General features: G+C 47.1%; 1 protein-coding gene, 1 long non-coding RNA gene and 4 other non-coding genes across 6 annotated transcripts; 2 read left to right on the forward strand and 4 right to left on the reverse strand.

Moving 5' to 3' along the window:
• Nucleotides 1-3,396: 3,396 nt before the first annotated feature.
• Nucleotides 3,397-3,502, reverse strand: LOC130110931 (U6 spliceosomal RNA). The gene has a single exon (XR_008810117.1). It is a non-coding gene; the product is annotated as a U6 spliceosomal RNA (small nuclear RNA).
• Nucleotides 3,503-7,483: 3,981 nt separating this feature from the next.
• On the reverse strand, nt 7,484-7,589 carry LOC130110932 (U6 spliceosomal RNA). The gene has a single exon (XR_008810118.1). It is a non-coding gene; the product is annotated as a U6 spliceosomal RNA (small nuclear RNA).
• Nucleotides 7,590-11,680: 4,091 nt separating this feature from the next.
• On the reverse strand, nt 11,681-11,786 carry LOC130110933 (U6 spliceosomal RNA). Its single transcript, XR_008810119.1, has one exon. It is a non-coding gene; the product is annotated as a U6 spliceosomal RNA (small nuclear RNA).
• A 13,193-nt stretch (nt 11,787-24,979) lies between these two features.
• Nucleotides 24,980-32,585, forward strand: LOC130110859 (uncharacterized). The gene is made up of 3 exons (XR_008810080.1): nt 24,980-25,080; nt 25,557-25,685; nt 32,170-32,585. It is a non-coding gene; the product is annotated as an uncharacterized LOC130110859 (long non-coding RNA).
• A 7,686-nt stretch (nt 32,586-40,271) lies between these two features.
• On the reverse strand, nt 40,272-40,377 carry LOC130110934 (U6 spliceosomal RNA). The gene has a single exon (XR_008810120.1). It is a non-coding gene; the product is annotated as a U6 spliceosomal RNA (small nuclear RNA).
• A 7,654-nt stretch (nt 40,378-48,031) lies between these two features.
• Nucleotides 48,032-110,781, forward strand: xxylt1 (xyloside xylosyltransferase 1). Its single transcript, XM_056277604.1, has 5 exons — nt 48,032-48,237; nt 48,695-49,352; nt 65,685-65,832; nt 82,270-82,402; nt 109,374-110,781. The coding sequence occupies exons 2-5, from the start codon at nt 48,834-48,836 to the stop codon at nt 109,768-109,770; spliced, it is 1,197 nt and encodes a 398-aa protein (XP_056133579.1). The 5' UTR covers nt 48,032-48,237; nt 48,695-48,833; the 3' UTR covers nt 109,771-110,781.
• Nucleotides 110,782-126,774: the final 15,993 nt, after the last annotated feature.

Consider the following 126,774-nt stretch of genomic DNA (forward strand, 5'->3'; position numbering starts at 1 on the left):
CATAATCCAACTTCCAGAGAATATACATACTACTCCCCACCTCATGGCCCACTCTCTAGGATTGATCACCTCTTTATCTCAGACTCCACTGTATCCTCTGCAACATCCTCCAGTATTGGTAGTATTCACATTTCAGACCACGCTCACGTAATGGTCAGCACTCTCCCCTTTAACAAGTTGAACAGGACTCCAAGATGGAGGATGAATTCAAGCTTTCTTCTGGATGCTGGCTTCAGAGAATCCTTAAGAGCCCAAATAAACCTCTACAAGGAGACTAATCTACTAACATCCCCATCAATGGGAACAGCATGGGAAGCCATGAAAGCCTTCCTAAGAGGACATGTCATTCAACATGCCTCTTTTAAGAAAAAACAGAATATGGCTAAACAACTTGAATTAGAAAAACAAATCGAGACAGCTGAGACCGCCTATATACAAAACACGACGCCTACTAATTTAACCTCGCTTACACGTCTTAAATATCAATTTAACTCCATTCTCGCTGAGAAAGCAGAGTTTGCCCTATTCAGAGCCAGACAACAACAATTTGAAGAGGGAGACAAAGCAGGAGAATGCTGGCCAGATACATAAAGCAGAAGGAGACAATGAGCGCCATACCAGCGATTAGAGATCGAGGGGGGGGACCCTATTATCAGACTCCTCAGATATCAATGCAGAGTTTAGACAGTTTTACACCAGCCTGTATACTTCTGAACTGCAGGCGAACAGTGAGGAAACCCGAACCTTCCTCGGTAGTCTGAACCTCCCCACTCTGTCTGATGAGCAGCGTGAGTTGTTAGCTGAGCCCATCACTGTTGAGGAGATAGTAGAGGTCGTTAGAAGCCTACCATCAGGTAAAGCCCCTGGCCTCGACGGCTTCACAGCTGAATTCTACAAGTGCTATGCACTGGAGTTAGCCCCCATGCTATTAGGTATGTACACAGAGGCCTTTCAAAATGGCTCCCTTCCCCCCTCCCTGATGGAAGCAGTTATTACTGTGAGTTTAAAAAATGGTAAAGATCCAGTAGATTGTAAAAGCTACAGGCCCACCTCATTGCTTGGCCCTTCCACGAGCAGAGTGGGTCCAGACAGCCCTGATGTGGGGTAGAAAGCTCATGGTAACAGAGTGGAGGTCGGCCACCCTACCTCACACCAATGTAGGGTTGGTTCTCCCATCTGGGAACTGTGGCAGCACACGAGCGACTCTCCTTTAGACTCGTCAACCAGGTGGAGAAATACGAGGCCAAGTGGACGCACTATATTTCCTTCATTAGAGGCCCCGTCTAATCTGAGACAACTAATCTATATCTTAACATCTATTTATAGACTACTGTCTATCTCCCAACTATGTTTTAATTTGTTTTGTTTTTTTTAATTTCCTCTGCTGTTCCTATTGTCTTGTATACGGTTAAGACTCGTCTTATGATCACCCTTAATCCAAGTGTGTCTGTCTCTTGATATGGTCCAGTAGGCCCTGTTACATTGTTCCTTCCATCTCTGTAATCCATGTGTGATGTCATGGCCTGTATTTGTGTTAAAAGAAAATAAAAACTACTGATCATAAAAAAAAGAAACAAACAAAACAAAAAATAAAGGTAGACCTTAAACACAACTCCCACCACCATCCTCTCACACACACTTGCTTGCTTGCTGGTTGTCCATGGTGCCCGATGATGACCATCTTCTTCTATTTGTGGGTCCTTTGAGGACTCAGATAGCAGAAGATACCTGCGCAGCAGAGATGGTTTTTAAAGTGGCATGGGGGGTGGGGCGCTTCTCCCAACGCCACATGACTTGATTGTAGAGGAGATGGTTCCGATGGCAAGGGGGGTCCCTAGACGACCGGCACCTCCACACAACTGCAGGGGGCTGCCGGAAATCCAGTTTTTGGGAAACCGCCTCGAAGCGTGCCGCCACAGCTTGCTTTTGTGTTGGGGTGAGCTCCCTTAGCCTTATGTCTTCCAGACTCACCCACAAGGCAGCGGGGCAGTGGTTGATAGGTGCCAGGTTGTGTCCACCAGGGTGGGCCTTTACACCATATCTCTGGGGCCACCTGCTGCTCCGAGATCCCCTGCCAAGTTAGCCTGGGGCCGCAAGACCCCAGTTACCACGTGTGGCCACGGGGAGGAGGCCTGGCAGGAGTCTTGGTGAAGGAGAGGCTATGTACTGGCAAGGGAAGGCTTACATGCTAGCATGCTGCCCTATTCACCACAGAGGCTAGCCAGCGGCAGGCAGCAAGCTAAGGGCAGGAAGGACAAAAGCGGGTTGGAAGAACACATGCACCTTCCCTCCAACTACACACTGCTGCACTAGACGCATCACAACACCCTGTGTGTATGTACACACACACACACACACACACACACACACACACACACACACACACACACACACACACACACACACACACATCTACTCCTATATTTTCGTAATGTGTGTGTGTGTGTGTGTGTGTGTGTGTGTGTGTGTGTGTGTGTGTGTGTGTGTGTGTGTATGGTGTTAGTGTAGATAGCGGGACCGAAAACTAAAGCGTTTATGATCCTAATTCTTTTTGTTTTTTTTTATAAATTTATTTCTGATTTTTCCCTTTTTTCTCCCAATTTAGTGGCCAATTGATCCCTATTTTAATTCAAACACCCACCCTCGTATTGCATGCGTTCGCCAACTGCATCTCTCCGGCCGGCAGTCTCGAAGGAAAGCGCCTCCCCACTTTCGTGACAAGGCGAATCCAAGCCGAACCACTGTTTTTCCGACACACACAGAGACGCATTCACATGACGAACACAAGCCGACTCCGCCCCCCTCCCGAAGACAGCGTTGCCAATGATTGCTGCTTCACCGAGTCCGGCCATGATCCTAATTCTTTTTGGAGGTGGTGGGTATTGTCTCAGAGAGTAAGGGAAAAATCCCAGAAAATTAAAATTATGCATAATTATGCATAAATATGCAAAACGTGCATTTTTCTAAAAATGGCTAAAAACCACGTTTCTCGGCATCTTTGATTTTTTCCCCTATATAAAAAATAATTTCTGGGACTTAGAAATGTTTTGGCATTATGCAAAATATATGCATTTTTGCAAAAATGCACTTATGATCCTAATTTTTTTTTTTTGGAGGTGGTAGGTATTGTTCCAGAGAGGACCAGAAAAATAGCAGAAAATTAAAATAATTATGCAAATATGCATTTTCTAAAACTGGCTAAAAACCACTTTTCTCTGCATTTCAGATGATTCTGAGCACTTGGGGGGAGGGAGTTGGAGTGGGGGGGGGGTTTTAGGGGCAGGGGGAAGGCGGTTAGCTGGCAGGATGAAGTGGAGGAGCAGGGAGATTTAGACGGGTGGAGAACCAAACCGCTACATTGTAGCGGGATTCTTCTAGCAGTCGATATAAAAGCACGAAAATAAGGAACGCTTCACGAATTTGCGTGTCATCCTTGCGCAGGGGCCATGCTAATCTTCTCTGTATCGTTCCAATTTTAGTATATGTATTGCCGAAGCAATACGACTGAGCATAGCGTCTGGGGGCTATATATACACCGCCGTTTCCAAGAGAATCTCCATAACGGTGTCAATTTAAAAGCACTTTGAAAACATGACAGTCAATGCAAAGTGCAGCAAATAGGATGTAGATGGGTATAAAATGTTTGAAATGACTCTAAACGTATTTGTTTTAACACTTTTTTTTCGCGAGAGAAAGCCGTGAAGCACTCTGGGAGTTGTTGCGTCAGTCAGCCGGGATTGGCGGGTGGCGGCGATGCGACACGGCGATTGGATAAACTCGTTCCCACGAGGAACAAGAAGGTAGACCGTGTAGAATCTCACGCCACGGAGCATTATTAATAATAATAATAATAATAATTACGTGGAACAAGGCAGCCCATGTAGGACCTCACGCAGCGGTGCCCAGCAGCAAGGACAGCGCATTGGTCGACGTGACGCTACCAAGAATGATCGGAAGTGCGACCGGAAATCAGTGCCTCGAATCCCCGTTCCGTCATCAATCGTTACGATCGTAATCTGACTACCCCCCCCCACAAACTTTATTTATATTTTGCAAAATTAAACAACATCCATCAACACCGGTCTATACAGACATATATGCCAGTAAATAAAATATAAGATGAAAGAAAAAGCAATTAACTGAATAGATAAACGTGGTCTACATTCGCCGGTTAAGAGGAAAAAGGATCTGGGCCTGGTAGATGTATGGTGCCTACATAATCCAACCTCCAGAGACTATACATACTACTCCCCACCTCATGGCCCACTCTCTAGGATTGATTACCTCTTTATCTCAGACTCCATTGTATCCTCTGCAACATCCTCCAGTATTGGTAGTATTCACATTTCAGACCACGCTCACGTAATGGTCAGCACTCTCCCCTTTAACAAGTTGAACAGGACTCCAAGATGGAGGATGAATTCAAGCCTTCTTCTGGATGCTGGCTTCAGAGAATCCTTAAGAGCCCAAATAAACCTCTACAAGGAGACTAATCTACTAACATCCCCATCAATGGGAACAGCATGGGAAGCCATGAAAGCCTTCCTAAGAGGACATGTCATTCAACATGCCTCTTTTAAGAAAAAACAGAATATGGCTAAACAACTTGAATTAGAAAAACAAATCGAGCCAGCTGAGACCGCCTATAAACAAAACATGACGCCTACTAATTTAACCTCGCTTACACGTCTTAAATATCAATTTAACTCCATTCTCGCTGAGAAAGCAGAGTTTGCCCTATTCAGAGCCAGGCAACAACAATTTGAAGAGGGAGACAAAGCAGGAGAATGCTGGCCAGATACATAAAGCAGAAGGAGACAATGAGCGCCATACCAGCGATTAGAGATCGGGGGGGGGGGGACCCTATTATCAGACTCCTCAGATATCAATGCAGAGTTTAGACAGTTTTACACCAGCCTGTATACTTCTGAATTGCAGGCGAACAGTGAGGAAACCCGAACCTTCCTCGGTAGTCTGAACCTCCCCACTCTGTCTGATGAGCAGCGTGAGTTGTTAGCTGAGCCCGTCGCTGTTGAGGAGATAGTAGAGGTCGTTAGAAGCCTACCATCAGGTAAAGCCCCTGGCCTCGACGGCTTCACAGCTGAATTCTACAAGTGCTATGCACTGGAGTTAGCCCCCATGCTATTAGGTATGTACACAGAGGCCTTTCAAAATGGCTCCCTTCCCCCCTCCCTGATGGAAGCAGTTATTACTGTAAGTTTAAAAAATGGTAAAGATCCAGTAGACTGTAAAAGCTACAGGCCCACCTCATTGCTTGGCCCTTCCACGAGCAGAGTGGGTCCAGACAGCCCTGATGTGGGGTAGAAAGCTCATGGTAACAGAGTGGAGGTCGGCCACCCTACCTCACACCAATGTAGGGTTGGTTCTCCCATCTGGGAACTGTGGCAGCACACGAGCGACTCTCCTTTAGACTCGTCAGCCAGGTGGAGAAATACGAGGCCAAGTGGACGCACTATATTTCCTTCATTAGAGGCCCCGTGTAATCTGAGACAACTAATCTATATCTTAAGATCTATTTATAGACGACTGTCTATCTCCCAACTATGTTTTTATTTTTGTTTTTTAATTTTCTCTGCTGTTCCTATTGTCTTGTATACGGTTAAGACTCGTCTTATGATCACCCTTAATCCAAGTGTGTCTGTCTCTTGATATGGTCCAGTAGGCCCTGTTACATTGTTCCTTCCATCTCTGTACTCCATGTGTGATGTCATGGCCTGTATTTGTGTTAAAGGAAAATAAAAACTACTGATCATAAAAAAAAGAAACAAAACAAAAAATAAAGGTAGACCTTAAACACAACTCCCACCACCATCCTCTCACACACACTTGCTTGCTTGCTGGTTGTCCATGGTGCCCGATGACGACCATCTTCTTCTATCTGTGGGTCCTTTGAGGACTCAGATAGCAGAAGATCCCTCTGCAGCAGAGATGGTTTTAAAGTGGCATGGGGGGTGGGCTTCTCCCAACGCCACATGACCTGATTGTAGAGGAGATGGTTCCGATGGCAAGGGGGATCCCTAGACGACCGGCACCTCCACACAACTGCAGGGGGCTGCCGGAAATCCAGTTTTTGGGAAACCGCCTCGAAGCGTGCCGCCACAGCTTGCTTTTGTGTTGGGGTGAGCTCCCTTAGCCTTATGTCTTCCAGACTCACCCACAAGGCAGCGGGGCAGTGGTTGATAGGTGCCAGGGCGTGTCCACCAGGGTGGGCCTGCACACCATATCTCTGGGGCCCACTGCTGCTCCGAGATCCCCTGCCAAGTTAGCCTGGGGCCGCAAGACCCCAGTTACCATGTGTGGCCACGGGGAAGCCTGGCAGGAGTCTTGGTGAAGGAGAGGCTATGTACTGGCAAGGGAAGGCTTACACGCTAGCATGCTGCCCTATTAGCCACAGAGGCTAGCCAGCGGCAGCAAGCTAAGGGCAGGAAGGACACAAGCGGGTTGGAAGAACACATGCACCTTCCCTCCAACTACACACTGCTGCACTAGACGCATCACAACACCCTGTGTGTATGTACACACACACACACACACACACACACACACACACACACACACACACACACACACACACTACATACACACATACACACACACACACACACACACACACACACTCACTCACTCACACACACATACACTCACACACACATCTACTCCTATATTTTCGTAATGTGTGTGTGTGTGTGGTGTTAGTGTGTGTGGTGTTAATGTGTGTGTGTGTGTGTGTGGTGTTACTGTAGATAGCGGGACCGAAAACTAAAGCATCTGTTGGGGTGAGCTCCCTTAGCCTTATGTCTTCCAGACTCACCCACAAGGCAGCGGGGCAGTGGTTGATAGGTGCCAGGGCGTGTCCACCAGGGTGGGCCTGCACACCATATCTCTGGGGCCCACTACTGCTCCGAGATCCCCCGCCAAGTTAGCCTCTTCTTCTTTTTGGAGGTGGTAGGTATTGTCTCAGAGAGTAAGGGAAAAATCCCAGAAAATTAAAATTATGCATAATTATGCATAAATATGCAAAACGTGCATTTTTCTAAAAATGGCTAAAAACCACGTTTCTCGGCATCTTTGATTTTTTCACCTATATAAAAAATAATTTCTGGGACTTAGAAACGTTTTGGCATTATGCAAAATATATGCATTTTTGCAAAAATGCACTTATGATCCTAATTTTTTTTTTTTGGAGGTGGTAGGTATTGTTCCAGAGAGGGCCAGAAAAATAGCAGAACATTAAAATAATTATGCAAATATGCATTTTCTAAAACTGGCTAAAAACCACTTTTCTCTGCATTTCAGATGATTCTGAGCACTTGGGGGGAGGGGGTTGGAGTGGGGGGGGGTTTTAGGGGCAGGGGGAAGGCGGTTAGCTGGCAGGATGAAGAGGAGGAGGGAGATTTAGACGGGTGGAGAACCAAACCGCTACATTGTAGCGGGATTCTTCTAGCAGTCGATATAAAAGCACGAAAATAAGGAACGCTTCACGAATTTGCGTGTCATCCTTGCGCAGGGGCCATGCTAATCTTCTCTGTATCGTTCCAATTTTAGTATATGTATTGCCGAAGCAATACGACAGAGCATAGCGTCTGGGGGCTATATATACACCGCCGTTGCCAAGAGAATCTCCATAACGGTGTCAATTTAAAAGCACTTTGAAAACATGACATTCAATGCAAAGTGCAGCAAATAGGATGTAGATGGATATAAAATGTCTGAAATGACTCTAAACGTACTTGTTTTAACACTTTTTTTTCGCGAGAGAAAGCCGTGAAGCACTCTGGGAGTTGTTGCGTCAGTCAGCCGGGATTGGCGGGTGGCGGCGATGCGACACGGCGATTGGATAAACTCGTTCCCACGAGGAACAAGAAGGTAGACCGTGTAGAATCTCACGCCACGGAGCATTATTAATAATAATAATAATAATAATAATAATTACGTGGAACAAGGCAGCCCATGTAGGACCTCACGCAGCGGTGCCCAGCAGCAAGGACAGCGCATTGGTCGACGTGACGCTACCAAGAATGACCGGAAGTGCGACCGGAAATCAGTGCCTCGAATCCCCGTTCCGTCATCAATCGTTACGATCGTAATCTGACTACCCCCCCCCACAAACTTTATTTATAAATCGCAAAATTAAACAACATCCATCAACACCGGTCTATACAGACATATATGCCAGCAAATAAAATATAAGATGAAAGAAAAAGCAATTAAGTGAATAGATAAACGTGGTCTACATTCGCCGGTTAAGAGGAAAAAAGGATCTGGGCCTGGTAGATGTATGGTGCCTACATAATCCAACTTCCAGAGAATATACATACTACTCCCCACCTCATGGCCCACTCTGTAGGATTGATCACCTCTTTATCTCAGACTCCACTGTATCCTCTGCAACATCCTCTAGTATTGGTAGTATTCACATTTCAGACCACACTCACGTAATGGTCAGCACTCTCCCCTTTAACAAGTTGAACAGGACTCCAAGATGGAGGATGAATTCAAGCCTTCTTCTGGATGCTGGCTTCAGAGAATCCTTAAGAGCCCAAATAAACCTCTACAAGGAAACTAATCTACTAACATCCCCATCAATGGGAACAGCATGGGAAGCCATGAAAGCCTTCCTAAGAGGATATGTCATTCAACATGCCTCTTTTAAGAAAAAACAGAATATGGCTAAACAACTTGAATTAGAAAAACAAATCGAGACAGCTGAGACCGCCTATATGCAAAACATGACGCCTACTAATTTAACCTCACTTACACATCTTAAATATCAATTTAACTCCATTCTCGCTGAGAAAGCAGAGTTTGCCCTATTCAGAGCCAGACAAAAACAATTTGAAGAGGGAGACAAAGCAGGGAGAATGCTGGCCAGATACATAAAGCAGAAGGAGACAATGAGCGCCATACCAGCGATTAGAGATCGGGGGGACGGGACCCTATTATCAGACTCCTCAGATATCAATGCAGAGTTTAGACAGTTTTACACCAGCCTGTATACTTCTAAACTGCAGGCGAACAGTGAGGAAACCCGAACCTTCCTTGGTAGTCTGAACCTCCCCACTCTGTCTGATGAGCAGCGTGAGTTGTTAGCTGAGCCCATCACTGTTGAGGAGATAGTAGAGGTCGTTAGAAGCCTACCATCAGGTAAAGCCCCTGGCCTCGACGGCTTCACAGCTGAATTCTACAAGTGCTATGCACTGGAGTTAGCCCCCATGCTATAAGGTATGTACACAGAGGCCTTTCAAAATGGCTCCCTTCCCCCCTCCCTGATGGAAGCAGTTATTACTGTAAGTTTAAAAAATGGTAAAGATCCAGTAGACTGTAAAAGCTACAGGCCCACCTCATTGCTTGGCCCTTCCACGAGCAGAGTGGGTCCAGACAGCCCTGATGTGGGGTAGAAAGCTCATGGTAACAGAGTGGAGGTCAGCCACCCTACCTCACACCAATGTAGGGTTGGTTCTCCCATCTGGGAACTGTGGCAGCACACGAGCGACTCTCCTTTAGACTCGTCAGCCAGGTGGAGAAATACGAGGCCAAGTGGACGCACTATATTTCCTTCATTAGAGGCCCCGTGTAATCTGAGACAACTAATCTATATCTTAACATCTATTTATAGACTACTGTCTATCTGCCAACTATGTTTTTATTTTTGTTTTTTAATTTTCTCTGCTGTTCCTATTGTCTTGTATACGGTTAAGACTCGTCTTATGATCACCCTTAATCCAAGTGTGTCTGTCTCTTGATATGGTCCAGTAGGCCCTGTTACATTGTTCCTTCCATCTCTGTACTCCATGTGTGATGTCATGGCCTGTATTTGTGTTAAAGGAAAATAAAAACTACTGATCATAAAAAAAAGAAACAAAACAAAAAATAAAGGTAGACCTTAAACACAACTCCCACCACCATCCTCTCACACACACTTGCTTGCTTGCTGGTTGTCCATGGTGCCCGATGATGACCATCTTCTTCTATTTGTGGGTCCTTTGAGGACTCAGATAGCAGAAGATACCTGCGCAGCAGAGATGGTTTTTAAAGTGGCATGGGGGGTGGGGCGCTTCTCCCAACGCCACATGACTTGATTGTAGAGGAGATGGTTCCGATGGCAAGGGGGGTCCCTAGACGACCGGCACCTCCACACAACTGCAGGGGGCTGCCGGAAATCCAGTTTTTGGGAAACCGCCTCGAAGCGTGCCGCCACAGCTTGCTTTTGTGTTGGGGTGAGCTCCCTTAGCCTTATGTCTTCCAGACTCACCCACAAGGCAGCGGGGCAGTGGTTGATAGGTGCCAGGTTGTGTCCACCAGGGTGGGCCTTTACACCATATCTCTGGGGCCACCTGCTGCTCCGAGATCCCCTGCCAAGTTAGCCTGGGGCCGCAAGACCCCAGTTACCACGTGTGGCCACGGGGAGGAGGCCTGGCAGGAGTCTTGGTGAAGGAGAGGCTATGTACTGGCAAGGGAAGGCTTACATGCTAGCATGCTGCCCTATTCACCACAGAGGCTAGCCAGCGGCAGGCAGCAAGCTAAGGGCAGGAAGGACAAAAGCGGGTTGGAAGAACACATGCACCTTCCCTCCAACTACACACTGCTGCACTAGACACATCACAACACCCTGTGTGTATGTACACACACACACACACACACACACACACACACACACACACACACACACACACACACACACACACATCTACTCCTATATTTTCGTAATGTGTGTGTGTGTGTGTGTGTGTGTGTGTGTGTGTGTGTGTGTGTGTGTATGGTGTTAGTGTAGATAGCGGGACCGAAAACTAAAGCGTTTATGATCCTAATTCTTTTTGTTTTTTTTTATAAATTTATTTCTGATTTTTCCCTTTTTTCTCCCAATTTAGTGGCCAATTGATCCCTATTTTAATTCAAACACCCACCCTCGTATTGCATGCGTTCGCCAACTGCATCTCTCCGGCCGGCAGTCTCGAAGGAAAGCGCCTCCCCACTTTCGTGACAAGGCGAATCCAAGCCGAACCACTGTTTTTCCGACACACACAGAGACGCATTCACATGACGAACACAAGCCGACTCCGCCCCCCTCCCGAAGACAGCGTTGCCAATGATTGCTGCTTCACCGAGTCCGGCCATGATCCTAATTCTTTTTGGAGGTGGTGGGTATTGTCTCAGAGAGTAAGGGAAAAATCCCAGAAAATTAAAATTATGCATAATTATGCATAAATATGCAAAACGTGCATTTTTCTAAAAATGGCTAAAAACCACGTTTCTCGGCATCTTTGATTTTTTCCCCTATATAAAAAATAATTTCTGGGACTTAGAAATGTTTTGGCATTATGCAAAATATATGCATTTTTGCAAAAATGCACTTATGATCCTAATTTTTTTTTTTTGGAGGTGGTAGGTATTGTTCCAGAGAGGACCAGAAAAATAGCAGAAAATTAAAATAATTATGCAAATATGCATTTTCTAAAACTGGCTAAAAACCACTTTTCTCTGCATTTCAGATGATTCTGAGCACTTGGGGGGAGGGAGTTGGAGTGGGGGGGGGGTTTTAGGGGCAGGGGGAAGGCGGTTAGCTGGCAGGATGAAGTGGAGGAGCAGGGAGATTTAGACGGGTGGAGAACCAAACCGCTACATTGTAGCGGGATTCTTCTAGCAGTCGATATAAAAGCACGAAAATAAGGAACGCTTCACGAATTTGCGTGTCATCCTTGCGCAGGGGCCATGCTAATCTTCTCTGTATCGTTCCAATTTTAGTATATGTATTGCCGAAGCAATACGACTGGGCATAGCGTCTGGGGGCTATATATACACCGCCGTTGCCAAGAGAATCTCCATAACGGTGTCAATTTAAAAGCACTTTGAAAACATGACATTCAATGCAAAGTGCAGCAAATAGGATGTAGATGGGTATAAAATGTTTGAAATGACTCAAAACGTACTTGTTTTAACACTTTTTTTTCGCGAGAGAAAGCCGTGAAGCACTCTGGGAGTTGTTGCGTCAGTCAGCCGGGATTGGTGCGTGGCGGCGAGGCGACACGGCGATTGGATAAACTCGTTCCCACGAGGAACAAGAAGGTAGACCGTGTAGAATCTCACGCCACGGAGCATTATTAATAATAATAATAATAATAATAATAATAATAATAATAATAATAATTACGTGGAACAAGGCAGCCCATGTAGGACCTCACGCAGCGGTGCCCAGCAGCAAGGACAGCGCATTGGTCGACGTGACGCTACCAAGAATGACCGGAAGTGCGACCGGAAATCAGTGCCTCGAATCCCCGTTCCGTCATCAATCGTTACGATCGTAATCTGACTACCCCCCCCACAAACTTTATTTATAAATCGCAAAATTAAACAACATCCATCAACACCGGTCTATGCAGACATATATGCCAGCAAATAAAATATAAGATGAAAGAAAAAGCAATTAACTGAATAGATAAACATGGTCTACATTCGCCGGTTAAGAGGAAAAAAGTTTTGTCTTATCTGAACTCTAAACACTGTGATGTAGGGTTTCTCCAGGAAACGCATCTATTAGATCAGGAGGCAAGAAAACTACGTACTGGGTGGGTGGGATATGTGTCTGCAGCGTGTGGACCTAGCCACAATAGGGGGGTGGCTATACTGATTAACAAGCATCTCCAATATAAATGCATTAAGGAGACCACAGATGATTCAGGGAGGATCTTAGTAGTTCTAGCTGAAATACAGGGCCACTCAGTTATTCTAGCTAATGCCTACGCGCCCAACATGGAAGACCCATCCTTTATTGGTAGGTTGGAGTGTAAATTGAGGGAGATGGGAGACCACCCAGTCATCATGGGGGGAGATTTTAATCAGGTGTGGGATCCTGTTCTGGATCGTCAGCCTTCAAGGCCCCGTAGGTCAGTGAGTGTATTGAAGGATATGTGGGCCTGGTAGATGTATGGTGCCTACATAATCCAACTTCCAGAGAATATACATACTACTCCCCACCTCATGGCCCACTCTGTAGGATTGATCACCTCTTTATCTCAGACTCCATTGTATCCTCTGCAACATCCTCCAGTATTGGTAGTATTCACATTTCAGACCACGCTCACGTAATGGTCAGCACTCTCCCCTTTAACAGGTTGAACAGGACTCCAAGATGGAGGATGAATTCAAGCCTTCTTCTGGATGCTGGCTTCAGAGAATCCTTAAGAGCCCAAATAAACCTCTACAAGGAGACTAATCTACTAACATCCCCATCAATGGGAACAGCATGGGAAGCCATGAAAGCCTTCCTAAGAGGACATGTCATTCAACATGCCTCTTTTAAGAAAAAACAGAATATGGCTAAACAACTTGAATTAGAAAAACAAATTGAGCCAGCTGAGACCGCCTATATACAAAACATGACGCCTACTAATTTAACCTCACTTACACGTCTTAAATATCAATTTAACTCCATTCTCGCTGAGAAAGCAGAGTTTGCCCTATTCAGAGCCAGGCAACAACAATTTGAAGAGGGAGACAAAGCAGGAGAATGCTGGCCAGATACATAAAGCAGAAGGAGACAATGAGCGCCATACCAGCGATTAGAGATCGGGGGGGAGGGGGACCCTATTATCAGACTCCTCAGATATCAGTGCAGAGTTTAGACAGTTTTACACCAGCCTGTATACTTCTGAACTGCAGGCGAACAGTGAGGAAACCCGAACCTTCCTCGGTAGTCTGAACCTCCCCACTCTGTCTGATGAGCAGCGTGAGTTGTTAGCTGAGCCCATCACTGTAGAGGAGATAGTAGAGGTCGTTAGAAGCCTACCATCAGGTAAAGCCCCTGGCCTCGACGGCTTCACAGCTGAATTCTACAAGTGCTATGCACTGGAGTTAGCCCCCATGCTATTAGGTATGTACACAGAGGCCTTTCAAAATGGCTCCCTTCCCCCCTCCCTGATGGAAGCAGTTATTACTGTAAGTTTTAAAAATGGTAAAGATCCAGCAGATTGTAAAAGCTACAGGCCCACCTCATTGCTTGGCCCTTCCACGGGCAGAGTGGGTCCAGACAGCCCTGATGTGGGGTAGAAAGCTCATGGTAACAGAGTGGAGGTCGGCCACCCTACCTCACACCAATGTAGGGTTGGTTCTCCCATCTGGGAACTGTGGCAGCACACGAGCGACTCTCCTTTAGACTCGTCAACCAGGTGGAGAAATACGAGGCCTAGTGGACGCACTATATTTCCTTCATTAGAGGCCCCGTGTAATCTGAGACAACTAATCTATATCTTAACATCTATAGACGACTCTCTATCTGCCAACTATGTTTTTATTTTTGTTTTTTAATTTTCTGTGCTGTTCCTATTGTCTTGTATACGGTTAAGACTCGTCTTATGATCACCCTTAATCCAAGTGTGTCTGTCTCTTGATATGGTCCAGTAGGCCCTGTTACATTGTTCCTTCCATCTCTGTAATCCATGTGTGATGTCATGGCCTGTATTTGTGTTAAAGGAAAATAAAAACTACTGATCACAAAAAAAAAGAAACAAACAAAACAAAAAATAAAGGTACAGACCTTAAACACAACTCCCACCACCATCCTCTCACACACACACACACACACACACACACACAGCTTTTTCCTGGTATCGTCGTTTCTCCAGCGCAGCCCTCCATTGTTTCAGAGTCTTCACAGCACCAGTCGCAAAGTGCTGAAGATGCGATGGCGGCTTTCTCTCTTTCTTGCCTTTTCTACACAGGATCACATCTGTCTTCTTTTCATATTGTCTTTTGGCAACGCCACCGTGCTCCCTCTCTTGCTGTATTGCTGGGTGGTGTAGGAGCAGTTTGACCGGGTGCCCGTGTCTGAGTTGGGCCAACAGCAACCAACATAGACATCAGTGTTTGAGACGCTGAAGGCATCAAAAAAGTAAAAGAGGCAGACTTCCTAAAGACTTATTGCTTTGTTGGTCCTCCGTAATGGCATAAACCTTGGTTTTAGTATCAGGCAATTTGTCAGTCCTTGGTAGATTTGCGGTAGTGGATGGGAACGCGATTGGCCGTCACTACCAAGAATTAGCTTGACTGGTCAGTGGATGAATAGAAATGGTGCTTTACTGTTATATTCAGAATTTCTTCAAAAACTTAAGATTCCAATCACACCCAAAGAATATGCTATTATTTTTGATGAAATCCCCATGGGTTCTCTTCAGTTTTTAAAGAGTTGTAACCTTACACAAATGAGCATTATTATCCCATCTCATCTCATCTCATCTCGTCTCGTCCCGTCCCATCTCACCTCACCTCATCCCATCCCATCTCACCTCACCTCATCCCATCCCGTCTTCTCGTCTCGTCCTGTCCCATCTCATCTCACCTCACCTCATCCCATCCCACCTCACCTCACCCCGTCCCGTCTCGTCTCGTCCCATCCCACCTCACCTCACCTCATCTCACCTCACCTCATCCCATCTCGTCTCGTCCCATCTCATGTCACCTCACCTCACCTCACCTCACCCCATCCCATCTCGTCTCGTCCCGTCCCATCTCATCTCACCTCACCTCATCCCATCCCGTCTTCTCGTCTCGTCCTGTCCCATCTCATCTCACCTCACCTCATCCCATCCCACCTCACCTCACCCCGTCCCGTCTCGTCTCGTCCCATCCCACCTCATCTCACCTCACCTCATCCCATCTCGTCTCGTCCCATCTCATGTCACCTCACCTCACCTCACCTCATCCCATCCCACCTCACCTCACCCCATCCCATCTCGTCTCGTCCCGTCCCATCTCATCTCACCTCACCTCGTCTCATCTCATCCCATCTCATCTTGTCTCATCCCATCCCATCTCATCTTGTCTCATCCCATCCCATCTCGTCTCATCTTGTCTCATCCCATCCCATCTCATCTCATCCCATCCCATCTCATCTTGTCTCATCCCATCCCATCTCGTCTCATCTCATCTCACCTCATCCCATCTCACCTCACTTCATCTCACCTCATCCCATCTCATCTCATCTCACCTCACCTCATCCCATCTCATCTCCAGCCGCTTCTCCGGGGTCAGGTCGCGGTGGCAGCAAGCTAAGTAGGGTACTCCAGACGTCCCTCGCCCCAGCAACGTCCTTGAGCTCCTCCTGGGGTTCCCAGGCCAGATTGGACATGTAGTCCCTCCAGCCAGTTCTGGGTCTACCCCGGGGTCTCCTCCCAGTTGGACGTGCCTGGAAAACCTCCAAAGGAAGGCGCCCAGGAGGCATCCTAATCAGATGCCCAAACCACCTCAACTGGCTCCTTTCAATGTGAAGGAGCAGCGGCTCTACTCCGAGCTCCTCACCCTATCTCTAAGGCTGAGCCCAGACACCCTACGGAGGAAACTCATTTCAGCCGCTTGTATCCATGATCTCACCCTTTCGGTCACTACCCAAAGCTCATGACCATAGGTGAGGGTTGGAACCAGGACTGACTGGTAAATTGAAAGGAGAGCTTTGCCCTCTGGCTCAGCTCCCTCTTCACCCCAACGGTCCGGTACAACGTCATTAGCTCTGAGCAAATCTTTAGTGGAGACATTGATATTCGCAATAACGCATGTAGTAACAGACACATGAGACACGCTGTGGGCTGTTACACCTCCTGCAGCAAGACTCTTTTGTCTTCTATCAGGAGGCACTTACAGTGGGAAAAGGCTTGGTGTATTCTAAGCTATTATTGTATTAATAACAAAGTGAAAGAAGTACCCTTCAAGATATTAAACCAAAGTTACCCTGCTCAAAAAGTCTTGGAAAGATTTAAGCTAAATATGGAATATATACTTGTGTTTTGTGTAACTGAGATAGAGAAACTGTATTTCATTTGTTGTTTCACTCCAAGTTCTTTTGGACTGGTCTGCAGAACTGAAGGGAACTGATGGGAAAGGAGAGGCAAGAAGCAAGGAGGCATTTTGGAAAGGCAGCTCCTGTGTCCCATGCACCGCAGGACCCCAGGGGCGCTCCTTTATCTGCCCCTCCCCATGGCTGCCGAACCATGACCTCCCTTAACAAGGTCGTTATTTTTTTCTTCATTTAACAATTTCAAATGTGCGAACAACATGGCACTAAACCTTCCATATTAGAACAATAGGAGCAGGTGCATACAGAGGAAAGATAGGGGAAAAAAAGGAAAAAAATTCAAAGACAAAAGAGGTTGAAATACATAACATCAATAAAAAAATACATTAAAAAATGAACAGGGCTTTTTGTGTAAATTCTATTCTTCTATTATACTAAAAATGTTCACTGTATTTTTATTTTCCATGACTTTTTTAAAGGGCCTTTGTATAAGAAAGAAACTCTTTGTGAAATACACAAAAGTTGGGGTTCACCGTCACATATTTTGAAAAAAAATAGGAAAAATATATTCACATAAAAGTATATAAAATTTCCCAAAAATAAGAATGTTGTTGATCTAACAGTCACCTTTGCTACTGTGCACGATGAGCCCATGAACAATGTCCCTCTGAGAAAAGTCTTCCAGCTGCAAAACCCTCGGGCAAAGCCAGTCATGTAGTGCATCAAGCCGCACACTTTCAGCATACACACACTGCAAAAACAAATGATCAGTGGTTTCAGTATCATCACAAAATACACAATGATTGGGTTCAGTTCCAAATCGCTGTCGTAACAACTCACTGGATGGATAGACTCCATTCAGAATGTTACCATGGATTTCCTTTGCTTTGGGACTCACGAGGGATTTGAGATATTTAGTTCGAAACCTGCGAATAGTTTTTTTCGGCCTGACTCGTGGCCACATGGCTGTAACTGATGGGCACACAGTGAAGGCTAGAGTCAGTCCTTCTCCAGGTGTGATAGAAGTTCACTCCAGTGCTCAGTTGGAAAATGAATGTTACTTTATGGTGGTCACTACGGCTCTACAACAGACGTGTAAGTTCTGAATATGTTTAGTTTCATATATCTGTTTTTCTTCTCACTGTGTAAAGTCATTTTATAAAGACATCGCATACATCAGAATAAGGGGGGGGAAAGGTTCGATGTCAGTGTTCCATACACACGAAAGATTAGATTTTCATGTTCACCCCGAGGACAGTGTCCAAGACGCATTTTAGGGACCTGCCTCAAGGTTTCATCTAGAAACCACAAAGCTTCTGAAACAGAAAGCTCTCTGTTATTGTTAAAACCTTTCCCTCTTACGCTGCACCTCATTTAAGTCACTTAACTCGTGTTTATTTCTTATTTCAATGTCCTTAAAAAACAATCTTGAATGTTTAACAGTTAATGCCACGGGCCTCAGAGACAACCTCAAAAGAAAAGCTGTTTCCTTACTGCAAAAGTACAAGTCCACAATGTATATTCCTCCAAGAAACCCACTCAAATGCTTCTGCTGAAAACTTCTGGTCAACTCAATGGGGAGATAAAATGACCTTTTCACATGGTACAGCTAGATCTGCAGGAGCTGCAATTCTATTTAATACCTGTCTGGGGAAAGAAGCGACAACTCGTAATGGTGGTGATTGGATTATGTTACATTCACACGACTCCTCACTAATTCTGGGTGGTAATATTCATGGTTACTGTAATACAATGCAAACTAGAAACCATCCTGCACACATAAAAGAAACAGGGTTACACCTCACAGAAAGATATTCTACAGGAAACGTAATGATAGGTGGTGGACTGGAACATGGTTTTGGACGAGTGGCTTGACAGACCCCCAGCAAATTTACAGGCCCTCATCCTAAGACAGTACTGGTTAACTTCTGCAACCCTTTCCGCCTTCTTGACCCTTGGAGAGAAAACAAATCCAAATCATAGACAGTTTTCTTGGTTCAAACCAGATGATTGGTTCAAACAAAAATAATAAAAATAATGAATCAGTATCTGAACAACGATTATAATTACTAACCTACATTTACACTAACAGACTAAAATAAGTTCTGGATCAAATAATTAGTGAAACACAAACAGGGTTTGTAAGCGACAGGTCCATACATAACAATATAAGACTATGGGGACCTCATCTACGGTTAGTTGATGCTCTTGAGCTGAAGCTTGGGTCAGACATGTCAGAAGCAGAAGACACGGAGCATTCACAGAACTCCGAAGGAATAGAAAAAACGTAAATAATGTTATTCTGTAGGCTGTAGAGTGTTGATTATACCTGCCATAATAACTCCCGGTCATCTGAGAAAACTGTCAGCAGCACGACATTGCCTTGTCCAACAAGGTCTCCAAACATTTCTGCATCAACTTCTGCCCCTGTTGCATCCTTGTATAAATGTTGCATTAGGGGGCAGGCAAAACCTCTCCATGACTCTAAAAGACAGAAAGATAAAACTGAACATGAGTTTGAAGTCACCACTGTTTGTTGCCTCACGGCCAGTGTTCACATTAAATCCATTCATCAACCACTGTATCGTCATTAAATACACCTAAACTTCGCACAAAAAGTAAGGAAGTGTGTGTTTGGTAGATTATTTCTTTGTTGTAACAATCCCTCTTGGCAATATATCTTATATCAGGCAGCTGATTGTCAGCACCTGGGTTACCAGAAGCTCAAAACAAGAGTCAACAGCAGCAGCAAAATAAGCTGTTTGGCATTGGCAGAGAAGATCTGGCAAATGTTTCATGGGCGCAACCCACATACTCAGCTCTGCTGCTCATCCCACAAATGCATGTTCCTTACACATGTGTCGCCATTTAAAAGGCAAATAAACAGGCTTTCCAACGGTATCAGATTTACTGCCAAGAAGCATTGTTACAGCAAAGAAATCCAAGAGCGCCCAACTGCAACAAGATGGCGCATGGATATCTAATCCATACCGGAAGTTGTTCTTCTTCGTCTATATTATTACAGTCCCGAACTGCGCCGCCATTTTATATCCAATGTCCATAGCAGCTAAATGCACTCCTTTTACATTTTAGCTTCAAAGTTTTCAAAGCAATACATCTCAGTTCATTTCATTTCCAATTTTCGTTTTATGTAAAGCATGTGAAGTAAAATGGATAGTTTGTTATGATCGCGATCATGATCGCCAATTCCGTTATGAAAGTGCTCACCTTATTTAATCTTTGTTCAAGATTGAATCAACTAATATTCACGTGTTTGTTGATTTTCTGCATTTTTGTACATTTAACTTGTTGGGGTCAATGTTATTCCAAACAAAACATGATTGTACATAATAGCTAAAATTATGTTATTGTTATTATTATTATTATTATTATTATCATAATATTGGAAATCCATCTTTTTTATATTATTTATTTGAGGAATGCATTTACAAACATTGAAGCAATCAACAATTGCTACGATATATTATCCAAAATAAATAAATAATAATGCTCTACTGTGCTCCAGGGATGAGAGGAGCTCTCCATTTTTCTGATCATCTTCAACTCAGGTGTGCAAAATACAATTATCTGACATCAGCTGTGCAGTGTAGCACTTTTTAAAAATACAAATAATATATATATATAAATATATATTTATGCACACATACTTATACAAATACACACTGCATTATCTACACCGTTATTACCACTTACCTGCAGGATATACTTATTAGAAGTGAATGTGCATATTTATAACTTGCATTTTACATTTTTACTTGTGCAGACAGAGTATTGTAAGAGTTTATAATATATTAGGGTTTTTTGTTACATTTATATACTATATTTTTTATCTTTATACCTATATTTTCATACTCTTGAAAGACAGTAACAAACAGAATTTCCCTCCGGAATCAATAAAGAATTTCACACACACACACACACACACACACACACACACACACACACACACACACACACACACACACACACACACACACACACACACACACACAGTAAATCCCACAGGAGACGTATCTCACACTCACAGAAAACGAGTCAGACGGCATGACTGTTGGAGACCAGACAACTTCAAGTTTAAACTGAGAATATTTAACTTTCCAGTGAACAAAGAACACAATCATAAAAAGCGTTATTAATAAGAATCAAATAAACACAAAGAAAAAAGTCTTTTATGATCTTTTAGATTTCTTATCTAAAATAAAAGGTGCAATGTAGAGCCACTTAACATGTCTACTTCAAAAATAAAGCTTGAACATAAAATGGCACAACAATGTGGTCTTAAACTAAAGAGGTAGTAGACAACTTCAAAGTGTTTTCAAACTCTAATTCTGTCCATAACCATTCTGTTAGCAGGAATACAGAAACATAGTGCTTATTCTGACAGAAGCAATATTATTTGGGGAAGATTACACTGTTCCACACTGAGAAATATGAAGAGTTGCATGTACAAAATGTACAGCACATTTCAATGAGACAACAAGTCAGTTGTTCCCATGTTCATACAAAGAGCAGATCACTCTCTCTTATGCTACTACAAAAATAGGGAAATTTACACTTAGCTTATTACAAACAGAACACGGTGTTATTTCTATCCATCACCGCCATGTGAATTACACAAATATAACTCACGAGTCAGTATTTAGTTCAACCTCTCTTGATGACTAACCTCTGTGTCCTGCTGACGCGTCCTCTTTAGACTGTAGACAGGAGAATGTTTGCCTTTGAGGAGCTCCTCACACTCCTTGGTCCATAGGCGTTTCTAGCCCATTTTTGGGGGTGCTGCAGCACCCCTAAATTGAACCCCAGCACCCCTAAAATTGAAGAGATTTTTTATTTTTTACGGTATGTCCATGTTTAATAAGCTGAAGAAATGTCAAAACCATATCCAGTATATGGTTTAAACGTAATATTCTAACAACAAAAATACAGCACCCCCCATGCTTCGAAAATGGTTTGATCCACCCCCCCAAATGTATCTTGCCTGGCCGGCCAGCACTCTGGGTGCTCAGCACCCCTAAAGCTCTGATCCTAGAATCGCCCCTGCCTTGGTCCAATGGCCAAAGACCTATCCATAACTATTAAATACAAACACAACAAATATTTAAATATTGTGACAGTGGATCAAGTATACCTATGTTTAAGTGTGTTTGTTTATATAGTCTTATCACAAACATTGGAGGACTTCTAAGAGACTGAGCTCACCAGATCAAAAATACTCCGTGTGCAGTAGACACAAAATAATGACAGAATCACGAACAAAACTGGCAGAAGAAAACAGAAGAAAATATAGGGATGATAAGAGTCTGATCTGTACTCAAGACTCGGACAACTGAGCAGCTGGAAAGCTATAGGCCAACACCCACCACTGCCTGTTAGAACGCTGCACTGGAGTGTGAGAAATTGAAAGAAAAGTAACACACACACACGAATTACATTTGTACCTGTTCAAGGGATGGTTCTCAAGCAGCAACAGGCACCACCACCTCCGCAAAACAGGCATGTCAAGCTGAAATTGTTAAGTGTTTCACTTTAGTGCACAACACAAAACGCAAGCTTGAAGATGTACTTTTCAGTGTAGAAATGTACTTACAACTGAGTAGTCAAACTGTGCATCTAGGGCAATGCACAGGGCCGACTGTCCCAAAAAATAAGACAAGACCAGTTTACACCTTCAGGCTCAACATACATTTTTAAAAAGGGGACAACTGGCACTAAAATAAAACATTTACATTATATGACATCAGAAGTACACAAGGTGTAAGCATATGCCCTCAAACTTGATGAAAACTAGAATGTTGAAAATGGGTTTAAATACTTAAACATATTTGCACCACAGCTTGTAATGACCTACCATTAACATGAATATGCCACAGTCTAAGCCAAAGTCTTGGCTTGGGAAGCCCTGAATTAAGAAGAAGCACAGGTTAATACTGTCATCACTCACACATGTCAAGTGTGATCCTAGGTCGAATATAAATACCTTCAAATCCTTGGCCGTTTTCTCCGTCCAGGAGCTAATGAGGAATTAACTATTACTTCACACAAACCTGGAGATTGTGCCTCAAGTACAGACAAAGCTGCAGCGTGAGCATGACGTGGTCATTGAAATTATGCAGACCATCTGTCCACTCCTGGTATCGGTACACCATTTGGCATTTGGGGCACCTTCTATTGTAAGTTGAGATGTCTGTAATGGACATAGATACAAACATTAGGGCGTAAAATTAGCTGTATGTTATAGATCTCAAGATGTATTTAACTTACTTTCTATTACACCTTCCATGCCAACTACTCTGGCTTTTTGGGTGATTAGCTTGGCCTCCCCCAATTCAGGATTTCCTGGACACAGCTTGCATGGTTTTTCCGATGGCAGCGACTCCTTAGGGTAAGCTCTTCGAGCTGTGGCCTCTTCAGGGAGAGTGGCGGGTATTTTTTTGTTTTCGTAAACATATCTCACAGTTCTCTCCATCCCTGAAGTGGGGGGGTTGACTGACAGGGTGAGTTGTCACTGGTGATGTTGGTGGTGTGGTTGTGGTCTGAGGTGCAGTTATGAAAAGTTCTTTGCGTGTTTGAAAAAGGTGCTACTTTGCTATGTTTTTATGGGGACAGGATCTATGGGCCTTTGCACAGGGGCAATGCCAGGTGTTGTTTTTTACATTATAACTGACCATGCATGACTCGGCCCAAAGTGCTGTAGTGGTGCAATAATGGCTCATAGATGGAGGCAAATTTTATTTTGCACACCACCAAGTTCCACCAACACACATAATGGGACATGAGCTTCCTCAGCTTCCTTTTGTCTCTTTTTGCATAATTCCACCTTAGACTCTCCAAAGAACTTGTAACCATTTCAGACAGAACCTGGTGTTGCAATGGTTCTTCGCTACCAGTGGTGCCACGGTAATCAACAGAACGAATGTGTTGACACAAGCTGTGGGAGAGGCCACTCCTTTGAGCTAGTAAATGATACTGCCGACAGTCCTCCACTCGAATTTTGACACATGTTGCTGGCCCCATGTTTTTCTCTGCACATGCACCGGGACACTGAAACCCTTTGCGGTCGTCCGGACAGCATAAACGCCATTATTTTGGTCAACACATGTGCTCTTAAGATGTGATTTGGCCGTGATATCTGATTGTTGACTGTGTTTTCTTTTAATGTGTAATGTCAAATTCCTTTTGTATAGTACAAGGTTGCAGAGAGGGCAAGTCACACGGGAAGATGAAAGTTCTTGAGTGACTGCTTCCTCTGTGGTTGTAGCTGAAGGGGCGAGTGCATAAGAATGTTCCAGTAACTGCGCAATTAAGTTTTCAGATGATGACAGTGAGGACTGATGATGAGGTGGCACCACCACAACACATCTTTTAAAACAGTCACTCACATGGGGTGATACAAAGTCTTTCCGGATTATAGTCGTGTCACAAAAAGGACAATGAAAATTACCTTTGTCACTGCAAGGCATGTTGCATCTGCAGATTTTTTTTTCTGTAAAGGGAGAGATATTTGTCTTAAAAACCTTAATAGCATAACTGAGAAACAAAAAATTACTTTACATCCTATAAACAATAACTCATACAATTGTTTTTTTCCTTAATTGAAACTGTTATGACCATTTCAACAGGTGCAACATCTTATCAACAGACCTCAAACAGTGCAACTCAATTTTAACAATGCTTAAAATATGACAATCCTATACATGCACAAACACAAATATCATTAAACATTACTATAACATGTATAAGTATATGATCTCCAACAGATACTTCTAATCAACATACCATGGGAATGCACTGCATTTTCTGTGTGGTTGTTTAGGTGTCTCTGGATCACGCGCTCATTTTTGGTTAAAAATTTGGGGCAGAGAGGACACCCAAACTCTGCTGATGCAAGGGTTACGTGCCCCAGACTGGCATCTTCAAACAAAATAGAGGGGTGCATCTGTAAAAAGGAGAAGTCAATCAACATTGATATCTGGAAAACATACTGAACATCGTCCATATCTTTACAATCGAAAGGACTCATGGTGGAGGAGGCACTAGTGTGACGTTACTGTATTAGAATGTGAGAAGAGTACTTTTATTTTGAAGTTTATTTGCTCCCTCTAGCCTTCCTCACGTGGCTTTAATTCAGGAAATAGTTTGCTGCCTGATAGTCATGGTAACAGTACAGTCCAGCTTTCCATGCGGAGTTTCATATGTTTGCTCAGCTCCTGTGTTTACTGCTTCTATCTACGTTTGTGCCTTGGAGAGCATCGTCTGTAAGTTCAGTTGTGACATTATTTAAGTGATCGATGATGTCTGTTATAAGAACTTCGTTGTATTCATGTTGATATGAAAATAGCTATGTGTAACGTTAGCTTCTCCCATTTTCTGTTAGCTAGTTAGCCAGCCAGGCTTTCGGCTGCTAGTTAGCTGTGTCAGCTCCGTGGTAGAAATGTCACGTTATTCTGTCTGCCCGTATTCTGCCTATATTATAGCATACTGATCTATGTTATACGTACATTATTTACAATTAGTTCATAAGTCATTCATAAGTCATGTGTGATTTCGTAATTCCTAGGTTACGTACAGCTATTTACATGCAGTTATGTAGCCTACAATTATTATCTACATGCAGTCATGTGCAGTTATTTACATGTGTTATGTAGTTATGTCATAGACATGTGATATAACATTTTATAATTTATGCAATGTTTATTGAAACATTCTTTCTCTGTATTGCCCCCCTATACAGTTTTACAAAGAAGGGTTGAATTCTCAAAGTTCTTCACTAAAGTTCCTCAACTTGGACCGGGACTCTGTATTTCTTTGGGATTCTTCATGTTGGCCATCTGTCGGCCTGTCTATACATGGACACAAACACGTAGGACAGAATAACTAGTCTTTATATATCCACATGTGTATGTGTATTAACTGCACTGATGCATGAATAAAACATAATACAAATGTATTTTTGCAGACACCCGGAGCTATAGCTTATTAATCTGACCCGGTTAATACCAGCTAATAAGTAGAAGTGAGTGTGTGTAGAGATGTTTTACACCCCAACACACCAGAAAGCAGATGAACACATACCAACATAACACTCTCTAACGTTACACACAGCCATTGCTAAAAGGGAGCACAGCAGGCCTTGAGCAGCTAACGTTAAGTTAGCCCCAGTTAGGTCCTCGTTTTTAGATAACGTTGTACAATGTAAAAGGACAATATAGTTTTCTAATTCTAACAATTAAAAAACTAATTCCCTTACCGCTCTTTCTCATACTCGTGCGTGTATTCTCCGTATTCGTCTTTTTCCTTTCTTTCTTTCTAATCGGCGAATAATACGCGCGAAGAATACTACTTCCGCTGTGACTTCCTGTGTCGATTGGATGTAAAATGGCGGAGCAGTTCGGGACTGTGGTATAGAGCAGTGGTTCTCAACCCTTTTGGGGTCCTGGACCCCCTGCGTATTTTTGATCTACCCTGAGGACCCCTCCACCTGATCTTGGGGGAGGGGGGCTGCAATTTGATAGAAACAGTAGAAACTGCATTTTAAATTGCCTTATAGCATTTATTCACTCTTTGGGGCCAAAATAAGAGCTTTCAGTTGTAACTTAGATATAGTTAACAAAACAGAATTCTTATGCAGTAACTTTCAGATATATGTAACAACACAGAATATGTATTCAGTAACTTTCAGATATATGTAACAAAACAGAATATGTATTCAGTAACTTTCAGATATATGTAACAACAGAATATGTATTCAGTAACTTTCAGATATATGTAACAACACAGAATTCTTATGCAGTAACTTTCAGATATATGTAACAAAACAGAATATGTATTCAGTAACTTTCAGATATATGTGACAACACAGAATATGTATGCAGTAACTTTCAGATATATGTAACAAAACAGAATATGTATTCAGTAACTTTCAGATATATGTAACAAAACAGAATTTTTATGCAGTAACTTTTAACAATTCAAACGGGAGCGAGATCTCATTAAAATACAATAAATTACACTTGTGAAACAGATGTAATTAGAGGAAAAAAGTCCTGTTACCCTTTATAGTTTAGGTAGATAAAGGTCTCAGTCACATTTGAGTAAAATAATCCTATTTCTATAAATGTCATAGGATCTTTTTTTTAAAGATATTTTATTTTCACGGACCCCTTGCAATTAAACCACGGACCACTAGGAGTCAGTGGACCCCCGGTTGAGAAACACAGATATAGACGAAGAAGAACAACTTCCGGTATGATTGGCTAGCCGTGCGCCATGTCGTTGCATTTGAGCGCCTCTCAAGAAATCGTCTCCCAAACACACGTTTCCTTGATTTTTGCGGCTAAGTGTAGATTCACCCCTCACAAAAGCGATTTCCCCTTAAGCCCTAATTTGAAAGTTGATAATTGATCTTTTTTAATTGACTTAGTGTATATTGGAACGTGCATGGATAAGAAGACACGCTGGCCGCTTCATGGTGTTTCTGACCCTTTAGTCGAGCGGTTAGCGGTGTCTCCTGCGGTGCGGGCGACACGGGTTCGCCTCCCGGCCGCGGCACTTTCTGTGGTTGCGTTGTTCCCCGAATTCGCCCCGATAATATGCTTTCTTTTTTCCGCTTTACGTCGTTATAGCAAATGCTATGATAACAGAAAAACAATATTGCAACCATGAAGTTAAAACAAGACAGAAAGGGCCACTGACGTACGTGTTGCACAGAGCCACGCAAATTATCAGCGTGCCTCTCCGATACTGACACCTGCCTGTCCGTCGGATTTATATAACCCCCAATTACCAAACAAATAGCCGTAAGAGTTTCGGCATTTTAAAGTATTTACAAAATATAATACTCTCAACACATCGCGCAGCAAATGGGATCCGGATTGGATTTAAAATGTTTGTCGTGATTTTAAACGTGTTTGTCATCAAACTTTTTCGGCGAGATAAAGCCGTGAAGGATTCTGGGAGTTATTGCTACGGCTCGCCCACCAGCCAATCAGCTCGTCAGGGCTGGGCTTAAGTTCGCTGGTCTCCCCGCGCGCGTTGCGAGTTCTTGCCGCAACCTCCTCTTAGTAATGTAACGTTCATAGATAAGCACACACGCTGGCCGCTGGCTGCGGGGGGGGGGTCTGAGCCTTAAGTTGAGCGGTTAGCGATGTGTCGGGCGAGGCGGGTTCGCCTCCCGGCCGCGGCGGTTTCTGTGGTTGCGTAACCCCCTCGAATTCGCTACAGGAAGGGCATTTTATCAGATATTTGACCAATCTGGGAACTAAATCCTTACCAAGACATGTCTTCACCAGTCTGTTTGTAAAGGTGTGTAATAGCATGTATTAAAATGTTGAAATTCAACATAAAAAAACTGCTCAAAGTTGGGGTACCCGTAACCAATTTTCAAAAAATCAAAAACGTTTAGTTTGGCCTTAAATAACTTGTGAGGGGTCAGACTAGGGGCGATTCTAGGATCAGAGCTTTAGGGGTGCTGAGCACCCAGAGTGCTGGCCGGCCTGGCAAGATAAATTTGGGGGGGGGGTGCTGTATTTTTGTTGTTAAAATATTACGTTTAAACCATATACTGGATATGGTTTTGACATTTCTTCAGCTTATTAAACATGGACATACAGTAAAAAATAAAAAATCTCTTCAATTTTAGGGGTGCTGGGGTTCAATTTAGGGGTGCTGCAGCACCCCCAAAAATGGGCTAGAAACGCCTATGGTTTGTCACCAAAACCACTCCTTGGTGTAAAAACAGTCACACCCACTTTTCCTGATCATCGCAGCCCCCCCCCCCTCCCAAGACCCTCCACCCCTCTTCCCACTGCTGGGTACATCTAAATTAAAAAGTTCCTTAATTAGTTTCTTTTTTTATTATTATTTGCCATGGTAAATAGGCCTAATTATTGTTTAGTGATTCTGTGCTACAGAGGCATGTACTCACCAGAAAGGGGCATCTCATCAGACGGTGTTACTGGACTTGCACTGGTACTGGCTCTGCTGAAATGTTCGTTGCTTTGGTAACTTGGAGGACTGTCCAAGACATCTTGTTGGCCTTAATAAAGAACACATAGTAGTAATATTACCATACAGACATCACGTAGCTCGATCTGGGCATATTAATACCTAACATAATTATATACTCAGTAGCCGATTGATACATTTCAAAGTGTTCCTTTCTCAATATAATGCAGTACAGTACACCACCACTACCACCCACTATGGAATCAATGATGAACAAGACATAATTTATAGTTATCACCTTTTTGAAAACAACAAAAATGTAGAGAAGATTCTTTCAAGTATAATTCATAGTAGAGCTGCTGTATTGGACTGCATTAATTTGAACAAGTGTACCTAATAAGTATATTTTGAATATGCACATTTTTCTAATGTGAAAGTTTATTATGTACAAATTGAAACACATACTTGTCTTTTTGAGCAGTGACAGAAGTTTCCTGACTTCAGTTGGTCTCAGGACAGAAAGGAGGTCACTCTCCTGCAGGTAGCTCAGGTCCTTCAGGTCCTCAACTCCTAAATCTTGCAGATGCTCGAGCAAAGGCTCAGGGTCTTTCAGTTTAGGAAGACTTGATTTGATGAAAGACAGAAGTGGACTCTCTGTATCCATGACTAGGAGGACTAGAAGGGATGAAAAATGCTGTTCTTCAGGCATTACTGTCAGATTTTAATCTCTCAAACTCCAGATTACTCTGAGTCAACAATGCTATGCTTAAGTGAAATTACTCTAGTCCCACAAAGCACGTACACAGGCAAAGGGTAATAATCTAGTTTCCACTCAGGCTTCCAACATTTCATGCTCTGCCTTGCTTGTTTCACGTCATACAATCCAAATTCTGGCATATAGGACACGTCATGAGGTGTAACAATAAAGCACACATGCTGATCCTGCGTCACAAGCATGAGCTCAATCTGTCCGAATTCAAGTGCCTCGCCTTGGTTTAGACACAGAAAGAGTCCCTTTTGGTACTGAGGGCCTTTCCACTGGACCTCGGTCGCTGACTCAACATTGGGTTCTTGGACTAAGGTTTCTTCTACTGCCAGGGGCGGATCTACAGGGTGGCAAGGGGTGGCAGCTGCCACCTCTGGGACACAGTCTTGCCACCCTTGTTGCCACCCCATTTATAAATCAGATAATATGTTTTTAAAGTAGATTTTATGTACACGCTGTAATGACCTACTTTTCACTGTCACAGATAACACCGTTTCTGAATTAGCCGTGGAACTTCGGCATGTTTATTTTGCTCCATGCATAACGTGCACATAATCCGACTGACCCTCGTCTACCTTCCCGCTCCCGTGGCTGCTCTGTTTACTATCCCATTATCCCCTGTGTCCTTAAAGGTGTATTCCCCTAATACTGAACATCACACATGCATGGTGGCGGTCAATGAGACTTGCACCAAACTCATCTCAAACAGAAGTCGCCGATTTAGAATCCCCCCTCCCCCTCACAGGCGCGGATCTACAGGGTGGCAAAGGGGGGGGGCAGCTGCCACCTCTGGGACACAGTCTTGCCACCCAGGGGCGGATCTACAGGGTGGCAAAGGGGTTGGCAGCTGCCACCTCTGGGACACAGTCTTGCCACCCCTTTGCCACCCTAGGAAAAAATCTCTAGATCCAGTGTATGTTGGGAGGCCTTTTTTTTTTTTAGATTTTTTTTAAATAAATAATACAGCGTGGCCCTGCAATGTTTCATACTTTATATTACTTTTTATTTCCATCAATTATATTTTCACTGTTTACCTCTGAATTGCAGAAAAATAACTAGACACAGATGATATTAATGCTCCGTCATTAAGATCTGTTCTGAATGACAGAATATAATGCTTTCAAGTGGTAGGTTGAGGAAACAGATGAAAAGCATGTAGTTTGTGTGGTTTTATGCTGGTCTTGGCCTCCTTCACTAACAGTTCCTTTTCTTGGTTTGTTTTACTGTGACAGATGTTGAGATTTGTTTGCCAATACAACATCATTTACCTTCCCTGGAGACCATTGCTACATTTAAACTGCATTTCATATTAGCCTAGCCTACAGCAGTTCTAGGCCGCTCACAAATGTTTATTTTCATTAACCACGGTCATTTCAGTAGCCTGCACAGAGCGGTCCAAATCCTTCATTTTCACATGATGCATGCAGTTTCACTTTAGAGATGGCTCAAAGGAAATTAAATGAAATGGCAGTTAAAGGAATGGTTCAACATTTTGGCAAATTGGCCCATTGCCATAATGCCTATAGTCTTACCAGCAATGGGCCAATTGGCCAAAATGTTGAACTATCCCTTTAAGTTTTAACCTCAACACTAAGGTTAACATTTGCAGTACATATACACATATGCTGAAGGTATACCAGGAGGTTGGGTGGTTCTGATGGCAGTGGTCATTCAGGAGGGAGGGTCTGCAGGGATTCCTTTTGAAACTCATGACAAGTCATCCAGACTCAGACTTTTTCCTGAATTAAAATCAGGTGGTGGTACTGTAACCCAACATCCCCCTACCCACCACCACCAAAAATAATATTATACACAAATGTGTCAATGGGACTGTGTTTGCATGTGATCCTAACTTTGAGAGGCCTAAGCTGATTTACAGTCTGGCTAATAAACTGCCCTTGACAATATGAGCATGCTACAGGTGACACGAGAACATCCAGTCATCAAACAGTGTGTCTGCTTGCTGAAAGCATTTCATTGCTTGAAAAATGCTTGAACAGCTTTATTGAAAGCATTTAATTGCAGCTCACGTGGTAGTGCTGATGCCCCATAAGCAGAGGCTCTATAGTCCTTACTGCTGCAGCAGCCCTAAGTTCAAGTCCAACTCTTTGCTCTGCATAATATTCACTCTCTCAAGCTTTCCCCTTTCCCCATGTCTCTCCAGATGTCCTTTCAAAATAAATGTTAATAAATGTTACCATCTAGGAAAGTACAGTAATTGTGGCTATTTTCAATGAAAATATTAGTCAATTAACAAAGAAATTGTAGTAAAATTACAGATTAGATAGTTATTTTACTATTAATTTCTCAGTAATTTTAAATGATTTATTATTTTTTTCTATAGCTTTAAAGTTGAATTTAACAGTTTACTCCCTTAAATAACAGGCAAATATTTGTGAAATTACGATACATTTATGAACGTATTTTAACAATAAATATGTGTACTTCTAATGTATTGTTTTGTAAAAGAACAGAACTATCTTGGGTTTTCACAGTTACAATTATTTCATGTTATTTTACATTTGACACGTAGAGTCACATTCTCTTTTGGTAAATGTAATGGTATTTTAAAAATACAGAAGAAATCTGTAAACTACACAGTACAATTCTGTTATATTACTCTTTTTTTTAACAGTGTAGCCTCCAAGAACAACAGTCGCTCACTAACGGCTCCAGTGACTCATGACCACTGAACAATGAAGTCGAGACTAGCGCCCCCCCCGACCACCGTCGCTGCTGCACAAATGCAGATCAACAGCTCCGATGGCGACGGGCGCAGCCAAACATCGGCACACAAAAGAGCCACTCATATCTATAGCTCTGACAACCACTCCTAGACCAGTGGTCCTCAACCTTTTTGGGGTCCTGGACCCCCTGCGTATTTCTGATCTACCCTGAGGACCCCTCCACCTGATCTTGGGGGAGGGGGGCTGCAATTTGATAGAAACAGTAGAAACTGCATTTTAAATTGCATTATAGCATTTATTCACTCTTTGGGGCAAAAATAAGAGCTTTCAGTTGTAACTTAGATATAGTTAACAAAACAGAATTCTTATGCAGTAACTTTCAGATATATGTAACAAAACAGAATATGTATTCAGTAACTTTCAGATATATGTAACAACACAGAATATGTATTCAGTAACTTTCAGATATATGTAACAACACAGAATATGTATTCAGTAACTTTCAGATATATGTAACAAAACAGAATATGTATTCAGTAACTTTCAGATATATGTAACAAAACAGAATATGTATTCAGTAACTTTCAGATATATGTAACAAAACAGAATATGTATTCAGTAACTTTCAGATATATGTAACAACACAGAATATGTATTCAGTAACTTTCAGATATATGTAACAAAACAGAATATGTATTAAGTAACTTTCAGATATATGTAAAAAAACAGAATATGTATTCAGTAACTTTCAGATATATGTAACAAAACAGAATATGTATTCAGTAACTTTCAGATATATGTAACAAAACAGAATATGTATTCAGTAACTTTCAGATATATGTAACAACAGAATTTTTATGCAGTAACTTTTAACAATGCAAACGGGAGCGAGATCTCTTATTAAAATACAATAAATTACACTTGTGAAACAGATGTAGTTAAAGAAAAGAGTCCTGTCCCCCATTATAGTTTAGGTAGATAAAGGTCTCAGTCACATTCGAGTAAAATAATCCTATTTCTATAAATGTCATAGGATCTTTTTTTTAAAGATATTTTATTTTCACGGACCCCTTGCAATTACACCACGGACCACTAGGGGTCCGCGGACCCTCGGTTGAGAAACAAAGATAGGGCAAAGTTCTGAGTCTCATCACCAGCCAGTCAGACTAGCTTGGTCTAGTCAGAAAGGCACGAAGCGAGGAAGCCTCTTGGATGAGAGGCGAAAGGTCTTCACGGATAAATACTGTAGCGAATTCGGGGGACAACGCAACCACAGGAAGTGCCGCGGCCGGGACGCGAACCCGTACCGCCCGCACCGCAGGAGGCATCGCTAACCGCTAGATTAAAGGGTCAGACCCGCCAGCCAGCGGGTCTACTTATCCATGCACGTTACAATACCAAGTCCAAGTCCAGTTCAGCTACTTTGGATAACCATGACCTGGATGAATGAGAACATTCACAGACACCTTATAGCGAATGCTACGATAACAGAAACAAATATTGGCGCCATAACATAAAAAGAAACAAGAGAACGGTTCAGGAGCAGGCGCGTCATTCGTACAGTGGTCACGCTAACCGCTCCTGTATCGTTCTAGTGCTACCATACGCCAGGCCGCTATATATAGAGAGTCTACTACTTTCGGCTGCTCCCGTTAGGGGTCGCCACAGCGGATCATCCGTTTCCATTTCTTCCTGTCTTCTGCGTCTTCCTCTGTCACATCAGCCACCTGCATGTCTTCCCTCACCACATCCATAAACCTCCTCTTTGGCCTTCCTCTTCTCCTCTTCCCTGGCAGCTCCATATTCAGCATCCTTCTCCCAATATACTCAGCATCTCTCCTCCACACATGTCCAAGCCATCTCAATCTTGCCTCTCTTGCTTTGTCTCCAAACCGTCCAACCTGAGCGGTCCCTCTAATATAATCGTTCCTAATCCTGTCCTTCTTCGTTACTCCCAGTGAAAATCTTAGCATCTTCAACTCTGCCACCTCCAGCTCCGCCTCCTGTCTTTTCGTCAGTGCCACTGTCTCCAAACCATATAACATAGCTGGTCTCACAACCATCTTGTAAACTTTCCCTTTAACTCTTGCTGGTACCCTTCTGTCGCAAATCACTCCTGACACACTTCTCCACCCACTCCAACCTGCCTGCACTCTCTTTTTCACCTCTCTACTGCACTCCCCGTTACTTTGGACAGTTGACCCCAAGTATTTAAACTCAGATGCCTTTGTCACCTCCACTCCTTGCATCCTGACCATTCCACTGTCCTCTCTCTCATTCACGCATAGGTATTCCGTCTTGCTCCTACTGACTTTCATTCCTCTTCTCTCTAGTGCATACCTCCACCTCTCCAGGCTCTCCTCGACCTGCACCCTACTCTCGCTACAGATCACAATGTCATCCGCGAACAGTCTTATTTATGATCCGCATGTTTGATTTGGCAAAGATTTTACACCGGATGCCCTTCCTGACGCAACCCTCCCCATTTGTCCGGGCTTGGGACCGGCACTAAGGATGCACAAGCAGTGGCTGGGTTGCTATATATAGAGAGTACACTTTCCAAAGAACTCCCATAAGAGTGTCGACTTTTTAAAAGTTCAACATAACATAACGCTCTTAACACAGGACGCAGCAAATGGGATTCGGATTGGATTTAAAATGTTTGTCGTGATTTTAAACGTATTTGTCAACAAGCTTTTTTCTGCGAGAGAAAGCCGCGAAGGACTCTGGGAGTTATTGCGTCAGTTTGCGGCAGCTCTCCACGAGGACATGACGACCGTAGGTGTATTGGTGAAAACGCTTGCGTCCGATCAGAACAGCGTACAGCTCGTTCTCTGTTTGTGCGTAACTGACTTCACTGTCATTTAGCGATGTGGATGCGTATCCGATGGGCTTTTCTTCCGGTAGCAGGCCCTGTGTTCGACTTCCGTGGGAGCCAATGGGAGCCGAGCTCCCATGGAGGAGGCATTAGCTCCCTTGAAAGCTGTAAAACTCGAGATCTGTGTGGGGGGGGGTCTCTAACATATTTTAAAAAAACATTATATAATGTATCTTTCAATGTTGTTAGTGTAAGGTAGTAATGTAAATCCGCCACAGGGTGGCACTGTTACGCTGTATGTTCCCCTGGGAATGCCGCAAATGGCGATGTTTGTCCCTCTTGCAACACCGTACCCCTAAGTCTTGTCCCGGGCAAAAGGCTACGTTGATCACATGTTATTTTTGGTTCTTCTGCCGGAAGCTGTGAGTATGATGAGGCCAGCGGCCAGCTAATTGATGAGAGGTGAAGTGTAAGCGAGTGCCAATAAAGTGTCCAGGTCTCAGCCACGATCCCAAGCCTCCGCCTCCTTCCTTTTCCACGCAAACATCATACTACAACAAACACAACGCAGAGTCCCAGGGCGTGTAGGGAGACGACGGCCGAACGCAAAGTGCGGGTTACATTAGTATTCCTTATGTCAGTGAAATAAATTGTTTTAAATAAATATGTTTTCGAAAAGAACTACGCACCATTATTCGTCCGTGAATAGGACATTTGGCTGCACTTCACCGCCGAGACGCTGTGGGGCGCTGTAGGCTAGCCTAAAGCAACCTTGGTTTTGGGAGACTCGGTATGCTTGAAACGTTGACAGGGGCGCCAAGGTGCGGAGAAGGAGCGTTATTAATGTTGTCTTGATATTGTCTTAGCTAGTCACATCGGGTAATGTGCAGTATTGTTCGCCATGCCTCCTCCTCGGCCGCCAAGAAGACAGCTCGCTGCAGCTGCTGGACTCTGGTTTTAACAGCTCAAAAGCTAAAAAAGTTGCTGATTCAGAAAAAGTCAGCGACGTTAGCGTTAGCTAGCTCGGCTGCTGCTGCTAGCAACATTCCTGAAGAGGACTCCACCACCACTAACGTTAACGAGGTAAGGCTTGATCAAGTCTTTTTGCATTGTCTACAGAAAAGCATGGCTAGCTAACACTCTCTCAGGTTAATTTGGAATTTCCCGTTTAGTTAGCAGTGTTTAGTATACGCTAATGTGCGTGTATGTAAACTAACGTTATGCCTTCCTATAGGTTCGCCTGGGCTCTAATGTTGGTACGACTACTACCGTCGGGAGTGGGACCACAGATGGACACGCTGGACTTCCGGGTCCCTGGCCACCGCTGCCTGTGCCATGCGTTTGCCATTTACGTGTGTGAGTGAGTGTTAGTGATCTCCACTCTCGAAGTAAGCAACTAATTATCCTTGATTTTAACATGGCAACTGTTTGTTGTTTTGTTTTGGGTAAAATAAACATATTGTTATATATTTTATATATAATAGGCCTATATAATATCCAGTTATTACTGTAATAAAAAAAAAGTCCCATCGCTGTGTGGGAATGAATTGAGTGCATGCGTACATTTTTTTTGCCCTGTTTTTGGAGACCCCCACGAAGCTGAGTTTATAATTCGAACCCTGCATATGGGCCACGGAAAACAGTCTTCAGACCTGCCCTCCTTGCTTGCTCAACTTTCGGCCAAACAGCTTGCCGTGCCTCCCCGTCTTCTTTGGTGAGATCTTCTGCGAAGCGGACGTTGAGATTCTTGCAGGCCACCACATTCCAGCTAAAGGCAAAATCATGTTGACATGTCAGTACAAAGATAAAACGTATGATGTGGAGTTTGAAGTCATAAAGAACAATGCACCTGCAATTCTAGGAGGAGAGGCATGTGAAGAAATGGGGCTTGTCAAAAGACTGCATGCGCTTAAAACAGAGAGTGACATTCTAAGTGAATATGAGGATTTATTCACTGGATTAGGTTGCATACCGGGAGTATACCACATTGAGACAAATCCAGATGTCACTCCAGTAGTTCATGCTCCCAGGAAAGTGCCTGTCGCCCTAAAAGACAAAGTTGAAACAGAGCTGAAAAGAATGGAAAACTTGGGTGTGATAACCAAACAGACAGAGCCTACAGATTGGGTGAATAGTATGGTGACTGTAACAAATCCTAACAAAGTTCGGATCTGCATCGACCCAAAGGACCTGAATACAGCCATCAAAAGAGAACATTATCCGCTGCGCACAATAGAAGAAGTGGTAGCTGAAATGCCAAATGCCAGATTCTTTTCAGTTGTAGATGCTAACCACGGATTTTGGCAAATCCAACTGGATGAAGAAAGCTCTCACCTATGTACGTTCAACACACCATTTGGGAGATACAGGTTTAAAAGACTTCCATTTGGTATATCGTCAGCACCTGAAGTGTTCCAGAGGTGCATAGCCAGACATCTAGAAGGGCTAGAGGGTGTAGTCAGTGTAATAGATGACATCCTGGTCTGGGGAGAGAGCATAGAGCAGCATGATCGTCGTTTGAGGCAACTGCTGGACCGCCTGAGAAGCATCAATCTGAAACTGAACAAAAGTAAGTGTAAGATAAGGATGACAGAAATCAGTTACATTGGTCATGTGCTCAGTGAGAAAGGACTCAAGTAAAAAGGTCAGAGCCATACAAAACATGCCTGCACCAGAGGACAAAGCCGCCCTCCAGAGGTTCACTCAGACTTGAGTGCTCCTCTGAGGAAGTTGGAAGGAAATGTGGAATGGCATTGGGGGTCAGAGCAACAACAGAGTTTTGACAAACTAAAAGCTCTCGTCAGCCAAGCACCAGTACTCAAGTACTATGATGTCAGCCAGCCGGTTACCTTGTCTGTTGATGCAAGCTCTGAGGGTCTGGGAGCAGTGCTACTTCAAGATGGGCAGCCAGTAGCATATGGCTCCAGGGCATTAACTGACTGTCAAAAACGATATGCACAAATCGAAAAAGAATTGCTTGCAATCGTGTTCGGCTGTGAAAAATTCCATCAGTATCTATATGAAAGACATGTGCATGTAGAAAGTGATCACAAGCCACTGGAAGTGATATTCAAAAAATCGCTCCTCAGCGCGCCAGCCAGACTACAAAGAATGCTCATGAGACTACAAAAGTACAGTCTTGAGGTCAAGTACAAGCCAGGCAAGGAGATGCATATTGCTGATGCTCTAAGCAGAGTATTTCTAAAAGAGCACCATGAGAAACTCATTGATGATGAGCTGGAAGTCAACTTTGTAAATCACCAACTCCCAGTATCAGAGGAAAAGTTGCAGGAGTTCAAAGAAGCAGCAAAAGAGGACGCTGAGTTGATACTGGTTGCAAATGCAATTCAGAGAGGATGGCCAGATAAACAGAGACATCTTCCAGACAAAATCAAACTGTCACGTATCGGGAAAGAACCCAAAAGCAGACGGGACAACAAGGTAAGGGAAGAATCCAGTCTTTATTGAAGTGACCGATCTCGGGGGTAGAGCAGGAGGTGGCTCTGTGGCAGGTAGGCAGGCAGGCAGAAGTCCATGAATGGCGACGTTCCGGTGAAGACTGGTCCAGAGTGGAGGCCTTTTAAGGGTGAGGGCGATTGCTTGATGGCCAGCTGGCGTGCCGGGGTGAAGGAGAGGGCAGCAGGTGTCAGCTGGTGTAGCACGTGTCAGCTGGTGTGCCGGGGTGAAGGGGGGGCAGCAGGTGTCAGCTGGCGTAGCAGGTGTCAAGGGTGATCGCTTTGATGTCAAGGGCGAGAGGCTGTGACAGTACCCCCCCTCCGAGGGGCGCCACCGGGCGACCTACTAGGCCCGTCAGGGTGCGTCCTGTGGAAGTCCCGGATGAGGTTCGCGTCCAGGACAAGGCGACGAGGGACCCAACACCTCTCCTCCGGGCCATATCCCTCCCAGTCCACGAGATACTGCAGGCCGCGAGCGCGGCAACGAGAGTCCAGGAGACGACGAACGGTGTAAGCTGGATGATCGTTGATCATACGAGGAGGTGGGGGCGCCTTGTGGCGCAGTACACCGCGTATCGAATCCCGCACCGGGCAAGAAAATAACCGGTTACACTACCACAGAGCGCTAGCTAGCGAATCAGCCGGACACATTTGTTGCACAGTTCTGGCAACAAACAGCTTTGTAAAGCAAATACCCTCCGTAGATGTGTTATTGTGCACGCCGTCATCTTGTAATTGTTCCAGTAAGTTTAACGTAATGGCGCTTCCCCTGTAGAACCGCATGGAGGAGGAAAATAGAGCCGACTTGTCTCCTCGTCTGCGACCGAACAGGTGGAAGGCGTGGGAGCTGAACTACGTCTCTGCGGAGGAGGAATACCAGCGGATAACGCTGATGTGACCAACTCTGTCACATAAACACCGGGCACCATTTAAATCACCACGTGCTGAACTAACACGTGATCGTTGAGGACAAATCAACGGTAGTCAGCGTCCATCCGTCCATCATGCAAGCCGCTACCCTGTTGTCAGGGTCGCGGGGATGCTGGAGCCTTGTAGAACCTGATAATGTAATAAATCCCCGACAATGTAATAACCCTGATAATGTAATAACCCTGATAATTTAATAAATCTCCGACAATGTAATAACCCTGATAATGTAATAACCCTGATAATGTAATAAATCCCCGACAATGTAATAACCCTGATAATGTAATAACCCTGATAATGTTATAGCCCTGATAATGTAATAAAAAATGCACTCATGCACGTCCAACTTTGACCTGTCGGTGGCGCTAGACCTCTCGAGCTTGCGTTGCTTAAACAATATTGCCACTTGAATCCATTTATGGGTGGGCTGCTGTTAAATTATTACAATATTGGGGAATTATTACATTATCAGGACCAGGGAAATGAAGGCAATAACGTCCCGTTAATGTAACACATTATTGCATTATTGGTAAAAAGTTTATTACATTATTGGGAAATGCACTTTATTACATTATTAAGAAGTTATTACATTATCAGGTTTTATTGCATTTTCAACGGACTCAAGAGCAGGTTTTTATTACATTATCGGGGTTATTACATTAGTGGGAATTTATTACATTATCAGGTTCTACAAGCCTGTCCCAGCAGCCGTTGGGCGGCACTTCTCATAGGCAATCCTACCGTCTGAGATTACACGGTGCAGGGCACACAACTCGCCACTAGAGGTCTCTATCACACGGTTATAGCCAACGTTATGTTCACTGAAAAAACATAGTAGATATAAAATCGAGAAAATAAGGAACGCTTCACGAATTTGCGTGTCATCCTTGCGCAGGGGCCATGCTAATCTTCTCTGTATCGTTCCAATTTTAGTATATGTATTGCCGAAGCAATACGACTGATAGAGGCGTCTGGCAGCTATATATAGAGCGCATTCCGCATAGGAATCCCCATTATGGTGTTCAATCTATAATAGTATTTAGAAAACACAGCCCAGTCAACTTAACGCGTACTAAATAGGATCTGTATCGGTTTTAAAATGTTTACGATGATTTAAAACTTGTTTGCTGCAGCACTTTTTCTGCGCGAGACAGCCGTGAAGAACTCTGGGAGTTGTTGCGTCATTCAGCCGGGATTGGTGTGTGGCGGCGAGGAGACACGACGATTGGATAAACCCGCTCTCACGAGGAACAGGGAGGTAGACCGTATACAGACGTCTGTTCCAATGTTTCCAGAAACAAGAGGAGTAGCTGCTGTCACTTTGTATCGGCTGCGTTAACGGCGTTATCGTTACATTCTTGCAATCAGTTAATCCGCACGTGCGTTTGCCCATACACCTCCTATTGTGAGCGTAATGTCGAAGTGAATAACACAACCAGGTTTCTGACGCTAGTAAACAATGATGAGGTGTCGTCAGTAGCAGTAGTAAATACCTAGTAATACTTTATTGATCCCACAAATCCCGAGGTTTGATAATATATGAACGGCTACAATAACACAGAAATGAGAAGGAGGCCTCTGTAAAATCAGGAGCCAAACCGTGCACCTTACGCATGCGATGATGAAGACAAAGACTATGACAAATATGAGGTTAAATGTCAGTTATCGACATAAACTGAGAGGTCAAACAATCCTGTGTTGTTTAGATATTAAAAGCTGCTCATCTTTGAGTGAAGTGGTTTTTATACCTTCACTAAATCTACTCCTGTATTGTCACAATGTGTGTGTGGTGTGTGTCTGTGTGGGAGTCTACAAAGGGCTAAACTAAAGCACTTGGGGCCTTGATTCTTTTTGGAGGTTATCGGGGATGATCAGGGGCACCTATAAAAAAGTAGCAGAAAATTAAAATTATGCATCATTAATTATGCATAGATATGCAAAATATGCATTTTTCTAAAAATGGCTAAAAACCACTTTTCTCGGCATTTCAGATGATTCTGGGCATCTTTGATTTTTTTCACCTGTAAATTTTTTTTTCTGGGACTTAGAAATGTTTTGGCATTATGCAAAATAAGTGCATTTTTGCAAAAATGCACTTACGATCCTCATTTTTTTTTGGAGGTGGTAGGTATTGTTCCAGAGAGGACCAGAAAAATAGCAGAAAATTAAAATGATTATGCATAATTATGCAAAAATATGCATTTTCTAAAAATGGCTAAAACCACTTTTCTCGGCATTTCAGATGATTCTGAGCATTTGGGGGAAGGGAGCTGGAGGGGGGGAGGTTAGGGGCAGGGGGAAGGCGGTTAGCTGGCAGGATGAAGAGGAGGAGGGAGATTTAGACGGGTGGATAACCAAACCGCTACACTGTAGCGGGGTTCTTCTAGTAATAATAATAATAATAATAATAATAATAATGATGATGATGATGATGATGAAAGGAAGAAGACGAAGAAATGAAAACTCAGAACTATTTGAACGCGTTTTACATTTTTAAATATAACTAACTATATTAATAATAATAATAATAATAATAAAGGATAATAATAAATCCATCCATTCATCCATTATCCAACCCGCTTATCCTGCTCTCAGGGTCACAGGGATGCTGCAGGCTATCGGGCGGCAGCGGGGAGACACCCTGGACAGGCCGCCAGACCATCACAGGGCGAATATCAATTTGCGAAATATCCCCTGCACCTCTTACTGACCACTGTTGCATTAACTTATCGATAACACATATAATGCGGTTTGCCAGGGGGAAATAAAAAAAAAGGATAACCGGAAATGTAATGCCAATCTTCTAAAATATGATGAATACTGTCATGGCATTAAATACCTTGTTCAAAAAGTCTTGCAGGATGACACCATATTATCATATACTCGGAAATGGGAAGTTTAAAATATAAAATATATTAAGATAAACGGCTTGGAAGAAGATCATATACATTCGATGAGCATCAACCCAATGTTAACAGAGAACGACAAAAATATACTACCTTCATTGCAACCCAAACTTAAGAGAAGCGAGGAAAGAAAAGCTCGAGGGAACTGATCAGGTCAAGATCTAAGTGGATTGAAGGGGAGGAAAAACTCTGCATCGTAGATTGGAAAAAATGGCAGGAGAGGAATTTTATCAAAACTTTTACAATTAATGGTACGGACAGCATAGACCCAACATTCATTGCAAAAGAAATAAATGCATTCTATCCAAATATATAGAGCTCATCCTTTTCTATAGCAGATTCCGAATTTTTCTTGAACAAAAATTAAATATGTCTCATCTCATCTCATCTCATCTCAAGTCATCTCATCTCATGTCATCTCATCTCATCTCATCTCATCTCATCTCATCTCATGTCATCTCAAGTCATCTCATCTCATGTCATCTCAAGTCATCTCATGTCATCTCATGTCATGTCATCTCATCTCATCTCATCTCATCTCATGTCATGTCATCTCAAGTCATCTCATCTCATGTCATCTCAAGTCATCTCATCTCATGTCATCTCAAGTCATCTCATCTCATCTCATCTCATCTCATCTCATCTCCAGCTGCTTCTCCGGGGTCGGGTCGTGGTGGCAGCAAGCTAAGTAGGGCACTCCAGGTGTCCCTCTCCCCAGCAACGCCCTCCAGCTCCTCCTGGGGGATCCCAAGGCCTTCCCAGGCCAGACTGGACATGTAGTCCCTCCAGCTCCTCCTGAGGGATCCCAAGGCCTTCCCAGGCCAGACTGGACATGTAGTCTCTCCAGCTCCTCCTGGGGGATCCCAAGGCCTTCCCAGGCCAGACTGGACATGTAGTCTCTCCAGCTCCTCCTGGGGGATCCCAAGGCCTTCCCAGGCCAGACTGGACATGTAGTCCCTCCAGCGAGTTCTGGGTCTACCCCGGGGTCTCCACCCAGTTGGCCGTGCCCGGTAAACCTCCAAAGGAAGGTACCAGGAGGCATCCTGATCAGATGCCCGAACCACCTCAACTGGGTCCTTTCCATGCGACGGAGCAGCGGCTCTACTCCGAGCTCCCCTCCGGATGTCCGAGCTCCTCACCCTGTCTCTAAAGCTGTGTTCACACCGAAAGACACAAAATAGTTTCGCGTGACCAGATTACATACAAAGTCAATGCAGACGCGCAACGAGGGGCGACAAGTCGCTCGAGGCGATTTTGTAGTTGAAATTTTTCAACGACAGCAACATTTTCGCGCTGACGCTGTGCGCGAAAGCCAATCAGTGTCGAGAGTCGAAGGACGTCACGATTCCCGCTTGTTCATTCGAAAGAACCGAGAGAAACGAGGCGGTGAAATTCCTGGAGCAGCAGAAGGCCATTGATCATGTCTTGTCCACTGACAGAAAGGCCTGACACCTCATCCCCACATGGCAGGACACTGATGTCGTGGAGGCCATCAACAAATCCCTCCGCCCTCTGACTGAGTTTACTGATGTGCTTTCCAGTGAAAAGTATGTCAGCGTGTCCTTTATAAAGCCAGTCCTCCACCTATTCAGGTCCTCTATCCTGAAGGTGAAGGATGATGATCCAGATCGAGCATGCACCATCAAGGCCAAAATCCTGAGCTCCCTGGATGAAAAATACAAGGATCCTCTGACACAAGAACTGCCTAACATGGCCTCTGCTCTGGAGCCACGGTTCAAGCTGAGATACATCTCAGTGAGGACAATGTTGGACTGATCCAAGCCATACTGACTTCTCAGATGGCGAGGACTGCGCCTGCGGGCGAGGTAGTAGTAATTAGTGTGATTACATACAGATACAGAATTTATTATAAATGAATGAGACGAAGTGCTGTAATGTGCTGTTATCTACTTTCTGGATATGGATGCTAAATATGTGTCATTAGATTGAATTAGGTATTCATACTTTATTTACCATACTCTTTTCAAGGAGATGGGCCCAACTGATCCCCGCCTTGCGGCTGCTGGGGATGTACCCACTTCAAAGAAAAGGAAGACCTTGGGGAGCCTCAACAAGACCGCTGAGGGAACCACACCAAGACCCCAGCAGGAACAACAAGCTATAACCCCTGAGCTACAGTCCTACCTACAATTAGGCAACCTTGACAGTGAGGAGGACCTGCTGGACTGGTGGAGGGAACACCAGAGACTCTACCCACAACTCTCAAAACTGGCAAAAAAGTACTTGTGCATTCTGGCCACGAGCTCCCCTTCAGAGAGGGTCTTTAGCACTGGGGGAAACGTAGTGACCGATCTTCGCTCTTCTCTCAAGCCAGAAAATGTTGCTAGGCTGGTCTTACTTGCCAAAAACCTGTAAACACTATACTATTGCCAACATTATTGTCTTTATTATTATATCATTGTCTTTATTATTATATTAAAATTATTGTATTATTGTATTTTCTGCACAGGCCTGAATTGTTTTCATTTGGTTGCATTATGTGGGAGCATATTTGTTTTTAGTGAGCCTATTTTGGGTACAAATCTATTTACATTCTGCTTCTAAGAGATGCACTGAATTCAGGTGAATAAGAACCTCGTCTTATTTTGATGCAAAGATTTGTTGATAAGCAAGAATGTAATAATAATAATAATAACAATAATAATAATAATACATTTTATTTGTGGGCGCCTTGCAGAGCACTCAAGGACACCTTACAGAACACAGTAAAAAACCAGCAGCACTGTATCAGACAGCAGGTAGACAATAAAAAGTTAACACAACAGGTAAGTATAAAATCACCATCTGCACAAAACCCAGTGAAGCGTGGATCAGATGAATATGCCAGGTTGAAAAGGTGCGTTTGGAGATGGGATGTGAAGGTTGGAAGAGAGTCAATGCTGTGAAGGTCTTGTGGGAGAGAGCTCCATAGACAGGAGGGGCATGAAGGCTCTAGACCCCATGGTAGTCCAGCGGCCCGATGGTGTAGTGGGTTGGAGAGCAGAAGAGGATCTGAGAGTGCAGGAGGGTGTGTGGATATGAAGGAGTTCAGAAAGATATGAAGGAGCTGGGTTATTAAGGGCCTTAAAGGTGAGGAGCCGGATCTTGAAGTCAGTACGGTATTTAAACAGGGAGCCAGGGGAGCTGCTGAAGAACAGGAGTGATGTGACCTATGGAGGGAGTTCTGGTGACAGAACCATGGAGCGCAACATGGAAGTTAAAGCAGTGCTCTGTTTACTATTTAGATGTTAAAGTTCAATAAACCCCCTCCCCCCTGCATAACGTCCCGTCCATTAGCGGCCCAACGAGGGCCGAGCTGAGGGCCCTCCACGCTCACCACGGGAAACACTCCACCGGAGAGGACGTGCAAGCCTGCTGGTACACACACACACACACACACACACACACGCACACACACACACACACACACACACACACACACACACACACACACACACACACACACACACACACACTGAACTCCATATCAAGGTTTGCTGTGGCTGCAGTGTGCTTGCTAGCATCAGGCTTTTACCCCAAACACCGCCCTCGTGGATAAATGAGCTGATCCTTGACCTTGGTTTCGACATGACTGGGTCATGTGAAACGTGGCCGAAACCAAATCTTTCCCTCCCCTTCAATCAGGGGTCTCCAACTACCGGCCTGGCAGTCTGTGCCGTTAAAAGAAACATGTGTGCTCTTTTACTATGTAAGAAATAAACCAATATTCAGCTAAAGGAAGGACACAGTTCTGAACCCCATCGCTGTCAGAATCGTCCCCAACTGCTGTCGCTCTTTTGGGCCGGATTTGTACCTCCTCCTTCAGGACACGAGTCCACGTGGCACGGTTTGATAGAGTGGTACCGTCTTCCAGTTGGGTATTTAGCACTGTAGAGGAGCTCCTCATCCCAGATCCCTGTCCATCTTCTGGAAGAACGTGCCGGTTCAAAGTTCAGGTCCTACTTAGTCTGCCTGCACTGCACTGAGGGGAGAACATCAGTCTCGTCTGGGCTGTCACTCGCTCCATCATCGTTGTCGCCCAGGACTCCCCATGTGTTGGGCCTGTTCCATTTTACAAACACATTGAAACTCTATATCTCGTCAAGATGAATACCCCGTTGAGATATTAACGCAGTACACATGTTAGTGTGTAGAGGATGTCTGAGGAGTGGAGAAGAAGCATACTGGTACCGATCTTCAAGAACAAGGGTGATGTGCAGAACTGTAGCAACTACAGAGGTATAAAGTGGATCAGCCACAGCATGAAGATATGGGAAAGAGTAATAGAAGCTAGGTTAAGAGGAGGAGAGGTGATGACCAGCAGCAGCAGTATGGTTTCATGTCATGAAAGAGCACCACAGATGTGATGTTTGCTTTGAGAATGTTGATGGAGAAGTATAGAGGAGGCCAGAAGGAGGTACATTTTGTCTTTGTGGATTTAGAGAAAGCATATGACAGGGTGCTGAGAGAGGAGGTGTGGTATTGTATGAGGAAGTCAGGAGTTGCAGAGCAGTATGTAGGAGTGGTGCAGGATATGTATGAGGGCAGTGTGACAGTGGTGAGGTGTGTGGTTGGAATGACAGATGGATTCAAGGTGGAGGTGGGATTACATCAAGGATCAACTCTGAGCCCTTTCTTGTTTGCAATGGTGATGGACAGGTTGACGGACAAGATCAGGCAGGAGTCTCGGTGGACCATGATGTTCGCGGATGACATTGTGATCTGTAGCGAGAGCAGGGTGCAGGTGGAGGAGAGCCTGGAGAGGTGGAGGTATGCACTGGAGAGAAGAGGAATGAAAGTCAGTAGGAGCAAGACGGAATACCTATGCGTGAATGAGAGGGAGGACAGTGGAATGGTGAGGATGCAAGGAGTGGAGGTGATGAAGGTGTATGAGTTTAAATACTTGGGGTCAACTGTCCAAAGTAACAGGGAGTGCAGAAGAGAGGTGAAGAAGAGAGAGTAGGCAGGGTGGAGTGGGTGGAGAAGTGTGTCAGGAGTGATGTGTGACAGAAGGGTACCAGCAAGAGTTAAAGAGAAGGTTTACAAGATGTCAGTGAGACCAGCTATGTTATATGGTTTGGAGACAGTGGCACTGATGAAAAGACAGGAGGTGGAGCAGGAGGTGGTGGAGGTGAAGATGATAAGATTTTCACTGGGAGTGATGAAGAAGGACAGGAGTAGGAAGGAGTATATTAGAGGGACAGCTCAAATTGGACGGTTTGGAGACAAAGCAAGAGAGGCAAGACTGAGATGGTTTGGACATGTGTGGAGGAGAGATGCTGGGTATACTGGGAGAAGGATGCTGAATATGGAGCTGCCAGGGAAGAGGAGAAGAGGAAGGCCAAAGAGGAGGTTTATGGATGTGGTGAGGGAGGACATTCAGGTGGCTGGTGTGACAGAGGAAGACGCAGAGAACAGGAAGAGATGGAAAAGATGATCCGCTGTGGCGCCCCCTAACGGGAGCAGCCGAAAGTAGTAGTAGTAGATATGTTAGTGTGTCTGTTATGAAACTAAGTGACACCAACATAACAGTTTAACAACTTTAATACTATTTTTCAAACAGTTCAAAGCGGCTGCTGTCCAACGCCTGCGCAGTCAGCCTCCGCACGCGTTGGGGCTCATCCTCCGGAGCAGCAGGCGGCGGCAATGCGTCACAACGCTGCGTGTCAACCGCCTCGGAGAGAGACGAGGAAGGGAGGGAGAGGCCGAAGACGCCGACCGAGCGTCGTCTCCGGCGGACGTCGCTTATTAGTGTGCGTTTACGGAAAGGCTGGCGCGCGCGGTCAACTGCCTTGTGATGTGGTTCTGACAAAACCCGCCGCTTCACGCGCCGGGGATCCGCCACGCTGCGAGCCCAAAGCCCGCAGCGAGCTGTCCAGCCCGGGCTGCAGAAGCTGCACCTCCGAACAGGTGAGTCCCGAGCAGCCGCGCGTGCCGTCAACAACTACCGGCGTGCCCGCGGAAGCCTCGAAGCGCGCGTTGCTGCTCTGTACGTCCAGGCGGACCACGTGGGCGCATCTTCCGGCTGGGTTCTCGGTAGGAAACGTTGCTTGTTGTGGAGGCAGCGCCTCAGTAGGTCCCCATCTCACACGTTGCGCCCAGACTTACCCCTTATCTGACGTTAGACAAGCTGCCTCTCCCGGGCTGAGAGAGAGAGAGAGAGAGGGTGTTTCAGTGGGAGGGTCGCGTCATCTCGGCGGGTTACAGATGTTGGTGCAAACACCGGAACCGCTGCATGACGCGGAGCTGCGCAAGGCGCGTGCTGGCGGAACGGTTATGTTGTATCTGCTCGACGAACGTGTGGTGAGAAACCAACTTCTGCCCAGTCAGGCGTTCAACGAGAGTGACGGTGCTCTTTGTGTTGCAGGAAAAGGTGGACCCCGTGGGACAGCTTGCTTCTCCACCATGGCGGTACACTAGAAGCTCGGAGGATGTTGCATGCCTTACCGTTTACCTCCTCCGGCTGATGACGTCGGCAGCATAACAGACCGGCGCTCCGGCGCGATATGGGCATCCTAAGAGCAGTAGCCAGCACCATGGGTAGGATCAGCACATTTAGGTCCTATCAGCTTGTCCTCCTCCTGGCTGCAGTTCTCGCCGTCGTAGCCTTTTACTACTTTGGGTCAGAGAAGCAGAACTTCTCCAGCACCACCAAGCGGATCAAGCAGAGCCAAGCCAGCCAGAACACCAACAGAAACGATGCTGACCTCACGTTGGACACCAAGCTGATGCACCCGGATGGTGCTGAGGAGGAAGGCGGGGAGGAGCGGGTCACAGAGCGAGAGAGGGGGGACATGGTGACAAGGGACGAGCAATACTATCATGTGCTCATGATGTTCACCAAGGTGGACAGGAGCCGGAGTCTGCAGGAGAAGTTCAGGGTGGCCATGTTGTCCATGGTGAGGCATAGCCACTTCCTGGAGGGAGAGGTGCTCGTCCTCCATTTTGTGAGTGATCAAGCCAGTCAAGAGTTGGGACAGAGGATGCTCCAGGAATTTCTCCTCGACGCAACGTTTAAGTATGAGGTAGGTAGGGCTATACAAAGCAGTCTGTATGGACAGCATTCATTTCTGGTGTCAGTTTTCAGATTGAGATATCCTGAAACTTCACAAGGTGCATTACGTTAAAAAACAAAAAAAACCCTACTGGGTCAAAACAATTTCTGATTCTAATTATAACTCACATGTTTCCTCTACGTTAAGGTTGAGACTTTTATTGGAGGGGAAGATTTGAGAGTGAGCTCATCCAGTTTTGGGAAAAACAGGTGGCATTTGGGCCTCTGTATTTTAAACACAAAATAATGTATTCTGATACTGAGTGTGTCTTCATTTAACGAGGGAGGGTGTCTAGGATAACGCGTCCTTGTAAGAGCCAAGGTGTGTATGGGAATCTCTCGACTGACACGAGGCCCTCTGTTGGAGCATATTGATCCTTTAACGAGGCAGTCGTCCAGATTGTACAGTGCTGTTTTAGGGTTTACCATGTACAGACTTCAGCTTCTTACTTCTATATATTTAGACATCTTTCTGAGGCACTCCGGCTTAAGACAGGAACAAAGCCTTAGTTTGCTGTGTTCTGAAACACAAGGGGGCAGTGTTGCCCTACCAAAGCCGTCCTCCGTGGAGGATTATTTCTCCATATTGTCTGATGTGGCGCTGTGTCCTGTCTCTTATTTTGTTTGGCTCACAGAGCACAAGATAACAAACTTGTTTACTACTCGCTCATCCCCTCCCAAATGCTGCCCTGGCCTGCCAGCCCTGTTCTCCCAGGACTATCTCATCATCTTCTTCAGCTGGTACAGATGTCAAAGCTCCGCATTAGCTTAGGCCGATGATCCCTGCCTGCTTTGGACTGACTGGAGGCTTGCTTAGTTTATCGGTCAGGCGGTTTTAGGCCAGAGGGCCAGATTATGCCCCGATCATTTCACCCTCCTTGCGCTCCTTCTACGACCTTGCCGTTGCCCCTCCTTGGGAGCACAACTGACCTGTGTGATGCAGCGTAATGCGGTATAATGAATACCGGAGGACTGGATGACTGGATGTTTTCACGAACCGGCTCTGCTAATGGATTAAAGGGCGTGTTCTTTGTCTTCAGGGTGGCAGATGTGTTGACAAGGTCTGGAGAGACTTTTTGAGAGATGTCAGAATGTAGTTCTGGAGTGATGCCACTAGGTGGCCAATTTCTACTTCTTGATTCCCCCCCCCCCCAAGCTGGTAGCAAATTCAGTCACCATGTAATTCAGTCTGTGCTTCTCAAACCTGTATCTGTAACAAATGCTGTCAACAAACTTTCTAAATATGGTCATATAATCCAACTGTGAACACTTGACAATTGTTAAAACTCCATTCGATCCGCCGAGTCCCTCTCCATCTTAAAGAGCTAAAGACCCTGCTCTTAGTCAAACACCTCCACACCTGATGGTGTATATATATATATATATGTATATATATACACACACACACACACACACATATATATATATATATATGCATTGCCTTTGTGCACTGCCTATTGACACCGTGGCAGCATGGTGGCGCAGTGGTTAGCGCGGTCGCCTCACAGCAAGAAGGTCCTGGGTTCGAGCCCCGGGGTAGTCCAACCTTGGGGGTCGTCCCGGGTCGTCCTCTGTGTGGAGTTTGCATGTTCTCCCCGTGTCTGCATGGGTTTCCTCCGGGGGCTCCGGTTTCGTCCCACAGTCCAATGACATGTAGGTCAGGTGGATCACCCGTACTAAATTGTCCCTAGGTGTGTGTGTGTGTGTGTGTTATGTTTGTGTGTTGGCCCTGTGATGGCCTGACGGCCTGTCCAGGGTGTCTTCCCTGTCCGCCACCCAGTGACTGCTGGGATAGGCTCCAGCATCCTGCGACCCTGAGAGCAGGACAAGTGTTTAGGATAATGGATGGATGGATGGATGTTGACACCTATGTCCTATTGGACTTGAACCTAGTTTTTTGGCACTTCTCTGCATTGTGGCTTCCTGACTAGATCCTTCCTTGTGTTTGATGAACTCTCAGAAGTGCGCTGTGTTGGATAAAAGCCTCTGCTAAATGAAATTGTAACATTGTAAACCAAACAGACATTCAGTTAGGAAAATTAATATTTGATTTTGGGGGGGAAAGCGGCACTACCGCGGCTGTCTGCCTCACAACTTCCTGCGTGGGCTTGGGCCGCTGCCCTGAATGCACGGGAAAGAAAGTGGTCCAGCGGTCAGCGCTGTTGCCTCACAGCAAGAAGGTCCCGGGTTCGAACCCCGGGCCGTCCCGGGCCCTTTGTTCGGGGAGTTTGCGTGTTCTCCTCGTGTCTGTGTGGGCTTTCTCCAGTTTCCTACCACCACCAAGAAGACATGCATGTCAGGGTTAATACTCCTGCCTGTGCCCCCGAGCAAGGCAATGGAAAGAAGAGCTGGAGTTGGTCTCCAGGTGCCGGGCAGCAGCTGCCCACTGCTCCGGCTGCACGGCCAGGACGGGTTAGGTGCCGAGGGTGACTTTCCCCACGGGGCCCGGTGACGTGTCCCTTCTTCTTCTTCCCCACGATGGACGGGAGAGTCACACCGCGTCACTTTCATTGATTGAAACCGAAATGTAGGTCAAGCTGAACCGAGCGGGTCATTCAGCAACATGGCGGAGAGTTCACAAGCTAGCTGGTCCGCAGAGAGAGAGGGGGTCTGAACACCGAGCAATCTAAAAAGCCCCGTTTGGAAATGCTTCGGACTTTGGTCAGGAGACGGCAGGATTGTGGAACCTCGATAGGAAGTTGTGTGCAGCTCTTGCCGAGCAAAGACGGAGAAATACTGTCCTATTGTTTCTTTACGCCAGCGTGAATATTACATAACCTGTATGAAACCTAGGCTATCACAGAACATATCGATTACCCATCACTTATTTGCTCTCTCTCGCTCCGAGAGACGGCGCCTTCTCAGCTCTCACTCTAACACTCGAGCGGGGGGGGGGGGGGTACGGTCTTTAAATGCAGTTTACAGTATAGGACATTATTTTATATGGGGGGGGGTCTACAATCTTTAAATGCAGTTTGCAGTATAGGACATTATTCTATATGGGGGGGGTCTACAGTCTCTAAATGCAGTTTACAGTATAGGACATTATTTAATAGGGGGGGGTCTACAGTCTTTAAATGCAGTTTGCAGTATAGGACATTATTTTATATGGGGGGGGTCTACAGTCTCTAAATGCAGTTTACAGTATAGGACATTATTTTATAGGGGGGGGTCTACAGTCTTTAAATGCAGTTTGCAGTATAGGACATTATTTTATATAGGGGGGGTCTACAGTCTTTAAATGCAGTTTACAGTATAGGACATTATTTATATGGGGGGGTCTACGGTCTTTAAATGCAGTTTACAGTATAGGAGATTGTTTTATAGGGGGGGGGTCTACAGTCTATAAATGCAGTTTACAGTATAGGACATTATTTTATATAGGGGGGGTCTACAGTCTTTAAATGCAGTTTACAGTATAGGACATTATTTATATGGGGGGGGTCTACGGTCTTTAAATGCAGTTTACAGTATAGGAGATTGTTTTATAGGGGGGGGTCTACAGTCTTTAAATGCAGTTTGCAGTATAGGACATTATTTTATAGGGGGGGGGTCTACAGTCTTTAAATGCAGTTTACAGTATAGGACATTATTTTATATGGGGGGGTCTACAATCTTTAAATGCAGTTTACAGTATAGGACATTATTTTATAGGGGGGGGTCTACAGTCTTTAAATGCAGTTTGCAGTATAGGACATTATTTTATATGGGGGGGTCTACAGTCTTTAAATGCAGTTAACAGTATAGGACATTATTTTATATGGGGGGGTCTACGGTCTTTAAATGCAGTTTACAGTATAGGACATTGTTTTATAGGGGGGGGTCTACAGTCTTTAAATGCAGTTTGCAGTATAGGACATTATTTTATAGGGGGGGGTCTACAGTCTTTAAATGCAGTTTGCAGTATAGGACATTATTTTATATGGGGGGGTCTACAGTCTTTAAATGCAGTTTACAGTATAGGACATTATTTTATATACCTATTCAAGTAGTTATGTCTCCTGTATTGGCTTGCCGTCTTATGGACATAATGCATAAAAATAGATGTTGGAATGGGTCGAAGCTGTTGTGTGTTTTTTTGACAGCCCGGTCTGTAAGCCTGTCCTCTGTGTATCTTCCCCGACAGGTACCCGCCTGGCTGGGTTTGCTGATCGGGATGGTCTGTACCAAAACTTGCTGACTGTGCTGGTAGTTTAACATGTTGTGTGAAAGGGCTCCAGTGAAGGGACAATATGAGGAGTGTTAAATCTTTTCCCTGGTTCAGCAGAGACTGGGGCGGCGGGGCAGGGGCGGGGTGGGGGTGGGGGGGTCATAACTGACAGCGTTATATCTTAACAATTTGTCTGAATGAAACTTCATGTACTTCTTTTTTTGTTTTGTTTAATTTCCCCCTTTTTCTCCCCATTTGTACCCGGCCAGTTACCCCACTCTTCTGAGCCGTCCCGGTCACTGCTCCACCCCCTCTGCTGACCCGGGGAGGGCTGCAGACTACCACATGCCTCCTCCCATCCATGTGGAGTCGCCAGCCGCTTCTTCTCACCTGACAGTGAGGAGTTTCTCCGGGGGGACGTAGTGCGTGGGAGGATCACGCTACTCCCCCCAGTACCCCCTCCCCCCTGAACAGGCGCCCCGGCCGACCAGAGGAGGCGCTAGTGCAGCGACCAGGACACATACCCACATCCGTCTCCCCACCCGCGGACACGGCATCCGTAGGGACGCCTGACCAAGCCGGAGGCAACACACAGATTCGAACCGGCGATCCCCTCGTTGGCTGGCAACGGAATGGACCGCCATGCCACCCGGACGCCCCGAAACTTCATACACTTTTGAGTATATGTGTTTACATAAGCAGTAGTCAACCAGTGGCCGAGGCATCATGTAGGTAGAAGCAGAGTGACTGGGTGATCAGCATCCATCCATCCATTATCCCAACCGCTTATCCTGCTCTCAGGGTCGCGGGGATGCTGGAGCCTATCCCAGCAGTCATTGGGGTGATCAACATTTCCTTTTCTTTTTTTATGGCGTTCTCCGCCGTTATTGGATAGTGGTGGTATAGAGAGAGACAGGAAAGGCAGCGGAGCGAGAGGGGATGACATGCAGCAAAGGGCCCGGGGCGAATTCGAACCCAGGCCGCTGCAGTAAGGACTCAGCCTTATGTGGTACCACGCTACCAGGTGAGCCACCGGCGCCGCCCCCCCCCACCCCCCCAACATTTCTGTACAGAGCAAAAAATCATCACTATTTGGTAGTATCTGGTGACACAAAAAAGAAAATGGAAGATGTACCCGTCATGTAACATATGATATTGACTACTCCCTGTGAAATGACTGTTTTCCTGAAGGGGAATATTCTAATTAATATGGATCAAATTCTGGTCTTGTTTATGTGAAGGGGCTTCACATAAAGGGGCTTCTCCTCCAGAGAATCCGCTTGGGGTGCAGACTTACCCAGACTTGACTGATTTAACTACCCACAATTCATTGCGATACGGACATGACGTAGCTTTTCTGTTTGCCGACCTAAAAAGACAAAGCGAACTTATTATGAACGTGTCAAACGATTACTGTATTGAAACAGTACCTGAATCATGTAGGCCAGAAATAATACTCGACCACATCACGATACAGAAATATGTAGTAGAAGTATTGGCTATAGAGGTAATGCCCTATAAACCTGTGCAGTGTAATGCCAAATATATATAGGCTAAGAAAAATGGCCCAAAAAACAACAAGAGAAGGTTTTCCAATGTAATACCCGATTTATTTGGTCATAGTCCGGTCCTTGTTTACAAACCTTTCTGCATTTGATTGTGTGTAGCTTATTCAAGGCTCGGCGTTTTCGGTTTTTACAGATTCTCACCGAAAAATACCCAGATTTTTAAACTGATTTTCACAAAGTTGTTCCTGTTCGTGTGAGGTTATGTAACAGTGCCCTCTTGTGGCGAAATTCGGCATGCTGGGTGGCTTGGAAAAATAAAAACCGAAAACGCTGAGCCTTGCTTATGTTGTATGGAAATGTCTGAAAATGGGATTTATGTCTTGTTACCTGCAGACACTAAGATGAGCAGACACTAAGATGAGCAGACACTAAGATGAGCAGACACTAACTAGTGTGAGGACTATGACCACCTTTTCACGGGTGTCAGCATTCCTCAGCTGAGGGCTTTATGTAAGTACCGTAATGATTGAATTATGTTAAAACGGCTTATTGGCACATGTTTCATAATGCATATCACCAGTGGCGGCTGGTGCTAAAAATGTTTGGGGGGTGGGGGGCACAATGTACCTTGGCGCAGCACACCTGACAGCTGCTTTAATGTCCGCACAGTCACAGAGGTATTAACAAGGACAGTGTAGCCTATAGATTTTATCAGGGGTCGTAGACGGTGGATGGTTGACAGTCGAGACGAGGCGTCGTGGTGGGTGTGAACATGATTGACAACCATGATGAGAATTGTCCAATCACATTAGGTCAAAAAACATTAAAACAATACCAGTTCGCTGCCTAAATAAGTGGGAGTGTCTGGGGCATCACAGAACTGCGCCCCCTGGAAAATCTGAAGAAACCAATCAGACAGCAGCTTCAGGTCACCTGCTCGCCACAAGTTTGAGGGCTTACATAAGGTATCATTTGGCCGGCGCCCCTCACCCAGGAAGTATATGTATTCAGACAGGAAGTATATGTGTTCAGACAGGAAGTATATGTATTCAGACAGAAATCAACCAAAAACCATATGGAACCAATATTTAATGTTGCTGACAGGCGCTCACAGACTGAGAAACAATTTTCTTTCATAATTATTTGCATTATATGTAACATGTTTAAGCAGATTTTCATCTCTTGATATCTGAAGGGGGTGGTGCCCCACCGCCCTGCACTGGCCAGCCGCCACTGCATCACAAGAAAATTAAAGAGCCATTTCTGTAGAATTGCATCTTGTTTCATAGGGGAATATTGTGGATTTTCCCCCAGAAACATTCTCAGTGAAATGAAGCTCTGAATGGTCTTGTCGAGTGAGCAAGCCAAGAAGAAATGGGAGAAACTTAAAAGGAGGTACAGGATGGATAAAACAACCCTCGGCCTCTGGCGTCCTGTAAGGAGTGCAGCAATTACATAGGCGAGGCTGCATCAGTCACCGTCTACATGGTTGTTGTCGCGCAAACATTTCCACAGCGGTGAGTGAAGTAGACTTGAGGCCTGTCTGTCAGCGGCTTTTATAGCCTCGCGGTCTCGTGCCCTTGCAGACTTGACTTGACGACGGTGAACACATCACAGTCAATGCGTTTACACGCACAGTGAAGTCGAGCTACGGTTAGGGCTCGATTAGGCCATGTGATTGGACTACTGTTGTTGTCCCAGTATTCAAGAACCGGGGGAGAATCGATTCATTGACAGAAGTATGTCCGACCCCGGTACAGTAGGTGGCGAGACGCCCCCTTTCGGCTGGTTGCTATTGGACCTTCTTCCGGTTGACCTATTGTGTCACATACCAAACAACGCGACAAACTAGTTAGCGAGCGGGTTCCATGTGGAGCGGTGAAAACATGGACAACTCTACAGCGCTGCACATTTCATACGTACTCTACGCTTTACTGTTGGTACAAATGAGATGCACGCTATCCCTGGTGCCAACACAACATGAAGTTTGTCTCCTCGTCGGTCCAGAAATACGTGGTTCTTGCTCTAGCCCTCGCCATGTTGATAGTGTTGGTACTACGCTGTTCGAGCTGCGGGTGAAAGACCGCCACGGGAACTATGGATCACGCGCAGAACGCCTAGGCCAGTCCAGGGCCCATTGAAGCGTATACATGCCAGAGTAAGTTCACCCCCAACCACATCATCTAGGTGCAGTGGCGTGGCCACGGGGGGGGGGGGGGGCGTATGCCCCCTCACTTTTGTCAAAAGGTCCTCGAGATTCCTTCAAAACCGAGGAGAAATGCCCGTGTATAGGTGGAGTAGGGTAAGACATTTTTTGAGAAATGCTGGAAGAAGATTGCGTAAGCGAACTACGTGATGGCCATTTATAGCGAAAGTGCTCCTTTTACTCGGGGCCGTTGTCATTGTGATGCGATGTAATGTGGCGAGGTTGCACATCAGTATTGGGTTGCTCTCATCACACAGACATTGGAAGCAATGGAAGGTATTCAAATTTTAATCCACAAAATGAGGTGTTTTAATCCACAAAATGAGGTGTTTTAATCCACAAAATGAGGTGTTTTAATCCACATAATGAGGTGTTTTATTGATCTGAACTATGACAAACTGACCTCTTTGTGTGTCGGTAGAAACTGCAATATCTTAATATAGTCTTCCCCATTCAGTTTATGCAGTACCACGTGACACATTTGTTGTGTTCTATGCATACGCCAGTAGGTGGCACCAATGTTGTGAATGCCCTGTTGCGTTTAACGTAAGAGAGAAAAGAAGAGAAGAAGAAACGACTGACCACTACTCCTGTGCACCATACTTTACTTACTTATACTTATACATACAACTTGTGTAAGCAGCTTTTTAGGTAAAGGGCGTGCCCCCAAAAAGGGCATGTCCCCAGACCCCCTCATTTTTATACCCCCCCCCCCCCACTTCATTTACCCTGGCCACGCCGCTGTCTAGGTGTGTTAGTCCGACCTCGAGAAATTCAGTTTAGTGCGATTTCAGTCGGCCTAACACGTTTACATGTATCTTAACAGTCCAGTTTTAGTCGGACTAACACAATAAATCCACCTGTCCCACCACCACGTGAACGTAGTCGGTACGAACGACGGAAGTCAGCGAGGGCTCGGTCCGCCAGTCCGGAGGGTGGACATTTGGATTCAGCATGAGACTGACAGGCTGGTCATCGTTCACGGCCGATCAGGCGGAAGACCAGCTGATTCCCGGTCACCGGCCAATCGGTCAATCTGTGCGTCTCTCGTTAAAGGTGCTCGGGTTGCTCAGCGTGACGTCACATAGTCTCACGCCGTTATTACAGCGGTCTTCAGCACTTCAAATTGTCGCGTTCTCCGCCGATAAATCTAATTAGCCGTGTCTGCTTCGAGCCTTTTCCTTATGAGACACTTGATGGGCGTAGCTCCGTTTCCTAAGGAATAGCGTGTTATTTAGTTTTATGGGCCAAAGCGGAGCTGCGTCTTCGCTTCAGAACTGGTTCCACTTTTGTAAGGCTCTCGCGGCGGCGGCTGCTGGGTCGAACGGGGCCCTCAGAACGTACTGTGCTGAAAGCCAGGCCACGCTCCGGGGCCGAGTGTGAGGGACAGGAACACTGCAGACTTTCTCTTGGTCTGCACACCCCTTGAGAGAGAGAGAGATGCTCACAGACCAGGATCCAGGGCTTTAAATTTGGCCTTCCGTACTCTGATGACATTGGGGGGAGGGGGGGTGAATGTTCATGACCCAATCCCCCCCCTCCCTTACACCCCCTGTTAGGTAGACATTCTGGTTGGCAAGCCAGGCTGGAAAAGTAGAAAGGAAACTTGGCTCAATGCCCCCCCCCACCACCACCACCACCACCACCACCACCACCAAAAAAAGAAAAGAAAAGCTATTGGACAACCAGGCAGAAGTTCAGGGACATGCCCGACTTCTCCGTCACCTCTCAGGCTAATTCAGACTAGTTTTGTTACTTTCCTGGGCAGGTATGTGGCGTAGCGGCTTACTGTAAGGGTCGATGGCGTGAAAAGCCCCTCCCCTCCAACTGCTTTGGACGGGAAATGCCTCTTCAGCGGCTGCCGCTTAAGCAAGGTGGCCGACAATGTCCTTTGATTTTTCTTTTCATTCAAACGTACTACAACGGTCAAGTCAAGTCAGTTTTATTTGTGTAGCTCAGTATCACAAATGTTCCCCAGGGGGCTTTACAGCACCACAGCTTCCTGGGCTTAAGGCCCAGACACGCCAAACCGACTAGCTGCAACGAAGTCGCCTGGGCCAAAAAGTGGCGCTTGAACACACCGCGAAGACTACGGCCGACCAGCTAGCATGTACGTTCCGCACCGATTGGCTGAGCTGAACAGCCAGTCAGAGGGATCTCGCTCACCGACGGCTCCGCCCATTCACCGCGCTGAATCGGCCGAAAAGCTGCCGACGGGGGTCCGACCGGCGCCGACGGTGCGGGACACACTGCAAAAACGAGGGTCTGTAGCGCCGCATTATGTAATAAATTTTCACATCATGTAATAACGCCACGTTTTTTCAAATCAAGACATACATTTTGGTGGTTTATTGCATAATGCACCAAATTATTACATTTTCTTCATAAAAAAGTGGAACATCCGCATTTTGTAATAAGTTGTTACATATTGCACCGGTTATTACAAAATGCGGATGTTACACTTTTTTATGAGGAAAATGTAATAATTTGGTGCATTATGTAATAAACCACCAAAATTTATGTCTTGATTTGAAAAAAACGTGACGTTATTACATAATGATGTGAAAATGTATTACATTATTACATAATGCGGCGTTATTACATAATGCGGCGCTACAGGGTCACAGACGCTCACCAAAGGCCCGACATCGGCCAATGGCTGACCGTGGGCCTGGTGTGTCAGGGCCCTTAGACCCTCGCATCGGATGAAGAACGACGCCCTAAAAAGCCCCTTTAAAAGGCAGCTGAAATGGGAAGGAAGCTCAGGGAGAGCCACAGGTTGGATTTTATGTGGTATACTGTATCGATCCCCGAGGGGGTGCTGCATGCAAGCCATCCTAGCTGTGTAGCCGGGAGCCGTGGGCAGCCGCCCTGCAGCGCCCGGGGACCAACCGCAGTCCGTCTCGCCACGCCTCGGTCGGCGGCGCCACACGGGAGTATCAACCCTAACATGCATGTCTTGCTGACGGAGGGGGAACCCGGAGGAAACCCACCGCGCACACAGAGGACGACCCCCAAGGTTGGACCACCCCGGGCTCGGAGCCCAGGACCTTCTCGCTGTGAGGCGACAGCGCTGACCGCTGCGCCACCGTGCCAGAGGAGGGGTCTCTCTCTCCCCCGAGACGGACAACGTCCAGCGGATGTTGTGTTTACACAATCTACACAATGCAACACTGAAAGAGGATAACACAATTATAACGGAACGTATGGGGAATATGATGAGGAGGACGCCAAGCAGTGTCCAGACGCCGCCAGGACCTGAGCCACGCCGCCACCATCACCATGGAGACCTGACGGGACAGACTACATGTGCACACAGGGGGACTCGCGTCACACCATTCACACACACGAGAGAGGAGAGACGAGAAAAAGCATTAGTCACACATCGCAGTGAGAGAAGGATATAACACTGAAACAGGATATGGATTCATAACACACACACACACACACACACACACACACACATATATATATATATATATATATATATATAAATAATTAGCCTCCAGTAACTCAAAATAGCCAGTGCTTTTTATTTTTCTTGAAAGGTTTTCTCCACATCAACTTGTCTTGTGTGCAGTCACAGGGAAAGACGACGTTGTTTTCTGGCTGAAACGATGAAGAAGCGTGGCAGGAGGGCAAATCGTGACGTCCTCGCCGTACCACCCTGTCCAAGCGGTGTAACTGTGCGGTCTGTCCGTCTCCGAGGCCCTAGGCGTGTCCCCGCACAGGCCCGACGGGCGTTCCCGGTGCTAACGGGAAGCAGCTAGCTGTTAGTTTGCCCGTGTCCCCTCCTTGTTCGGTAACGCTCCTGTGCTCAGAGGACGCTCGGCCCGTCTTCGGGAAAACGTCATTAGTGGACGCTGTGATCTGCGCGCTAATGGGAACGGCCCGAGACCAAAGTAGGACACGCAGACCTTGTCCAAGGCCGGCAGTCAGCAACTTTTCTCTTTTATCGTTGCAGGAAAACTGCAGAGCCCACAGAACACGTCAGAATGTCGGCTGATGTGAAGCCAAAGTTAGACGCCGTCTCTGTAGCGGGAGGACGGAGAGCTGGTCCAGGACCCTGCCTCGTTCCTCCAGCAGGCTCACTGGGAGTCAACTTTTGCCCCTTTTTTCTGTCTGCTGCCTGAATTATTCATTGATAGCTCTTAAACAGTAAAAAAAAGACAATATATAAATGGAAATACACATCCTGTAAATGTAGAAATGGTGTTCAGGGCGTCCGGGTGGCGTGGCGGTCTATTCCGTTGCCTGCCAACACGGGGATCGCCGGTTCGAATCCCCGTGCCGCCTCCGGCTTGGTCCGGCCTCCCTACAGACGCAATTGGCCGTGTCTGCAGGTGGGAAGCCGGATGTGGGTATGTGCTCTGGTCCCCGCACTAGCGCCTCCTCTGGTCGGTCGGACTACCTGTTCGGAGGGGAGGGGGAATAGCGTGGTCCTCCCACGCGCTGCGTCCCCCTGGTGAAACTCCTCACTGTCGGGTGAAAAGGAAGCCACAGGTGGAGGATGCTGGCTGACGTTAGGGAAGCGTCTCAACAGCTGGGAAGGTGGATGAAGGCATCAGCAGAAATGGGACCCCAGTCGCCTTGGACTCCATGCCGCTGGACCCTGACCTAGATCTGTTAAGGACCGTGTGATGGCTGTCCGTGCAGCAGTCCCCCCATATTAGACAAAGTCACGCACAGGCGGGGCCATAAAGGACAGTCATGCTCGCTTCCAGTGACCGCCGATGAGATATATATATATAGTGTATTATATACACTCTCTCTCTCTCTCTCTCTCTCTCTCTCTCTCTCTCTCTCTATATATATATATAGTGTATTATATATACTCTCTCTCTCTCTCTCTCTCTCTCTCTCTTTATATATATATAGTGTATTATATACTCTCTCTCTCTCTCTCTCTCTCTCTCTATATATATATATATAGTGTATTATATATACTCTCTCTCTCTCTCTCTCTCTATATATATATATATATATGTAGTGTATTATATATACTCTCTCTATCTCTATATATATATAGTGTATTATATATACTCTCTCTCTCTCTCTCTCTATATATATAGTGTATTATATATTCTCTCTCTCTCTCTCTCTCTCTCTATATATATATATATATAGTGTATTATATATACTCTCTCTCTCTCTCTCTCTCTATATATATATATATATATATATATACATACTATTTTTTTCTGCAGTAACTGAAGCTTTAATGGTAGAGAATCGGGTTTCTGTATTTTACTTTTCAATCTTCTCTCAGTAATGTAGACTGAGATCTTTGTGGTCAGTTCAGAAGCTGTTTCCTTGCAGCCATCATGGGTGTCGGGGGAGTGGAGAGGGTTAACCCCCAGATATCAGTTTAATATGTCTCCTACTATTACAATCATATCATATCATATCGGTCCAATATGTCTCCTATTATTACAATCATATCATATCATATCATATCAGTCTAACATGTCTCCTACTATTACAATCATATCATATCGGTCCAATATGTCTCCTACTATTACAATCATATCATATATCAGTCCAATATGTCTCCTACTATTACAATCATATATCATATCGGTCCAATATGTCTCCTATTATTACAATCATATCATATCATATCAGTCTAACATGTCTCCTACTATTACAATCATATCATATCGGTCCAATATGTCTCCTACTATTACAATCATATCATATCAAATCAGTCCAATATGTCTCCTACTATTACAATCATATCATATCATACCATATCAGTCCAATATGTCTCCTACTATTACAATCATGTCATATCATATCAGTCCAATATGTCTCCTACTATTACAATCATATCATATCATATCAGTCCAATATGTCTCCTACTATTACAATCATATCATATATCATATCGGTCCAATATGTCTCCTACTATTACAATCATATCATATCATATCAGTCCAATATGTCTCCTATTACAATCATATATCAGTCTAATATGTCTCCTACTATTACAATCATATCATATCACATCAGTCCAATATGTCTCCTACTATTACAATCATATCATATATCATATCGGTCCAATATGTCTCCTACTATTACAATCATATATCATATCAGTCCAATATGTCTCCTACTATTACAATCATATCATATCAGTCCAATATGTCTCCTACTATTACAATCATATATCATATCATATCAGTCTAATATGTCTCCTACTATTACAATCATATCATATATCATATCGGTCCAATATGTCTCCTACTATTACAAAACTAAAGATGTTAATCCTGCAATGTGCAGCAGCATATTGATCCTGTGTGTGTGTGTGTGTGTGTGTGTGTGTGTGTAATGGGGTTGCTGATGGCTGATTGAAATCAGATGAGATATTTTTAGGAGCCACATGACCAGGGCCGGTGGGATTTGTTTTCAGCACACATTGAACTCTGCAGCCCAACACATCCGTGGACAACAGCAGACACGCCACGTGTTATCACCAACAGTACAGTCTCACAATAGCAGACACACGCATGTCACACAATTAGGGGATGGCGGTCTGCATGCAGTGGTGTGTGAGGAGGGGACTAGATCGGGTCTGGCTTGCTTAAGTATCAGCTTGTGCACGTGTCGGAAAACATCAATTGAAATCTTGATGTAATCAGGCTTTTGATTAGTCTGAGTGATTAAGTCGCGGTTCCTAACTAAGCTGCAAGAAACAAGCCTCGTTACACCAGTCCCACAGTTCAACAACCAAGTAATACGCAAACTACTTCATATTTAATGTCTACCAACAGGTGGGATTACAGAGTATTGTAGAATACATACGCATGCAAGTCTCAATGCAAATGGCTGTAATTGTGCAACTCAGTCCAAAATACACCGCGTTGAGACAGCCTCCATATGAGGGCAACGGTATTAAACTTGACATTTCTTTGATTATGTAAATGGACACTTCATATGAATTTGACTTGATGTAATGCTCTTTTAAAAAGGAGATGAGGAGCGTCCTGCAACTGTCTGATAGGAGGAAGTCTGAAGTTGTCTTAAGAGTATCTACCACAGTGTACCTGAGAACCTGAGTATGTACACACTTGGACCTGTCCAGTGGGCAAGCAAGGGAAGGGATTTGGGTAGAAACGGGTCATCTCGGCGAAATCTAGACGCAAACAAATCTAAAATCTTGATTTGTTGGGCGTCCGGGTAGCGTGGCGGTCTATTCCGTGGCCTACCAACACCGGGATCGGCGGTTCAAATCCCTGTGTTGCCTCCGGCTTGGTCGGGCGTCCCTACAGACACAATTGGCCGTGTCTGCGGGTGGGAAGCCGGATGTGGGTATGTGTCCTGGTCGCTGCACTAGCGCCCCCTCTGGTCAGGGCGGAGGGAGAACTGGAGGGAATAGCATGATCCTCCCACGTGCTATGTCCCCCTGGTGAAACTCCTCACTGTCAGGTGAAAAGAAGCGGCTGGCGACTCCACGTGTATGGGAGGAGGCATGTGGTAGTCTGCAGCCCTCCCCAGATCAGCAGAGGGGGTGGAGCAGAGACCGGGACGGCTCGGAAGAGTGGGGTAATTGGACAGGTAAAATTGGGGAGAAAAGGGGGAACATTTTTTTACAAAATCTTGATTTGTTGACCAGCTGTTCTTAAGTGGACCAGATCATGTTTTAGAAACTCTCCCACTGACTAAAGACTGCGGTTGTCAATATGGAGGTAGTGAGTCTTCATGTCCACTGTCTCTGTGTAGTATGTGACTGACCCCCACTGGATTTGATTTGATGTATCATATTATGTAGGTTATGTACTGTGACTTGGGCGGCACGATGGCGCAGGGGTTAGCGCGGTCGCCTCATAGCAAGAAGGTCCTGGGTTCTAGCCCCGGGGTAGTCCAACCTTGGGGGTCGTCCCGGGTCGTCCTCTGTGTGGAGTTTGCATGTTCCCCCCGTGTCTGTGTGGGTTTCCTCCCACAGTCCAAAGACATGCAGGCCAGGTGACTCGGCCGTACTAAACTGTCCCTAGGTGGGAACACGTCTGCCCTTTGGACTTGCGGCCTGTCCAGGGTGTCTCCCCGCCTGCCGCCCAATGACTGCTGGGATAGGCTGCAGCATCGCCGTGTCCCTGACAGCAGGATAAGCAGTTTGGGTAATGGATGGATGGATGAATGTACTGTGACTTGTAAGTGTGCAAGCTGCCGCATCCAACTTGCCTGTATGGGATAAATAAAGTTGTATTAAATTGAACTGAAATGGTCTCAGATCAGATCCTGTCCGGACATTTTCTCTCGTCTCCCTCTCAACTGTCTCACTCGCTCAGCAAATAAATAATAACGTGAAGGTGAGTAGGTTGGCCACTGTCCTTCAACTACAACAGCGAAGAACTCCTATACTGCTGTATTCCTCTGTATTCCTCCTCCCGTCGGTCGGTGATAACCTGTTTCTGTTGCACTGCTTTTTTCTGTCAGGTGGTGTTTCACGATGTCGCGGCCCTCACACGGAAACTGTTTCCTATCGTTGAAGCCATGCAGAAGCACTTCAGCGCCGGCTCCGGGGCTTACTACAGCGACGCCATCTTTTTCTTGTCCATCGCCATGCACCATATCATGCCTCCAGGTAAGACCAGTGTCCGCCTCTCAGATTTCTCACATTCCTTGGTCGGTACGTTAATCAGCTTTTGTTGGAAGTCACTTGGGAATAGTCTTCTGGGCATCCGGGGAGCGTAGCAGTCTATTCCATTGCCTACCAACACGGGGCTCGCCGGTTCAAATTCCCATGTTACCTCCGACTTGGCTGGGTGTTCCTAAATACACATTTGGCTGTGTGTGTGGGTGGGAAGCTGGATGTGTCGATTTGTGTCCTGGTTGCTGCACTAGCGCCTCCTCTGGTCAGTCAGGGCGCCTGTTCGGAGGCGGGGGGGATAGTGTGATCCTCCCACGCACTACGTCCCCCTGGGGAAACTCCTCACTGTCAGGTGAAAAGAAGTGGCTGGCGACTCCACGTGTATTGGAGGAGACGTGGTCGTCTGCAGCCCTCCCCGGATCAGCAGAGGGGGTGGACACCCAGAGTGCTTCACAGTGAAGGGGGGGGGGGGAACTCACCTCAACCACCACCAATGTGTAGCGGTAGCACCCACCTGGATGATGCACGGCAGCCATTTTGCACCAGAATGCTCACAACATAATCCCCTTGAGGTGGAGAGGGAGGAATCATTGAGCAAACTACACAGGGGGATGATTGGGTGGCTAGATGGAGAGAGCCAGGTTGGGAATTTTGCCAGGACTCTGGGGGACCCCCTACTGTTTGCAATAAGTGCCATGGGGTCTTTAATGACCACAGTGAGTCCTGGCTCTCTCTTTAACATCTCATCTGAAGGACGGCATCTCCTACAGCACAGTGTCCCCATCACTGCATTGGGACTTTTTGTTGATTATTAGGACCAGAGGGAAGACTGCACCCTACTGGCCCACCAACACAGCTTCCAGCAACAACTCAGTTGTCCCGGAAGGTCTGCCATCCAAGTACTAGCCAAGCCCATATCTGCTTGGCTTCTGTTATTCAGCAGAACTAGGGTACATGTTGATATCGCTTAAAGAAACAACAAAACAGGAAGTACGGTGGTGCTTGAAAGTTTGTGAACCCTTTAGAATTTTCTATATTTCTGCATAAATATGACCTAAAACATCATCAGAATTTCACACAAGTCCTAAAAGTAGATAAAGAGAACCCCATTTAAACAAATCAGACAAAAATATTATACTTGGTCATTTATTTATTGAGGAGAATGATCCAATATTACATATCTGTGAGTGGCAAAAGTATGTGAACCTTTTCTTTCAGTATCTGGTGTGGACCCCCCCCCCCTCCCCCCTTGTGCAGCAATAACTGCAACTAAACGTTTCTGGTAACTGTTGATCAGTCCTGCACATCGGCTTGGAGGAATTTTAGCCCATTCCTCCGTACAGAACAGCTTCAACTCTGGGATGTTGGTGGGTTTCCTCACATGAGCTGCTCGCTTCAGGTCCTTCCACAACATTTCGATTGGATGAAGGTCGGGACTTTGACTTGGCCGTTCCAAAACATTAACTTTATTCTTCTTTAACCATTCTTTCGTAGCACAACTTGTGTGCTAAGGGTCATTGTCTTGCTGCATGACCCATGTGCTCTTGAGATTCAGTTCATGGACAGATGTCCTGACATTTTCCTTAAGAATTCGCTGGTATAATTCAGAATTCGTTGTTCCATCAATGATGGCAAGCAGTCCTGGCCCAGATGCACCAAAACAGGCCCAAACCATGATACTACCACCACCACCATGTTTCACAGATGGGGTAAGGTTCTTATGCTGGAATGCAGTGTTTTCCTTTCTCCAAGCATAACGCTTCTCATTTAAACCACAAACTTCTATTTTGGTCTCATCCGTCCACAAAGCATTTTTCCAGTAGCCTTCTGGCTTGTCCACGTGATCTTTAGCAAACTGCAGACGGGCAGCATTGTTCTTTTTGGAGAGCAGTGGCTTTCTCCTTGCAACCCTGCCATGCACACCATTGTTGTTCAGTGTTCTCCTGATGGTGGACTCATGAACATGAACATTAGCCCATGTGAGAGAGGCCTTTTGTTGCTTAGAAGTTACCCTGGGTTCCTTTGTGACCTGGCCAACTATTACACGCCTTGCTCTTGGAGTGATCTTTGATGGTCGACCACTCCTGGGGAGGGTAACAATGGTTTTGAATTTCCTCCATTTGTACACAATCTGTCTGACTTTGGATTGGTGGACTCCAAACTCTTTAGCGATGGTCCACAACTTTTCCATCCTGATGAGCATCAACAACGCTTTTTCTGAGCTCCTCAGAAATCTCCTTTGTTCTTGCCATGACACACTTCCACAAACCTGTGAAGACCAGACTTTGATAGATCCCTGTTCTTTAAATAAAACAGGGCACCCATTCACACCTGACTGTCATCCCATTGACTGAAAACACCTGACTCTAATTTCACCTTCAAGTTAACTGCTGATCCTAGAGGTTCACATACTTTTACCACTCACAGATATGTAACATTGGATAATTTTCCTCAATAAATAAATGACCAAGTATAATATTTTTGTCTCATTTGCTTAATTGGGTTCTCTTTATCTACTTTATCTACTATCTAGGACTTGTGTGAAAATCTGATGATGTTTTAGGTCATATTTATGCAGAAATATAGAAAATACTAAAGGGTTCACAAACTTTCAAGTACCACTGCATTTTTATTTCAGGACTCAGGAAGACTTTATTAGTCATTTCATTTCATGTACTTGTGTACATAAAATGAAACGAAATGCCATTTCCCCCAGCCCACAGCAGTGCAACACAAAGACAAAAACACATCCAAAAACTACAAGAACCACAAGAACAGATATATCCAAACTAACACATATATCCAAACTAAACCAAAAAAAAATCACTGTCCAAGGGAACGAACGCCAGCCAGGATGACTGTCGGCACTGCCCGTCTGCATGGGTTAGCAGTTAGGCTAGCCTGCCCCACATCCTGTCAGACCGCCCTCAGTGTTTCTTCCTTGGGCGCAGCTCCAGGCAGGGGCCATGGTCCCTGGGCCCACCGGACGAAGCAGACCAAGCTCTCCCAGCCGATCCAGTGCCAGCTGTCCCAGCCAGACAGCCTCGACACACCTCCCTGCACGCTATACTACGACGACATCAAAAACACCACAGACAACACCAGGTGAGGTCGCTGCCAGACCGCCATCGGTGTTATCAGAACTGCCGGTCTGCATGGGCTAGCAGTTAGCTTAGCCTGCCCCGCTACCGCATCCTGTCAGACCGCCCTCGGTGTTACCTCCTCGGGTGCAGCTCCGGGCAAGGCCGTGGTCCCTGGGCCCACAGGACGCAGCGGACCAAGCTCTCCCAGCTGATCCAGCGCCAGCTCTCCCAGCCATCAAACGAAGACAAAACTTAGACGTGGACATAGACAAAGACACCGCATGGACGGTACTGGGTGAGGCCGCTGCAAACGTGAATTCACGCCGCCATCTTCCCACACCACTTCCGGTGTGGGAATTCATTTTCAAGACGTACTGTTTTAATCATAATGTAATCTATTTGATTTGATTTGCTGCTTTTAACCAATGCATGTAAATACTCCATAACCGGCAAAAAGAAATGGTGCTTATATTGGACGTCGGTTATTAGATAACAGATTTCAGAATTAATCTGAAACAACAGATTGTGAAATGTGTATAACCACCTGAAAGCATTCTCAGTATGAGCGTGAAGGGCCAGTTCTTGTTTTGAGGGTTCGGTTTTTAATCTGTGAGACTTTCGGGTTTGAAAAGCAATTTTCGGTTCAAAATTGGGCTCATTTCTGTTGGATGACAAACCCCCTCCTTGGCAGTGAGGAACTCCTTTAAATGAGAGTCAGCGGAAAGTTTTGGCCAAATCGGAGGTTTTCGTCTGTTCCCACGACTGAAAAGTCTTACCTATTCCTTTGAACACCCCACGCTTGTTTTAAAGTCCGTGTTTGTGGACGTTGTGACACTCGGCAGAGCTTGTGTATTTAAAATGTGTAGTGTTTGACCCACTGAGTTGTGCTACTTCAGTGTGTAACCAAGCTTTTTCAATTTCTGTTCAGAGGAACCTGACATCTGCCGGGGTTGTGTTGCATGAGTCTGGACTGGAAGTGTGTTTGAACATATACAGAGTGTTTTAGTAGGTTTTAACAGTGTCTTCTATATGTTCCATGTATTTTTATGTGCTGGAATTGTTTCTTAAGAGCTCAATGCAAAGATATGAGAAGAAGAATATAAGCAAATGCCAGTTTTGTAGGTTATTTGAAGTTTGGCCTAGAGCAGCAGTACTCAGTATCGTCGTGCGTATGCAGGTTTACGGTCCAGCCTGTCGCTACCCCAGCTGAATTCCCTGGTGCACACACCTTTAACCAGACAGGGGAGGACTAATCTGTCTTGAAGTATTGGGTTGGAGGACAGTTTCCTTACACATGACTCTCCCTGACACATAATTGAGTATCGCTGGCCTAAAGAATATTGTTATTTAGTTTTATAGTAATCTCACCACTAAAATATCGCTTTATTGACGTTCTTCCTGGGGCGGCACGGTGGCGAAGTGGTTAGTGCAGTCGCCTCACAGCAGGAAGGTCCTGGGTTCGAGCCCCGGGGTAGTCCAACCTTGGGGGTCGTCCCGGGTGATCCTCTGTGTGGAGTTTGCATGTTCTCCCCGTGTCTGTGTGGGTTTCCTTCGGGTGCTCCAGTTTCCTCTCACAGTCCAAAGACATGTAGGTCAGGTGAATCGGCCGTACTGAATTGTCCCTAGGTGTGTGTGTGTGTGGGCCCTGTGATGGCCTGGCGGCCTGTCCAGGGTGTCTCCCCGCCTGCCGCCCAATGACTGCTGGGATAGGTGCAAGCATCCCCGTGACCCTGAGAGCAGGATAAGTGGTTTGGATAATGGAGGGATGGATGGATGAAGTTCTTCCTCTGTTGGCCATACAAATTGTGGTGTTGCTTTCACTGACTAAAATATATGGGGGCCCATAATGGGGGCTGTTGGGTAGAGAAATTGACCCCTCCGACTGGCATTGAAACTACTGTCACTCTCTCAAAGGAAACGTTTCTCCGTCTTAATTCATCTTCTAACCACTAGACTTCCGATAAACTCCCTCAGAGACCCAGCGTTTGAGGCAGAAGGAAGATTTTCCATGCTTGTATGTAACCCCCAGAGGTTTGGACATGCCGAGGCTTGGCGGTCCCAGCAGTAATTTTCCACCTCGTCTCGGGATGACAGGAAAATGTGTGAACTGCTCTGCTGAAGTGAGGGTGGCAGTGCCCAGGTTACTGGGGAATTAAGGCAATTGACGAGACTGCTTGTCATAGAGGCCTTAAAGCCACAATCCTGAAGCTTTACAAACAAACAAATGTGCTTTTTGACACTTTCCCTGGCTGCTGTGTCCATGACTATCCAAATCATGACAACTTCTCTGGTGCTTGTTGTGATGGTTGCTGTTGAGTAGGACCTCACCGGGGAAAAGGACACGTTGCATAGCACTCTTTACGTCTTCATAATAGCAGCCAAATGAGGAATAAGATGTCAGGTAGTGTTGAGTTTGAAGAAGTGACGTTGTTGTCTAACAAGAATATAAGACAGAACAAGCTAGGAGAAGACCTTTACCAACAGGTCAATATCAAGTAAAACCCAGTTTCAACCAGGCATTTTGGCTGGACCGACCAGCAGGCCAGCCCTAAAAACGCCATTGTCCCACTGACTCCCCACACACCAGTGACTGACTGACTGACTGATTGACAGAGTGACCACGTTAGCGTTGACTGACTGAGTGATCATGGTTCGAGTGACTCACTGAATGATCAGTTTGACACGATAGGGCTGCTGGATCAGGTGACTAATGGCGTCACTGAAGTTACCCGATTGGTTGGCTGAGCGCCGAGCGGCATGAGGTAGAGCGCACAGTTAAAGCGTCCCAAATAACAATCACTCTGACAAAACCCTCTCTGGCAAATTCACAAAAGGTTTGCGCGGCTCTTGCGGCCACTAAACCTGCACAAATAAGACGAAAGGAAACCGTAATTCTCAAAGCGTCTGCAAAGGGTGAAACGCATCCCTAACTGTGCTGCCAAACAAATAGCGTCCCGGTGCTCCGTTGGTATTCGCATCCATTTAAATGAGGTAATGTGCATACGTTCGGTGCGAAATGGGCCCCTTTCTATGTAAACGAGCCTCACTGCATAAAAGTCCAATTCACAAACACCACCGCTAACGGCCCCACGCCGTTAGAGTGAGAATTATTAGCCTCTTCACAGAGTTGGTGGTAACTGAAGCTCATTTATAAGGGGTGTCACGCCCAGACTTTCCAGTGATCGTGGCAGCAGTGATTGTAGCCAGGTGCACCATCGTCATGCCGGGCGTGCTCATGAGCGGATATTGCGAAGGAGAAACTCACTTTTTTATTTAACTGAGACCGAACTCATTCACAGATACGGGGTGCCAGGTCCTACAATTCTTGCTGTACTTGATGACATCAGGTTGGCCGGACCAGTAAAACACTGCATAATAACCTATAAATAACAGTACCTCCAAATATTTCCCATTCTTTTAATGTTAAGGAAGTACAAGTACATTCTGAAAATGTTCACAATTAAAGAACCATCCATTTACAACACAGATGATGAAAAGCCTGAGATGGCTTAAGAAAAGAAAAACAAGTGCAATTTCATCAACGTTACATCTCACTTTTTCTGCTCTGCCAGTCTTTTGTCATTACATGTGCATTACAGTTTACATGACGTAGGCTACTCACTGTTTAAATTGCTTCTGAAACCTGGCATCTCTTAGCCTTCACAAGTGCATCAATCTACTACTTTTGGCTGCTCCCGTTAGGGGGCGCCACAGCAGATCATCTGTTTCCATCTCTTCCTGTCCTCTGCATCTTCCTCTGTCACACCAGCCACCTGCATGTCCTCCCTCACCATATCCATAAACCTCCTCTTCGGCCTTCCTCTTCTCCTCTTCCCTGGCAGCTCCATATTCAGCATCCTTCCCCCAGTATACCCAGCATCTCTCCTCCACACATGTCCAAGCCATCTCAGTCTTGTCTCTCTTGCTTTGTCTCCAAACCGTCCAACCTGAGCTGTCCCTCTAATATACTCGTCCCTGATCCTGTCCTTCTTCATCACTCCCAATGAAAATCTTATCATCTTCAACTCTGCCACCTCCAGCTCCTCCTCCTGTCTTTTCATCAGTGCCACTGTCTCCAAACCATATAACATAGCTGGTCTCACTACCATCTTGTAAACCTTCCCTTTAACTCTTGCTGGTACCCTTCTGTCACAAATCACTCCTGACACTCTTCTCCACCCACTCCACCCTGCCTGCACTCTCTTCTTCACCTCTTTTCTGACTCCCCATTTCTTTGAACCGTTGACCCCAAGTATTTAAACTCATATGCCTCCGTCCCCTCCACTCCTTGCATCCTCACCATTCCACTGTCCTCTCTCTCATTCACACATAGGTATTCCGTCTTGCTCCTACTGACTTTCATTCCTCCTCTCTCCAGTGCATACCTCCACCTCTCCAGGCTCTCCTCCACCTGCACCCTACCCTCCCTACAGATCACAATGTCATCCACAAATGTCATAGTCCATGGAGACTCCTGCCTGATCTCATCCGTCAACCTGTCCATCACCATTGCAAACAAGAAAGGGCTCAGAGTTGATCCTTGATGTAATCCCACCTCCACCTTGAACCCGTCTGTCATTCCAACCACACACCTCACCACTGTCACACTGCCCTCATACATATCCTGCACCACTCCTACATACTTCTCTGCAACTCCCACTTCCTCATACAACACCACACCTCCTCTCTGGGCACCCTGTCATATGCTTTCTCTAAATCCATGAAGACACAATGTAACTCCTTCAGACCTTCTCTATACTTCTCCATCAACATTCTCAAAGCAAACGTCACATCTGTGGTGCTCTTTCGTGGCATGAAACCATACTGCTGCTGCTGATCATCACCTCTCCTCTTAACCTAGCTTCTATTACTCTTTCCCATATCTTCATGCTGTGGCTGATCAACTTTATACCTCTGTAGTTGTTACAATTCTGCACATCACCCTTGTTCTTGAAGATCGGTACCAGTATGCTTCTTCTCCACTCCTCAGGCATCCTCTCACTTTCCAAGATTGTGTTAAACAGTCTAGTTAAAAACCCCACTGCCATCTCTCCTAAACACCTCCATGCCCCCACAGGTACTATGTCATCAGGACCAACTGCCTTTCCACTCTTCATCCTCTTCATAGCTGCCCTCACTTCCTCCTTGCTAATCCACCACACTTCCTGACCTTCCCAACCTTCTCTCTCTCTCTCTCATTTTCTTCATTCATCAGCCCCTGAAAGTACTCTTTCCATCTTCTCAGCACCACTCCTCACTCGTCAGCACATTTCCATCTCTATACTTGCTCGCCCTTACCCGCTGCACGAGTATTATGCCGAATATTATGGTCCTTAAGCACTGACTTTTTTTGAACTTTCTCTTGGATCTTTTCTGCTTCCATCGTTGCTTAAGACAAATGCAAGCCGCGATCGGTGTAATGAGAGTCTAGTCTGCTAATTTGTGCATGATGAAAAATGAAGCTTTTAACATGTTCACATTTTAGAGAATGTAATTAATGTTTTCCTCATCAAATATGCATTTCATCCACCAGCAACCCAGTCGCTATTAATCAGAATTAATCATGCGATCCGCGCATTGCTAGCCGAGAAGCAGAAAAATGTGTTCTTGTGGCACAGAGTGAGAAATGACAAAGTTCCAAGCATTACATCTCAGTGAATTATGTTATGTCAGATAGACTTCTCTTGCAGATTAGTCATGGAAAATAAGAACTGTGCCTGTTTTCCTTTTGTAGCAAGCAGCAGAAAGTGTAAAGTTGTAGCATGAGGTGTTTTTTTTTCTCCCCAATTGTACTTGGCCAACTACCCCACTCTTCCGAGCCGTCCTGGTCTCTGCTCCACCCCCTCTGCCGATCCGGGGACGGCTGCAGACTACCACATGCCTCCTCCCATACATGTGGAGTCGCCAGCCGCTTCTTTTCACCTGACAGTGAAGAGTTTCACCAGGGGGACGTAGCGCATGGGAGGATCACGTTATTCCCCCCCAGTTTCCCCTCCCCCCCAAACAGGCACCACGACCGACCAGGGGAGGCGCCAGTGCAGCGACCAGGACACATACCCACATCCGGCTTCCCACCCGCGGACACGGCCAATTGTGTCTGTAGGGACGCCCGACCGAGCCGGAGCGAACACGGGGATTCGAACCGGCGATCCCCATGTTGGTAGGACATGGAATAGACCGCTACGCTAGCCGGACGCCCCCTAGCATGGGGTATTTGAGTTAATTTGCCTCACTTCACATCGCATGTCCTGCGACTTACGCGGCGGCGCACGTTGCGATGACGATGCTGAAACGATATATCGTGCAGCCCTAACACATCCCCACAGATATACGTACATTAAACAATCACCAACTTTCAGCTTTTAAGCGACATCCTTTAAGCAAATGAACTCTTCAAAATGAGTTGAGGAAGAAAAATACAGGCCTGGGCTGTGCATGACTTCATTGGGGATTGTTTTTAAAAGGTCTTGAGTGGCTTTACGGTATAGGATGAGTGTCAAACCAAACACGCCGTGTGGCCCCTGCTGAGTCCAGCCGAGTCTAGAGACACTCGCGGGCTCATGCTTGTTTTGATTCTGATAGCCTCGTTTCAGATTTTTACTTTTGTGGTACAATCATTAATTACAAAACCCCATCTGGACTTCCTTTGGTCCTCTTCACAGACGCACCGTAGTGATGAAGAATGGCCCTGGTGATTTCGATAGAGCTGTTGTCGTCATCCAGCATGTGTAGCAGAGCGGAGCGGGAAATTCATCCTCCCTTTGGCCTTGATCACAGCCAACAATGAGAGCAGACTAGATGCCATCTAAAGGCCACCCCCTGACCTACATATGCTCTGTTCTCTGCAGCGACAGACAGCTCCGTCGCTTCAGAATAAAGCGGAGCTACTCTGTTCTCAGTTTGTGCCCGTTTAGCATCGTTTGGTCTCATTCATCTGCCGTCCAACCAAATGGCCTCCCTAACTACTGCAAACCTGAAGCTCACGGGATGAAAAAGAGCACTCTGTGCAGACTGCCTCTGCAGTTGAGAACGTTTGTCTGTCGGCTCTCCCGAACACACCGTTTTGGTACACAACATCCTTTTCAGAGATTACGTGCCATGCGTGCCAGGGACGAGTCCTCGAAAGCTAAGGTCAGGTCCTGTTCTTTGTGCGTTTGCTGAGAGGGATGTGACATTTTGAGATGGCTGGTTTGGTCTCGTTGCAGATTTTCTTTCTATTTTTTTTTTTTTTTTGGTTATCGAGTAACGAGTCACCGATAACACAAGAACAGTTTCATCTGACACCACCGAAGCACCGGGAGTGTGTCTCGTGCTTCAGCGGGGTATTTCTCTCCTTCCTATTGCGCCTAACACGAAATCTGTAAGTGCTCACATAAAGACGGGTGTTAGGAACCCTTAACAAGGTTGACCTACTTTCTCCCTGGGAGGAAAGTGTAATGACTTTAGGTAACATATTCTCTCTCGGTTGTTGATGTTGTTGGGGGTGGTGACAGACGGGCACTCTGTGGTCTGTTTAGTGCCTCGGGCGAACTCCCAAGTCTCTTTACTACGTTATGCCCTCCATTTTTCTCCACCGTCCACAGGTTGCATGGACTATATGGCCACTGTGGCAGAGGACATGGAAGGCAGGTATTGATTTTAAGCCCTCGTTACTGCCATTTATCCCTTTTCCTCCGACATGAGTCATTGTAAATGTTCATGGTTGAGGGACAGGTTGGCAGAGGGTGAACAACCTGTTGAACGGGGGCAGATGCTGCCAGTCAAGAGAAAGCACTCGTTCCTGTTTTGGTCTGGATCAGATTTGATAAGACACAAGCTCACGGGGCGTCCGGGCAGCGTAACGGTCTATCCCGTTGTCTACCAACACAGGGATCGCCGGTTCGAATCCCCGTGTTACCTCCAGCTTGTTCGGGCGTCCCTACAGACACAATTGGCCGTGTCTGTGGGTGGGAAGCCGGATGTGGGTATGTGTCCTGGTTGCTGCACTAGCGCCTCCTCTGGTCAGTCGGGGTGCCTGTTCAGGGGAACTGGGGGGAAAGCGTGATCCTCCCACGCGCTACGTCCCCCTGGTGAAACTCCTCACTGTCAGGTGAAAAGAAGCGGCTGGTGTCGGAGGAGGCATGTGGTAGTCTGCAGCCCTCCCCAGCTCGGCAGAAGGGGTGGAGCAGCGATCGGGACGGCTCGGAAGAGTGGGGTAGTTGGTCAAGTCCAATTGGGGGGAAAAAGGGGGAAAAAATCCAAACAGAAACCAAAAAAGAAACGAGCTCGTTCCTCGGAGACGTTGGACTTCGGGCGAAGGTTTTACGAAACGAAGCAGCTTTTTCTCTGTGATCTGTGAATCCGATGTCTGCCAGCGTTGCTGATGTGAGCTGTCGCCACCCTGCCGCTGGTAAAAGCGTCCATCGACTTGTCTGCTTCTCCCTGATATTGGGTTGAGGGATTTTAAGGGATGTTGACTCTGTTGGCTATAATATCAAGTACCACATTCGTAAGCGCTACCCATTCCTCCACCACAAGGACCGGGACGTGACCCCTGTTGACCATCAGAAATAACGCTGACCATTCTCGGTTCTCTTTCTTCCATCTACACATCGTCTGAACCTAATGTACCTGCTGTTTTTGTGACAACTGCCTAGTTCATGATGTTAGGTCGCACATCCGAGTTGCCACCATAATGCCATCGCAGCCCCTTAAGTGCTGCGATGCTTTAGAGCAGTGTTTCTCAACCGGGGGTCCGCGGACCCCTAGTGGTCCGTGGTGTAATTGCAAGGGGTCCGTGAAAATAAAATATCTTTAAAAAAAGATTCTATGACATTTATAGAAATAGGATTATTTTACTCAAATGTGACTGAGACCTTTATCTACCTAAACTATAAAGGGTAACAGGACTTTTTTCTCTAATTACATCTGTTTCACAAGTGTAATTTATTGTATTTTAATAAGAGATCTCGCTCCCGTTTGCATTGTTAAAAGTTACTGAATACATATTCTGTTTTGTTACATATATCTGAAAGTTACTGAATACATATTCTGTTTTGTTACATATATCTGAAAGTTACTGAATACATATTCTGTGTTGTTACATATATCTGAAAGTTACTGAATACATATTCTGTTTTGTTACATTTATCTGAAAGTTACTGAATACATATTCTGTGTTGTTACATATATCTGAAAGTTACTGAATACATATTCTGTTTTGTTACATTTATCTGAAAGTTACTGAATACATATTCTGTGTTGTTACATATATCTGAAAGTTACTGAATACATATTCTGTTTTGTTACATATATCTGAAAGTTACTGAATACATATTCTGTTTTGTTACATATATCTGGAAGTTACTGAATACATATTCTGTGTTGCTACATATATATGAAAGTTACTGAATACATATTCTGTGTTGTTACATATATCTGAAAGTTACTGAATACATATTCTGTGTTGTTACATATATCTGAAGTTACTGAATACATATTCTGTGTTGCTACATATATATGAAAGTTACTGAATACATATTCTGTGTTGTTACATATATCTGAAAGTTACTGAATACATATTCTGTGTTGTTACATATATCTGAAGTTACTGAATACATATTCTGTTTCGTTACATATATCTGAAAGTTACTGCATAAGAATTCTGTTTTGTTAACTATATCTAAGTTACAACTGAAAGCTCTTATTTTTGCCCCAAAGAGTGAATAAATGCTATAATGCAATTTAAAATGCAGTTTCTACTGTTTCTATCAAATTGCAACCCCCCTCCCCCAAGATCAGGTGGAGGGGTCCTCAGGGTAGATCAGAAATACGCAGGGGGTCCAGGACCCCAAAAAGGTTGAGAACCACTGTCTTAGAGAGCTGTTGAGAAAAGGATGAGGGGCGCTCACCTCTCCCCAGTTGCTCTGGAGATTTCCGTGGGTGACCTTTTATTCGCAAGCATACCTTTCTCTGACCTCTTGGCCATTATTGTGAGATGTTGTTTCTGTCCTGAGCTGGATCCCCAGGTCTGGCCAAGAGCATTGTGTTATGTCACGAGAGCCGTCAGAAGCGTGAGGGGGCGTCTGTGTGATCCTTCACCCCAGTATGGCGGGTGATTGAGTCATTGCTGTAACATCAAACCCGCCTTACCTCAGTGTTGTAACAGCCAAAGACCCTCTTCCTACCATACTACCACCGGTTAAGCCCCGTCAATGTAAACTAACAGTGCTGACCGCTGGGAGACGGCCGTGTCTGAGCCCCTCTCTGTTGGCATACCACACGGGGGCTTTGTGACGGACCACTTCCTTGTTTTGAGAGGAGGACGGAGAACATGCTGACGCTGTCATGCTGTTTTTTTTTCTTCGTCTCCCCCTCCACACCCCCCCCCCATTCGTTTGAAGAGAAGGCGGCTCTTTAAAATATCCCTTTAGCCGAAGCCGCTTTCCCTCAACGTCAGGCCTCATTGTTTCACGTTTCAACAAGCTTAGTTTAGGCCAAGGTCTTGTTTTCATTATTCCAATTGCAGAGCCTTTGTCTGTGATTTCTGCCCCCCCCCCCCCACACACACACACAGTCAGATCCTGCACTGGCCCCCAGCCACAAATAAGAGATGTGGACAACGTGATAGTGTGCGACTTTGGCCAGTAGCTGCCAAGAAGCCCCAAAAACAGTTAATGCATTTTTACATAAAGTGCCAATAGCTGGCATGTTTTCTGTCTCAATCACATTTGGTCATCTTCCTTGTACTTAAAACTGGTGTCGTGTTCATTGGGAAGCTGCTGTGAAGTTTGCACAGTGGAATAGCAATGCCTTACGAGAGACAAACCTGTGATTAAAAAGGAGTCGCCGTTTTGAAGTCGCATATATGCCTGGGAAAACCCAGGTGAGGAAGGGGAATAACAACCTCATCACCGCCTGCAACATCTACTATTGTTGCATGGGTTCATTATGACGCCCCCCTTTCAAGTAAGCACAGCAACTGTCCCAGCCATATAATAATCACGGTGTCCATGGCAAACCAGTGCAGCGCCTTAGCATTTTTCCAACCTTTCATTGCCATGCCAACCACCATAACACAGGAAGTCTGAGCGGCGAACAGATGAGGGTCTTTATTTCCTGGATACCGGTGTTATGACTTTAATGCACAAAGAACAAGTTACTGGTCTGTGGAAGACAGCCCCGAATGAGGGATTTCTGCTGCTAATATTGACTTTTTGCTTTTCTAAACTATAATTGCTGCATATTGTACGACGGCATCGCTTATTGATCAAATGTATCTATATTCCTTCTGTGAGGTCTGTGAGGCAAACACGATGAAGACACAGATATACCTCTTATCCTTTGCTGCGTAGTTCATGACACCTTTTTTCAGAATAAAACCTGGTCCGTCCCACAGCATGGATTCCTTTTCAGATTAAAACGTAAGCCGTAGAACAGCACCTGGCATATAAACATTAAAAAGAAGCTAACAACACAACAACAACTTAGTTTTGTATAGCGCCTTTCACGGAACCCAAGCACGCTTTACACTATAGATGGAAAAATATATATACAGGGCATACTCTGAATCACAGTATAAATGCTACGACAACAGCAATAGAAAACATCCATGATGCAAGTCTAAAACAAAACTACGATAAAAACAACCATAAACCGCTGTTTAAGGTGCGATGAAGAAAGTTGAATCCGTTCATCTGGACACAACGTTTACCGAGACAAACATTTCATCACTCGTCTAAGGGACTTCTTCGGTCTCAACTGACTGCAGGTATCCTCAGCCTGGTTGCAATCGCAGCATTGTAAGATGGTGACAGATGTACTCTTAGCCCCCCCCCCCCCCCCCGGTTCAGGGATGGTCGTTCCCTCTTCACATAGGTGGCCTCTTTGACGCCCCGTTCAAACCAGCGATCCTCCCTATCAAGGATGGTCACATCCTCATCCCTGAAAGAGTGGCCACCGGCCTGTAGATGGTGTAGGCCGGGGATAGGCAACATGGTCCAGAAAGGTTCGGTGTGGGTGCAGGTCTTTGTTCCAACCAAGCAGTTACACACCTGATTCTATTAGTCAACCAATAGTCTTTGCTAAGGACCTTGACTTGTAGACTCAGGTGTGTAACTCCTTGGTTGGAACAAAGACCTGCACCCACACCGGACCTTTCTGGACCATGTTGCCTATCCCTGGTGTAGACTGTGGAGTCCTGGCCTCATGTGTTAGCGCTCATGTGTTGTGCCATCCTGTTGATCAGCATCTGTTTGTTTCCCCCGATGTACAAGTCAGGGCAGTCCTCCTGGCACTTGACAGTGTACACTATATTGCTCTGTTTGTACCAGGGGACCTGGTCCTTGGGGTGGACCAGTTTCTGGCACAGTGTGTTTTGGGGTTTGAAAGCAACTGAGACATGATGATTGGAAAATGTGTCTCAACTGTTCAGACAATCCCGCCACATAGGGACTCACCACTGGTTTGTGCTTAGACAGCTGTTGTCCTTCTCCTCTCTCTGGTCGGCTGGTGCACTGTTTGGGCTTCTTCTTGGCTTTGACAAAAGGATAACCACGCTTAACCAGGGCCTGTTTAATGTGGGGTTTCTCCCCTTCCCCGGCTGCTGGGTCAGTGGGGACGTTGTCAGCTCGGTGGTCCAGCGTCCTGATGGCTCCTAGTTTGTGCTCCAGTGGATGATGAGATTCAAACCTTAAGTACTGATCAGTATGTCTTCAAATGTCCCCCATCACCAAGTGTAATTTTAGTGTCAGAAGGCTAAGCTGTCATGTTCCACACCCTCCCTGGTGAACTTGATGTGGTGTCCACAGAGTTCATGTGGTCGGTGAAATGTGCTACATCCTCAGATTTAATTTTAACCCAGGTGTTGTTCACACATCTGAACCAATGGCTAGGTGGTGTCCCTGGATAGGACATCAGAGCCCTCTTCTCCGCTACCTCCATGTACAAGTTGTTCACTACAGGTGAGACTGGGGAACCTATAGCACACCCATGCTTCTGCCTATAGTGCTGCCCCCTGTATGTGAAGTACGTGGACTGAAGACACAGCTTCAGGAGCAGGCACATTTGGTCAGTGTTAAGGGTGGTCCTATTGCTAAGGGTGGGGTCACGCTATTCCCCCCAGTCCCCCCCCCCCAAACAGGCGCCCTGACCGACCAGAGGCGGTGCTAGTGCAGCGACCAGGACACATACCCACATCCGACTTCCCACCTGCAGACACGGCCAATTGTGTCTGTAGGGTCCGGAGGTAACACGGGGATTCAAACCGGGCATCCCGTGTTGGTAGACAACAGAACAGACCGCCACGCTACCCGGACGCACCAAATGTGTTTTTATGGTTAATTTTTTTCATTTTATTTTTATGTCACAGGTCTGACACGCATAGTACAGCTGGACCTGGACCTGAAATATAGAACCAACATCAGGGACCTTTTCCATGAGTTTGATCGCTTCCCGCCCGGAGCAGTCATCGGCATCGCGAGAGAGATGCAGCCGGTTTACAGGTAGGACGCCTTACACATTACACTGGTCAACACAATTTTTCTTGCATGGGGTTTTTCAACGGATTCTAGCTAACTTTTGGGTGCTGAATCCAAACCTGGCATTAGTTTTTGCTTATCACATCAGGTTTTTGAACTATGAAAAATCATTATTTTTGAGAAAACAGCAATTTTACACTCGAAGTTAAAAAAAACACTGTTGCATTAGAAGATCGATAGATGCAAAAATGATTACAATGAATAAATAAACACTCAGCCTAGCATGAAATTACTTAGGACATGAATAGGGGTCATTTTTATCCCCACCAAGATTGCCGGACTAGATGGTCAACTTTTGTAAAATCCTGAATAAGGAGCATACAGATAGCACATAAACGTGATGGGATGGAGCAAATCTGAGCTCAGATTTGGATTCAGCAGCCCAAAATTTGCCAAAAACAGTTTCCAAAGTCCATGCAACAAAAGAAAACCAGCGTTATCTAGCGGGGAAACGTTCACTAAGTGTTATCCCACCAAGCCGGACTGAAACTTTGAGGTATACTCTACCGTGACCCCTCACACACGATATGTCTTTTGTCTCATCTGCACTGCAGAGGTGCAGAAGCCTTCTGTATGTGAACAGGGTAGTTATGGTGGTGGTCACCCGCTCTGCTTCGCAGACCACCTGTGGTAGCCAGGTGTCGATTAGTGCATCCAACCACCTCCTCAATTTCCTTTCTTCTCCCTCCCTTTTCCCCCGAGTTGTACACGCTTTCCTCGCTGTCTTTGTTGTCCTTTACCCTCGATGGCATGCAGTAATATGCAGCCAACCAAGTGTCTCGCCTTTTGCAGATTTTATGTGGGGAGAACGTCGGAAGTCGCGCCTCTCACGACGCTGAATAATAATCACTTTGTCAGAGTTGTCGAAGTCCTCATTTTGTCAACTCGTAGAAAAGTTCAGACTGTAGCACTAGAAAAACAACAGGAAGCGTGCAATGAGCTGCCGTCTCACGCCGTCTAGCGCCGTGTGGCTGTTGTCAAGGACAAGGATTCGAGATGCGGCAGAGCGGGCTCGGTCGGAGGTTTGGTCGATACCGACCACGTGGGCCATTACCGCCAGGAGACGGCTGCTAAAAGCCGAAAGTCGGAGATAACACCTTCTGATTTGTGTGAGCTCACCAGCTGGCCCGAGGTCTTCCTCTTGAGCGACAGTCACAGCAGTACTCTGCTGTGCCCTGCTGCACTGTGTGTGAGAGCTCGCTGGTCCGAGGTCTTCCTCTTGAGCAACAGTCACAGCAGTACTCTGCTGTGCCCTGCTGCACTGTGTGTGAGAGCTCGCTGGTCCGAGGTCTTCCTCTTGAGCAACAGTCACAGCAGTACTCTGCTGTGCCCTGCTGCACTGTGTGTGTGTGGTGGAATGTGGAGTTGGAAGAATTGTGCTGTCAAGATGTAAACGTGAGACTTGAGAGTGGGTGCGATGAGGGAGCAGAGAGGAGACTGTCCAGAGGGTGTAGGGAACAAGAAGGACCAAGAGAAGACAGTGTGTGTGTGTGTGTGTGTGTGTGTGATGGTGAAATCTTTCATTTGAGTGTTGTCTTACTGAAAGTCATTCTGGGGCTTTTGGTATTGTGGGGGGGGGGCACAGAAACAGGAAGCTGATCCTCACATCTCTCTTTCTCACTACTTCGACCTCTCTCTGTGTCTGTCTCTTGATAAAACACGCTATGAAATAAGAACGGGGCTCAAATAAAACGGGATACAGAAGACTGGTTTGTCTCTAGGACTGATCAGTATTTGTGAATGGGAGTAATTCCACGCAGGTGTGCTGCATGCTTCAAACTCAGTCCAGTCCAGTATCTCTGATGGCTTCCCTCCATACGGTCAGACTGGAGAGTTCTGCAGCTGGGTGAAGCCGGCTTGTTAAAGTCCACCCGTTGAACAGGTGTGAAAGTGGGCTGCATGCCTTGAATTGGTGTCACTGATTCTGCTCGGCTGAGCCTTTGCTTACAACCGTTCGTACCGCCGCGAAAGCTGCCGGTCATTAAGAACGGCGACGAAACTCTCCGAGAGCATCCGACCGCAACCACGTTTGTTGGACTCTTCGCATTGGGATTAAAAAGTAATAAGAATAAACTTTATATCGCACCTTTCTAGGTGTCTTACACAACAGCATAAAATCATGCACATAGTCGAGGTAAAACAACAAACTACAATACACATAATAGGACGCAATGCCAGATCCGCTCCGCAGAACGAGGTAAAACACGGCCAGGATAAAGTCACAACAGCATAATTAAAAAAAAGTAAAAACACTGAAAGCAAAACCCACTGAACCCGTGTAGGAGGCCCTCCACCCTGAGTTGACAAATAACGCTAAAACGCCAAATAACGCCGGCCGAGCAGAACTGGGATGCTTCCCATTACTGTCAAACACACAAAAATGGCAGTAACATCATGAACACACTTAAATTCAAGTCCAAAAAACACACTTCCATTCAAAGGCACTAAAAACCCAAGAGCTGGACCCTGAAAACAGCCCCCTCAGTCAGCTGGTGATGAAGCTAGGCAACCAGGCTCCCACCAGCACTGACTCAAAACCCGGGACCTTCTTGCTGTGAGGCGACTGCGCTAACCACTGCACCACCGTGCCGCCCTAAGACATTTCCACTACGGGGAAATAGCCAAGAAAATAACCAACTTCCTGATATGAACCCCAGAAGAGACACTGTCAGGTGTCTGCTGGCCCTCCACCTGGGACTGTAAAGTTAGGTGAAACGTGTCGTGTGCAGCAGTCAGAGAACGGACTGCGTCAGTATAATGCAGAACCCGCACAGCTGACAGCTGCATACTTTATATGTAATATGGGATCCATGTCATACATGTCATACATGTGATCATGTCATACATGTGATCCATGTCATACATGTGATCCATGTCATACATGTGATCCATGTCATACATGTGATCATATCATGCATGTGAACCATGTCATAGATGTGATCCATGTCATACATGTGATTCATATCAGACATGTGATCAATGTAATACATGTGAACCATGTCATGCATGTGATCCGTGTCATGCATGTGATCCATGTCATGCATGTGATCCGTGTCATACATGTGATCCATGTCATATACATGATCCATGTAATACATGTGATCACATGTAATACATGTCATACATGTGATCCATATCACACATGTGATCCATATCATACATGTGATCCGTGTAATACATGTGATCCATGTAATACATGTGATCCATGTCATGCATGTGATCCATGTGACTCTTGTGTACACGGCTTTGGGAGGATGTTGTGTTCATGCCAGTAAAGCTGTTTGAATTGAACCGAGAGAGATGTGGAGGGAGCTTCCTGCCTTAATTGACAACCTTTTGTTCTGAGGCTTTGAACTGCTCTTTTCAGGAGGACCTTCTCCAGGGAACTGAAAATAATGAAACGGTCTGGGTAGGACAGGGGAGAGAGGGAGCCGGGGAGGGGATCCAATTTAGCTCCGGTTGCATATCATCAATCTCAAGAATGCTTTGAAAGCACTTTTTTCTTTTTGTCTCCCTGTGCACGTCTCTCCTGAGGCGTGGACGTGGACGAGATGAATCTTTTCCCTTCCCTCTGCCTTGCTTTTGAAGAACCCACTTATTTGAATTATGGTGAGCTACACGGCGAGCGTGCTATTTGACAAAGCCTGATGCCGAATTATCGAGGCGGTAAACTGGTCTTGGAGATATTCGGACGTTTCCAAGTTGACCATTTTGCCCACGCTGCAGTTTTTTAGCAACCGCTGAACTTTTGTACACGAGTGTGGACCAGCAGGGACGTACTGGGACTGTTGAGTACACATTATCAAAGTGTGAGATGTCTAGACCACATATATACCCCTGTATAGAATTCTGCACATACTGGTCTGAGTTATCTGGAGTTATTCTAGTGATGACATATCCGGATTTACATATCCCGGTATGAAATATGCACGCCTGACAGAATCAGAACCACAATCTCAGAGATACTGCACATACGCACTGTAATGATCTTTGGCTGATTATATGTGCAGCGACCAGGACACATACCCACACCGGCTTCCCACCCGCACACACGGCCAGTTGTGTCTGTAGGGACGCCCGACCGAGCCGGAGGTAACACGGGGATTCGAACCGGCGAGCCCCGTGTTGGTAGGCTACGGAATAGGCCGCTACGCTACCCGGACGCCCCGCCATGCATGCACATGGATGGGCGTGTGCAGTCAGTTGCAGGGCGATAAACGTTCTCCTGTTACTACATACTGGGCTCCGGTTTCCTCCCACGGTCCACAGACGTGTAGGTCAGGTGACTAAACTGGCCCTGGGTGTGAAGGGTCGGCCCTGTGATGGACCGACAGACCGCCCAGGGTGTCTCCCCGCCTGCCGCCCAGTGACTGCTGGGGTAGGCTCCAGCATCGCCGCCACCCCAACTGGGGCAAGCGGCCTGGATAATGGATGGATGGATGGATGGATGGATGGATGGATGGATGGATGGATGATTATATGTGTGCAGATATAAAGATGTGCTCAAGCGCCACATGAGGATGTGCGCCATAGAGGACTCCAGCTGGGAGACGGTGGCCCTGGACAGACAGAGGTGGCGCTCCGCAGTAAGGCGGTCGAGAACAGCTGTTGAACAAAAGAGACAAGTAGCCTGTGCTAAGGCCCACCATGCAGGACACAACAGACCGACTCAAACAACATCCGTCTGGGACAAACATGGACGACCTTGTGGCTCCGATGCGGCCCGACGGCCCACAGACGTCGTCATGGTTTCCATGGCCTGCCGAAGGTGAAGATATATGTTGTGTGTGTGTGTGTGTGTGTGTTTTATCCACACTCATGAGGACCTGACGTCTTCATGAGTTTAGTAAAGTCCGCACCACCTTTTCATTGTGGGACCCCAAAAAAATGTCCCTGTTGGGGGAAAGGGTCGTTTCTGGGCAGGGGGGTCAGGTCTAGGACAAGGGTCAAGGTTCATGTTAGTGTGTGTGTGTGTGTGTGTGTGTACTTTTGTTCAATGCATTTACACAGCGCTTACCCAGCTGCGACAGCCACTCGAGTCGCTTTCCAGCTAACGCCTCACGTTCACACCCGCGCTCGTACAGCGACGGTGGCGTGCACCCTAACGGCAACAACCAGCCGGTCGGGGGCAGGCAGGGGCGAGGTGCCTTGCTCAGGGGCGCCGCCACATTTTTACCAGGAGGAGTCGACGATCGAACCGGCAGCCCTCCGGTTACCACGTGACCTGCTCTGCCCCTCGGCTGCTGCCGCCCCCTGGTGGCGGCTGGGTGCAGACAGGTCGGGGATTCGTCCACACATGTGCGTCCGCCGCCGCTGCTGAGCTCGTGTGTCTGGCTTAGCCACATTCCAGCAGCGGCGGCGGCGGCGGCGCCTCGCCGAGCTCCAGGAACGCCACACGTATCCGTATCCGCTCGGCCGCTGTAGCCGAGCTGTGGCCAGTCAACCAGGGTACCCTTCTAATGTCTCCCTGCTCCCCCCCCCCCCGCCCAACGCACACACACATACACACACACACACAAACACACACACACACAAACACACAACACACATAGCACACCTTCACATCCTTTACCACCAACCCACCTCACCGGCTGAAATTTACAGGATCACAACAAATACATCACTTCCCCATCATGCTGCAACGTATGTGTGTGTGTGTGTGTGTGTGTGTGTGTGTGTGTGTGTGTGTGTGCATGTGTATGTGTGTGTGTGTGTGTGTGTGTGTTTTCTCTGTGGGAATGTTCACACTTGGGGATCAGATGCCAGCAAATGAGCCTGTTTGCTGCAGCTCAGGTTCCCCCTACTTGCAGAACAGTGTGTAGTGTTTTGTAGTTCAGCAGTCTATTGTGTAGTGTGCTGGTGTGGTGTGGTGTAGTGTGCTGGTGTGGTGTGTAGTAGTATGCTGGTGTGGTGTGTAGTAGTATGCTGGTGTGGTGTGGTGTGGTGTGTAGTAGTGTGCTGCTGTGGTGTGGTGTAGTGTGCTGGTGTGGTGTAGTGTGCTGGTGTGGTGTGTAGTAGTATGCTGGTGTGGTGTGGTGTATTGTGGTGGTGTGGTGTGGTGTGGTGTAGTGTGGTGGTGTAGTGTGGTGTGGTGTGGTGTAGTGTGGTGGTGTAGTGTGGTGGTGTGGTGTATTGTGGTGGTGTGGTGTGGTGTGGTGTGGTATAGTGTGGTGGTGTAGTGTGGTGTGGTGTGGTGTAGTGTGGTGGTGTAGTGTGGTGTGGTGTGGTGTAGTGTGGTGGTGTAGTGTGGTGGTGTGGTGTATTGTGGTGGTGTGGTGTATTGTGGTGGTGTGGTGTGGTGTATTGTGGTGGTGTGGTGGTGTGGTGTGTAACCATGTCCAGAGTAACAGTATTCTACATTCTTTTAATGAGGACGTGTTGGCAGCACCGGACCGTTGTGAAGTTTGCAGTTTAAGTCACAGAGGGCGCTGTTGGACTCTGCCTTCCTCAGGGCAGCCGTCTCCGATGTGGACTTCTGCCCAGTTCACACTACATTTTGTAGCCCTGACCACCCCCCCACCCCCCACCCCCAGCAGTTCCTGGAGCTCCTGGACCAAAGCCCCACATCGGAGGCAGATTGGCGCTGGCTCAGCGCTCACAAATTGCCACTCGAGCCCTCTGAACCGTTCACAGATGCATCGCGGACCCCCCCCCCCCCAGACACCTAGCAGGCTACATATCCGGACCGGTGGGGAGTCCAGATCCTGTCGTGTGACACGTGTCGGGACCTGGTTGTGACTGGCAGTGAGGGCGGTAACGAGTTGATCAAGTTGCATTTTTTTATCGCGCTTTTCCAGCTGCAACAGCCACTCAGAGCACTTTACAGTTAATTCACCCACACACACACACACACACACACACACACACACACACACACACACACACACCCACACACACCCACACACACCCACACACACTCACACACACACACACACACACACACACACACACACCGATGGCATGGACGTGTTGGAAACGCCGGTTGTCTGTGACTGAAGGAGGCATGCTGCAGCCTGTCACCAGGTCCGCTAGAGTGGCGTTTGTTATGCCTCCTGGTGAGACGCTGCCTGGAGGCGCTTTGAGAGGCGAGGCTTTAGGGCAGAGTCGGTCGTCAGCTGGCGCCCGTGTGTATACATCCCAGTAATGAGCTGGCCCATTTGAGTCCCGGCTAAGGCACAGGTGCATTCTGGTCCAGCCGAGGCCGACACGGTGGATAAATACTGCTGTGGACCACTGGGGGAAGGCTGCTGGTGGTGGAGCTCATAACCTGTCAGCCGTATCAGGGGGGCCGCCGCTGAGGGGTTCGGGGCCCACCTCGGCCTCTGTCTACGGGGAGAAACCCAGCAGGTCATGGCTGCTGTGCTGCATGGAGGCGGCCGGCAGCATGGAGCCAAGGCCACTCTGAGAGAGACTCATGGGTCCAGAGCTGGGGCCACCGTGAGAGAGACTAATGGATCCCAAGCTGGGGCCATGCTGAGAGAGACTTATGGGTCCCAAGCTGGGGCCATGCTGAGAGAGACTAATGGATCCCAAGCTGGGGCCACCGTGAGAGAGACTCCAAGCTGGGGCCACTCTGAGAGAGACTCATGGGTCCCAAGCTGGGGCCACTGTTAGAGAGACTCATGGGTCCCAAGCTGGGGCCACTGTTAGAGAGACTCATGGGTCCTAAGCTGGGGCCACTCTGAGAGAGACTCATGGGTCCCAAGCTGGGGCCACTGTTAGAGAGACTCATGGGTCCCAAGCTGGGGCCACTGTTAGAGAGACTCATGGGTCCCAAGCTGGGGCCACTGTTAGAGAGACTCATGGGTCCCAAGCTGGGGCCACTCTGAGAGAGACTCATGGGGCCCAAGCTGGGGCCACTGTTAGAGAGACTCATGGGTCCCAAGCTGGGGCCACCGTGAGAGAGACTCATGGGTCCCAAGCTGGGCCCACTCTGAGAGAGATTCATGGGTCCCGAGCTGGGGCCTGAGAGAGACTCATGGGTCCAGAGCTGGGGCCACTCTGAGAGAGACTCATGGGTCCCAAGCTGGGGCCACTGTGAGAGAGACTCATGGGTCCCAAGCTGGGGCCACCGTGAGAGAGACTCATGGGTCCCAAGCTGGGGCCACTCTGAGAGAGACTCATGGGTCCCAAGCTGGGGCCACTGTGAGAGAGACTCATGGGTCCAAAGCTGGGGCCACTGTTAGAGAGACTCATGGGTCCCAAGCTGGGGCCACTGTTAGAGAGACTCATGGGTCCCAAGCTGGAGCCACTGTGAGAGAGACTCATGGGTCCCAAGTTGGGGCCACTCTGAGAGAGACTCATGGGTCCCAAGCTGGGGCCACTGTTAGAGAGACTCATGGGTCCCAAGCTGGGGCCACTCTGAGAGAGACTCATGGGTCCCAAGCTGGAGCCACTGTGAGAGAGACTCATGGGTCCCAAGCTGGGGCCACTCTGAGAGAGACTCATGGGTCCCAAGCTGGGGCCACTGTTAGAGAGACTCATGGGTCCCAAGCTGGGGCCACTGTTAGAGAGACTCATGGGTCCCAAGCTGGGGCCACCGTGAGAGAGACTCATGGGTCCCAAGCAGGGGCCACTGTGAGAGAGACTCATGGGTCCCAAGCTGGGCCCACTCTGAGAGAGACTCATGGGTCCCGAGCTGGGGCCACTGTGAGAGAGACTCATGGGTCCCAAGCTGGGGCCACTCTGAGAGAGACTCATGGGTCCAGAGCTGGGGCCACTCTGAGAGAGACTCATGGGTCCCAAGCTGGGGCCACTCTGAGAGAGACTCATGGGTCCCAAGCTGGGGCCACCCTGAGAGAGACTCATGGGTCCCAAGCAGGGGCCACTGTGAGAGAGACTCATGGGTCCCAAGCTGGGGCCACTCTGAGAGAGACTCATGGGTCCCGTGTTACAGTCCATGATCAGAGTGAAAAGTTCTGCGTCATCACTTTTGTTTATATCATCAGTATTTGATTTACTTTTTTATATAGAGGTGGATTTTTTGTTTTTAATTTTTCTGTTGTCGTGAAATTGCTACACTGTTGCTTTTTTCATTGCGTCACACAAGTTTGTTGTTATTTTACTAATGTTTGCTGTTTGCGTTACCTTTTCAATAAACGTTTGTAACTAAGTTTGCTAAAAGTAGTCCGTCTCAACATGCCGTTGGAACCACTGCATCTCAAAGTATATGCAACTTGTATATATTCATATATTGAATATTGTACATATATATATTCTCTGCACCTTTTGGACTTTAGCGAGACCATTGCACAAGGTCGGAGTAGCCGGGGGCTCGAACCCAGGACCACGCTAAGCACTGCGCCGCCGTGCGTATTCGTAATACGTCGTGCGGTCTCATCACGCGGCCCACGTTACAGAGTAAACTGGATGTACCTCACATGCGGGGGGAAGATGGAGGACAGGGAAGGTGTGTTTGGAAGTGGTTCTACCCACTTTTCAAAACACAAGTCACTCGATTACACAATGCAGTACGACACGTGGGAAAACTTGTGGAAACACCTGCAGTGATAAACGGGTTGGAGCGCTGGTTTCTGCAGGACGTCCACATTCGGAGGGAAAAAACCCCGTCTGTAGTGTTGCGTCGTTTCCCTTGTCACTTCTCGCGTATGTTTCCATGATAAAACGTAGTGTGGAGAGCAGACAGACTCATTGGGGATTCCTCCTGGTGAAAGATCTTGGGGGGGGGGGTTCACGCCCTCGCCCCCGCCCCCCCCCCCCCCGTCGCCGCTCTGTGATGTAGTGTGAAAACCATGACGACGTCAAGATTCCCGGTGACAAGACAACAAGCTGTGTGGTGTGAACAGTACAGCGTTATGTAGTGTGAGCTGAGCTTTATTCTAACGGGCCATAAACGCCTCCTGTTCATCGGGCCAGAATAACGACACGGGGTCCGGTCCATCACGCCTCACTAGTCAATAACACTGGACACTGGCAGACGGATATAATATTAATGGCAAACGGCGAATTTTGTAGTTCTTCGATGCTTTGTGGCGATAAGTTTGGCTGTTAATATTAAAGAAACAGAATATTAAAGATGATTTGATCGCTTCCTGCTGCAGGTTGACGTTTTTTTCTCTTCCTAGTACATTTTGTGGTCGTGGGGTGGGGTGTAACCTCCGCTGCATATGGGAGATCAGTCGTGATCAGCCTCGGGTGTACTGAACTGACATGCTATATGCTTTATATTCTGCAGTGAGGCTGGGTCCTGAACTGACACCGACGTGAATGAGAACACAGGCGAACAGAAACCAGACAGAGAGACAGAGAGACAGACAGACAGACAGACAGAGAGACAGACAGAGAGACAGACAGACAGAGAGACAGACAGACAGAGAGACAGACAGAGAGACAAGAGAGACAGACAGACAGAGAGACAGACAGAGAGACAGAGAGACAGACAGACAGACAGAGAGACAGACAGACAGACAGACAGACAGACAGACAGACAGACAGACAGACAGACAGACAGACAGACAGACAGACAGACAGAGAGAGAGACAGACAGAGAGACAGAGAGACAAGAGAGACAGACAGACAGTCAGACAGAGAGAGACAGACAGAGAGACAGACAGACAGAGAGACAGAGAGAGACAGACAGTCAGACAGAGAGACAGACAGACAGAGAGAGACAGACAGACAGAGAGAGAGACAGACAGTCAGAGAGACAGACAGACAGAGAGAGACAGACAGACAGAGAGAGAGACAGACAGTCAGACAGAGAGACAGACAGTCAGACAGAGAGAGAGACAGAGAGACAGACAGACAGAGAGAGAGACAGACAGAGAGACAGACAGTCAGACAGACAGAGAGAGAGACAGACAGGCAGAGAGACAGACAGACAGAGAGAGAGACAGACAGAGAGACAGACAGTCAGACAGACAGAGAGACAGACAGAGAGACAGACAGACAGAGAGACAGAGAGAGAGACAGACAGACAGAGAGACAGACAGAGAGACAGACAGACAGAGAGAGGCATCAGCAGCTGCAGCACAATAGCGTACTGGCCCATACGAACTGTGCATACAGAGACATTCAGTGGTGACACTGCATGAAACTAAGGCAAGTGTTCTGCCTAAAACCATGTCTTCTTCCTCCCATGTCTGAACCCTTCCAGTGACCTATAGTCTTGCCACACTGGTGGCTCGTACGAGTGCAAGAGAAGGAACAGCAAGAAACTGCTAGGGAGGGGGAACTGGGGAGAATAGCGTGATCCTCCCAAGCGCTACGTCCCCCTGGTGAAACTCCTCGCTGTCAGGTGAAAAGAAGCGGCTGGTGACTCCACATGTATGGGAGGAGGCATGTGGTAGTCTGCAGCCCTCCCCGGATCAGCAGAGGGGGTGGAGCAGCGACCGGGACGGCTCGGAAGAGTGGGGTAATTGGCCAACCAAGCACAATTGGGCAGGAAAAGAAAGAAAGAGTCTTATTGCCTCTGGTTAGGCAAGTCATGTCACCTGCCCAACCAGAGGTAAAATGGTGGTAGCACAGATTTCAGGTTACAGTGGTTGAAGCCCCCCATCACAACTGAAACGGCTTCAGGGTGCAAGTTCTCCCGCCGGCTAATGGCTCCATACGGTTCGTCCAGTGCCACTGCGGCAGTAGCTTATGGCGCTATGTAGACGGCAGTCAACACGCAAGGGAATTCAATTCCCCTGGGAGACAGAACGGTCTGCACCTTAGTGTTAGTTGTTCCAACCCTGGTAAACCGGACTGAGAGACTATTTCCACGTCCGTGCACCATGAATTGTTAACAAGGAATCATACACCACCTCCTTTTACCTTACCGGTAGTCATCGTGGATCAGTGCATGTGGTGCACAGCAAAAAACCCAGCCCTCCAGTTGTGTCGCCCTATCACGTGTATTAGAGCCCAGTCAAGTCTCTGTAAGGCAGAACCTTCACGTCCCTTTGAGAGCTTATTGGGCAATGAAGTTCATCCAGCTTGTTGTTGAGGGACTGGACGTTAGACAGCGGTATGCTTGGGATCGGGAGGCCGGGTAGGATGCCATCGTAGCCTCACCGGGACGCCGCCTCATTTACCTCACCTCCGACAGCACTGGCTGCGGCCATTACTCCATGGTGGCACCTGTTTGTTATAAGTAATCTCTCTCAGTAAGCCCTGCGGCTTTCAGCCGTTGGGAACATCTAATCTTATGTCCAGTAACGTCTGGCGATCATAGGTAATTGTGCAAAATGCATTTTGTGCAACAAAAAGTGACATATAACCCAAAAACAAACTACAAAGTAAGAGTAGCTCCTAGCGAGTTGCCATCTTCGATCTCGTCACGTGATGTAAGCCTGGCCACTGGCGACAGGAGTGTCCATTAATGGAGGTAGGCCAGGCGATCCGGGTTCTTGGCCCATCAGCTCCTTCGCCCAGTCCAGATGGGAGATACGGCATACCGGGCGTATGCAAGGGGGCCATATATCAGGCATTGGTGGACACAGGCTCCATGCAGATGCTGATCCACTAAAGCCTGGTTCAGCCCAGGGCATTGGTACAGGCATCAGTGGTAAAAATTCGGTATGTCCAACGGGATGTTCACTGGTGGCCATAAAAATAAGGTATGGGAGGAATAAAGTCTGGGCTGCAGCAAGTTAGTTTCCACCTGTCGCAGCCCCTTTTATTTGGCTCGCGTGACAGCCAGGGCGGTGTGAGTGGTGCACGGTGTTAAGTGGTGACGCAAGCTCATCCGAGTCAGGCGAGGGGGAGTCGAGCATGGCTGCAATGGTCCGCCGAGCGGAGGACTTCACCACAGAGCAGACTCGGGATGACACACTGCGTTCCGCCTTTGACTGTGTGATGGCCATTGACGGTCGACATGTGCACCCGAGCGCCGCGCTATCGCCACCGTACTTTGCCCTTATTTAGAGACCAGTCAAACTGCACAAAGAACCACACAATTGTTAGTCCCGAAGGGCAGCCGGGAGCTGCTCTTCCAGGCTGCCCATCACAACCCCATTGGAGGTCACCTGGGTTGCAATAAAACACTCGACCAAATAATGGCTCGAGCGTACTGGCCGGGCATTCACAGCCATGCGTCTTGCTGGGAATTGTTGGTAAACCTGCCATCCACCCCAAAGTGCCACGGGCCCTTTACCATTGATTGAGGTTCCATTTGAGCGTGTTGGCATGGATCTTGTGAGGCCATGAGATGGCGCTGCACGGGGAACTCGCTTTGAGTTAGTCGGTGGATTACGCAACGAACTACCCCGAAGCCATGCCACTGGGCACATCTCGGCTAAAAGCCTTGTGCAGGCACGGTGTCATGTGATTTCCCGCGTCAGAATCCGACAGACCACGGCACATCGTTTATGTCACGCGCACTACACGAGTTTGACAAGTTATTGGGTATAAAATCAAAATGCATGAGTGTGTACCGCCCCCAAACAGACGGGCTCATGGAGAGATTCAATAAAACACCAAAAACAGGATTTGTAAGTTTGTGTACGAGGATAGCTGCAGTTGGGGAGTAGGGCTGCACGATTATGGCCAAAATGATAATGACGATTATTTTGATCAATGTTGACGTCACGATTATTCATTGATTTTAGGGACAAAGTATTTTTACTGGGGCACCCGGGTGGCATGGCGGTCTATTTCGTTGCTTACCAACATGGGGAAGGCGGTTCAAATCCCCATGTTACCACCGGCTTGGTCGGGCATCCCTACAGACACAGTAGGTTGTTTGCATATGACGTCACGAACTACAGATGGAGGGCAGGAAGTGATTTTCTACATAGGAAGCGCTGTCACAAACGGTCGAAAAGTCTATGTTTGGCGTCATTAACTGAGAAACCACGAGGAGTTTTTATTTAGTACCAAAAGTTGTTGTTCATGAGGGGGTAAAAAATGGAAGAAATTGACCGAAAATGCCAGAAAAAAGGGCTTGCGAACCGTCGCCTGCGGTCGGGAGGAGCGGAGTGGGGTAACACAGGTGTGTGCCGTGACCACTTCATCAAAAAAGATCTCTCTTCATAATATAAGGCTCATGTCCAACATGTCTTACTTCCTGTTTATACCTTCCTCTCATGCTATCGTCTAAACTAGCACAGTTCGGGCTAGCTCCATCTCGTCCATTCTGCTTTTCACTTCCTGCCCTCCGTCCGAATCTCGCGCGTCATCAGAATCACATGACTGCAAACAAGCTATTGGCCGTGTCTGTGGGAGGGAAGCCAGATGTGGGGATGTGTCCTGGTTGCTGCACTAGCACCTCCTCTGGTCGGTCAGGGTGCCTGTTCGGGGGGCGGGGGGGAACCGGGGGGAGTAACTTGATCCTCCCGCATACTACGTCCCCCAGGTGAAACTCCTCCTGTCAGGTGAAAAGAAGCGGCTGGCGACTCCACATGTATCGGAGGAGACGTGGTAGTCTGCTGCCCTCCCCAGATCGGCAGGGGGGGTGGAGCAGCGACCGGGACGGCTCAGAAAAGTGGGGTAATTGGCCAGATACAATTAGGGAGCAAAAAGGGGGGAGGGGGTTTATTGAACTTTAACATCTAAATAGTAAACAGAGCACTGCTTTAACTTCCATGTTGTGCTCCATGGTTCTATCACCAGAACTCCCTCCATAGGTCACATCACTCCTGTTCTTCAGCAGCTCCCCTGGCTCCCTGTTTAAATACCATACTGACTTCAAGATCCTGCTCCTCACCTTTAAGGCCCTTAATGACCTAGCTCCTTCATATCTCTCTGAACTCCTTCATATCCACACGCCCTCCCGCACTCTCACATCCTCTTCTGCTCTCCAACCCACTACACCATCGGCCCGCTGGACTACCATGGGGCCTAGAGCCTTCATGCCCCCCCCCCCCCGTCTATGGAACTCTCTCCCACAAGACCTTCACAGCATTGACTCTCTTCCAACCTTCACATCCCATCTCCAAACGCACCTTTTCACCCTGGCATATTCATCTGATCCACACTTCACTGGGTTTTGTGCAGATGATGATTTTATACTTACCTGTTGTGTTAACTTTTTATTGTCTACCCTGCTGTCTGACACAGTGCTACTGGTTTTTACTGTGTTCTGTAAGGTGTCCTTGAGTGCTCTGAAAGGTGCCCACAAATAAAATGTATTATTATTATTATTGTTATTATTATTATTATTACAGTCTTGCTTATCAACAAATCTTTGCATCAAAATAAGACGAGGTTCTTATTCACCTGAATTCAGTGCATCTCTTAGAAGCAGAATGTAAATAGATTTGTACCCAAAATAGGCTCACTAAAAACAAATATGCTCCCACATAATGCAACCAAATGAAAACAATTCAGGCCTGTGCAGAAAATACAATAATTTTAATATAATAATAAAGACAATAATGTTGGCAATAGTATAGTGTTTACAGGTTTTTGGCAAGTAAGACCAGCCTGTCAACATTGTCTGGCTTGAGAGAAGAGCGAAGATCGGTCACTACGTTTCCCCCAGTGCTAAAGACCCTCTCTGAAGGGGAGCTCATGGCCAGAATGCACAAGTACTTTCTTGCCAGTTTTGGGAGTTGTGGGTAGAGTCTCTGGTGTTCCCTCCACCAGTCCAGCAGGTCCTCCTCACTGTCAAGGTTGCCTAATTGTAGGTAGGACTGTAGCTCAGGGGCTATAGCTTGTTGTTCCTGCTGGGGTCTTGGTGTGGTTCCCTCAGCGGTCTTGAAGAAGCTCCCCAAGGTCTTCCTTTTCTTTGAAGTGGGTACATCCCCAGCAGCCGCAAGGCGGGGATCAGTTGGGCCCATCTCCTTGAAAAGAGTATGGTAAATAAAGTATGAATACCTAATCCAATCTAATGACACATATTTAGCATCCATATCCAGAAAGTAGATAACAGCACATTACAGCACTTCGTCTCATTCATTTATAATAAATTCTGTATCTGTATGTAATCACACTAATTACTACTACCTCGCCCGCAGGCGCAGTCCTCGCCATCTGAGAAGTCAGTATGGCTTGGATCAGTCCAACATTGTCCTCACTGATGTATCTCAGCTTGAACCGTGGCTCCAGAGCAGAGGCCATGTCAAGCAGTTCTTGTGTCAGAAGATCCTTGTATTTTTCATCCAGGGAGCTCAGGATTTTGGCGGCCATTTTAAATTGTTTGAAAAATAGTATTAAAGTTGTTAAACTGTTATGTTGGTGTCAGTTAGTTTCATAACAGACACACTAACATGTGTAATGCGTTAATATCTCAACGGGGTATTTATCTTGACGAGATATAGAGTTTCAAAACCGGCCGCCATTTTGACTGCCCGTGGTCGTTTGAGGTAGGCGTGAAATCCCGATCGTTCTCGTGTTAAATATGTTGCGTAATTAACACATTGTTGTTATTTGGATCAGATGCCAAGGAAGCCAGCTTGTCATAAAGATGGGGTCGTGGAAATCGTCTCATCCGGTAGGGAGGACGTAGTTAAAGGCCAGTGTACTATAGCACCCCCCCCCCAGAAAAGGTGTGGATACACCGAGTCAGCTACTCCACAACAGAATCCCGCCAAAGGCTTTTTTTAATATATATATATATATATATATATATATATATCTAGATATATATCTAGATATATATCTATATATATATATATGTGTGTGTGTGTGTTTGTAAAATGGAACAGGCCCAACACATGGGGAGTCCTGGGCTCCAACGATGATGGAGCGAGTGACAGCCCAGACGAGACTGATGTTCTCCCCTCAGTGCAGTGCAGGCAGACTAAGTAGGACCTGAACTTTGAACCGGCACTTTCTTCCAGAAGATGGACAGGAATCTGGGACGAGGAGCTCCTCTACAGTGCTAAATACTCAACTGAAAGACGGTACCACTCTATCACACCGTGCCACGTGGACTCGTGTCCTGAAGGAGGAGGTACAAATCCGGCCCAAAAGAGCGACACCAGTTGGGGACGATTCTGACAGCGATGGGGTTCAGAACTGTGTCCTTCCTTTAGCTGAATATTGGTTTATTTCTTACATAGTAAAAGAGCACAAATGTTTCTTTTAACGGCACAGACTGCCAGGCCGGTAGTTGGAGACCCCTGATTGAAGGGGAGGGAAAGATTTGGTTTCGGCCACGTTTCACATGACCCAGTCATGTCGAAACCAAGGTCAAGGATCAGCTCATTTATCCACGAGGGCGGTGTTTGGGGTAAAAGCCTGATGCTAGCAAGCACACTGCAGCCACAGCAAACCTTGATATGGAGTTCAGTGTGGACATGTGTGTGTGTGTGTACCAGCAGGCTTGTGCGTCCTCTCCGGCGGAGTGTTTCCCGTGGTGAGCGTGGAGGGCCCTCAGCTCGGCCCTCGTTGGGCCGCTAATGGACGGGACGTTATGCAGGACAACGCTTGTGCCCAGCCGCCACGTTCGGTGCCCGCCGCACCACAGACGGCTTCATTACTGGAGACGCTCTCCCACGCCCGCCGTCACGTCTGAAGTGAGACGAGGCCCTCTTACATGAAGGTCACTCGCTGGAGGCGTGCGCTTTACATTTGGCTGTTGTTCTCGTTGTTGGTGTTGTTGTTTTCTTCTGTAAAGCTTCAGCTGTCTGCACCACACCAGCCCGGAGCGTCGGCCGCTGTAACCAAGTCAGGCAGGGGATTGTTGATGATTTCTCGCTCTCCCCCGTTGATCAGGAAATCTTCAGGCAGATTCTGATCGAGAGCTGCTCATCCTGCTCTGCCCGGGAAATGATTGGTACATTTTTGTACGTCTTACTCACATCCCCGGACATCCAGCAGTCTTGTTAATGGGGGGGGGGGGGGGAGGTGACACATGAGGATCTGTTTCCAGGTCCTCCTCCACACCTCCGAGTCAGTCGTGTTGTACCACTTGGACCGCCGTCAGGCAGCAGGCCTCGGTGCTGGACTCTGAGAGGCTTGTTCATTTGGCTCAGGTCGGGTTCACAGCAGCAACTTACATCTGATTCCTTCCTGGAACGACTTTCTCGCACAAACCAACGACAGCGGACATCTTCTCGTGACGCTGTTGCGGTGTCACTCCATATAGTCACCATGTTCAGCGTGACATGATAACATGACGTCACCGGGTCCCCCAGCGTCCCCCGGCGTCCATCACCGCCGTCTTCGTGCACGCTCCGCCACAGCTACGTTCGGTCGTTCTTGTGCGTGATGTTGTGTTGTGAATGTGAGCGTGCGACTCCTTTCAGTCCACACGGTTCAGACACGAGTCGCCCACAGACACGATGAGCGAATCGAAACCTCGGAGTTGAGCGTTAAGGCTGGAGATATGAACATAGTCAAGTTTCAGCCCGAACCGAACCCCCATGCTAGACCCCCTTACTCATCAATGTAAGCTAGTTTAGCCCTTCTATTATGGGATGTGCAATCTATACACCCCCCCCCCGTAGATGTTAGGATGTGTTATGTTTTCTTACCCCCCCCCCCGTTTCTCCCCAATTGTTGCTGGCCAATCACCCCGCTCCCCGAGCCACCCCGGGCTCTGCTCCACCCACTCTGCCGGTCTGGGGAGGGCTGCAGGCTACCACACGCCTCCTCCCATACAGGTGGAGTCGCCAGCCGCTTCTCTTCACCTGACAGTGAGGAGTTTCACCAGGGGGGCGTAGCACATGGGAGGATCACGCTGTTCTCCCCGGTTCCCCCGCCCCCCTGAAAAGGCGCCCCGACCGACCAGAGGAGGCGCTAGTGCTGCGACCAGGACATACCCACACCCGGCTTCCCACCTGCAGACACAGCCAGTTGTGTCTGTAGGGATGCCCGACCAAGCCGGAGGTAACACGGGGATTCGAACCGGGATCCCCGTGTTGGTAGGCGACGGAGTAGACCGCCACGCCACCCGGACGCCCGGGATGTGTTAGGTTTTTGAGCGGGCTGTTTTCAGTCAGTGTGTATGTCGTAAGTGTGCAACACTTCAGGACTTGTTAAATCTCGTTGCTCTGCCTGGCAGCAGAAAGCAGCGCCCAGCGGTAAACCAGGTCCAGTTTGCCAGAGCCATCCGGCAGAGAGAGGCACCAGACGCTCTCAGAGAGCACGCCGTTCGCTGGGAAGAACGAAGTGGAAGGCATCGGAGGATTAGAGGACGGGGAGGACGCACGGCACAGGGTGTCTTTGTAGCCTACTGATGTCAGCCTTCCAGCTCAGAAAACACAAGACACTTTACTGGAGAGACTTGGCAGAGACCTGATCCGTCTCAGCGAGTCAGAAGTCCCAGAGAGGAACGAAAAAACATGTGGAAATGCTGATTTTTCCTTTTCAATGTTAACAAATACTGAGTCCAGTCTGACATAAACCAGCATGGGTGTACAAGTACACAAGGACAGAAGATGTCCCATCTGTATGTAATATTGTCTGCCATGTCCGCTGCTTTATTATTATTATTATTATTATTTTCATTCATTTCTTTGACTTACTCTATGCCACTAGATGGTGATATCGTAAAGCAGAGCCAGCAATGGCTACGCTACTATTCTACCGTAACCAAGGTTACGATCACGTCCCCACGTTACCGTCGCCGTAACATGGGTCGCTAACATATGGGCCAGAAATCTACATGAGGTTCGGCTGCAGAAGTGAGCTGGTCAACTCGGCTCAGTTCTGCATGACTTTCAGTGCAGACCCGCCGGGTTTTACACTACGTGCAACGTCATACCAACTCGGAAATAACGCACACCGTCAGTGTTAATACAAATCATTAACGTGAGGTAGTACGAGCCTCTCAGATTCATATCCACATTAGACGCCTTATCGAAATAGCCGTTTAAACCATTAGCATCATGAACTGACGTGCTAGTCCACTGAAAAGAACTTAAAAGAAGTTTCTGGACATCCTTACAGTGGCTCGAAACCTCCAAACATTGGCCCGTTAGTTACCTCCATCCGTCATTATCCATCCATCCATTAGCCATCCATTATCCATTCATCCATTATCCATCCATCCATTATCCATCCATTATCCATCCATCCATTCATTATCCATCCATCCATTATCCATCCAACCATTATCTGAGCCGCTTCTCCTGCTCTCAGGGTCGCGGGGATGCTGGAGCCTATCCCAGCAGTCATTGGGCGGCAGGTGGGAGACACCCTGGACAGGCCACCAGGCCATCACACAGGGCCGACACACACACACACACACACACACACACACACACACACACACACACACACACACACACACACACACACACACACACACACACACACACACATTCACACCTAGGGACAATGTAGTACGGCCGAGTCACCTGACCTACATGTCTTTGGACTGTGGGAGGAAACCGGAGCCCCCGGAGGAAACCCACACAGACACGGGGAAAACATGCAAACTCCACACAGAGGACGACCCGGGACGACCCCCAAGGTTGGACTACCCCGGGGCTCGAACCCAGGACCTTCTTGCTGTGAGGCGACCGCACTAACCGCTACGCCACCGTGGATCGGCAGAGGGGGTGGAGCAGCAACCAGGATGGCTCGGAAGAGTAATGTAATTGGCCGGATACAACTGGGGAGAAAAAATCCCCCCAAAAAAAAACAATTGATGGAGCTGCAAAGGGGCGGCACGGTGGCACAGTGGTTACTGCGGTCGCCTCACAGCAAGAAGGTCCTGGGTTCGAGCCCCGGGGTGGTCCAACCTTGGGGGTCGTCCCGGGTCGTCCTCTGTGTGGAGTTTGCATGCTCTCCCCATGTCTGCGTGGGTTTCCTCCCACAGTCCAAAGACGTGTCGGTCAGGTGAATCGGCTGTACTACATTGCCCCTAGGTGTGAATGTGTGTGTGTGTGTGTATGTATGTCGGCCCTGTGTGATGGCCTGGCGGCCTGTCCAGGTTGTCTCCCCACCTGCCGCCCAATGACTGCTGGGATAGGCTCCAGCATCCCCGCCACCCTGAGAGCAGGATAAGCTGTTAAGACGATGGAAGGATGGATGGATGGACGGATGGACCATGGATGGATGGACCATGGATGGATGGATGGATGGATGGAGCTGCAAAGTAAAGAGGGATGCACAATAAGAGGCCCCATGGTCCTCCTGTTCAGCCCTCACCATGTTTGTTTTTTGTTTTTTTACATAAACCTGGGCTCCCACATGATCATTCAGACCGGGGAGGCTGCTTGCAAATTTCCCTTACGTGTTCAGCGTAGCGAGGCGATGACTTAAGGGGTGATTCGTATTCCTTCACCAAGTTGCCGACTGCTCAGTGCAGCACGCTATCCTCCCTCGGTGTCCTCGTGCGGTTTAAGCCGGTGCCTTTCCACATGAATATTTCATCCTGAAGATTTCCAGAGGGCCGGTTCGAGAGTTGGGCTTTCTTCTATTCTGGGAGAGCTTGGTGCTTGTGTGTTTTAGGGGAATTTGTTCCCCGTTCGGCTTCTTGTTTTGGGCTCCGTTGCAAGCCAGACAGAGTATTGAAGAGAGTGTTTTGTTCTTTCTTTTTTAACCCCCCCCCCACTTGTATCCGGCCAGTTACCCCACTCTTCTGAGCCGTCCCGGTCTCTGCTCCACCCCCTCTGCCGATCCGGGGAGGGCTGCAGACTACCACATGCCTCCTCCCATACAGGTGGAGTCGCCAGCCGCTTCTTTTCACCTGACAGTGAGGAGTTTCACCAGGGGGGTGTAGCACGTGGGAGGATCATGCTATTCCCCCCTCCCCCCTGAACAGGCGCCCCAACCGACCAGAGGAGGCGCTAGTGCAGCGACCAGGACACATATCCACATCCGGCTTCCCACCCACAGACATGGTCAATAATGTCTGTATGGACGCCCGACCAAGCCGGAGGTAACACGGGGATTCGAACCACCGATCCCCGTGTTGGTAGGCAGTGGAATAGACCGCCACGCCACCCGGACACCCTTGTTTTGTTCTTTCTCAAAGAGAAAGCTGAGCCCGGGAAAAACTACTGACATTTCCACCCACAGCAAAGAGAGCGAGGGTCCACTGGGTCGAGGTAGAACCCTACCAAGCACCCCCAATTCTGAAGACCAGAATGTGACCAAGTCTCAATACAGGAGACTGCCTTTCATCCTCTCTAGTCTTCCTCGGAGGTAAACAGCAACTCGTGGGTATCGATGGGCGAGCAGCTGTGCCAGTAGCTTGACATCTAAGGTCAGAGGGTCAGCATGTGTCCGTTCATGTCACCCGAACTAGAAATCCAGTTCTCAGCCTTGTTATTCTATTGTGCAGCTTCGACTCGAATTAACTTTCATCATAATCCATTCAGTCTCAGATGAACCACACGGGGGCGTCCGGGTAGCGCGGCGGTCTATCCCGTTGCCTACCAACACGGGGATCGCCGGTTCGAATCCCCGCGTTACCTCCGGCTTGGTCGGGCGTCCCTACAGACACAATTGGCCGTGTCTGCGGGTGGGAAGCCGGATGTGGGTATGTGTCCTGGTCGCTGCACTGGCGCCTCCTCTGGTCGGTCGGGACGCCTGTTCAGTTGGGAAGGGGGGACTGGGGGGAACAGCGTGATCCTTCCACGCGCTACGTCCCCCCGGTGAAACTCCCCTCTGTCAGGTGAAAGGACGCGGCTGGTGACTCCACATGTATGGGAGGAGGCATGTGGTAGTCTGCAGCCCTCCCTGGACCAGCAGAGGGGGGTGGAGCAGAGACCGGGACGGCTCGGAAGAGCGGGGCGATTGGCCAACCGAGCACAACTGGGGAGAAAAGGGGAGAAAACTCAGAAAACAAGAGTGAACGACATGAGCTGCGTGTTGGATTGGCGTCCGTGGCATCCATAGCGTCTCCGTCCCAGCCTGGCAGCCTGGCCGGTCTGGCAGATGGCTGCCGGCCCGTAGACCTGACGATCTACGGCCCTCTGTCTCCATGTTTTCCTAACTCTCCTGACCTCTTTTTAGCAGAAGACGGGAGGATAAAAGCAGTAACCATGGGGAACAATCCAGAGCTGTCCAGCCTGGGGTCTGTAATTACATACTATACACAGGATCATCTTCTGGAAGAAAGAGGAGACGCAGAAGTCCTTAGAAGCAACCAAGCAGTCACGCACAGGTTCCCCACATAGAAAAGATTTGCTTTCATGTGCCCCCCCCCCCCACATGCCCTCAATCATTACCTCCTCCTCCAATCTGGAAATCCTTGTGCCGTCCAGGGAGCCCTCGTGTTCAGAAGGCGTACCCTGCTGCTCCCATAGCAGGAGACCCCCGGCGTCCTCGTGAGCTCTGGGAGGCCGTCGCCCTCCAAGCCTCCATTTTTCTTTCCAAAGTAGAGGAGGAGGACGAGGAGGAGGAGGAGGAGGAACTTAAACCCACCGTTGAAACTTGGTTCACCTTCCCTGTGATTTACACTGCCTCCTTGGAATTTGTTCGCTTCATAGTGCCATAAAAAATTCCCACAATGCAACAGAAAATGGAGCATCCCGATGAGTTTACACTGTGCTAAAAGCGTCACAAAGCACCGCGACGGGATGAGAAGAAGCCATAAAGTGATGTAGCGGTGGTGTCCGAAATCTCCGTTTTTCCTCCCTGTAGAGCGCATGGCTGAGTTTCGCGAGTAGGGGACGGAGAACGAGGGAATGATCCCAGACACGGCTTCAGTCCATATGACAGCTAACACAGCCTCCGGCTTTCACCACATTCCAAGTGCATCCAAGAGCACCTTAAGAATTCAGTGAGGAAACTCCAGACATTTTCGGGTGTCCGGGCGGCGTGGCGGTCTATTCTGTTGCCTACCAACACGGGGGGTCTCCGGTTGCCTCCGGCTCGGTCGGGCGTCCCTACAGACACAACTGGCCGTGTCTGTGGGTGGGAAGCTGGATTTGGTTATGTGTACTGGTCGCTGCTCTAGCGCCTCCTCTGGTCAGTCGGGGCGCCCGTTCAGGGGGGAAGGGGAACTGGGGGGGAATAGCGTGATCCTCCCACGCGCTACGTCCCCCCGGTGAAACTCCTCACTGTCAGGTGAAAAGAAGCGGGTGGTGACTCCACATGTATGGGAGGAGGCACGTGGTAAGTCTGCAGCCCTCCCCGGACCGGCAGAGGGGGTGGAGCAGAGACCGGGTCAGCTCAGCTCGGAAGAGTGGGGTAATTGGCTGAGTACAATTAGGGGGGGGAAGGAGGGGGGGAATCCACAAAAAAAAAAAGAAAATCCAGACACTTGGCAGACCTGAACCACATAACTAACTCAGTAGGTCAGTCCCTGGCTTAGACATGGAGCGGCCTGCTCTCGCGGGGGAATTATTATAATGATAATAGGGTAACACTTTAGTATGGGGAACATAAAAAAAACTTAATTACTAGTGAATTAGTAATGATCAAGATGTCACTTTAGTATGGGGAACATATGCTAAGTAACAAAAACTTAATTACTAGTGAATTAGTAATGATCAAGATGTCACTTTAGTATGGGGAACATATTCTAAGTAACAAAAACTTAATGACTAGTGAATTAGTAATGATCAAGATATCACTTTAGTATGGGGAACATATTCTAAGTAACAAAAACTTAATTACTAGTGAGTTAGTAATGATCAAGATATCACTTTAGTATGGGGAACGTAAAAAAACTCAATTACTAGTGAATTAGTAATGATCAAGATGTCACTTAAGTATGGGGAACATATTCTAAGTAACAAAAACTTAATTGACACTAATTTAACACTATGAACACTTGTAGTGTTGTGTGTTGTTATGTAAGAACAGAGCATATTCATTAAGTGTTAGTAAGGGAGAATAACTCTTCTTGTGGTACTACCACCTTATAAAGGCCATACTAAGCAAAGCATATTGAGGTGGTACTACTAATAAGCAATACTTCTGAGGTTATAGAGGGAAAACTCAGTTCATGGCTTACTGGTTGTATAATAAGGCCATGCAGAATAAGGCATTAATGAGTAGGTAATAATGACCAATTAAGAGCCAATATGTTGCTAATTTGCATGCTAATAAGCACCTAATTAATGGCGACTACGTTCCCCATACTAAAGTGTTACCGATAATAGTATTATAACTTGGACTTTCACATGCCGTGACCCACCTGTGTAGACACGTTTTGGCCCCAGCAAATATAAATCAGCAATAAATTCTCGTGACCTGTCAAAAAGCGAGATAATTACGAACGCTGTCTGTATCGATGGTCAGTGCAGGACTCCCCTCACCAGCCTTCACTGGCGTCCTGCTACTGAATGCAATAAAATCTTTGTTTTGCTCGCATTGACTCAAAGTATGAAAGGTCATGTTTTCACAAAAAGAAAATGTCTAAAAACAACATGGTTTTTTTTGCGGACGCCCCACAGCCCTCCTGGCCCCCTGTCGCAACCCCCTTGTGAACCCTGATTCATAGTTTGATACCCGCTGGTCCGGGGGTTATTTCCTTCTCTTTCTTTCCCACATTGCCTTCACACCAATGGTGGATATTCCCCTGGAACTTCCCTCCCTCATGTTCACATCCCCTGTGATAAATCTGTCATCTATTCGCCGCTGTTACAGAGGTTTTCCTCGCCCTCTCTGGCCCAAACCGCTTTGTGGTTTTCCTGTAAAAGCGTTCCGCTCATTAGAGAGCTGTGATTGGCGTTGACCTGGCTGTGTGGAATCCATAGTTTATCACCTCAAGTGGCCTTCATTTGGCTCACTGTGCATCGGGGACTAAGAGGAACGGTGGAGGGACAGGGTTGGCCGAGGATCTGTGACCCATAGGGGAAGCTACAGAGCCACACTTTATAAAGTCGCTCCCTTTACATTTAGGCTAATCACAGCTGAATAAACACACCGCCTGGCTCCCAAGTTCCTCACCTCACATTCCTCAACAGGGAGAAGTGAAGAACATGGAGGCTTCAAGTCGCACTGGAAAGATAAGAGACTCTTAATGAGTTCAGTTCTACACCAGTAACCTTTATGCTAGTCGTCAACCGGCGTTATAACTCACGGTGGAAAGTTCAGCAGTAGCGCTGCAGGGTGGCCCAGTGGTCAGCACTGTTGCCTCACAGCAAGAAGGCCCCGGGTTCGAACCTCGGGCCACCCCAGGTCCTTTCTGTGTGGAGTTTGCATGTTCTCCCCGTGTCTGCGTGGGTTTCCTCCGGGTGCTCCGGTTTCCTCCCACCATCAAAAAGACATGCATGTTAGGGTTAATGCTCCTGCCTTTGCCCCTGAGCAAGGCAGTGAAAAGAAGACCTGGAGGTGGTCCCCGGGCGCTGCAGCTGCCCACTGCTCCTACACAATAGGATGGTTACATGCAGAGGACACATTCACTGTAAGAATGACAGATGACAAAAGAAAGTAGCTTTCTTCTAATAGCAGTTGTTGAAGGTGGTCGGCTGATTTTCTTGCCGTATCCCATGGCGTAGGTTTGAAAACTGGGAAAACTTCAAAACTGACCACTAACAATTCATTCGTAATGACTGACTCCATCATTCCATCCACCGTTTTCACCAACTCACCCTGTAGTTGCTGTGTGTCTGCTGGTAGCAGAAATCAGTATGTCCGGTTCCGAGACTGCCAGGGACTTGGTGTTGGTTGGCAGACCAGGGCGCTGAGTTTGCGTGGGCCCCTGGCACCCTGTGTTGCTCCTGAACCTGCTTCCTTCCTATATTTTGGACTTCAGCGCTGCTTGTTCAGCAGACTTGGACTAAAACAGAGCCACCACAGTTCAGCCCAAACACACATCTGAATGAGACGTTTCACCATTTATCTACACAAGTTCCCTTCAGTGAGTAGAAAGTTCCAGAGTTGACACGTTGGTTGTGCCTTTTTTCACAACGTCATACCAAAACATCAGTTTGCTTTTGGGTTGTACAAAGGCAAAACTGAGATATTATACCCTGATTGGCTCTGACCCCACCATGTCTGAGTCTCAACTTTAGACTGACTACCCATCATAATTTGTCGAAGGATGGAGACTTTTCTCTCGAGGGCTTTGCGTCAGCACAAATAACTGAATATCTACATTTCTAGTGTATCTCTTTAGTAGGAATGAAGCCCTAACCCTGGTATTCCACTCTGATGGAGTTAAGCTCCATACTTATTTTCTGTCTCTCTCCCACAGACACACCTTCTGGCAATACCGCAAGGAGAACCCCAAGACCAAGGTAGGAGAACCTCCTCCAGACGGCCTACCGGGCTTCAACAGTGGAGTAATGTTGTTGGACCTGGGGGCCATGAGAACCTCAGCCCTCTACAACCAGCTGCTGGAGCCTGGCAATGTGGCCAAACTGGCTGACCAGTACCGCTTCAGGGGCCACCTCGGGGACCAGGACTTCTTCACGATGATTGGGATGGAGCACCCTGAACTGTTCCACGCCCTGGCCTGCGGCTGGAACCGCCAGCTGTGCACGTGGTGGAGAGAGCATGGCTACGGCGACGTGTTTCAGTTGTACTACCGCTGCGAGGGACCAGTATACATCTACCATGGGAACTGTAACACCCCCATACCCGACGATTAGCTTATGGGGCCCTCGACTGTCTGCAGGGCCAAATAGCGGTCCAGGAAGCACTTAAGTCTTGTCTGAGGAAATTCACTGAAAATGTGAGGGTTGTTTTCAGTTAAAGAACGTTTACATTACTGGGCCACTTGTTTTTTTTCTTTGGATTTTTACCCCAATTGTATCCGGCCAATTACCCCCCTATTCCGAGCCGTCCCGGTCACTGCTCCACCCCCTCTGCTGATCCGGGGAGGGCTGCAGACTACCACATGCCTCATCCCATACAGGTGGAGTCGCCAGCCGCTTCCTTTCACCTGACAGTGAGGAGTTTCACCAGGGGGACGTAGCACGTGGGAGGATCACGCTATTCCCCCCAGTTCCCCCTCCCCCTGAACAGGCGCCCCGACCGACCAGAGGAGGCGCCAGTGCAGCGACCAGGACACACACCCACATCCGGCTTCCAACCCGCAGACACGGCCAATTGTCTCTGTAGGGACGGCCGACCAAGCCGGAGGTAACACGGGGACTCGAACCGGAGATCCTCGTGTCGGTAGGCAACGGAATAGACCGCCATGCTACCCGGTCGCCCCATACCGGACCACTTTGACTGCAGACTGCACCCACTGCTGGTTAGGAGGGTGACTGATTCTGAGCCATTCACATGCAGCAGTGGCCAGAACAGACAGCACAGTACTAACAAACAGGTTTCCCAAGTTGTTACACAACAAGGCTGCCACTCAGTTTTGCTTTGTTATTTCTTCTGTTTAGAGTACGCTGACAATGGGCGATACAAATAAAATGGACTTGACTTGCTTTGGCACTAGAATCCAAAAGAGCCGCGAGAGGGGCTATTTTCCATCGTCTAGTTCTTTGGAAAAACTCTTCCCCGTAATAATCGAAATATTCCTCGTTGTGAATCAGTGGCGACGGAGAATGTCCGTCAGCCGCTACAACACACAGAGTCCCCGTGGAGTCTACACTCTCTTTCACCCACCCCCAACCCCACACTGCACTTCACCTGCTGAGGGTTAATCCGGGGCCACCACCCCTCCCGCGGGGAGGAGGCAAGTGAGGGAGGGTGGGATGGGGGGGGGGGGTGGGGGGGCTTTTGTCACCCGCTGCTGGATTCCACTTCAGCGGACCATGCGGGTGCCAGCTCTGACACACTGGCCCGGTTGTGCTCCAGTCCACCTTTTCTGTGTGTGGGAGGAGGAAGACGAGAGATGGCATCTGGTTGGTGGAAGTGGTGGGGTTACAGTCACAGTCTACACTCACAGCTCAGACCAGACTGAAGACACACACTTGCGTACTTATATACACACACACACACACACACACGTGCAGCCAGGGCAAAGGCGGGCTTCAGAGAGGGGCAGTCGGCCAGGAGCGTGACAGCAGTCGCTGACCCACTTTCTGAGTTTCCTGGCTGTGCTCGCTGAACTGACAAGTCCCATTTCTAAGACACGTTAGTGCTCAATATTCATCAGCTGGTGGTTGGGGAAATTGTTCTGAGGTGGTGAATGTGCACACACACACACACACACACAATGGGAATGGGGCTCCTGGAGGCCCTCTACTATCAGAGGAATCTCGGAGGAGCACCGTCAATGGTTTGTAATAGGCAATTATTTCAAATCGCCACACTTCCCTTTGAATTGCGATCTGACCTATATTTTTTTTTAATCCCTCCTTTTTCAGAGAAGGAAAAAGCACGAGACTCTGTGTTGAGGTTGTCACCGTGAAACGAAACTGCAAACTCATAGAAACGTTTTCGTCACAGTGAGTACGGGCGGTCGAGGAGGGCGAAGCCTGTGGGTTTTCAGTTAACGGGTGTATTTTTCATTCCCCGGCGTGCCGCTGTCTCCTTCCATGTACACACACACACACACACACGTCCTCTGTGATTGTGTTTCTTGTTTATACGGTAAATCGCTAATCTGCAAACATTCACACTGTGATCGAGTCAGTCATCATAGCAGCCAGATGAGGAAGAGGGAGGCAGGTAGTGTCGAGTGTGAGGAAGTGAAGGTGTCGTGTGTAACCAGCAGATATGACAGAACAAGCTGGTAGAAGACCGTTACCAGCAGATAGTACTACATCCATAAGTACAACTCAGGTTCCACCAGGTTTTATTGGTTGATTGTGACGCAACAGCCCTGCTGACTCGCATTCATTTGGAATGAAGCTCGGCCCACACCGACACCTACACAGGACACACTGTTCAAAGTAAAAACACAATCTTCAGGGCTGTCACTTTAACCAGATATATATATATGTATATATATATATATATATATATATATATATATATATATATATATATATAACACATTATCAGTGTACTTCATTCAGGTTCCGTTGTGTTATTATTCAGTACTCGCCTGGATGGTGCAGACAATGGGCTTGCGACAGACAACTTTAGTCCGACTGTTGGGAAACATTTGCAGTTAATGACTAGCGAGTGAAACAGGCTCTCCCTAAATGGCTTGCTACCGAATTACCCTTGAGCAAAGCTCTCTAAACCGTTAGCTCCTGTGGAGTTGTTTAAATGCCACTATTTGAACAGTGACCTTTCACCTCTGGACTGTTTGACCTCACCGTACGTCCGGTTTTGTGTTCTGCCTGGTATGCGGCCATTTAATCAGAGGTTTGAAACTCAGCACATCTGGTGAATACGACAAATTTACATGGCAGGAAGTAATGGCAAAACTTGTGTACGTGTGTGTGTGTGTGGGGGGGGGGGGGGTCCTCAAAAAAGTAGTTGAGAACCACTGAAATCGAAGACTGGGTTTCCTGGGAATGTGTATCCGATGTGAATGGGGGCGTCGGAAAAAGCAATAAGCTGATAACCAGTGAATATTTTCCGTGACCCCAGAGCTGGCGCTGTACTCCAGGTCTTGAAGGAATAAGAAGGGTCCTCCGTCTGAGATGGTTTGACTCACCTCGCAACATATCCGTAGGTGCTCATTAGTCTCTAGGCTGTAGGAGTTGGATCTGTTTGAGCTGTCTCACTGTGAAAATCCTATCCACAGCACTCCTGTTCCCCCTGAAAGCGCAATGGGCCTCTGGCAGCAGATGTTCTGTCGAGTGCGTCGCCAGGCTGCGGACCGAGCAAGACCGTTGCTAGGGCCTAGCCTGCAACAGCTAGCAGGGGTATGCCGTGACTCCTGGCGCGGAGGGACTTGTCACCCCTGTTTTTGTACAGGCTGACTTCTTTGGTTTTTGGATGTTTCCCCCTTTTTTCTCCCCAACTGTATCCGGCCAATCACCCCACTCTTCCGAGCCATCCCGGTCACTGCTCCACCCCCTCTGCCGAGCCGGGGAGGGCTGCAGACTACCACATGCCTCCTCTGATACATGTGGAGTCGCCAGCCGCTTCTTTCCGCCTGACAGTGAGGAGTTTCGCCAGAGGGACGTAGCACGCGGGAGATCACGCTATTCCCCCCAGTTCCCCCTTCTCCCTGAACAGGCACCCCGACTGACCAGAGGAGGCGCCAGTGCAGCGACCAGGACACACCTACATCCAGTTTCCCCCCCTACAGACACGGCCAATTGAGGTAACACGAGGATTCGAACCGGTGATCTCCGTGTTGGTAGGCAATGGAATTGACCGTTACGCTACCCGGATGCCCCAGGGTGGCAATTTTAGCATCCCCATTGCTGAGGGACACTCTTCTGGTCCCAGACCTGCAGGATGTACTGATAGATCATTCTGGTGCACAAGTATCCTCCTTGTTTCAGGAGTTCTGCTGAGACACCATCACTGCCAGGGGACTTACTGTTCTTGAGGGAGTTGATGGCTGCAAGTACTTCTTGAAAAGTTGGTGAGCAGTCAAGGTCTAAGATAGGCGGACAAATTGGCAGCTCTTCCAGGATGGATTGGTCAGTTGGTGAGTGCTGGTTAAGTAGGGCTTCAAAATGTTCAGCCCACCTTGCCAGGATCCGCTTTTGGTCTTTCAGGGTTGTCAGTCCGTCTGCTGATTTAAAGGGTGTGATAGAGCAGTTCACACACACACACACACACACACACACACACACACACACACACACACACACACACACGCCATCTTTTGAATTGATTCAAGACACTTGACCACCTTAAACCAAAGCTAGAGGTCACATGACTTAAAGGCTATCAAGTTGATTTTTGCTCAGAATTTTTACTTTTACATCATTTTAGGAACATTTCTATATTTTTTGTTAGTTTTGTTTGTGTCTTGCTACTCTTCCAGGTTGTCAAAGATGTGGGTTTTCTATGCTAAATAAATTCTTATATTCAATAACATCAATTTCTCTCTTCCTGAGTGTCTTTTGCTTTGTATAAATTTGAATTAATTAATTATTCTGCATGGATTGTCACCTTGTCATGGTGGAGAAGCTTGCATAGTCCTGAGATCCCAAGAGCAATGCTGTCTGGAGCTATGCTGATCTTAAGGTCAAGGGGGAGGTCCCTGACAAAGAGCAATCCAGCCAAGCTCTCAACGGTGGAACATTCGGAGGATGATGGCTGACTTTAGGGAAGCATCACAACGGCTGGGAAGGCGGATGAAGGCTGCAGCAGAAATGGGTCCCCAGTCGTCTTGGACTCCATATCCCTGGATCCTGATCCAGATCTGTCAAGGACCGTGTGGTGGCTGTCTGTGCACCAGTCTCCCCACGTTAAACAAAGTCACGCATAGATGTCCTCCATAAAGGGAATCCACCCTAACATCCTGGATTAAGTCATATGGCGACCGAAAAGTGGCGACGGCGGCAGGATTGTGAGAAATGGAAGCCCCTAGTCATGAGCCGGCACATCAGCTGGTGGGTGCTAGATTCAGTCACTGGGATCTTGAAAAGAGGTAGAAAGAGCCCTTCGGTAGCTGTACCCATGACTGAGAAGCCCTCTTTAGGATCCACTCTGCTCACCCCGAAAAGGTGCCCTAAAAATAGCCTGCCTCAAACCCCCTGAGTGGATTGCCACGTCCAGAGGGATCACCACATGCAGTCAGAAACACAGAAACATGAACTTTGGAGCCTGGAATTGTCACAAACTGATGGCTAGTGCAAGCGACAGACCAGAGAGGAGAACCGTGATCATCGCTAGAGAACTGAAGAGATGCCCGGTTGACATAGTGGACATTCTGAAACCCGATGAGCAGATGAAGGAAAAGCTGTTGGTGAGCCCAAGATCCATGGCGTTGGATTTGCCATCAGGAACCAGATCAACAGCCACCTGTCTGAACTTGCTGTGGGAATCAGTGAGTGTCTCATGACCATCCATCTGGTGCTTGCCAACAAGCAGATGGCAACAGTTGTGAGTGCCTATGCCCCTACTTTAGACTGAAAAGGAAGTAAAAGAGACCTCTGCCTGCTTAGACGAGACACTGTCAAGAATACCCAAGGAGGATAAATTATTCTCCTAGGAGACTTCAACGCCAGGGTCGGCCGGGACCAACACATTTGGAACGGCATTATAGGAAAGGAAGGCATCGGAAACATCAACTCTAATGGAGTGCTGCTTATTAGGAAATGTGCTCAGTACGACCTCACCATCACGAACACTCTGTTTTCACCAGAAAACCAAATTTAAGGCATCTTGGAGACACCCCCGCTCCAAATAGTAGCATCTCCTTGACTATGTCATTGTATGAACCGGGGACCATGAGAGCCATGATCGATACAGATGACTGCTGGACAGATCAACGCCTCATCCGCCCCACGATGTCCATCAAACTCGAGAGGAAGAGGAGGGTTCAAAAGAAGCAGATCTGACAAAGACTAAACCTTGAAAGCCTGAATGAAACTGCCACCCAGCAGCGACTTCAGGCCTCTCTTGTGGAAACCCTCAAACAGGAATATCCCAATGACACTGAGAAGCACTGGAGCCTGCTCAAATCCATCATCCTTGACACCTGCAAAACCACCCTTGGGTATAAGTCCTGAAAACATCGGGGCTGGTTTGATGAGAATGACACAGCGATACAGCAGCTCATCTCCAAGAAAAGGAAAGCCTTTCGTGCTTGGCAAAATTATATAACCCGCGAGGCTAAAAGGGTGGCTCACTCCAGAGCCAAGGCAGACTTCGAGAGATGGGTGAGGGAGCTCAAGAAAAAAGGCTCTGGAAATCCAGTGACCAGCAGACTCAGCACTACTAAGCCATCTATGGTCCAAGCAACCATGGCTTAAACCTCCTGCACCCAAAGGATGGGCAGGAGCTGCTGAAGGACAATGACCACATTAACACCCGATGGAAGGAGCACTTCCAGGAACTTCTCAACCACAACAGCACAGCTGAACCAGATATTGCCAGCCACATTAACCAGAGTCCCATCAGAGAAGACAATGGGGAGCATCCCACCACGACAGATGTTCTAGATGCCATCAGGAGCCTTCAGAACAACAAAGCCACCGGTCCAGATGGGATCCCAGCAGAGATCTTAAAGGGAGGTGGCCCAGAGCTGTACCACATCCATGCCCTCCTCCTCAAGGACAGGAAAGTCTAGAAAAAAGAAGAACTTCCCTCGGAGCTCAGGGATGCACTAATAGTGGCCATATTCAAGAAAGGGGACAAGGTGGAATGTGGAAGCTACAGGGGCATCTCACTCCTGTCAACAACAGGTAAAGTCTTCACCCACATCCTTGCAAAATGACTGGTACCACTGGCTAAGTATTCCCAGAATCTCAGTGTGGCTTCTGCCCATCCATAGGTAGAGCAGACATGATATTTACAGCACACCAACTCCAGGAAAAATGCTGTGAACGAAGGCAGCCTTTGCACATGGCTTTCATCGACCTGACAAAGGCCTTTGACTCGGTACACCACCAGGCTCTGTGGCGCATACTATGAAGACATGGCTGCCCTGGAAATACATCAGAATATTGAGGCTTCTACATGACGGCATGTCAATCACCGTGCTCAACAACAGCAGCTCTGAGTCAGAGCCCTTCACTGTGGAAACGGGTCAAACGGGGATGCATCATCGCACCCGCTCTGCTTGCCATCTTTATAGCTGCCATACTCCACCTCAAAGGAGGTTGAATCAGTTCATCTGGATACAACTTTTATTGACAGATATGTTTCATCATCACTCAACTAAGAGACACCTTCAGTCTAAACTGACTACAGGTGTCCCCACCCTTACAAACAATACAGTTGCATAACAACCGAAACCAACAACCAGTTTTATATGCAAATATGGGTGTGACCATTAAGTAGAGTTTCAGTGGCCATGTGTCCTACTCACAGAGGGCTGGGGATAGTAGCTGCACGTCATGAAATGGAGCTCCACTGTGCCGCAGAGAAAAAGCAGCAGCACTGCAAGGAGAGAGAGAAAGGCTCGACCACCACCACCAAACACCACCACTTCCCCTGTCCACACTGCACCAAAGTATGTGGATTGCGGATCGGCCTTTACAGCCATCTAATGACCCACAAGTACACAAACCAATGGAGAGACAGTCATACTCGCTTCGAGTGACCGCCGATGATGATGATCGTGTGTTGCTCCACTACAAACAACGTCATGTTGTTACTTCATTGAGAATCGAGTCTTAAATCGGATTATCGCCAGTCAGTTGAGGAAAACTGACATGGCGATATTTCATTTGTTTTCAATATAAAACGACTTGTTACAGCAATTTCCCCAAAACGTCAATTTGATACCTGTGGATCCAGCTTATTCTGCCTCCTCGTATCATCCAGGACGTGTATTTTAGATGTTTTAAATTCTCAACCCAGCAAAAGAAGTTGCTCAATTTGAGTTTTCTATCTAAAGGGAAAATATGAAATATTGCTTAAAGATGAAATTGGACTTGTAAAGTTGGACAATATTTGTCATCGGTGTCTGTACTCCTACGAGGGACACCACCTAAAAACACAACACATTATCTCAGGACTAACTGCTCTGCAGCCAGTAGATGTGTGTCGGGCCATCTCAGGTGTGATACAGACCTGTGTGTGTCTGTTCAGAGGCAGGAGCAAGTCTGTTATACAGACACACATGACCTACATCACAACATCCCAGCTAATAAAACCGACCGGCCCCGACCCCGACCCCCTCAAAAGGCCAAACGCAGACTTCAGACTTACAGCTGACACACATCCTCCCATCTCAACACGTACTCGGATGTTCGTGTACGGATGCTTTCCTTCCCAGATGCAGAGTGCCTGCCACTTCTCGTATCTCATGTCTCAATCTTTCTCAAGGATGTCAGTCACTGGGACGAAGGACACAAAACCACGATTTCCTGATTTACACAAACGTCACAAAGATCCCGTCTTAGACCTCAGGTGTACTAAAGCAGGGTGCAGTTTCATGCAGTTGGCTCGAGTCTTAATAGGCCTGTCCAGGGCGTCTCCCCGCCTGCCGCCCAATGACGGCTGGGATAGGCTTTAGTCTTAATGGACCGGAACAGTTTCTCCAATTCACTCCACCCATTGGGAATTTTACCGTTATCGATTACGGCAATAATACGCAACACAAAAACACGGGGTCTCCTGGGTAATGAAGTAATACCACAGGGTTACTTAATGGCCACCGGTTAGACAAGTCTCAGATCTGTTTCTGAGCAATCACGTTTTGTTTTTGTTTTTTCTTCCTTTTTCTCCCCAACTGTACCCGGCCAATTACCCCACTCTTCCGAGCCGTCCAGGTCGCTGCTCCACCCCCTCTACTGATCCGGGAAGGGCCGCAGACTACCACATGCCTCCTCCAAGTGGAGTCACCAGCCGCTTCTTTTCACCTGACAGTGAGGAGTTTCACCAGGGGGACGTACCACATGGGAGGATCACGCTAGTCCCCCCAGTTCCCCCTACCCCACCCCACCCCCCAAACAGGCGCCCCTACCGACCAGAGGAGGTGCTACCATGGCTTCTGTAACGGGGGCAGTCCTATGGTGTTCTATGCTGGTCAGTCTGCTGCACGCCCGTCACTCTCATCGTTAGTTCTGCGTTGTGTTCTAGTTGAGTGGGGCCCCAGGTGTTGTTAGGGGGGCCCTCAGTCTATCATCATCATGATCAAGGAAGGAGGGGGGACACTCAGGACTCTATTTGGCCCACCTTGCCATTTATTTTATTTTCTTACGGACGTGGGGGTTGAAGCTCAACCACTGCCCGGACTTCACTCGTGTGCGTTAGAAGGAGAAACCGTCCACGGGACTCCGATGTAAGAAAGGAGAAACAAGTATTTTATCCCACAGCTTGCAGTATCTTCTTACAGGGATACTCAAGGTTACGTTCTCCTCAACCAGCAAAACTGTGCTACGGTGAGAAACACGCGTGGCTCGGCTCGATCGCTCCTTGACACTCCCCCCACAAAACAAAAATGGCCTCTCCCGCGTTCCCTCTTCCGTGTACCCACAAGACCTCTCTCTTAAAGCGACAGTACATGTATATGACGGTCGTTGTAAAACATACATAAAAGTAAATATTGACATAAAATAAAATGTGGTAAACACAAATAACAGCACACAGACAGGATTTGGTGATATTTCATACTCAAACAAAATAAAATAAAAACATTAATTTTAACCTGGTTACACTTCCCACCCGCAGACACGGCCAATTGTGTCTGTAGGGACGCCTGACCGAGCCGGAGGTAACAAAGGGATTCGAACCGGCGATCCCCGTGTTGGAAGGCAACGGAATAGACCGCTGCACTGCCCAGACGCCAGACATCACGTTTTTTAGTCTGTCGGAAGCTGCTCGTGCCTCTCCATTTCAGTTGAAGTCATTTGTGTTCATGTCCTCCAGTGACTCCACACACCTGGGGACTGTTTAGTACCAAACCAGGAACGACGCAGTGTTTCATACACGCCTGCGTCCCAGTCACGGTAGAATACTACTACATAAACTACACTGCTGGGAACGAGCACGCATGGTGGAACTGTAATGACACCAAAAATAGACTCAACAGTCTAAACAATATGGCTATTGACCATGGAAATTATATAAACATTCTATATCGTGCATCCTTAACGCTAAATAAAACGGGCGTCCGGGTAGCGTAGCTGTCTCTTCCGTTGCCTACCAACACGGGGGTCGCCGGTTCGAATCCGCTTGTTATCTCCGGCTTGGTCGAGCGTCCCTACAGACACAAAGGGTCGTGTCTGCGGGTGGGAAGCCGGATGTGTCCTGGTCACTGCACTAGCGCCTCCTCTGGTCGGTCGGGGCACCTGTTTGAGGGGGAGGGGGATAGTGTGATCCTCCCACGCGCCCTGGGGAAACGCCTCACTGTCGGGTGAAAAGAAGCGGCTGGCGACTCCACATGTATGGGAGGAGGCATGTGGTAGTCCGCAGCCCTCCCCGGATCGGCAGAGGGGGTGGAGCAGCGACCGGGACGGCTCGGAAGAGTGGGGTAATTGGCCAAGTACAATTGGGGGGAAAATCCCCCCCCCAAAAAAAACGCTAAATAAAACAAAAAAATAAAGCTGTTTTATGCTCCTCAGTACAAATGTAAAAATGTTTACCTCCTCCAGTCTTGTTTTGACATTCATGAAGCTCCCGCTCATGTCAGTTAAGGCAGTGTTTCTCAACCGGGGGTCCGCGGACCCCTAGTGGTCCGTGGTGTAATTGCAAGGGGTCCGTGAAAATAAAATATCTTTAAAAAAAAGATCCTATGACATTTATAGAAATAGGATTATTTTACTCAAATGTGACTGAGACCTTTATCTACCTAAACTATAAAGGGTAACAGGACTTTTTTCTCTAATTACATCTGTTTCACAAATGTAATTTATTGTATTTTAATAAGAGATCTCGCTCCCGTTTGCATTGTTAAAAGTTACTGAATACATATTCTGTTTTGTTACATCTATCTGAAAGTTACTGAATACATATTCTGTTTTGTTACATATATCTGAAAGTTACTGAATACATATTCTGTGTTGTTACATATATCTGAAAGTTACTGAATACATATTCTGTTTTGTTACATATATCTGAAAGTTACTGAATACATATTCTGTTTTGTTACACATATCTGAAAGTTACTGAATACATATTCTGTTTTGTTACATATATCTGAAAGTTACTGAATACATATTCTGTGTTGTTACACATATCTGAAAGTTACTGAATACATATTCTGTGTTGTTACATATATCTGAAAGTTACTGCATAAGAATTCTGTTTTGTTAACTATATCTAAGTTACAACTGAAAGCTCTAATTTTTGCCCCAAAGACTGAATAAATGCTATAATGCAATTTAAAATGCAGTTTCTACTGTTTCTATCAAATTGCAACCCCCCTCCCCCAAGGTCAGGTGGAGGGGTCCTCAGGGTAGATCAAAAATACGCAGGGGGTCCAGGACCCCAAAAAGGTTGAGAACCACTGAGTTAAGGGAATTAATTCGATGAGGAGGTCTTGAATCTGACCGACCCCAGTCTTATATACGTCAGTCTTATGCTACGTCAGTCATCTGGAGGTTGAAGGTACTTGAGTTATGGATTGGGTTCATTGCTCTGCCCACATTCATCCACAGACACAAGCTGAGAGCACTTATCTTTTCAGTGAGTGGCAACAGACGGCCTCCTTACATTCTTGCTCTAGCTAAACAAAAAAAAAGTGTTTTGATCAGGGACCTGCATGATTTAAAAACACTTTCCATCTCAGTGTGACTGTCGACAAAACATGAAGGCTTTACATTCTGCTGCTGCCTGCTATTAGTACAAGAGGATGACTCACTGTTTCTGGTAACAGCAGCTTAGTTTTGTATAGCACCTTTCAAGGAACCCAAGGATGCTTTACGCTAGATAAGAACAAAAAAATAGATTAAAACAGTAGTCTTTCAAAATTGTCCAAAGAAGCAACGTTGTGGATCTCTGCTGATATACTAGAGTTCCAGCAGGGTGGGGTATAGGGTGGGGTAGGTTGGGGGCTGCCACACTGAAGGCTCTATCCCCAAAGTCTGCAGGCTGGTGTGGGGGATGGAAAGCTGGCCCGTGTCTGCGGACCGCAGAAATATAGGACGGAATATGGGGGTTGAGGAGGTCTTATAAGCACTGGGGGGGGGTGTAGGGATTTATAAATGAGGGGGAAGATTTTATGTCTGCATTCAATCAACGCTGCCTAAAAAGTCACATGAAGACCCCTCTAGATACACCAGCACAAAAACTGCTGACAGCATATGGACATGTGCTTCCGAGTTCCTCCGCTGAAGGTTATTTGTCCTTGGAGGTGACCTGTACTTGTTTAGCGCCCACACTGTTCGGTATGCCCACACGCTGGATGAACCCTCGTTCACTCTGGAAGCATGTCTCGGACACACGGGCATGATGAAGAAATATTTGAAGTGTTCAAGGTGATGACTGCCAAGTGAAACTTGCAGTCCATTTCCGTTTCAGACAAAAGTATCATCATCATGCTGGGCGGTTACTCGGGGTCAAGTATGACTGTCCTCCTTTTAGGTCTTTGTGGGTATCCTTGCGGGAGGACGCCTGAGTGTGACAGTTTTTTATGTGGAGTGGCTGATGCGCCTGCAGCCACCACACGGTCCTTGGCAGGGGGGGTGGCCAGAGTCCAATGGCATGGAGAACCAAGACGATTGGGGACCACCCTCTGTTGCAGCCTTCATCCACCTTCACTGGCATTGTCTTCTGCCAGTTGCGCCGTTGAGGTCTTTGTTGGATCGCGCTTCATCTGGAACCTCCCCCTTGACCTGTCCATCTTGGATGACCCTACCAGGAGCCAAGGTCTGGACAGCATAGATCTTAGGATCATTAGTACACGCAAGCTTCACCACCACAACAAGGTGGCGATCCAGGAGAAGAAACACACACACGATTACAGCAGAAGATGACGGGGCTTGGTGTTGAACACTGAAATTATAGTATTTTAGTAATTATAGTCCAATGATTCAGGCAGTTCTCTTTCAAAGGAGAGCAGGGACAGAGTCCAGTCTGTATGTCGTCACTGATGCCAGCTTTTATCTGACTGACAGCTGAAAAGAGTACAGCTGCTGATGGGGAAAGGGCTGAATTTGCAGCCACGTACGTGTCGCCAGACGACTCAGGGAATAGTTCCCTTTTGGGAAGGAACTCCTGACTGTACTTAGCGCATGCTGCCATGTTGACCTGTGTCTGACGAGAACTCTTGGCGAGGCGGGGTTTCTAGGAACTACGGGAGCCTGGAAGCGGTGGCGGTTCCATATCATAATCGGCTCCAGTTATGCACAGTCCGGATGTAACTTGATATGTACAACGTGAAGCTTTTCACCCGTTTGCTGGTGGGTGCAGGTGAAAGTTTGTGGACAGTTCTGTGCACGTCGTTGACATTTGTCCACGGTAAAACTTGCGGACATCACGAAAAATCGTCGTTGGCGTCTCTCGTGTCTGAGGATCCCTTCCAAGAGATTAAGGTGTGTGCTTAAAACGAATGTGGCTTGATAGTCCAAGGTGAGAATAGAAGGGGCTGGAACAGGGTGGACAGGGGATAGTAGGGGTGGACCCATTCCTGCGGCTCTCTGTTCTTGGCGGATTTTTCGGCGGCGGCGCTTTTCTTCCGCATGCGTTCGTTTGTCAGTTTGGGCCTTGATGGAACCAGCCAGCCAGCCAGCCAGGCAGGCAGGCAGGCAGGCAGTTCTCCAGGGCTTTCGATTTTCCGCTACTTTTTCCCAGTTCTTAGGGTCGATGTTGAAGGTGATCAGCGTTCCCTTGATACAGTTCTTGTAGCGTTTTTTGGGAGCTCCTCCTTTTCTTTGACCTTCAGTCAGTTCGGAGTATAGAATTTGTTTCGGGAGTCTGTCGTTTGGCCTCCTCTGGATGTGGCCAAGCCACCGCAGCTGGCGATGTTCAGTTGTCGTCTCGATGGAAAGGAGATCGGCTCTTTCGAGAACTTGATTGTTGGTGACCCGTTCTTGCCAGGAAATTCCCAGAATACTTCTCAGTTTTTGCTGGTGGAAGCGTTCTAGTTTATGGATTTGGTACTTGTAGAGGGTCCAGGCTTCATAACCGTACAGGAGAGTTGAAAGAACCACTGCAGGGTAAACCATGATTTTGGTTGATGTCTTGAGATCACAATCATAGAAAACACGGTGAGAAAGTCGGCCAAAGGCAGTGTGGGCAGCTTTCAGTCTGTTGGTGATATCCGGTTCTAGACTGCATGTTTCTTCAAGGATACTTCCAAGGTACTTAAAGGATTGAACTTGTTCTATAGGTTGGCCATGGATGGTGATTTGAAGCGGAACTCCTGGGGTATCCTGAGGCACAACAGCAAGCGTTTTGGTTTTCTTGATGTTCACAGAAAAGCCAAAACTTTCATAGGCCCGAACAAAGGAGTTAAAGTGAAATTCGATTTTCGTTTTTAAACATCTTCCTAAACGATCAATTCAAATTACAAGTAGTTCCCGGGTTACGAACCAGTTCCGCTTTTGAGTCTGTTCTTATGTCGAATTTGTATGTAAGTCGGAACAGTTACGTACAGTTCACCTCTAGTGTCAATTCGTCAAATGTTTGTCTTAGTATATGTATAGTATATATTTTTCTTAAAACATAAATATCATAATGCAGTAATACAACTACACTACAGTATTTATAACTGAGAGGAGGAATGTGTGTATAGGTATAAAACATCTTAAAGAAACATTTCTTACATTTCCAACTCCCCACCTGCCACTGTCCCGGGAGCGGGTCGCGACCGACGGAGGCCGGAAACGAGAGCCCACTCGAGGCTCACCTCCCGCATCACCTGGTAAGTGAAAAAACAATAAGAGCGTTTCACCTCCTTCTCAACGCTGTTATGTTCACCTCCGTTTCGGTCGTGATCGTTTTCGCTTTCCCTCGCCATCACTTGTATCCGATTTACGCTTTTAAGCCACGATAACGAGGGTAAACACAACTTTTTTTCCCGCCTTTTTGTCCCCAATTGTACCTGTCCAATCACCCCACTCTTCCGAGCCGTCTCGGTCTCTGCTCCACCACCTCTGCTGGTCCAGGGAGGGCTGCAGACTACCACATGCCTCCTCATAAACGTGGAGTCGCCAGCCGCTTCTTTTCACCTGACAGTGAGGAGTTTCACCAGGGGGACGTAGCGCGTGGGAGGATCACGCTATTCCCCCAGTTTGCCTTCCCCCCCCCCGAACAGGCGCCCTGACTGTCCAGAGGAGCGCTAGTACAGCGACCAGGACACATACCCACGTCCGGCCAATTGTGTCTGTAGGACGCCCAACCAAGGCGGAGGTAACGGGGATTCGAACCGACGATCGCCCAGGTTAGTGGGCAACTGAATAGACTGCTACGCCATCCGGACGCCCAACACACAAGTCAAAACACAACGCACACAATGTTTACGCGATCCGACTTAAAATGGTGACGACGGCGTGGCGTTGTTCTCCCTCGGGCCGACGAACCGCCTAAAACGCGCAGTGTTCTGAGCGTGGCGCAAAGGAGTCCGTCCGTCCGTTAGTACGAACCACTGTGTCTGTGAATGTTCTCATTCATCCAGGTCATGGCTATCCAAAGGAGTTGGATCAAGTGCAACTGGACCAGCTGCACTTGATCCAACTCCTTTGGATACGAACCACTGTGTGTAACTCGATTTTTTAAAATAATAGGCTTTACGGGGGTCGGCTCGTAAGTCGGGGCGTCCGTAACCCGGGGACTACCTGTACTGATCAAATCGATTCATCGGGGCGCCCCGGTGGCTCACGTGGTAGAGTGGTACCACGTAAGGCTGAGTCCTTACTGCAGCGTCGCGGGTTCGAATCCGGCCCGGGCCCTTTGCTGCATGTCGTCCCCCTTCTCTCTCTCTGTCTCCCCTGCCTTTCCCGTCTCTCTCTCTACTGTCGCTGTCAAATAAAGCGGACGACCGACCTGTCGCCCAGCTCATCTTAGAGATGCACATGGAAACACTTGATGGAGACGCAGCTCCTGCGTCTCTGGCCCAGTCCGGAGCCTGTCATCCTCGCACTGGTTCACATCTGCCCACCTCTCGGCACGTGGGTCCTGTTGGGCCTTCACATTCAGAGCGTCTCCTCACGTCCCTCTGGAATAACAAAAGCACTGAAAACTATTTCTCCTTTCATGTCAACATATTACCGACAGAAAAACGCTCTTCCTTCCTTTCAGAAATGCCCCCTGTAAAAGTCCAAGATAGATTTGATGCGCTGAACTCCACCCGCCTCTTTCAGGGTCTTTGTGGTCTGCGGGGCCCGGGGCCAGCAAAACGCACCTGTCTGACCTCGGCCTCCCTGTTCCGGGCCTTACATAAGGACTCCGGAGGCGCCTCTGCTTCTCGCCTTGCAGAATGCCGCCGCTGTACGAGCAACGCCGCCTTTCAAAGAGGGGTCACCAAGGCCGCTGAACTGCCACCGCCCCTGCTGGCACTTGTCTAACAAGTCCTGCAGCCACGACACGTTCAAGCGGAGGCTGACAGCAGCCCACGTGTCACCGGCACAGCAGCACAGGGGGGCGAGTCGTCCGTCTCCCGTGGAAACCCTTTAGATGACTGGTTTAAACGGGCTGGCTGCTGGAGGTGCTTGGTGTAATGTTTCCTGCTTGATTAAAACATAACATGACTAGTAAATATAATGTGACTAGTAAATATCACAATATAACCAGTAAATATCACAATATGACTAGTACATATCACAATATGACTAGTAAATATCACAATATGACTAGTAAATATCACAATATAACTAGTAAATATCACAATATGACTAGTAAATATCACAATATGACTAGTAAATATCACAATATAACCAGTAAATATCACAATATGACTAGTAAATATCACAATATAACTAGTAAATATCACAATATGACTAGTAAATATAATCTCTGGAGAAACCGTTCATACAATATGACCAGTAAATATCATAATGACTAGTATATTATTATAGTATGAGTAGTTTATATTATAATATGACTAGTATATATCATAATGACTACTATATATTATAATATAATCTAGTCATATTATAATAATGACTATTATATATTATGACTAGTATACATTATAATATGACTAGTATATATTATAATATGACTAGTATATATTATATAACTAGTATATATTATGACTATTATATACTATAATATGACTA

This window comes from Lampris incognitus, chromosome 3 (assembly GCF_029633865.1).
Source record: "Lampris incognitus isolate fLamInc1 chromosome 3, fLamInc1.hap2, whole genome shotgun sequence".
Lineage (NCBI taxonomy): Eukaryota > Metazoa > Chordata > Actinopteri > Lampriformes > Lampridae > Lampris > Lampris incognitus.

Coding starts and splice junctions, on each gene's coding strand:
- xxylt1 (XM_056277604.1), top strand. CDS start 48,834: ATGGGCATCCTAAGAGCAGTAGCCAGCACCATGGGTAGGATCAGCACA. Junction 65,833..82,269: donor GCACCATATCATGCCTCCAG/GTAAGACCAGTG, acceptor TTTATGTCACAG/GTCTGACACGCATAGTACAG. Junction 82,403..109,373: donor GAGATGCAGCCGGTTTACAG/GTAGGACGCCTT, acceptor TCTCTCCCACAG/ACACACCTTCTGGCAATACC.